Source organism: Mixophyes fleayi, chromosome 1 (assembly GCF_038048845.1).
Source record: "Mixophyes fleayi isolate aMixFle1 chromosome 1, aMixFle1.hap1, whole genome shotgun sequence".
NCBI classification, from domain to species: domain Eukaryota; kingdom Metazoa; phylum Chordata; class Amphibia; order Anura; family Limnodynastidae; genus Mixophyes; species Mixophyes fleayi.
In genome coordinates this window covers 14,738,848-14,883,026 of record NC_134402.1, presented here as the reverse complement: position 1 = coordinate 14,883,026, position 144,179 = coordinate 14,738,848, and the positions used below count along the sequence as shown (strand labels likewise).

Sequence of the window (144,179 nt, the reverse complement as noted above, 5' to 3'; positions counted from 1 at the left end):
TGTGACCCCCCCCTATGTGTATTGAGTCTTTCTTTATTACAATCTCTCCTGTAATGTCCTTCCTCGTTACAGTTGAAACACCTGATCACTTTAGGTTTCCTGTTATATGGGTTGTATGCTGGTGGTCGTGTATGCACCCCTTCTAGAGCCTGTATACTTACCGTCATTAACTTATCACTTTTCTCTTCCCTTTTTCTAAAAAGGTTCTTGTCATGCTCCACAGCAGACTCCCTAAGAGAGTCTACCGTGACGCCTCTCCAATTAGGTAATGTGGTTTGTACTCTCGTCTTTAAATTTTCTCTAAGGCCGTCCATTAGTACTCCTACAGCTACCTCTCTGTGATGTGGATCCTCACTTATGTTGGATATCCCAGTAAATCGTGCGATCGCTGTTATAGCTCTAGAAAAGTAGTCTGAGGCAGTTTCACTATCCTTTTGTTTAATGGTGAAAATCTTACTCCAATTTACTACTACTGGAAAACAGATGGCTAAGTGTTTGACAATTTGTTCTATATTCCGTTGGTTAATCTCATCAGTCAAGGTGTCATCTTCCTCCAATAAACAATCTTCAATAAATTTTTGTATGTTAGTATTGGGAGGAAGACACGCCCTCAACACTACCCGCCAATCCTTACTGGTTGGTTCGTGAGCATTCCCTAAGTCTTTAACAAATTTCTGACATTTAGCTAACTCCTTTCTAGGGTCTGGGAATTCAGTCATAATGGAACATAATTCTGATCTAGTCCAGGGACAATGCATTGTAACATTTCTTAAAGGAACTACACCATCCTTATCCGGTTTCCCATTGGGAACCGATATTGTGCGGACCGGGAACGCACCCTCTGGTACACTAACTTCAGGGGACACTACAGGATTTACTGGTCCTAGATTTAGGACGCTTTCACTCCTAGTGATCACGCTACTCTCACCTATCTCAGCCATTTTCTCATACTTGCGCTGAGCTTCTAGTACACTAACAGCATGGGCAATGGCCGAAATCACAGTGGGTTCATCTTCATTTTCAGATACACTTGATTGAAACTGGCTTAAAACAGGGTACAACTTAGTAATTTTTCTATTTTCAGTTTTAACAACGGCTGTACTTACCCCTCCCGCCACATAAGGTGGCGGGGGCGCGCTTGCGCTGAGTTCGCCACGCTTCTCAATGGTTACATCCGCCTCGCGTGCGCTTTTCGTCACGCCTACTTCCGGTTTGCATTCGCTGCTCTGCCACGTGTTACCTTCCATTTGCCACAATTTTAAACAATCATTATGTCTATTTCTCTTTTTCGTTGACTTGATCAACCATACTTTATCTTTTACAGTATTTAGTACCTCTGCATTAAAACTCCCTATTGTTGGGAAAGGCCTATCACAAGCTTTGGTCATCCCGACCCACGTGTCACAATACACAGTTGCATATGCACCATATTTCTTACACAAGAGAAACCTCGCTGAACCAATAGGGCCTTCCTTAGGCAGTACACTGACCATCTCTAGCATATGCTTAGCACCCGTGTTGAACAATATACCTTCTACCCGGAACACAGACACACCGCAATGCTCTGTTCCTTCCGGCCAAATGTGAAATACAGACACACCGCAATCTCTGTTCTTTCCACCTAATAATTTCAACTCTGTTGCTATACTCACCGCTAGAGATCTATAATGCTCGTTGAACGTATTACCTTTAGCCGCGTTCACTCGCTTTTCTCGCACCAGGCGAGGATCCCTAATACAGAAATATCCCTGTGGGCCCCAAGGGCTATCAGCTCCTCGATACCCTGGCTTAACCACAAAAATCTGCTGAGTTTATTATCGCTGGGAGCGCAAAGTCGATACAATCAACCTGCCTTTCCAGTATAATTCCTCCTAGCTGCTTCACCAATTCGCACTAACGGTGCGATCGGATCGCACTGCCTACCAATACTAATTATTAGCAAACCTTGCGATCTATTGGTAGCGCTTTGCGAAAAACACGTTTTCGCATTCGGTATACCTGCCCTGTATACCGTCCTTCAGTTGGGCAATCCGCCTCGTCAGACAGCAACTGAGCACAATCCACAATAAAACAGTGTATCTACGTTACAACATCACACACTATACACCTTTTCTGCGCAGAAAATCAAAAGTTCCCAACAATAGTAATAATGTCTCAGAGGCTTCACAAGTAATTATACTATGCATGTATAATAACTATCAAAACGATTGTTTAACCACGTGGAAAGTTTACCGGAAGTTCGCGTACGCACAGCAGGAAATACACATACGCTAAGCAATGCAATACAGTTAAAACGCACAATGACAGAAAAAAAAAACAGTTTTCTCTTTTGTCCCTAGGTTCTAGTTAGCGTGCCCTAGATAATGCAAAACGGACATTCGGTTTCGCAACACAGAGTAAATTTCAGGTTTTGAACACCATGCTTCTTACCCGTTTATGACGCGTCTCCACCCTTTGTTGAGGAACCGAAATCCGTTGGTCTTGCGTATCATCGGCAACGAAACCTCCAAAGCTCACGAGCCTCCAAATTGTTATGTGCGTATTGTCGCTAACCAATAACGATTGTCGAACCTCGATTTGTGTTTCCAAAGCACAAAGATTTATTTGCAAATAGTAGAATAAATATGCTCAAGCGAAGTAATAGTAAATACAGCCATTACTTATCGCAGGCACTCTGGATCCAGTGCAGTCATTCAATCCTGAAGTCTGGGGACAAGATGTCTGCACTCTGGATCACAAGCTGCTGCTTATATACACAATCACATACAGTAATACAATGAAGATGGAATAGCTTGCATCTATTGGTCCAGGTCTCAGGAAGGTCCAAGGGGTTGTCATCATTGGCCACTTCATACAAAGGAATCCAAAGGAGGGGGTCATCTCAGCATGGGGTATGCTCTGCTCTTCCCGCCAAGATTCCTTAGTCTTAAGTAGTTCATAATTCCCTATCATTCATAATTTGTGTATGCACTCTGCGATTCCCTCGCAGAGTGAACCAAACAGTAGGATATGTAATGAGGTTCATTATGATACCACTCATGATGTGATTCCTTCAACCTGTTCAGTGTATTTCATTAATATACATGTAACTCTGATATAACATATAAATACTACTATATTTCGACATAACTGACTATGTGTTGCAACTACCATTAATGTGTGCTATTTTATAAGTATGCGTGTTTGTGCAAATGTATGGTAAAAGACCGATTACTATTGCTGCCACGTGTAGTGGATGCATACGCCCTTTCACGCCGTAGCGTGCCCTTGTACGTCGTAGCGTACCGTACGCATCTTTTCAGACAAAGACAACCAAGTTTGCTAGATTTTAATTGAAATTACTTTATCCAATTTGCTGACTTCGACATTACGGAGTTGGAAGCGACAGGCTTGGGCGAGGGATTGGATGTGGGGGGCAAAAGAGAGAGAGGAGTCAAGAGTGACTCCCAGGCAGCGGAGTTGGGTGACAGAGGAGATAGTGGAGTTGTTAACAACAATGGAGAGGTCGTGGTGGGAAGGGAATCTGGGTGGGGGAAAGACAATGAGTTCAGTTTTGGAGATATGTGGAAGCAAGACACTATCCTGATTTTTGTGTACGATCAATGGAAGAAAGGGAAACAGCGCTAAGGGACACTCTGGATTAGATATTATAAATATGAAAAATTGGTCAAAAACCAGGGCAGAATAAATAATACTTCAAACATTTAATAATGTACATACATGTATTAAGGATCCGGAAATATAATAAAATGAAGAGATAATACTCCCAAACATAAAAACCGCAATTAATCAGGTCATATAAACACATAAATGTTGTTAAGCTGCATTAATATGGAAGCCACATAAACCATATTTTCATATATATGGAATAGAGAAAATGGTATGGTAACAATAATAATGATGTTGAAGGTATTGGTAACCGGAATGTAGAGCCTAATAAAGTGTCCAGCAATAGATGGGAATGGCGAAAATCAACGGTACTCACGATCCCCTAGTCTCAGCTCAGTTCACGGCTCTCCGGATTTAAGTGCTTGTACAGCTATACGCTGTTAAGTGTCCACGGTGTCATAAAAAGCACAACCTCCTTGATGGTTGAATGTAGCGGCTTACTCCAGCGTGCAGCGATCATCACGTGATGGTGTGCTGAAAAAACCTGCCCGGGCAGAAACAAGGAACCATATGTCAGGTCCTTCACAAGTTAATTCCGTGTATCGAATATGTGTTCAGACTCCAAGTGATAAGCGGTAGTGGTGTATCCCACAGCGAAAGGCGACGCGTTTCATCTCAGAGTTAGACTTTCTCAAGCCAAAGGTACGTCTTAAGCCATTCGTTTCTGATAGCTGGGGAAGGGGAGCACTTCTCTAGCAGGGTAACCTTATAAGCGATCCTCACAGAGCTATCACCAACCTGCTACCAGTGATTTGAGTGCTGCTAGGGAAGACTAGTGCTTGAAATATCTTGCTACGAATGTCAGTGGGCAGTCTGGGAGGCACTGAGAAGTTGCAGCTGATAATGATACTTTAATCTCAGGCCACATGAGGAGGGGCCTTAATTATCAATCCTACCTAAGTTATGAAAAGAGGTTGTTAAAGTGCTCTGGAGTAAATCAAAGAGATCTCGCTGTGATTCGCTGCTATATCTACTCGACTAGAGGTAGGCTCCCAGCATATCTGAGGCAGATATCATAGATGGTCCTGTAGATGCTGCTAAGGGCATTCGCCTGGGGTTTTCACAGTAATTTGGGCACCAGACCATTGCTATATTGCAAAATATAAACTCTTTATTTACACTCCTTCTCCAGCACCATAATTGAGTTGCAGATAATAAAATAGTATATACATCTCCAGCCTCCTCCAGTACAGTTCTTAAATGAGTAATATGGTTATGATAATAGAACAGTCACATATAAAGTGGTGCCTCAGCACACATTCATTCTCTCAGTGTTTCACTCACCCCTCCACTGTGGGTGAAACATGATCCACTCAGCTCTGGAACTGCCTCTGGTGCACTCTCAGTCCTGCTCACCCTCCACTGTGGGTGTAACATGAGCCACTCGGCTCTGGAACTGCCACTGGTGCACTCTCAGTCCTGCTCACCCTCCACTGTGGGTGTAACATGAGTCACTCAGCTCTGGTACTGCCTCTGGTGCACTCTCAGTCCTGCTCACCCTCCACTGTGGGAGTAACATGAGTCACTCAGCTCTGGTAATTCTGCTACATTTCCATGACTTTGAAACAAAATGTAATTGAAAGCACATACATGGGTCAATTAAAAAAATGCAAAAGATTATGTATGCTGTTATATACTCTACCATAACTAGCTTCACCCCAAATATTTTTCTGATTACCTAATTTGTAAAAGCATAGAAGATTGTAAACATTATTACATCACATATCACTAACATCACAAAAGAAAGCCCTGTAACATCAGCAATTACATCAGTATGATATGCACACTCCTCCTCTATATTTTCAAATTGTAATGGGTGGAGGAAGCAGCAAGCGTATAGGTGGTGTTATATTATTCATTGATGGAGTTATACAGCATACTATGTAAACAAATACTAACCATTGGATGTTTCATGTGTGACTGTCACTATACACTGCGGAACTCCATCAATTATATCCAGCAATGACCCCAAATGTTCCCCACCAGTCCATTTTAGCTTGTAAACTGGAAGAAGAGTTTGCAAATCATGCTAAGCCAAGTGCGTGAGAGCTCCAGATAACATTAGTATATAACTCTGTTTTTGTTATATATATTCATACACAGTATATGTTTATAATACTTTCTGTTATTTGTATAGTTTGCATACATTTTCTATTTGATGCCAATTTCACTACTTGACAGTGACAATCCAAGTCATGGGGATGTCTACCTGTGCTACTAAAAGCCACAGAGGAAGCACTGTGTGTGAAACGCGTTTATATTGTGGGATACATCTTGCATAGCAGGTGAAACGCAAAGAGAAGTTCCTGATCTGATTTCCAGTTTATAGCAAAAAAGTTTTACTCATTTACTCATTACTGTTCCCACTGGCAAATAGATACTGAAGTCTATTAAATCGATTGTGAGACTTTACTTTTACAATAAATACATTTATTCTATTCTAATGCTTGATTTCCTTTCCGTGTGATTTTTTATTGGATAAATACTGGACAGTGAATTTACAGGTTCTGGGGGAAATACTGTATATCGGATTAACAGAGAGCAGAAGGAGACATAACTTCTAATAATATTAACTTATCTGTTAATGAGTTGACAGGGTACATTTGATTATTGCCTGACAGTAGACAAATATAAGTTTATCAGTCAATTCCATGTCATGAGCAGGCACTGGAACTGATAATAAAGATTGTAATCTCACAGTGTACAACTTTTCTGCTACATAAGACCAATATACATTGCAACAGGCCATTTAAGTAAGTTTATTTTTTTTTTCACAATTGTTCTACTTTCCCAAAAGCTTGAGGATGTGGACAGTAACATTTCTGTTTATTAGCCAGAGAATAACATATTGTACACATTACCTGCTCCATGAAACGTGTAATGCTATCAGAATGGTTCTTTATAAGGAGCTTTTTGCTCTATGTGATAGTGTCTGGTTTGGTACATGTATAGGCCTTGACTTATTCTAAGTACATACAAACAATTACTAAGACATATTCAAAAGTTTTAAAAGTTCCTCATATTGAGAAAATCGAGTAACAGATTTACAACTAGGCCCCAAGGCACGAGTTTTGTAAATTGTTATGACTTACCACAATTGTATCTGATTTATAGGCCAAGTGGAAAAATACCGTTGGTTCAATAGATGTGACTCATATTAAAAACAAATCCTATTTTACAGCATAAATCATCTCTCATTTGTTCATGTGTGTCATGTGCAATTAAGAAAGACATGAGTTCAAATACCAAGCATACCCATAACATTCATGTGCAGATTGTGGACTGTAATCATTCATCTCAGGAACATGGCCACATTTTATTTTTTATAAACTTTGTTCTAAACCCTCAACCACAATGTCAAATATGCCCTCATATTTAACATTTATTGTAATCTACTGCAACTTCATGACGGCTAGTTCCTTTTTTCATGGCTGACAATGTTAATTTTTTAAACTTTCCAAAAGCCTCGGGGCCCACAGTTCACATGCACATTATTATGCTGACATTTATTACTAGGAATGGACTAAGGGGGAGGGGGTGGATTTGGAGGGGACAGGCTCCTTGGAGTTAAATGCAACATTGCCTGGAAACCTAGTTTAATCTGGATCTACGGATTACAGGTTATGTGATATACTCAGCTTTATCCAAACAGAATGCTCACCACAGTCGAGTAGCTTTGCATCAGTTGCACTTCTGCCTTACAGCACTGAGGGCATGAGTTCAATTAGCAAACATGGAATCATCCGTGTACAGTTTGGATGTTCTCCTCAATGTGTGACTGGCTTACTCTGACCTTGGACTATCACTAAAATGGCACATGATTTGGGGAACTAGTTTATTAGCTAGGGAATTTGCCATATACCTTTCAGAATTAATCTTGCCCTCAGGGCACAGATGGCCTACCTCTTGGAGGGGTGGATTGTTGGTGGAGGGCACATGTTATTTTTTGCTGACATGCAAAGAGCAAATGCAAAGCTTTTCTGCTATAGAAATCAACTTGAGGCTCCACCAGCTGCCCATCGCCCTCCTGGTCCGGCTGGACCGCGGGTTCTGGCTCCGCTTCCACCGCCTCCAACTCCCACTCAGCCTCACCAGAGGCGGAGGTGGAGGACTGGGGCTCAGGCTGGGACTCGGCCTCAGATTTGTCGTCAGACTCCTCCTCCGCCTCGCCCTGGCCCTCGTCCTGCCCCTCCGCCTCCGTCTCTGGGTCGGCTTCGCCCTCGGCATTGGCGATGCTATCCCCCTTGACCCGCACTGGCACCTGCTCTTGCTGCAGCTGCTCCTCCTCCTCATCATCCTTCTCCTCCTCCACCACCGGCTTCCAGTGTTGCCGCCGTGCCCATTCTGTTTGAAGCAAGCCAAAAGTTAACTGGATATTGTTCAAAGATTCAACAGCTTAATATACGCTAGTAGTACGATAATCACGTGATCAGACAATATAAACTTCTCATTGCCAGCACAGACAAATATTCATAACTACAAAATAAAGAATATAAACATGATAGACACAAACCACTTCCCATGACCTGTAACAAATGATTGTTTTTGCTGTAGGAAAGTGGAATAACTCAGTGGCCTAGTGGTTAGCACTTTCATCTCACAGCACCAGGGTCACGAGTTCGAGTCCTGATCATGGCCTTATCTGTGTGTAGTTTACATGTTCGCTGCATAGTTGCAACACTCCAAATACATATTACTGGGCGGTTAATTTGCAGATTCTAAAAATTGCCAGTAGTCTGTGTGGATATGTTAGGGAATTTTAGTCTGTAAGCTCCAATGGGGCAGGTACTGATGTGAATGAGTTCTCTCTGTACAGCGCCACTGAATTAGTGGAGGGATCTCAAATACTGTGGATGATGACATTACTTTTGAAACCGTCCTTTGTTGGGACTCCCTCACATTGCAAACAGCCAGTTAATGAATGACTGATTAGGTATATATAGTAGAGTAGGTAATATGTTTGCACCTTATGGGACCTTCTAAATCTCTTAAAATGAGCTAAGGACTTGGTCTTCCAAGCTGGCTTTCAAATGTTTTGGCAATAATAAAAACACATCTGCCACTATAATTTGCAAATGGTTTTTAAGCTAATGTCAGCAAGTTACAGCACTGTGTTCAAGAGTTGCCGAGCTTGATTCAAAAACATGAATTAATGTTCGGAACTTTCTCAATAAATCATTTAGGAAAGTAAATGTTCAGCAGCCAAATGTAGGAGACAGGAGCAAAATCAGGTTGGGTGCATTGGAAGGGGAATGACCTTTCTAGTGTGGAGGTAGCTTGATATGTAGTGTTAGGCCATGTCAGGTGATTTGAGTGAACATATTTGGATACATATACCAAAAATATATGTGTACACGTGTTTTTGGCGATTAATATAGAACTCACCTCTTAGAATCTCCTCCCGCAGCTCCCTTAGTAACTGGGGCTGATGCCGGCGGAGGTCGCTCCAGCGCCGCTGCAGCTGGATGATGGTCCGGTGCTTATGGTACCACAGGCAAAGCTGTCTGCGGACCCTCTGGTATGCCTGCAATTTAACCTCGTTTGAGATAGAGCGCCCCGAGGGCACGTTATCCATGCCCTCGGTAAGCGCTCGCAGCTCGCCTCTTGGAAAGATAGAGACCCTCATTTTCTTTTTCCCTAGCTCTCAAAATGGAAGCACTCTGCGCTCTGATTGGTTCTCTGAGCAAGTATAGGCTTGCTGACGTCTCACGCAGATCTTTCAGACACCAGTGTGTGCAATGGTTGCCTCTCCATCCAAAAACATGGCGGCTGTCGCAGGTGAGATGAGTACTCTGCGCTTGGCAATTAGGAAGGCAGTGTACACCTATTAATGTAATCATGCTTTTAAATCCACCTGGACTCTTATTTCATTCCTGCTCATGTGCTCTTTCCCTGGGCAGGCTATGCTGTTGGCAAATAAGATTTGCATTGCATTGCATATTTTCCCACAATTGTGAACCAGAAATTTGACAGTAAGTACTATTTGATGTGATATGTTGCAATAGATAAAACATGTTTGCTTGAGAATAGGGCCCAACCTTGTACTGTGCTTGCAACTTTCAAAGAGTGGCCTTGCCCTCAAAATGTCCAGGCAAAGTATCAAATTTACTGCAACACTCTGCTAATGGGTTTCCCCCCACAAAACCCACTATTAAGTAGATTATAGTTATTATAGCATTTTAGATAAGCTGTCTAAATTTGAATTTTTGGTACTGGAATTTCCTAGCATTGGATTGTTATATTATATGTGTTTAAATGTAATACACTATGTGTGGCGCCCCTTTTCTTTTGTGTTTTGCTTAATAGGTATGACACTTGCAGACAGGTGTTTATTGGTCTAGGAGCTGTCTACTGCATTTTAAGTATATGTTCTCTATGCTATCACTATTAGTTGAACTTTTATAGCGCCTATATAGCTTAAATTCTTTGGGAGATATATATATATATATATATATATATATATATATATATATATCAAACGCGGCCTTCTTGTAGTACTTCTGACACCACTTGTAGTACTTCTGGCACTGACATCCCGCAGATATCAGACACAGACAGCTTCAAATCAAACTGTGCTTTATTATTTGTGTCACAATAAAAAGCAATACTTAGCCAGGATGACACCAGTAAACAATGACACATTGGATACACCTCCTGTTGACCCTAATGCTAAGCTGATCACAGCCCAGCTCTCTACCGACTGGCCAGCTCTTCCTTCTACATCTGCGTGTTTGTGTGCTATGGGAAAGACTGTGTGGGGATTAACTCTGTATGCAGCTTTCCATTGCAGAGTACCAAACCTGTCCCTATGCAGGAGAGCTGTGGCAAATAGGCATCCTTGCTACTATGTATAAATATATATATATATTCCATAGACAAAAAAACCTTATGGTTTAACATGTCCGATTAAGGTTCCTAACACACCATCTAAAATGTAAGAAAACTATTGAAACTCTTCCACTCAAACTCCAAAAAGGAATGAAATTACAACGATTAAGGCAGAAACCTTAATGGATGTGTTACTTGCACAATACAGACATGGTATGGCCATCACATCCTGCGGTTAGCTGCAGATTCAGCACTATCATGTAGTGAGATTGATGTCACTCACAAAATGGTGGAGCTGCTAATACACAAATTTGTGTGTTCACTGGAATACACACACACATGCAGTACTATTTTCTTAGTTTAGCTTTATCGTAGTTTAGGGCCTGTTTCAACTAAAACCTGGATGTCAGGGTTCCTTGACCCCTCCTCTAGGTGGGGGTACAGTTGCGAGCCGCGGCGGTGCTCAGCCGCCGCGACCCTCTCACCTGCGCCCTGGCCATCGCTATGACGACCGGGACGTCACTTCCGGGTCTTGTCCCGGCCGTTGCCTAGGCAACAGTCGGGACGCTGCAGTAGATAGCGCCTCGTCCCGGCATTAGGTGCAGCCGGACGCGCATGCTAATCATCAAGTGCAGATCATGATGACAGCCTCTAGGGCTGATTACATGCCTGCCCCCATTGGCCAGTGTCTGTTTATAAAGCAGGGAGGGCTTAGCCTCCCTGCCGGTTATAGCTCAGTCTTTCTGTGTCTAGCCTGCTCCTACTGTCTGGTGTGAAACTTTGGATTGATTACCTGTGTATAACCTATTGCCTGTCCCTGGATTCTGAGCCTTTGCCTGTGCCCTTGACCTATTGCCTTTATCCGGACTCTGAACCGTTGCCTGTGACCCTGACCGTGCTGATACCGCACATCCCCTCCGGTGCTCCGTCCAGTCTGCAGATCGCTGGCCTGCTTCTGTTCCCTGTGTCATCTACTGAACTTGTGCGTAACTGTGTGAGTATAAACTTATACTACTTTGAGTTTAAGACCTAGGGGCATCTGAGTACCTGTGAGCATAACTAGTCTCTACTGGAAAGGCGGCTGCTAAAGGTGAAGACCTCTTCTACCTGTTCTATAAGTTTATGCCGCACTGGTTGTCTTAACAAAAGTGTTGATGAAAAACCACTGATATTATTAGAGTATAAATAAGATTATGTTAACATACATAGGATAGTGTTATTTGTGAAAATGTATTGCTTAAATGTCATATAAGCTAAGACATGCCTCGGACAGATGGACATGTTAGGTATGAGGAACTTTACTAGAATATTATGCATTGATGTAACATGTTTTATTGTAACTTGTACCCTTCCAAATAAAGTATTTTATATTTGGATGAAGGACATACAAAAGGTTATCTCCAAGCTCCAATATATATGTTCCATAGTAAAAGAAAATGGTTTCTAGAATTGTGACTCTCTTGTATGATCACCTGACTGATATCCAACAACAGTGTGGTTGTACTAAGGGAGGACATACATTACAGAGAATGAAATGTGCTACAGAGATCCTGCAATAAAATTTTAGGGTGAGAGTGTTGGATATATTCTCAAGGGGTGACCTGTGGAAGTCAAATAATTGGGTGAAGCAAACTAAATTGATTAATATTGTTTTACCGTGCGATTGTAATTAGCACACCATGTGTAATGACGCAATCACACAGATTATTAACACACACATTTGCATTCACACTTACACTTGGAAATAGTATACATTTATTAAGGTTCCAATCCACATTTTTCTATTAGTAAAATGTATTAGAGATTATTTATACATAATTGAAATTATATTCAAGGTAACTAAGGCTCAGGATATGTAAGTGTATAATGTTTAGTGTAATTTTGATCTGCAGATTACCACCAGGAAACCTCTACTATCGGCGATGCGATCGCTTCCTATGATCACTAGTTATGGAAGATAAAGGATTAAAGCTCAAAATTATATTGTGTTTGGAATGCAAATAGTTTGACCTGACCCCTGGACCAATGAAGAAAGACCTAAGTTTATCTTTATTTACAATGTGACATCACCACTGTTTTTTGTTAACTGAAACTGAACATAAGCTCTCTGGGCCAGTGTCTTCTTTCTCTCTTCCTGTCAACAGACAACATGACTGTATCTGAATCTGGGCCCAGGAAGCGCTTTGCGAAAATGTAATGTATTCAGTTTTATATTTTCCTGTTTATTGCTATATCTTTTATGCTTCAGCATGGCTTGCTGTAAATTCTGCTATCTTTTGGTATTAATTCTCTTTGTGCGTTGGAACCACAATAATTGCATTGGACAATGTTTATTGGTGACAATAAAATGAACAGTACAAGGGTACCCTGGAATGGGATCTGTCAGGAGCGCATGGCAGGACTATCACGCTCATGGGGATGGAGATGTTGCTCTGCGAAAACTCAGTCATCTATAGTGGAGTCCGCGCATCTGTCAGGGACAAGATATTCAAGGGACGGTACATGGACATGTTTACCGTTATTTTGGGGCATGTTATCTAGAGTCTCGCCCCGGGGAGTATATGGAGGTAGTCAAGTACCTCCAGATAATCCAAGAAATGTATGTGTCACCTAGGCCTGGTACCTGGCTACAGTATGATGAAGAGTTCTGAGCCAAGTATGATGGGCACCTGAGCCTTATGCTAGGGTTCAAAGTAGAGGAGGGCTGGTAAATTTTAGTGCGGGTTCATAACGTGACTCAGCATTCTATTAGGAACATTTTACAGAAAAAAAATGCAGTTGGCCCAGTAAACCAGCCCAAGGTAGCTCACTGTGGAATCAGCACAGGGGAAGATGCCCCCTGCACCTCAGCCCAGCCTACCTCTGGTTCAAAGATGTCAAGACCTGGCTCAAAGATACTCAGGGGGGGCGGGTTGGCAGATTTGCAGCTGCCAACTGGTGACCCCTGTGGTGAGGAAGACCTGGCATGCCTGGCAGTGAGGAGGGCAATGTTATGACTTTAGTAAGAGATGCTGTGGCACAGCATACCGTTTCGCCAATGCCTGCTCGCTCTGCAGAGGGGATCACATTGTGAAAACTTGTGACAAACTAACAAAAGGGGCCTGGGACATTGGTCCCACCCCAGCTGGTGCTCTGTAAGGCTTTTACCCTATTATCTTTTCGAACACAGCCCATTGGCTGGCCAAATATTCCTGGCAGCCGGATACTTTTACTTTTCGGCTTTCTGCTGAGCATTCGTTTGCTGATTGAGGGGTCCGTTGGGACCTCTGAGCTCCTGGACTCCTTATCTTTCATGGGATTTAAACTGGAGGAGGGGTTCTATGTGGACAAGTGCCTTCTCATGGGTGGTGTCACATCCTGTTTCTTCATTGAATGTTTTAGCACCTTTCTGCACTGGTGCGTGGCTGGTGGTACGGGTCACTGCGTGTTCACCCACTATCTGGACGACTTATTGGTCATGGGCCCTGGCCAGTCTTTGATTTGCGGGGATGTGTTGTACTGCCTGGCTGCCATACTTTATTACCTAGGGGCAAATGATAAGACAGAGGGTGCTACAACCGGCAGTCTAACCTGTGGATTTAGATTGACACGAATCTGGGCCAGTTGCCTGCTGATAACATTTTTAAATTGAAGGCGATGATCTCCAAAGTGAGGGAGTCCCTGATGATTTGGTTGATGTAGGCCCAGTCTCTCCTGGACCTGTTTAATTTTGCTTCTTTAGTAAAACCGATGGGTGAGATCTTTTTCCCGCTGTCGGCCAAGATTCAAGATGACCTGCATGTGTGGACTTTAACGGGGTGAGTGTCTGGCCCGATCTCCCGATATCTAGTTGAGAATTGCAACTATTTACAGATGCCATGTGTTCAGTAAGGTTTGAGGCCTATTTTTCCAGTGACTGGTGGATGGAGTACTGACCAGGTGAGTGGATCGGTTCCCTTTTTATGGCCAACCTAGTACTGCTTGAACTATTTCACATTATTGTCGTGATGGAACTGTGGGCCACTAGATTCCAGGGTAAGCAAGTTGTCTTCTGGTGTCACAACTTGGGAGTGGTGCACGCGAATAATAGGCAGAGCGCTTCCTCCCCCTCGGTCATCAACTTTCTCCGGCGGCTGGTGTTGTGCTGGCTATTGTACAACAAATATTTTAGCGCTCGACATATGCCAGGTATGGAAAACGGGCTTCTGGATGCTTTGTCTAGAGGTAATTGAGCCAAATTTCAGTCTCTGGCACTGGAGACGGCTCCAACTGGTCTCCCTGACCCACTTATGTATGGAAGATTATAAATGCTGGAGTAAGGGGCATGGCTGAATCTTCCCTGACTCATGCCACGCTGGGCAAATACCGGTCGGCTCGCTTTCTGGGATGCGGTCCCTGATGCTGGTGGAGATAGGTGCAAGAGTATGCAGGCATTTGTATCACCGGTAAGTCCAAAGCATAAATGTCCACTACTATTGTGCAGATCTTCTTTCTTTTACAATTGTATGGGCTGGTGGATGTGACCAGGGGAGTCATGATATCTAGGGCGCTTTGCTGCTTTTTGTGAATAGCCCCGTCGTTCCTGATGGCAGGCAGTCGATTAGTCCTACAATTCTCGAAGGCTTGGTGGGAGTGCTGACTGGCGTGACGCAGGATTCCTTTGAAAGTAGTTTATTTGGTGCTGCTTATACCATGGTGTTTTTTGGCGCATTTTTGGTGAGCGAGTTGGTGGCATCCAGGCGGTCTACTCCGCTCTCAGAAATGTTGGTAAAACATGTTGTCCTGGCCACTGGTTCGGTATCTTGGAAAGTAAGGTGGTTCATGTTGGATTAACTGGGTAGTGGTCGATGGATTACACTGTTGCTCGGTTTGCCCAGTATGGGTGGTTACTGAATTTGCCTGACACCAGCTGCAGGATGCACTGCCATGGCTGGTGCCTTGTGACGGGTTCCCCTTCATGCGGTACCAGTTCACAATGACCTTTAAGCACACGCTGGACACCTTTGGCCTTGATAGTGCACAATTTGTCATGTATTCCTTTAGAATAGGTATGACCAAGTCTGCAGCTTTAGTGGGGGCTGTAGGCCTGTGTATTCAGGAGTTAGGTAGGTGGAAAGCCGCTGCTTGTAGGCAGGGCCGCCGAGAGGGGGGGGGAGCGGGTACTAATTACCCGGGCCCGGCATGTCAGGGGGCCCGGCCCGGGCCCTTGCGCTGCTGATTTTTTTTAATTTTTTAATTTTTTTTTTGAAAACGTTTTTTTTCCTTTCCTTTTTTTTTTTTTTTTTGGCGGGGGGGGGGGGCTCGGTCGTTGGTGGGGGGAGCAGGCTAGTTTAAAAAAAAAAAAAACATACTCACCTGATCGCGGAGCCGGCATCCCTCCTCTCTGCTGCTCTGTGCTCTATTCAGACTGTCTGAATGCTGGGTGTGATGTCATCATGTCATGCCCAGCATTCAGTCAGTCTGGAGCACAGAGCAGCAGAGAAGACCAAGAGAGGAGAAAAGGTAAGTGAAGGGAGGAAAACGAGGGGGGCACAGAGGGGTTAAAAAACGGGGGGGGGGGGGGGGCAGCATGACAGAGGGGTTAAAAAATGAGGGGGAGCACAAAGGGGTTAAAAAACGGGGGGGCAGCATGACAGAGGGGTTAAAAAATGAGGGGGCACAAAGGGGTTAAAAAACGGGGGGGCAGCATGACAGAGGGGTTAAAAAATGAGGGGGAGCACAAAGGGGTTAAAAAACGGGGGGGCAGCATGACAGAGGGGTTAAAAAATGAGGGGGCACAAAGGGGTTAAAAAACGGGGGGGCAGCATGACAGAGGGGTTAAAAAATAAGGGGGGGCACAGAGGGGTTAAAAAACGGGGAAGCAGCATGTCAGAGGAGTTAAAAACGGGGAAGCAGCATGTCAGAGGGGTTAAAAAATTAGGGGGAGCACAGAGGGGTTAAAAAACGGGAAAGCAGCATGTCAAAGGGGTTAAAAACGGGGAAGCAGCATGTCAGAGGGGTTAAAAAATGAGGGGGAGCACAGAGGGGTTAAAAAATGGGAAAGCAGCATGTCAGAGGGGTTAAAAAATGAGTGGGGGCACAGAGGGGTTAAAAAATGGGAAAGCAGCATGTCAGAGGGGTTAAAAATTGAGGGGGGAGCACAGAGGGGTTAAAAAAACGGGAAAGCAGCATGTCAGAGGGGTTAAAAAATGAGAGGGGCACAGATGGGTTAAAAAATGGGAAAGCAGCATGTCAGAGGGGTTAAAAATTGAGGGGGGAGCACAGAGGGGTTAAAAAATGGGAAAGCAGCATGACAGAGGGGGTGAAAAAATGAGAGGGGCACAGATGGGTTAAAAAACGGGGCAGTATGGCACAGTGGGGTTAATAAACAGGGGTCAGCATGGCACAGTGGGGTTAAAAAATGGTGGGCAGCATGACACAGTGGGGTTACAAAGGGGGGGGGGAGGCATGGCACAGTGGGATTGAAAAAGGGGGGGAGCAGCATAGTATAGTCTGATGAAGGGGAGCCAGATGAAGGGGGCAAAAACAGCATGGAGGGCACAGTGTGATCATAAGGCATGGCGATGATGAAGGGGCACATTATTGTAATATTGGAGCTGGAGGAAGGCCTAATTATTAATCGTGGGTGCTATTGATTTAACGCTGGGGCTGGCTGTAATTTTCTAAATGTAGCCATTTTTTTTTCAAAATAGGTCCTTCAACATTTCTGGATCCGGACAAGCCACAACTAAAGAAAGCAGCAGCCACAGGTGGAGAAAGTGAGAAGAACAGGTAGGAGAGAGCAGCAGAGTGTGTGAAATGTTGTGATTCTAGTAGGGACAATACCAATTTTTGGTGAATGTTGTGTCCAATGTAAGGTGTAGGCCAAGACTGAACTGTTTGTGTACACACTGCATTGTTTGTATACTACCCTGTGGTGGTAGATGTCCTGAAAGTCAGGAGTGCTTAAACATATGTGACGCTCCGGCGAATTGAGAGCCTAGTGGTTTTTATGTTAGCCACGCCCCAATGGCACGTTTGCCACGCCCCCAAATGCATGACCGCACCTCCCAAAATTTTTGCACTGCCGTTTGGCTAGCCACGCCCCTGAATATATGACCATATACCTAATGTTTTGGGGCTTACTTCACTATGAGGGGGGCCCCATGAATTTGTTGTACCCGGGCCCTGAATTCTTCTTGGCAGCCCTGCTTGTAGGTATGAGGCCCTCTCTTCTGTCTTGAAATTGTTCTGGTTCCCTGCTCCATCTGGGTTGACACAGGACTTTGTTGCTTGCTGCTCTTGAGTCCAGCGGCACAAAGGGATTTTTCCTCTAAAGTGGGCCTGATTGTCTGTTGGCACCATGAGGTTTTGATGTTTTTTACCTTTATCTGTGCCACCTGTCTTTTCCATTCTTTTCTTCTCCTGTTTCTCATGCCTCATTCCTTCATCTTCTATTCTCTTGCCTCTGTTTCATGCCGGCCTAAGGGGATGCTGTGTTGATGTGGGGTTCGTTAACCATGTTTTCTTTTGCCGCCTTACAGTGCATGGAGTTCCGCTAAAGTACTGAGATGTTGGCTTCTCGTACGTTGATTTGTTCCACTTGGAAACAGACGGCTACTGATACATCTGCATTCCTAAACCAGTGGTAGTAGAGCGGCTAGAGTGGCAGGCATGAGGTGGCCTAGTTTCAAAGGAAAATAGCTGAGCGTGGGGTTTCCAATATAATAGTGATTCACCTGGGAAGGAATGATATCGGTCATTCCAAATCAGTCCAGTTGATCCTGGTGACTCAGTCCGACCTAGCATGGGTGCATGCCTCCTGGCCTAATCTGCTTCTGTGCTGATCCGACATAGTCAGGTGTGTAAGTCACTTCCAGATGGATGGGTAGTGGACCGTTCCCACAGATATCTTCAGTCCTTGGGTGGTGTGTGGATCACACACCAATGGATTAGGTTCCAAAACCCTGGCCTCTACAGGCCTGATGGGGTGCATCTGACTGATGACAATTTAGGAGTAGGAGTATGCTTAGTATACCACTCATTAACAGCATACTAGTTACCAGAAAATACTGTGCATTGTATACTAGTCATTAAATGTAAGTCTGCATGATATAATGCCTAATAAATATGGCTACATTCAACATTAGTCAGATGAAACTCAGATGAGGCTCCATGTTGTAGTTATGTGCAATTTACTGTGTATATATAACAATCATAAGAAACAATGTGTTAAGATTATGAAACAATGGGCGGCTTGTCGTCCTAGAGCAGTTTGTTAGCTCGCAACACACATTGGGGCCCTCACAAAAAAAATTGGGAAATACAGTAAATAAGAGAAAGAGAAAAAAGAAACATAGGAATATGATGAATTGTAACAAACTATCTAAATTTAACAATATACTGCAAAACAACAAAGCAAAATAAATATATAATATAAATATACATATTTGCAATGGGTAAATCTCTGTAGAGAAATAGTCTAAATATAATGACCACACGATCTCTCACTCGCACTTTCCATACTATATAAGATCACCAATTTCATTCAGGAACTAGCAACTATATTCTCTGCTAAGAAGACTGTGTTGCTGAACTGTGGTTTTACATTGTTTTTTTCCCTCGAAAAATATTCAATGGAATAGGACCATTGCTTAATGATGTTTGGTAAATCTGTTCTCTTTACAACAATATCATGTCTCAGTGTCCTGTTACTGACAGGATGCCAAACATTTAACTCAGGACATCATTGCTTTATGAAGAAAGAAAATACTTTATTTAATGTACAATATATCCAGGAAGGAGACTTTAATATTGGTGGAATATTCACTGTGAATTCTGGTTTCCTACGTTCATTCATAAAATATAAATCCTTTTGTTCCATGTAAGTACTTTTAGTAGAAGTAATTTTATTGATTACTGTATCTTGAAATTTTCAGAAGAAAGTTGCTTGGTATAAATGCAAATTATTTGAAGATGTAAATTGAAAGTCACTTCAATGTGATTTATACATTTATATGTGGCAGACACATAAGATGAGTTATGCTGTTCTCCTTGTATACCATATAATATGAATACATTACATAAGTGATTCTAACATATGTGTATTCTCCTGCTAATACTAACTGTGTAAATGGAGATTTATGATGCCATCACTTAAAATCTTTGAGTTGATATTATCACTTCAGTGTTTATTAGGAATATGTATCTATTAATTTACAGTAAGGGGCACCTTATCTCATATATACTTTGTACATGTAGACAGATTTGCATGTGCCACTTTTCCATCTTGTTAGCCTTGCTAATAATAAAGAAAGTGCGTCAGTTTCTTCATCTCAAAGGTAAATAAATAATCTGTAATACTGATAACAAAACGTATTGCTGGATGTATCACTGTGCTTTATTCTATGACTCTGTTACGATGGTTAAAAAATATATACTATAGAAAACAATGTTTTTCTGAAGTATGAATATAATTATGTGAAATTGTTTCATCCTTTAGTGCAGGAAGTCTGGAAATGCTTTGTAGCATAAACCAATTTTGTAAAATGTTCTATATATAAATAGCAACTATTCAATAAGGCTACATATGACTTTCACCTATAATATGGGCAGATACAAATCAGCAATAGTAAAACTAAAATATTATGATATCAGTCCTTTATATGAATCTGCTGCTTCCACTGGGATCCAAACACAATGGCATGATGCATCTAATAGATATAAAATAGACAAGGATAGAGTACTAATAGATGACACATCTATATTATAGATGGCAAATAGTGCCCTCTGTAGACAATGCACTTACGTTAAATAAGTGAATTTAAGGCTAATCTGGGGCTCCTGTGGCAGCCAATACTTTCAGGAGCTCACTTAGAAATTATGAAATTGTCACATCATAGAGTATTGTTATTATTACTATTATCGTTGTTCTGCTGCACTGTAGAGAAGAGAAAACAGGACATACCTAAAACAAGGACATACAAGGCAGACAAAATAAATGCAGACATGAAAACAAAGGGTATGGAGGACGTGAAGTGGAAGAGGGCACAGCTGAAACAAGAGTGTGGCTTAGAGTGGAGATTGGGACAGCTGTGAGGTTGTATTGCTGTGAATAGTATCATCAGGGATAAAGTAATAAAGTCATCTTTAAAACAAGAAGACATGAATTTTTAGAGAACGTCCAAAGATTTGAAGACTGCGGGAAAGCCTGATTGGACGTGGTAGGAAATTCCATAAGTGGGGAGCAGCACGGGAGAAGTCTTGTAGGCATGAGTGAGAGGTAGTTACCAGAGACAAGACAAGGCGTAGGTCAGAGGTAGATCTAAGAGGGCAGGAGGGAGAGTATTTTGATATGAGATTTGAGATGTATGAAGAGGTGGTGTTGTTGAGGGCTCTCTATGTATGGGTGAGTAATTTGAATTGGACTCTGGAGGATACAGGGAGCCAGTGAAGTGAATTGCAAAGTGGTGCAGCCAATGTGGAGTGTTGAGAGAGGGAGATGAGCCGTGCAGCAGTATTTAGGGTGGATTTAAGTGTGGATATATGGGTGTTGGGAATACCTGATAGCAGGAGATTGCAGTAGTCAAGATGGGAGACGATGAGAGAATGCATAAGAGTTTTGGTAGCATGTTGAGTAAGAAAAGGGTATGTTCTGCCAAGGCTTTTAAAAATCGACAGGAGTCAGAGAGCGTCTGGATGTGAGGAATAAAGCAGAGAATGGATTCAAGTGTGACACCAAGACAACAGGCTTGGGAGACAGAGGAAATTGTGTTTTTATTGACAGTGAGGGAGATTTGAGGGGAGGTGGTGATTCTGGCAGGAGGGAAGATAAGCTCTGTTATGGGTATGTTGTGCTTTAGATAGCGTTGGGACATTCATGTGGAGATAGTTGAAAGACAGTTGGTTACACGTGATAGAACAGAAGGGGAGAGATCAGGGGAAGATATATAGATTTGTGTGTCATTACCCAGTAAAACAGTGTAATAATATTTAACCATATAAAGGTTAACATCTCATATATATATATATATATATATATATATATATATATATATATATATATATATATATATTGCAGGCTTATCTGAATGAGTACAATGTGCCTGTCTATTAATTGGAGTTATAGTAAAACCATTATAATACAAAAATATTTGGTATACAAACAGACATATCAAAATACAATGTGAACCAAGGGCTCCTCATTGTACTTGTGGTTGTGAGTGGAAGAGTAATGAGTAAAAATGTTCCAAGCAAACACTTACAGCCATTGACTGCTAGTTCGTCCTAGCAGTGTCATCATGTCCATTGCTGTCAGTGGCTGCCTGCAAATACTGAAGCTTGTGACACGTCAGATGCTTGTGCCACTGCAAACTGCACCATGTAGTTCACACAAACATACAGTTTACACATTGGTTTCAGTTCAGAAACCCCTTGTTAGCACACCTTACATTATTAAACAGCTAAATCCAAAGGTAATGTTTTTGTCAAAGCAAACCATAGGGAACCTTCATCCGCAACATAGACCAAAGGAAAATAAAATAAATAAAACGTAAGTGATGAATGCAACAGCTCCTTATAGAACAAAGCAACTAAAGGACAAATAAATGAATGGATCAATGATAACTGAATGATTCCTTGTGACATCTCCCTAAATGTAGTTATGTTTCACATATGATGCATCTTTGCGTCTGGCGTTTCCAACTGGTCATCTATAGCGCAGTGCTAGCTATACATCTATACTGCAGTGCTAGCTAATAGCTATACATCTATAGTGCAGTGCTAGCTATACATCTATACTGCAGTGCTAGTTATACATCTATAGCGCAGTGCTAGCTATACATCTATACTGCAGTGCTAGCTATACATCTATACTGCAGTGCTAGATATACATCTATAGTGCAGTGCTAGCTATACATCTATAGTGCAGTGCTAGCTATACATCTATACTGCAGTGCTAGCTATACATCTATAGTGCAGTGCTAGCTATACATCTATAGCGCAGTGCTAGCTATACATCTATACTGCAATGCTAGCTATACATCTATACTGCAGTGCTAGCTATACATCTATAGCGCAGTGCTAGCTATACATCTATAGTGCAGTGCTAGCTATACATCTATACTGCAGTGCTAGCTATACATCTATAGTGCAGTGCTAGCTATACATCTATAGCGCAGTGCTAGCTATACATCTATACTGCAGTGCTAGCTATACATCTATACTGCAGTGCTAGCTATAAATCTATACTGCAGTGCTAGATATACATCTATACTGCAGTGCTAGCTCTACATCTATAGTGCAGTGCTAACTATACATCTATACTGCAGTGCTAACTATACATCTATACTGCAGTGCTAACTAGACATCTATACTGCAGTGCTAGCTATACATCTATAGCGCAGTGCTAGCTATACATCTATACTGCAGTGCTAGTTATACATCTATAGCGCAGTGCTAGTTATACATCTATACTGCAGTGCTAACTATACATCTATACTGCAGTGCTAACTATACATCTATACTGCAGTGCTAGCTATACATCTATACTGCAGTGCTAGCTATACATCTATACTGCAGTGCTAGCTATACATCTATACTGCAGTGCTAGCTATACATCTATACTGCAGTGCTAACTATACATCTATAGTGTAGTGCTAGCTATACATCTATAGTGCAGTGCTAGCTATACATCTATACTGCAGTGCTAGCTATACATCTATACTGCAGTGCTAGCTATACATCTAAACTGCAGTGCTAGCTATACATCTATACTGCAGTGCTAGTTATACATCTATACTCCAGTGCTAGCTATACATCTATAGTGCAGTGCTAGCTATACATCTATAGTGCAGTGCTAGCTATACAGCTATACTGCAGTGCTAGCTATACATCTATACTGCAGTGCTAGCTATACATCTATACTGCAGTGCTAGCTATACATCTATAGTGCAGTGCTAGCTATACATCTATAGCGCAGTGCTAGCTATACATCTATAGTGCAGTGCTAGCTATACATCTATAGTGCAGTGCTAGTTATACATCTATACTGCAGTGCTAGCTATACATCTATAGTGCAGTGCTAGCTATACATATATACTGCAGTGTTAGCTATACATCTATAGCGCAGTGCTAGCTATACATCTATAACGCAGTGCTAGCTATACATCTATACTGCAGTGCTAGCTATACATCTATAGCGCAGTGCTAGCTATACATCTATACTGCAGTGCTAGCTATACAAGGAGCCAGACAAGCATTTTGTTTCTCCCCATGTACTGTTATGTTCTGTGTATTGTGCATCTTTATGCAAGATGTATCAATATTAGAGATGCTCAAGCTCGATTCCCCGAGAACCGAACACACCCGAACTTAGCAGATCCGATTACTGACCCGAGTATCAATATACACATATATCAATATACAGAAATGGAAGTTGCCAATAAATTCATAGATTCACAGCAGGTGCTTGAATGATTTATGCTATCCATAAAGGAACAGATACAGAGAAAGATACCCCAATACAGCTGTTACTCTGCATATGCATAAAATGCAGAAATCGCAGTTACACACATATGCAAATGTATGATACGCCAGTTGCCACATCAAGGTGCCTCTGCTAATAGGTTGGTCCAACTCTAAACAATGAGAGTCCTTATATTGGGTTATACATTCATGTGTTTTTAAACTGAGAGTTAACTTACGAATTTCTACCCTAGCAACCTCCAAATGGCAATAGAGGGACCAGCACTCCCAGTCAGCTACTGATTCCAAACATGCATCTCAAACAACAGTACAGAAATGAAAGTTGCACAATCAATATGGCAGCATTTACTGTACAGTGTAGTATAATATTACAGTGTATTTTCTGTCCAAGTGCAGAGTAATTATATGCGTCTGACACATTTTCCATATCTATTGTATCTGACGGTGTTATCTATGCAAAAAAGTATAACTTTGTAATATAATATTTTAATGTCAATAAGAAACAGCAGCAATCACTGGTTTATCCTTGTAGGCAAGCAGAGCATCCCTACCTAGGTGGTTAACTGCTAGTTATTTGCGTGCCCAGCCAGGGTGACCATCAAGAGCGTGAAGATAGAAGAAAGAAGCTGGGAGAAAAACATAAGAGAAGGCTAGAAGAGAAGAGTATTACACTTACCAATCCTGAGATGCAGCACAGGTAAGTCCATTTTTTTCTTCCGTACAGGTTTCGGCAGCAGTGGGCAAGTGAGCCAATCAGGGCTCACTTTCCCCTTTTGGCCAGCCAGCAGCCGTTTGAATCTTTGGCACCGTGGCTAGTCTTGATTCACCACATAGCGTCACGTCGACATTGCGTCACGTCTGTATACCAGTAGCTAGATAAGTTGCTGTGCGCCGCTATCTGTAGTTTAGTCTGGCGGCTGAACCCTGAAATGCGGACTTCGTAGGACGACAACGGCGGCAGCACTGACAGAGAGCCCTTGTAAGGGATAAGAGTGCCCCTGCCAGGAAGACTGCAGAGGGCATCTCGCCGAAGAGAAGAAGAGGCTCCACTGGCTCAAGGGTCTGGAATTCCGAAGACAAACTGAGTATCCTGTGTGGAGCAGGTAAGTATAATTACTCCATGTTACATCGGGCACAAGACCCGTGGCGCAATTCGGGCACTAGGCCAGTAGGCAAAAGGCAGACTCAAGGCCCTGTCTCATTAGGGAGTGGCAGTGTTTATTTGGGGCACTAGACTCTTAGTTCAGTTGGGAATTAGGCCCTCAGCTCAGCAGGGCAAAATACCTTAGTTAGCTATGGTGCAGGGCCCATAGTAAAAGATTTGGACACAAGGCCCACAGTTGTTTGGGGAATGAGGCCCATAGTTTAGGAGGGTGCAAGGCCCTGGTAGATTAGCAGGGCACCAGGCTCTTATAATTTATAGCAGGGCTCAAGGCCCTTTGTATAGCAGTGCACCAGGCCCTTGGTTTAGCAGCGTGCTAGCTCTTGATAGTGGGTTAGTTGGCACTAGACTCTTGAGAGTTGGTTAGTGGGTGCTAGGTCCTATGTAGTAACAGGACACTAGGTTCTGTTTGGTTAGGATGGTAATCATCCTTTAATGTAGTGGGACATTTAGGCCCTTGCGAGAGAGTTTAAGCATTAGTTGATAAGATTGTCTTACGAAGCTCCTCTATCTGGCCCAGAAGGGCACTAAAAGAACTTATTTCTAAAGTGACAGGCTTAGAATCCTAGGTTCCAAATAGTTGGAGGCCTGCGGTGTACTTTGGTGTTGGCAGATACTGGTGGCCCAGGGCAGGTATGAAGTAGCAGGATAGGTCCATTCCCAGAGCAGTAAAAGCTGACCATTGGTGAGTTGGTCAGTGGCAGGTAACACACTAAACTGTTCATTGTTGTCTGTATGCAACCTGTCTATTTCTTAGTATATTTTCCTGTAGCATCCAGGAGTCAGGACTCCTTTGAAGACTGTGCTGAGGTGGAGATCATTGGGGTAGGTCCGCATGGATGGTGGTGTCCATCAGAGTAGGTAGAACATTTGTATGCGTCTGTTCCATTCCTCGCAGTCGTTGCATTTGATATGCCTTATTTACTGTATCTTTGTGTAATTGCATTCAATAAGCTTAGACCTTAGTGTTTCAGTCTATATTTCATAAGGCAAAATACAAATGCATTTTTTTAAGTTAACCACCAGGTAGTTACAAATCCAATTTGAACAATGATTATTGTTTGCATGTAAAAATAAATGCTATTCAGGAAACGACCTATGCATATCTTTGTTACATTATTGGAGAAGCCAGTCAGCTACAGCTTAGTGTTGTCTATGTGCACATTGCACATTGGTCTTATTTGTCCTTGGCTGCCGTCTCAAATGATTTTATTCACTTGTACACATTTCATTAATGTAAAGAAGCTCACCTTTTTCTCTTTCACTATTTTCTAGGTTTGTTTTGGGAGTTGACCACTCCCTCCAGGTGCTGCACAAATAACTGAGAGGGACAGAGAAACACATTTCATTAGGCAATGTTTTCAGACAATGTGTATTTTTACTAGGAATAAAAAGTAAGTTACATTATCCTTATAGTAAAGTGATGAAGGATACAGGGATGGTTTGGTCAGAGGTATTACCTCTAGTATTGCATAGCATCAGGACCACTCCTAGATTTCCATTCAGTCTTTCACCATATGAGATTTTGTCCAGAAGACAATCAAATATTATTATCAGTCCACAAGAGACTTTAAAATGCACTCAAGATGTAACTATTAGGTACCTGATTGAGATGAATAAGCAGATACAAAAGCAACAAGACACTTTGAAAATGATTGTACCACAATGACTATTGAGAACTGTGATACTATAAAGCAGAATTTTTTTATGTTCTAGTTGCTTGACAGATCGATGGGAAAAACCACAGCATTGAAAGTTGCTGAAAAACATCTTGGATTCACGCATCTTCCTGCAAGAAGGTAGGTGATCCGACAGTGACCTGGAAAGACGCAGAGTCTAATAAAGTTTTAGAATCACATATAACAAATTTGTTTCAAGCCTCTGACAATGATGTGTTTCTTAAAGAAGAATCTGAACCAGAAGTCATGCCAATGCTATAGGCATGATTTGTTCTTTGATTTTGTTACCTTATATTATTTTCCATGGACATCTATTTAATGAGGACGTGGTGGTAAGATTTGGTGGTGGTCCTGAAGAAATGGGGGCATATAGGCATAAAAAAATGGAGAATCAGAGCTTCTATCTTGTATCTTCATCATCATTCTACTCACAACTAATAACACATACAATAAAGACACATATAATGCTAGAATTAAAAGACAAGTCATTCGAGATGAACCTGAAGATTGTGGTGAGAAACTGACAACTGAAATATGTATCAACATTGTGATAACACTCTAGAATATGAGATATGTAAAATGGTGTGAGGAGGACCCAGAGCATTTTTGTGTTAAACCAAAATCCTATAGCCTTGTATCATGGTATGATAGGATGATCAATTAAACAAACTCATTTTCGATAAGTATAATTACACCACATGGACATCAAAATGTTGGATTTTTGCTAATAACTTTGAATTTCACAGAGACGTTTAATTTACTAGAGGGAAGACCTGTTGTTAGGAAATATATTGAAACACTGCCTCCTTACTTAGAACTGTTGCCACATGTATTTACTGTAAGTGTTATATGTATAAATTTTACAAGTGCTCAAGAGGTTAAAAACTTGGAGCTGAAGTGGTTTGATTAGGTGGTAACCACTTTTAATAAACCTATTGAGGTGAAAAGTGAACATCTAGGTAAAATTGGTAAAAGTCCTGCATTTGAAAATCCAAAATTTAGATATGTTGGGTAAAATAAATCTTCGTAAACAGCAGCATCAATATATTGTAATATAACTTTATAAGATGGTGATTATAAAGAGCAATTCGAGAATAATAAATATGGAAAGTTTATTGATATTCTCTGCACAGATATCTTACATGTAGCACTGCCATATATTGCAGAAGTAATGCATATAAGTGATTACCACTGAATTCGGGGGGATTATGTTATTTAGGTAAGGGGATTTCAGCTGTTAATATATTTACATGTAATGATTTAAATGAAATTGTACAGCAAAAGTATTTAATAGATAATTCAGTCACAAGAAAGAAAAGAAGTGATGAAACCACTGAAAAACAAACAGTATCACAACTTAATAGTGAATTTACTGGTATATAATTAGTGATTGCATTAGAATTTTGAGGTATTGTATGTAGAGACATGAATTGGTTTTATATTGAAGATTTAGCTACATTGATAGATAAGATACTTATGTGTATGATTAAAGTTTTTGCTATTTTGCTAATCAGTATAGATGGACAAAGACATTCCAAACTTCTTAAAACCCCATCACAGACCTCAATGGACTATGGAACGCCTATATAATATCTAAGCCAATTGTAATATTGCAGTTGAAATGTAAATCAAACAAATTTTTTTCACTGTTAAAATGAACTGTTTTGTCATTGATGTGCAGAATTTTAGACTTGGAAATTTGACGATAACAGTAACACAGCGCTAGCTTTTATTTCGTTAATAAAACCTTTTATATGTTTTCTTAAAGTCCCTTTGAAGCAGAAATTCAATTATTGCTTTTATCACTGGCTATTTGTATTTATTTTATAAAATGGGAAACTAAAATGTGCGGCCCCTTCTAAATATATAAATGGGAAGATTTTATTACAATATTTTATTAACTCGGCTCAGAAATTAGTTATATCTTTTTAATTATGTTCACTCTACGGTATCTGTATTTAAAAGGCTTGGGGCTGTGGACCATATAACATTACTAAACTGAATGTTTAGGAAATAAAAGAGTATAAAACGATAAGCCGAAGAAGCACACCCTATTATATATTGGACATATATATAATACATTTTTTTTTAGTTTTGTAATTAAAAAGTCCAGATGCAATCTCACTATTTATTTAATAGTAATTATGAAGGACATAAAATTGTTTCTATTGTCACTTAAAAAGTTGTTTATTTGATATATTTCTCTCACCCCTAAAATGTCTGTTTTGTGTTTCATTTCCTTACAGACCTTTACCTCGTTACTACAGATATATCCTGTCCTTTATTTATGCCATTGATGAGATAAACAAGAATCCTGATCTTTTACCCAATGTGACGCTGGGATACCATGTGACCGATTCGTGTAGCAATGTGAACAATGCTATAGACAATGTTCTACAGATCTTATCTGGTCCTGGGGACACAATTCCTAATTTTTCCTATCTAACTCATGACAAAATCTTTGGTGTTATTGGAGATTTTTCTTCAGAGAGATCTTTATACATAGCGGAAATTTTGAAGATTTATGGATACGCACAGGCAAGAAATAATTACTATAAACACATAGGGCCTGAATAATTAAGGAAAGTAAAGCAAAGAAATTGAGTGACTTTGAACCTTGTCAAAACCATGTTATTTTAGAGGGAGAGAGGTACATTTAAAATGTGAGGACAGATTTATAATTGGGGTAGCATGTCTTAGATCAACTTTAGCTTTCAGTCTACAAATAAGCTATCAAGTATTTGTGTTCTACATGGAAAAAAGACAATATTTAGCTTATGTGAAAAATAATAAACTAATTTGCACCCCTTGCATTGAAACATGGTTTTGTCCAGGAGAAAACTTACTCATTTTTTTTACCTTACTTTCCTTAATGAACCAGTCCTATAAAGTTAAGAATAACATTTATTTATATAGTGCCAGTATACAACACAGCACTGGTTTGCAATTGGTGTTCATCTAATTTATGAAATACACTGGAATTGTAGTGCAAAATGCTTTGATTTTGCACCATTGTGCTTAGATTGTTCACCAAGCCCACATCAAGGTACTTACTTTCCATTCTTGGGAGACACCTCTATAATAGTGTCCTACATCCTAACACTTTACAACCATGCCTTTTATAAAAGTAATCTTTCCATTCATGACTTCAAATAATCAGACGCCCAAGGAGACATCACAACTGCCTTAATTACTTTTGTGAAACATTCTTGGATACAGCTCCAGCAGAGCAATGGATTGTGCTGAAGGGTTGGCTGGTGAGTGGTTATGAGTTTCTGGAGGGCAACACTGCAAATAGATCATTATTGACAAATTAAATCGTTAAATAGTTTTCAAAGGAAAAGCAGAGGTCAATGCAGGTAGCTGGAAAACATAGTACAGAACATCTGGCCTTTAACAGGAGTGAAACAGTGATAATTATATATATAACTGGACAGTCAGCAGATCATTCTCCCAGCTTTATAAAGTCCTGGACAGGAAGAAGTTTGCTACCAGTTGAATACAGTCAGCTATATTAGTTTAAGCAGACTCCTACACTATACTGACCGATGGGAGACCACTTGAGCATATAGAGTCTCTAACACAATCTCCTTTTACTGTTACTGGGGTTTGTACTCAGAAGCCAGCAGATAGTAATAAAGGTGACCTACGCACATTAACGGCCTAAGCAGAGGGAACAGTTGGGGAGTCAGTAGAGTGAAACTGTTGTACAATAATTACATGTGGCTATGTTTTTGCTGCTTTTCTCTTGGCAATGGGCACACCTAGAATTGCATTCTCCAGTGCAACTGGAATGTGCAAGATGCATCCTGTTATATACTTAGGAGGAGACCAGATCTTCACCTGGGTAGATGTAGTGCAAATTTCAAGGTTTTTTTTTGTGGCTGTGCACCCTTCCGCAAATTAAGTTATATCTCTAAAAATATGCCCTTTCCACCTTTTTATCTTATGTATACAGTCTTGTTTTTTCTTTTTCTTTGCATTTAGAAAGGAAAGCCTTGTCTCCTGTCTACTTATTCCATTAGCCTGGGCGAACTTCTACCCCTCCTCATGTGGCAGCATCTTGCTCGCACGCCCATACACTGTGGTGGTAATCTCTGCATACAGTGTGTAAATTGACAGAATAAAACAGCATTTTGTTCTACGCCTCAGACATTTTGTGTGTCATAGATGAGGCTCAGTGTTAGAAAACTGATCTGTTTCCACTAACACTAGCAGTCTGATTACTGCTTTGGTCTTCCTGTTTTCTTTTTGTATCCCACTCCTGAGCGTAGGAAAAAGAGGTGTATACAGGAGCAAGGCCTTGAAAAAGCTACTTATGTGAAATGTGTGTCGGTTGTTCACTCTGTTTGTCCACATGAATACTTGATGATAAGGATCACAATACTGCTGACCAAAAGACTCAGCATTTCATGCTGGAGATTTCTCTCCCCTGGGAGTGAACAATGACTGTGAATCTTCTCAACACCCATGCACTGTGTACTTTCGGTGTACTTACCTGGGGGTCCCTCAGCGCAGTCCTCTTCGGCAACAAAACACCGCATCTGCTGATGGTAGCCATCTTTGATCTGGGTCTGGGCATGCGCATTCTTGTCCTTTTAAGATATTCCATTTCCTGCCAATGGTAAGTGCCCTCTATTGACCAGGATATATAACGAAAAAGTTTAATTAATTTTGAGTTTATCCTACATTCAGGGACGTGACTTTCCCTTGCTCCTGTTATAGTCATCTGCTTCTAAGCTTTCCTGGACCTCTGTCTATTCCTGTCGCAGACTATTACAACTTTGCTGATCCAGTCACCTGCTTCCAAGCTTAACTGGACATCTGTGTGTTCCTGCTGCAGTGCACTATACCCCTGCTGACCGAGTCTCCTTGCTTCTTAGTACTCCTGTACCTCCATGTGCGCCTGTTTGCAGGCCACTGCACCTCCGCTTGGATCTTCTTCCATGCAGCACTTTCCATTGAGTCTCGCTTTTTGCCTAGTAGGAGAACCGTGGCCTGTGGGGCAGAAGTTGCAAAGCACACACTTTCTTTCAGAGGTCACTTGTGAATACTTTCTATTCCATTAGACTCCACGCCTCCCTGTAGTTGGCACTAAACTAAGCAGGCTCTGAAGGTCCTATAGTTTCCTTCAGATTGTGACAGGGAGAAGTGTGTTATTTACTGTATTCTCCTTTTACTGGGACAGCTGTCACTGCAGGGACCCAATTTTTTACTAATTCCCATGTGCCCACAGCTCATGGTTCCAGGAAGGGTCCCAGAGCTTATTGGTAATCTCTGGAAGGGAGATATGCAGTGTTTTATGCCCCTTCATGGAGGCTCTAGCCCCTATCTGTCCTGCCTGGTGCTGCTTCACACCATGACTAGAAGACCACACTCTGCAGTGCTCCCTGTTGTAGTGTGACCAGCCCAGGCTATCTAGCATGGTGTTGGTTTCCACATTAGTAGATGCTTATTGTGCCCATGTTTTATGAGGAAACCGCCCAGGCTGTTTAGGGCTGGTGATAGTTATGGTATTTAGGGAAGGTACACACTTTTTTTTTTTTAAAGTATTTATTTATTTAAAAATAAATAAATAAAATAATAATAATAATAATAACATTAATAATAATAATAATTATAATAATAATATATAAAGTTATAATCAATATGGGCTTATTCTGGGCTATTCAAACAGTTTGGTCATGAACTTAATGATGACTGCCACATTTTTGCTTCAGATTCATACGTTGGTAATGATGATTTATGTATCTTTGGACATATATATGCACTCTCTTTTATGTTAAATGTATCTTAAAATATGTGCATCTTACAATACAGAGGTAAACGCACATTTTGTGTGTACGCCCTTGGTGTGTCTTTGAATGCGCGTCTAACAACCTTCTTAGCTGTTGTCTTATGCAACCAAATAACAATTTATTCATTTCCCCGTGATGAGCTGCTAATTATTGTGTACTGATAGTGTGTGTGATTTTACCGCGCACCTCTATGGATGCGAGGAAATATCTATAATGTTACAGTGCCGCTGAGTACATTTATGACCGTTCTGGAGACACGATGTGACACATAAAGTGGATTTGAATTCCCCCTTATAAAACATATCCTATATTGCTGCCTACAACAGTCATGGTGTTTTCCTTATTTAATTATTTAGATCAGCTATGGAGCAACAGATCCCGTTCTAACCAACAAGCAAGTCTATCCATCGTTTTTCCAAACGCTTCCCAGTGACCAGACCCAGTATCTGGCAATTGTTATGTTACTTAAACATTTTGGCTGGACATGGATTGGTGTTATTGCATCTGATGATGATGGTGGAGACAAACAGAGTCAGGAGTTAAAGAAAGTCAGCGCTATTCATGGAGTCTGTATTGAGTTCATTATAAAGATAGAACATGAGAATTCAAAAGATATAGAGGACTTTTCAGAAAAGAACAGAGAGATTTTCAACAATTCAACCTCACAAATTGTTGTACATTGTGGGACAGTTTCATTTTCCATAATATATTTTCTTAAACAAGTACGTAACAGCAGCCATCAGAAAACTTTCATTTTACCAGCATGTGCGAATGTTCATACGATTTTAGCAGCAAAATATAAATCGTTTTTGCATGGAGCCTTTGTATTTTCTCCCACAACTAAACAGATCCCGCAGTTAAAGAGATTCTTAGAAGAGGCCAGCCATGCAAATCGCCCAAATGACTTTTTACTGGAGCATATTCTCGCATCACAGAAGGATTGTTTAACTTCAAATTCTAATTTCAACACATTATTTGAAGCTATATATGGGATTAAACTTTACAAATGCAACGAGAGTATGCAATTACGTAATCTTGGTAACCTTAAATACTACACTCATAGCTTCGGAACAACATATCTCGTTTACAAAGCTGTTTATGCCATGGCACACTCTCTGCATGAAATGACTTTATATACGTCCAGAAATCCTAATAGGAGTTACATAAAAAATAATAAACACATGCTCAAGGTAATATTATTATTGTGATCCATACTGATACATTGATAAAAACTAATATAATTTTTATCTAGACTACTTGTTAAATGGAACTAATCTGGTGTTAGGGCAGCAGCTATCTGAGAAGTTTTTAGAACGGGACTAGTTGAGGTCTTCACCTTTAGCTGCCAATTTTCCCGTAGACCAAGATGCATTCAGAGGTATTTAGATGCCCCGACGACTTAACCTAAAAGCAGCACAGGGTAAGAAACCGGAATACTGGAGGCAGAAAACAGGGACATGCCCAGGTCGTCGATTAGAATCGCTGAAAATCGCAGGAGATAAACTGGAGATTTTTAGTGCCTAATCACCATATGTATTAACCTGAGATTTTCACTTTCCAAAATCCAATCCCTGGCGATTTGTATCGATTTTTTAAACATCTATCTCTCCCATGTTGTAGTCAATCTCGCAGGCGATTACACACAAACTCACCTGAGTATCAACAGAAACTGAAACTCGCCTGTGATAGAACAGAACTAAAAGCATGTTGTTTGAGCTATCTGGTCAATGTTAATAGAACAGGTGTCACAATGGAAGTTTAAAGAAAGCATGTTTTTGTGCTGTAGAGGGGCAAAAATGATTATTCATTTTCTTAGAGGGGACAAAATATTTTATGAATAATCTAGTGGGCCATATTTAAATTTATTATATCACAATGGCTTAATATTTTCTTACCAGTAGTGTCATATTTATATTTATATGCTGTGGCAACACTTAATATTTCCTGATAGGGACACCATTAAAAGTACATACTTGTGGCACTATAAGTGACAGCATGCACATGAGCACTCGTAGTGTCACAAGTATGTAGTTTAAATGGGATCCCACTGTTAATTAGACCGTAAGCAAATATAGTAAAATGAAAAAAAAAAAAAATTACAAATATTCATTACAGAAATTTGCACTCATTGCAATTATTTTTTTGTGTGATGATCCCCTCAATGTACATTAATATGTAATACGTTGGTATTTTATAACTAAAATATAATAATAATAATAATAATAATAATAGTAATAATAATAATAAAAATAATAATAATGTAACACACACTGTAAAATGATTACAAATATTACATAAATGTGCATAACTAATTGATTAGTAAAATAATTTGTTACCCGCAAGCTAATTTATAAACATTTTAGGACCATCAGGAAATATTAACATCATGAAAAAACAATGATTCCCCCACTGTTAGATAGTAAGCAAATATAGTAAAATAAAGTAAAAATAAAAAAATTACATATATTCATTACAGAAATTTGCACCCATTATGTGTAGGCATTGAATTTGCTCTTTGCAACGGAAATATTTCAAAGATAAGTGTATGTCAAAATAAAATGCATCTCAAGGGAAGGAATTCTTACCGTGCATCCAATGCCCCTTTCTATACTGTAATGTATTTGCACCTGAATGCCCCTAATCTGCCTCTTGAAGTGCAAGAGGCTGCAGCTGTTAGATACACGCATCTTAAAATAAAGGTGTAATTTGGGCATATGGGCAGTGCAAAACATTTTGCAATATGTACAAAATAACAACAGCATTTATATCCAACTCTAAATTAAACAAATGCAAATAAATAGATGCATACAGATGTTGCACAGAAATGCTTGTTTTTGTCACAGGATGATAATGCAGATGGCTAAGAATAACCACAAGCACTTTACTCACCTGCAGCTACAATAGCTATTCTGCTACCTTAAGTATCAACTGTCCCCCACAAATATTTTTTATTGTGAAAAATTGGTCAGGCCCATCTTTATCTTCTGTTCCATTTCATTGCAATTATTTTTTTATGTCATGATCCCCTCAACGTACATTAATGTGTAATATGTTGGTGCTTTATAACTAAAAGATAATAATAATAATAATAATAATAATAATAGTGCACACACTGTAGAATGATTAAAAATATTACATAAATGTGTATAAATAATTTATTAGTAATATAATTTGTTACCTGTAAGCTAATTTATAAACATGTTTGCCCCTCTAAAACATTAATTATACTTTATTGAAACTCCCAGTGTGCCTCCTGCTATATTAACATTGCCTTGCAGTTTAAAAGTAATGTGTTTGGCAATCTCGAATATAGAAAGCAGCGCGCTGTTTCTGGCGATTTTAAGTTTGCAAAATCGCCGCTTTCTACATTTGGCAATTTGCATAGCTAGAGTGGCAAAACATTGGGACTGCGATTTGTAGCAATTTTGAGAATGACGAATTTGAAAGAAACACATCTCAGCTGGATGCATTTACCCCCAGGGCTGCTCCTGCACCAGAGAAGGTAGGACACATTTTTATTTTAAATATATACACACACCTTTAAAACACACTTAGTTATACTCCCGGCACTGCAGCGCCCACGCCAAAGTTAAGGCAATTCTTGTCCTTGAAATCAACTATCTTCAGATATCGTATGTGTTCTTTACTGATCGATCAGGAGTCCAGAAATCATGACATACACAATTGAGGTCAAGATATACTGAGCTATTGCTCCTTTATTCAGGGAGCCTTTTATAAGCAGGCAACAAAGCAAAAAAGATTCTGTTGATTATTGCAAAAGCACTTATCGTATAACACATCCATATATTGAGTTGTTGATCACTTCTGTGAGGAAACATCTGCCAGTAGTGGTTGAAACAGTTAGAACATCTGGTGGTTGGAGCATCTTGTGATATGTCTGATCTCGCATCTTGACTGCAGGGGTTATCACCTTCCAGGCTTATTTTGGCACAAAAATCTCACTTGCACATAACTGTATTTTTCCACTTAATATATCTGTGCATATTTTATAAGGAGTCATATATCTGAATACACATATTTCAACACACACATTATTTTATAAGGATTCGTATCACACATTATTCCTTTACAATTCTCTCCTTTTTGAAATATGTTCTTCCTATTTAACAGTTAAAGTATTGTATAAAAAAAGGTAGCGGCAAGCTTAGTAATCTCAAAAAATGCTAAATGTCATCAAGTTCCTTATTGATTCTTGAATCAGGATCCTTGAGGCTGGCAGAACTTCTTGATTGTGCAAAGTTTTGCATTAACAGATGCTCAGGTAGCTTCCTTTGTTTCTATGTGGTTAGCTCCTTGATTCCAGACAGAATATTAACACAAAATATCTGATTTGATTCAAGGAGATACAACATCTTAATTGATTTAACAAAAACATTATGTGTATAGTAGCATACAAAGCACTATATTTGATAATAGCTTAAAACATAATTTCTGATTATAGCTGAAGGCCCTAAGTAATAGGATAACCTTAGCAACATTTTTCTTACTTCATATGACCCTTGTCCCCACAGTCTTTTCACTTGTCCTCTGGTCAGAGCTAAGGTAATAACCATGCGGCACTCCGGTTGCCATACCCTGATCACGACCTTCTATAACTCTATTATCAAGGGGGGTCTCTCCATATGTCTCGTAAATGTGGTCATCCTCTGCTCCCCTTCAATCTCTGGATAGTACCCATCTCTCGTAAATGTTATCCACTATCTTACTCATCCTCGCTGGAGTGAACTTCCCTTACCTGCCTTTTACTTCTTTTAATTCTCAAGGTCTTTTCTTCCTTATTGTCTGATTGTTCAGTTCCCTGGCAAATGTTTCTGGCTAGTTTCTGTAAGACCCATATTATTATTCTTATTAGTAAGTATCTAAAGCCCAATAGCACTATTACTTTCCCTATCAACGTTAATAATCCCGATATCCATCCTCCCAACCCGCTGATCCAATTGGCAGGATTTAACCATGACAGCCAGTTCCCTGACCACCAGGGTTCCTCTTTGTGGTTACCAGCAAAATCTTCCTTCAAGCTTTTTACCTCATTCAGATGGTCCTCTATAGCTGTTACTATATCATAAGTCTAATTTATATAATTACAGCATGCTTCCTTCGTTATCATGCGCATTCCTCCTTCGTTTGCAGTGAGGTAGTCTAAAACCAATCTGTGAGCCTGTACTTATTTGGTAATCATTTGCATTTCTTTCACCATTAGCCTAAACGTCTCATCATATAAATCTGTTATGTTATCGAGCAAGCTAGCAAGATCTATTATATATGAGAAAGCCTTCTTTATGCAACATCTATTTACCCAGGGAAGGTTAATTAGTTTAGTGTTGGATTTCGGGGCCAAGGGTACGGTTCTTCTTACTAAGTGATGATTTCTTAAGTCCGCAGGGTTATAATAGCCTGGGGCCATATATTCAATATAGTAGGTACTAGGTAAAAAATTTCCCATTGTACAATTTCCAAACCCCCCATAGGGCAACCACTTATAGGCCCTTCTCCCACAGAGGTAATAAACATCATCTGGTAGGGCATAGGGAACATTAAGATTCAAATGGCTAATAGCTTTTATCATTTCATATGTTTTAGTTTGGTTAGGGGTGATTACGGTTTAATTACCAACACATGTTGACTGGTTCATCCACTCAGGGTAGGAATTATTTTTCACCCATACTCCCAGTAGGGGTATGCTATTATTAACACAGGTGTTTATGGACACAGGAGGGTGTTTTACCTTATCTGGGTTACCAAAATCAGCAAATATTAGTCTAGCTTCTTTACAGGGAAATTATACTTCTTATATTTTACCGTAATATCTGTCCCTTTCTGGATTGCCTTCATGCTCATATTGAAAACTTCGTTTGTAGGATTTATAGTTACACAAAAATCAACCTTCTTTGCAAACAAAGTGGCTAGTATGGTGACTGGGAGGGTAACATATTTATTCTGCGTTACCTTGCCTCCTCTTGTAAAATTTATTTCTGCCACCTCATCCAATGTGAAGGGGACGGCCGCCCAGTTCATTGTTTTAGAAGACAAGGGTGGATGAGTGCATATCCAACAATCTGTTAAATTGAAAGATTTTGCAGTTGTATAATGCATCTGAACCAAGGCATTATCCCATGGTTCTGCCAGTTCCTTATGCAATTGCCTCTCTCTCCTGCTCATATAATTTGCTTTAAAATATACTAAAGTAAAAGTCAAAGCAGAACTTATCAGTATCATTATGCAGAGGATATATGGCTTCATGTTACTGTCTCCATAGTGACTTGAGTTTTCTTGCAATGGGAAGCATGCACCCAGGAATCCCGACCTTGGAGTTTGACTGTAGTGGGCGTGATCAACAACACTTGAAAAGGGCCGTCGTATCTAGGTTCCAGCACTTTCCTTACATGTCTTTTTAGATATACCCAAACCCCAGGCCGAAGTTCGTGGGGCTGCAGCTCCGAATCTGGCTCTGGAAGGGAAGAGAAAGCTAAAGCATGCACATTAGTCAACTGTTCAGTAAGACTTTTCATATAGCCTGTTAGATCCCCATGCTTGTGCTGCAACTGTTGAAGATAGTAACATCCTGTTCTAGGAACTGATCCAAACAGGATCTCATAAGGTGATAGTTTATTCTTTCCACTAGGGGTTGTCCTTACACTGAACAAGGCTATGGGTAGACATTCTGGCCAAGGTTTCTTTGTTTCTGCCATTATCTTTTGAATCTTTAGCTTTAGGGTACCATTCAGCCTCTCTACCCTTCCACTCGCTTGTGGTCTGTAGGTAGTGTGGAATGCCTATTGTATACCTAGGTCATTCATTATGTGTTGCATTATCTCCCCAGTGTACTGTGTTCCCCTATCGGACTCAATCACCTCCGGGACCCCATACCTACACACAATCTCACTTATCAGTTTTCTGCCAGTGTTATTCGCCTTAGCTTTGGATACAGTCCATCCTTTGGGCCATTTGCTGAATATATCAGTGCAAATTAGGGCATACTGATATATCCCTGATTTTGGTAACTTTATATAGTCTATCTGAAGTCTTTGGAAAGGGTAGAAAGCTTTTGGTATTGTTCCTTGTGCTGTTTTTACTCTCTGTCCAGGGTTGGAGGTTCCACAGATCCAACATCCTTGTGTGTAGTCTGCTGCTGTTTTGCTTAAACCTGGTGCTATCCAGTGCCTGTGGACTAGACTAGTCATCTGTTCCTTGCCTACATATGATTGTCCATGCACCACTTGTAATAAGGGGGGGGGGGGACAGAACTTGTGGGAGACACAGCTTATCCCCCTTCATCCATAGTCCCGAGGAACTTTCTTCTGCCCCCAATTTTTTCCATCTTTGCTTCTCAGCTTCCAATGTTTGTTCTTGAAGTTTCCTGAGATCTTTGTAATCTGGCATTGTCTTAGAGGCTATATCTACCACATACAGTTGTGATCCTTTTTTCTGCCTCTGAGCTGCCTTCTTTGCCTCTGCATTTGCAAACATGTTTCCTCTGGTTTCAAAAGTACTATTCTTGGTGTGTGCTTGATTTTTGACCACGGCCACCTTTTGTGGTAATTGTAGTGCTCTGAATAGGTTTCTTATTAGACCCGCATGTTGTATCTCCTTGCCACTTGATGTCTTGAAGTCTCTGCTTCTCCATATAGGACAAAAATCTTGTGTGACTCACCAGGCATATCTGGAATCTGTATATATGTTAGTGGTAGTTCCCTCTACATACTCCAATGCCTTTGGGGTGCTATCAACTCTGCAGCCTGTGCAGAGAGTGCTGGTGACAATGGCCCTGAGTCAAATACTTCTTCGTCCGTGGTTACTGCATATCCTGTGTACGAGGACCCATTATCATAGTATCTGGATCCGTCAACAAATAGTTCATATGTGGCATTCTGAAGTGTTGTGTCTGTAGCGGAAGGGAGAGTCTGGCATTATTGTTCCATAAGGGCCACGCAGTCATGGGAAAAAAATGTATTTATATGGTGCATGTCTGTTTCGTCTGTTTCTGGTCCTGTTTCTTTTTCCTCTATTTCTCTCCCTCCTTTTAAATCTTCAGATTCCCATATGGATGGTAACAATGTGGCTGGATTAAGCACTGTACACCTTTTGATTGTGACATGTGATGCACTTAATAGTGCCACTTCATATTTCTTGAGTCTGGCAGCTGAAAGATGTTTTGTTTTTGCTTGCTGTAGTATTTCAATTACGGCATGAAGAACTTGTATTGTCAGTGGGTGATCAAGAACAATATCTGTGCTTTTGTCTTTTAGTATTGCTGTTGCCGCTACTGACCTGACACAGGTAGGTGCTCCTTTGATTATCTGGTCCAAGTTTTCAGAATAATAACCCAGTGGTCTCTACTTGTGTCCACGTTCTTGTGTCAGTCCGGTACAGTCTGTAACCAGTCGGGCAGTGAAGCTGACGTCTGGGTTGCATCTCTATGAGTGTAAAACAAGTGGAGCGCAGCTTCCATTTGGCTGATAACGGTTTCTGGTAAGTTGCTTGTATATTTTAGTCCCTCTGGTGTGTACTGTATGCAGGCTCTCATGAGGTACAGAATGTCTGCCTCTAATAGGTTAACGGGACAGGTGTCTGAGGTTAGGAATTCTAGGCATCGGTGTGCGATCTTCATTGATGTGCACTGTCAACTTCTTGCTGTTCTGTAATTTTACTGTTTGTCTATTCAGTCCTGAGGCTTCTATATATTCATTTGTCAGTAATGTCCGTGGGATTTGTTCTTGTTTCAACACAGTTTGACTTGCCCCGTGTCGATTAAACAGTTTAATTGTTGGCCGGTGGGTATAGTTAATTTAACAGAGTTGTCACAGGTCTTACCTCCCTTTGTGGTGTTGTTAAGGAGTATTGGGGATGATGACAATGGGAAGCCCTACCTTCATTGAGAAGGACTCGAATCTCTTCCCATCTTTCCCACATCTTGCTGTTGTCTCCATTATTCCGGTCATGACTCCTATTCCTAATAGTGAGGTGCAAACTTGTTCTAGATCTATACCACTGGGATTCCAGATGGTGAAGATCTTTTGCATGTATGTGAAAAAATGCTGCAGGATTTTTCCTAGGGTCTGGTGCATCTTGACAGATGTCATACATATCTGACTTATACCACGGGGAATAAGTCTCCTGGGGCTGTGGTAAGAACCTTCTATTTCCTTCACCTTCTACATTGGCCGGGTTAAAGTTAGGGTCAGGTGCCCTCTGAAGTCTGACAAGGTATGCTTTGGGATGTGGCGTTTCATGACGGACCTGTGTGTCTAATACCGCATATATTTGTTCTTCTATCTTAGTTATCTTGTCTTTCATGCCTTGGTCCATTTTCTCCATCTGATCAGTGTCTTTTAAAACACACCTTTTAAATCTTTGCATCGGAGGGCCCATGTATCTGTATCAGTTGTTTCCCAAGTTTGTGATTTAACCTGATCTTGTGAGGTGTTACCAGTGATCCCGTAGGCACTTAAGTCCGAATACATTGGAGTGGGACTTTGTTTAACTGCCTCTGTATGTAAAACTTCATCAGACATTGATGCTGGTTAATGTGATATAACTGGTGGTCACCCTGCCCCTGATGGTGAAGTGGGTGCGGTGGGCTCTGTATAAGGGGGAGGCATGGATTGGTTTAAATCTTCCATCCTTTTTTTTTTCTCATCTTCCACTTCTAAGGAGGCAGTATACCACATATTGACTACATGGCTATGACCCTTTTTCCTAATCCATTGTATGTTTGTGTCTTGGAATCGTTTCCATTTTTCTGACTCTAATATGCCTTCCAGCAGGAATCCTGCTCTTTCAAAAACCTGGGTGATAGTTTAGAGGGCTTTTTTCCTTCTCTATATTCGAGAATTTCTACGGGCTTTACCTTTGCCCCCACCTTGCTAGCTTGTATACCCATGTATTTAGGCTGATCAGACCTCAAATATACTGTAAATTAGGGTTGCTTTACCGACTACACTCTTATAGCAATATGTTCACATAGTTTCAAGCAATAGTTCCCCCATTGAGATACAATTTAACACCTCCTTTGTCTTGAAGTATCCACCACAAGGTCAAATATATAGCCAACAGTATTCCCAAGACTACAATAACAATGATTATTGACTCTGCAATGGGGTCCATCTAATAGATCCCCGTGCTAATTTTTTTTTTAATCTTATGGGCAATTTATTCAAACTATATGGACAAATTGATATATTGTCTGATGGTATTTGATTAATAGGAAACTCCTTCAATATTGTACTAATATTATATCATGTAGATGAGTATTTACTACACACAAAAATTCACTATACGGCCACCCAAAGAAATCAGTTTGACCCACTTCATTTAACACATATTCTAGAAGTGGATTTTCCGGTCTACTATTTTTCCTTATAAAAACAGTACTTCTGCAATTTTCACAACATCCTAATTTTCTGTTTATATAAAACTTCATTAATTAATAGTGTATATTCACATAGATATCTGGGTTCATATGATGTCATTTGCAGCCTTTACAGATGCAATAGAAATATCAGATAGAGAGTAAACGAGTGAAAATTCAACTGCATTTAGTCACCGTACGGATTTTGTCCAATAGTCTACTGCAGCTGCAAAGGCAAATTTGTCATCTGGTTCAGGTGCTTTGATAATCCCGGCAGAGCCCCCAAGTAATGTTAAGGCAATTCTTGTCCTTGAAATCAACTACCTTCAGATATCGTATGTGTTCTTTATTGATCGATCAGGAGTCCAGAAATCATGACATACACAATTGAGGTCAAGATATACTGAGCTATTGCTCCTTTATTCAGAGAGCCTTTTATAGGCAGAGAACAAAGCAAAAAAGATTCTGTTGATTATTGCAAAAGCACTTATCATATAACATGTTCATATATTGAGTTGTTGATCACTTCTGTGAGGAAACATCTACCAGTTGTGGTTGAAACAGTAAGAACATCTTGAGGTTGGAACATCTTGTGATATGTCTGATCTCGCATCTTGACTGCAGGGGTAGATGTTATCACCTTCCGGGCTTGTTCTTGTCTCAAAGATCTTATCACCTTCCAGGCTTATTTTTGTCACAAAAATCTCACTTGCACATAACTGTATTTTTCCACTTAATATATTTGTGCATATTTTATAAGGAGTCATATATCTGAATACATATATTTCAACACACACATTATTTTATAATGAGTCGTATCACACATTATTCCTTTACACCTTACATTTGATTATTTAATTGGTTTAAGACATTTAAACTATACATATATACACTCCTCAGCTCCCCTGAAGTGCCAGCTCATAAGCAGGAATCCAGTCTACTACTTTGGGGAGTTTCTTATTAGTGAGATCTGCTAGGTTCTTTGCTACAGTGCAAAAGTCTGGGATAAAACATCTGTAATATCCTGCAGTCCATAAGAAGGGCAGTACTATTCTGGGTTGTGGCCCGGGACCAGTTATGCCTCTAAGTTTGCTGGTTCAGGTCTAACCCTACCCCCCCTACACAGTGCCTCAGGTATGTCAGAGGTACAGTACGTACCTCTGACATCCCCATTTGACATTTGTCTGCTCTGATGGTCTGCTGTGCTCTAAGTACTTGTCCCTGTAGGGGTCCCACTTGATCTGGCTGCAGGTTTCTTCACAGGTTTTTGGGGGGTCTTTTGACCAAACAAGTGATTCTTTCCTCCAAGTGACCTTCAAGCACACCACACTCCATTGGACTGGCAGGGGTGGAAACAGTCTCTACAGGCTCATATTCACCAGTACAGTAAGTCAATTATGTTCCAGGACTCGGATTAGGCACTAGCCTGTGTTGCTGGGGCCGTGGGACAGTTCATCCTCAGGTGATAATTTTTCCCACAGCTGTAGCACTTCTTCTCCAGCTTGGCCTATATTGGTCTCTGGTAACTCGCAGGGAAAGGGTGGGTTGGCTATAAGTACACGGATGGTTGGATACTTTCTTTTGGCGGTGAGTAGAAGCGGGGTGTCCCATGATTGTACTGTCTTTTGTGGTTGGCTATTAAACTAACGCTTCTGCCAGTGTGTCCTAACCGTCACATATTGATCTGCCAACTGGGTGGTTTCTTCCAAGCTTTCTGGCTTCCTGTCACGCATCCATTCTTTCACCTCCAGTGCGCACTGATAGTGAAACTGCTCTTGGCACATTAAGTCTAGCCCAGAGGGGGCATGGGTGGTGCCCTTTCATCTAGCTGCCATACCTTGATGTCCTGTGCTGCTAAGCTGCAGTTGCCTTGTCCCCTAAGGCCGCCAGCTGGATCCTTAGCCTGGCTGCCCTGTGCTCATCATAGGACAGAGGGGCTTGTTCTGCAGGTAAAAGCTGTTGAGAAGAGATCTCTGCTGTCTGGGCTCTATTTCACCTAGTTCCCAATTTTCAACTGGGCTGCCGCCTTGTCCACTGCTGCCATCAGCTTCCTCCCCTGTTGTACCATGTTGTAGGTGTCATTCTCTCAGCGCTGCTATAATCTCCTTCCTGGTTGGCGAATGACTGATATCAATGCTCTTGACACTACACAGAGTCTCAATGTCTGCCTTGGACATGTTGGCAAATGCAGACTTCCTGTGTGTTCTCCTACTGAATAACTCGGGTCTACTGACTAGTGCACAAAAAGTCACTTTGGGTTATCCCAAGACTTGCCACCAGAAATCTGTGACAGGATGAACATCCTTTTCCACTCTGTTATGTTGCTGGGGACCGGCTGTGCTTGCCTTGCCACCTTCTCCTTTGTTTATCCCGATTGCACCCCTCTAAATGTAGTAGGAGTGGTTCTGCTGCCACCACTAGGATCCTTCACCAGAATCTTGAACCGTTTTCTTTTGGATAACTCTTGCAGCTATTGTACCCCCTTCCTGGGCGCCTGGGATGGTACCCCTTGATGTTTTCCTTCAGATCAGGGTTGCCGTGGGGTGTTCCCCAGGCCTATCACAATGGCCAGAACTGCATGGTAGTGGGCAGAGCTTTGGTACTAGACGCTGAATCCCAACCTCAGAACAGCCAGATAACAGATTAGATTGTCTACTCTGTAGGTCTCAGGAATTATAGCATGTAAGTAGACAGCAATGTTAGGACTGTTACACACTAGTTTGTGGTACTGGTGTTCTCCTGAAGTTACAGATGGAATGATACAAACCATGGTCAACAGGGCTTTTTTTACACAGTTTTAGACACATAACCTGGCAGCACATAATCCAGGCTCCTGTCCCTTTAACCAATTTAGGCTGATTCATGCATTTTGCACGTAAATCAGCCTGGGGGGGATTTAACACCTTTTTACACTGTTGTTAGGGGTAGTGAGTCTACGGCAGAATTTTTATCTCTTAAATCACACACCTAAAATACCCTGACCAAAAACAGTACCAGAGGGAATGAGAACAGATCTCAGGGCAGCAGCCCCAGCCTCTCTGATCTCCAGTATGTGCTTAAGATTGCTGAGACCTCCTGGAGGCACTGCAAGCCAATTGCTTGGGAGTGATAAATATTTTTATTTTAAATATAAACACACATCTTTAAAACACACATAGTAACACTCCCGGTTCCTAGTGCCGGGAGTTATCCCTTTTGGAGCTGTGGCCAATTAACTACCGGCACTGCAGCTCTCATGCCTTACATTTGTTTAATTAATTGGTTTGAAAAATATAAATGTACATTTATACACACTCTGAAACCCTTCTTTGCTGCAGCACTGGGTATTACTCTCCATTCCATGGCAGACCACATTTTAAAATACATTTTTAATTTATTAACTTAATTTAAACATTCAACTTTATACATGGGATTTAACCTCTCTCTAATTTAAAGATGACCGCCACACACGTATCTGGACCCGGCAACTCCAATGCATTCCTGTAGCCCTTTCCTCACTCTTTCATTTTCCTCACCAGCCTCCAACCTCTTCCTCACTCCCTATTACTATTCAACCAATAACACTACTTCTTAACTTTCTTACCTTCACTTTTCTACAACTCCTTTTAAAGAGCTTTTACCACACATTCATTCTCCAGTCCTTTGCTTACCCACCCAATCTACAACTGAATAAAATCAAGCTAATTTTACAGTTCCCTATTAAGTAGAACTTTGACTATATATTGATGCTTGTCCCAGTATGGTCTGGTATCTGATATTTTTCAATACCTATTCTAGTTGTTATTGCAGTTTTATTAGTGGAGGTACCCAATCCAGAATAGTAGATTAGTTTAAGAAACAGAACATGGAAAACTAAACTATGTGTTTTATAGACTGATACAGATGCAAATGAAAATTTAAAGGAAAGACCCATCTTATGATGCGGAAGGGCCGACAAACTTTTCTACAAGCTCCCTCGATGGTCTGACCAAAGAGAGATTTTCAGTTGACAACCATTTTTGTTTCTCTGACAATATACTTTGGAGGAAGTTTGCATTGTTTATCATCGTGTTTTCTATATGACCTCTGGGCCAGTAGTAGTGAGGTTTTAAGGGGGTTTTGTGTGTCCCATATAATATCAAATAATTGTGTCAAATCAGAGAGAGAGCATCAAGAGGCACTAGATAGACAGTTCTGTGGATGAAACCCATAATTTGAGGAGATTGGGTTTTCTGTATGTCTGGGTGTCCACTGGTCTTGCCATAATACAAGCGAAAAATTACCCTTTTTTAATGATTCAGTTGGAATACATAGGCTTTTTTTAATTGAGTAAAAATCTTAAGATAATTTGGGAAGGGATGTTGATGTTTTATTGCTGCTGCCACTGTGTCATGAAAATGGCCAGTGTTCTTTTTCATTGGTTGAATGATTTCACACATGGGAACTAATTTGTCAAGGTGATCAAAATTGATATAATAATACTTCTGCTTTTACCTTCCAAGAGCAAGATGGGAAAAAGTGCTGCAACCACTCCATGATCTTCAAACTTGACTCTCGGGTTTTCTAATAGATGTCGCCACTCCTTGAATTTTGACTTTGACATTGCTATGAGGTCCTTATCCTTATTCTATTATTCCTTTTAGCTGGGAGAAAATGTTCCTCATTAATGGGACATGATCCCCCCTTTTGTTGGATAAAGCTACAGGATAAAAGGTTGTATTGGATTAGGATGAGCCAACTAGATATGAACTAAAGTTTCAAAACTGTTCTACAAAACATTCAGATTAAAATGTGGCTCATAAATGTAACTGGCAGAGCTTCAATAACACATTTTTCTAGCTTTCTGAACATATCAATGACTGTATCTTACTAAACAACAAAATCAGAAAATAAAAATCTCTCTAATTCATCTGAATACTGTATATACAGTAAAAGTCATAGTATCACATCTTACTGCTTTGAAAAACTATTCTAGAATAAATTTTACTCAATAAAGAGTGAAAAAACTAGAAATGTTGCTGCTTGGCCCTAGGATAAATAAAGAAAGACCTCTTGATGATGTATAAATATTAAAATTGTGAAAAAGTATTAATGAATGTACAATATGATTTTTTTATTCTATGTATTATACTACTGTCTAACAAAATGTATTTGAACTAAAATCATATAATCTCCATATTCATTCTTCCAGTATTTCTTAAGAAGGGTTCATTTCAAAGATCCCACTGGAGAAGAAATCTTTTTTAATGAAAAAGGAGAAATGTCCGCTTTCTACTACATTTATAACTATGCAGTTTTAACCAATAAGCATTATCTCTTCAGAAAAGTTGGGGATTTTAATGCTTCATCTGAAGGTGGAGAACAGCTTGTTATGAACCAAGTTCCAAAATTTTGGAAACATGGTGAGGTTAGTGTCGTTATGTGATGGATGAGAAAAAATATATCCCATCAATTCTTGAATTCAAATTTTAAACAGTGCTATGAAATAAATGTCTATGCTCCATAAATGGAAAATTTAATAAAAAGGAAAAATGCACTTGCAGATTAAACAAGTCTATATTGACAGAAGCACCAAGAGGCAGATTCAATTCAACACTAGTTGCCGCTGGACATCACCTTCGATGTCCGGCTGCTCATATTGCCGCCTATTATGGTAACTAATTTTTATGTTTACCTTTATGGGGCACAAGTAATATGAGCAGAGATTTCAGTCTGAATATCGCCTTGATGTGTCTCTGCGGTCAAAATAATCTCCCCTCTAATTGGTTGATTTACTAAAGCTTCTACAATGGAAGAGTGGAGGTGTTGCCCGTAGCAACCAATCAGATTCCAGCTACAATTGACAATAGTACTTTCTTGAAAATGATTTAGGTAGAATCTGATTTCTTGATGTGGGCATCACCTCCTAATTTACAATTTAGACGCTTTAGTAAATCTACTAGGTATTCAAAGTCCCTTGAAAGAGGTCGTTATCTTTGGAATGCTCTGCCAACCTTGGTACCAATATTCAAATTTACAAAAGAACACTTTGCAAGCCAATAAATGTATAAGTGCACTGACTAGAAGAGTCCTAAAATTCATCCATTCAAGTTTCATAGATTCTTCTCAGTAATTTAATTCACCAGATGATGTGAATGCTGTATGGCAGAAAGCTGGAGATTGCAAACCTCTCACCTATCTTTCCCTATTTGCCTTCAGCAATAATATTTTCAAGGTTCAGAAATTGGTTAAGATATCAAGCATTCATTTATATAGTGCCATCAAGCTCCACAGCACTTATATAACTGGGAAAAAACACAATAATAAAATCAAACAGGTCTATAACAGACAAGCATAGAGGAAAGAAGACCCTGCACTACAATATATAGGAAAATAGATCTTTGATACATGAGGTAAGGTTCACATATTGCACATTGATCCAGCGAGATTGTCATGGGAAAAATTGCTTAGTTGGGCAACGTAATCCAGTCACAGAGCAATGTTAGTTTGGGGGCCATATGATTTTTTTATTCAAATAGAAGGAGAATAAACGTAAGTTTTGAGTTAACTGTGTAGAGTGATGGTAATCAGTTAGAATAGATTAAGGTGGTTAAGTAGACGGTTCAGGAATGTTTAAGCTTCCCTAGTAAGGTGAGTTTTCAGTGAATGCTTGAAAGTTTGGAGGCTACAAGAAAGGCTTCTTGTACTAGGGAGGAATTTCCATTGAGTGGGTGCAGCCCAAGGAAAGACAAATGAGTAGCACAATCACTCACTCCAGGTTCACAATGTTATAGCCAAATAAGATAATAATTCTCAATTATAACTATAAATGTTTGTTGGTCACATGACAATACTTAAAGTCTAGTTAGACCTAATATGTGGTAAATCATTTTCCTAAGTCAATACTAATACAAAAAAGTTAATAATAGTAGTAACAGGGAAAAGGATTGTGCTGTACACAATCGTACCAATAAATATATAATGAAGTTTAAATGTAGATAAACATAAAGATGGAATAACATAAAAATAAAATGATCATGATTACATTGCGTGCAAACCAAAAAAAATCTACTAAACACTCTAGAGTAAAAATCTGGTTAAATTTAAAATACACCATAATAAAAGCATGATATAATACATTTGCTAAACTTCATGGCCAAAAGTTTTAAGAATGACACAAATATTATTTTTCACAAAGTCTGCTGCTTCAGTTTTTATGATGGCAATTTGTATATACTCCAGAATGTCATGAAGAGTGATCAGATGAATTGCAATTAATTTCAAAGTCCCTCTTTGCCATGACAAAGAACTTTCCCAAAATTAACATTTCCACTGCATTTCATCACTGCCACAAAAAGACCTGCTGACATTAGGTCAGTGGTTCTCTCGTTAACACAGGTGAGAGTGTTGACGAGGACAAGGCTGGATATCACTCTGTCATGCTGATTGAGTTAGAATAACAAACTGGAAGCTTTAAAAGGAGGGTGGTGCTTGAAATCATTGTTCTTCCTCTGTTAACCATGGTTATCTGCAAGGAAAGATGTGCAGTCATCATTGCTTTGCACAAAAAGGGCTTCACAGACAAGGATATTGCTGCTAGTAAGATTGCACTTAAATCAACCATTTATTGGATCATCAAGAACTTCAAGGAGACAGGTTCAATAGTTGGGAAGAATGCTTCAGGGCACTCAAGAGCATCCAGCAAGCACTAGGACTATTTCCTAAAGTTGATTCAGCTGCGGAATTCAAGGCCAGCAAACTTCCACACATTAATTCCATCGAGAACTTGTGGTCAATTCTCAAGAGGCGGGTGGACAAACAAAAGCCTGCAAATTCTGACAAACTCCAAGCATTGATTAGGCAAGAATGGGCGGCCATCAGTCAGTATGTAGCCCAGAAATTGAATGACAGCATGCCAGGGCGAAATGCAGAGGTCTTCAAAAAGAAGTGTCAACACTGCAAATATTGACTCTTTGCATAAACTTAATGTAATTTTCAATAAAAGCCTTTGTAATTTTGCTTCAGTATACCATAGCAACATCTGACAAAAAGGTCTAAAATCACTGAAGCAGCAAACTTTGTGAAAACCAATACTTGTGTCTTTCTCAAAACTTTTGGCCATGACTGTATGCACAATGGGGCTACAACAAGTAGAGAGTTAGATTATATTTCTGGTGTTAATGGTTCATCAGTGTTTTCCACTCCATTACAGTTCATCCACAGTTAGCTGTCAGGGATGTGGCAGGAAATAGGTCACAAGTCAAAGATTGGTAGGCATTTATTAAACTTGAGACAGAGGTAGATCAGGTAGATGCACACACGTAGCAGAATGTCAGGATTCAGGAAAGCACATGTGCAGCTGATTGCCAGGACAGAGGAGTGCACACAGCAGAGTCAGAAACTCATGATAACAGGACCAGGAACTCAGAAACAGAGTCAGGAACTTAGGATAGCAGGACCTTAACTTATGATTACAAAATCACAGTCGAATTACGGGAGCTGCAGCCATGTAACAACATAGGCTCAAAAATGATCTGGCCATGATTGCTGTGAGAGACAGTTTTAACCTTCGGTGAACCAGGTGGGGGTGTGACAAACCCCAGCAAGATTTAAACTCCTATAACTTCTTTAATAATACTGTGCGTAAGCTGCTGTTTTGTGCAGCTGGTGTTGCGATGTTGCCAGTTTGCGTAGTTATGGCAGTTTATTGCAGCGAACATTAGCACAGCGAGTACACATACGTAAAATGCATATGGGCATCTCATACCCCACCTGGTTTGGCATTTAACGAAAAAGGTGAGATACAATATTTGTTTTTTTATTACTTTTCTGATACTCATTTTGTTATTTTTATTGTTTTATGCGGGATGTTAGGTATATTGACTTTCAATTTTCTTCTCGAATTTGGGATGAAAACATATATGCATCACTTTTGCAAGACAGTGAGTATAAAGATGACTGTTTTCTTCAATGAAAGCAATGATGATTCTGATCACTTGAGTATTTAGTCCGATCATTCAAATTAGATAGATTATTATTATTATTATTATGAATTTTTATTTATAGGGCGCCACAAAGTATCTGTAGCACCGTACAGGGACAGACAATGGCACAGTACAAGGGGAAACAGCACAGTACAAGAAACAGTAAACACTATAACTCTGGGGGCTCAAGGCACAGCTAGATAGAGAGGGAGGGGAAAAGTTAGTACAGGCAGGTAACTTGGGCCCAAGAGGGTGGGCACAGATGACAGGTTAAGAGCCACTGAGGGGAGCGGAGAGAAGCGAGAGGAGACAGAGGGCAGAGGGATCGAGAGGAGGTGAGCAGAGTAGCTGGAGAGCGCAGTTAAAAGTGAGGGAAACAGGAGGTTGGAGAGCCCTGCTCAAAGGAGCATACAATCTAAAGGGAGGGGATGACAGACAGACACATGGATGAGTCGGAGAGACGGGAGAAACGGAGCTGGAAGGGAAGAAGGCATGAGAGAGAGAGAGGTAGCCGACCGGTGGGAGGTTAGGCATTAGACTGGAAGGCTTTAAAGAAATGGTGGGTTTTTAATGTTCGTTTGAAAAAGGACAGATTAGGGGAAGTTCTGACGGAGCATGGGAGCTTGTTCCAATGGAGGAGAGTGGCGCGGGAGAAGTCTTGGATACGTGCGTGAAAGGAGGTAATCAGAGGGGAAGAGAGGCGACGATCATTAGACGTTCGCAGTGGGTGGGAGGGAGTGTGAATAGAGATAAGGTTAGAGATGTAGGGAGCAGTGAAGTTGGCGAGGGCCTTGTAAGTCAGAGTGAGGAGCTTGAAAAGGATTCTGTAGGGGAAGGGGAGAAAGTGAAGGGCTTGATAGAGAGGGGAGACAGAGGTGGAACGGCAAGAGAGGAAAATAAGCCTAGCAGCGGCGTTAAGCACAGATCTAAGAGGAGCGAGATGAGAGAGAGGGAGGCTGATAAGGAGAAGGTTGCAGTAGTCCAAGCGGGAGATAATCAGAGAGTGGACGAGAGATTTAGTTGCATCCTGGGAGAGGAAGGGCCGAATGCGGGCAATGTAGCAAAGCTGGAAGCGGCAGGATTTGGTGAGAGAGTGAATGTGAGGGGCAAAGGAGAGAGAGGATTCGAGGATGATGCCCAGGCAGCGGAGTTGGGGAACAGGGAAGATAGAGGAGTTGTCGACAGTGATAGAGAGGTCAGAGTGGAAGTAGATACGAGAGGGAGGAATGACAATGAGTTCAGTTTTAGCAAGATTGAGTTTAAGAAATCTAGAGGACATCCAGGAGGAGATGGCGGAGAGGCATGCAGATACCCTGGAGAAAAGGGAGGGAGAGAGATCAGGAGAAGAATGGTAAAGTTGAGTGTCATCAGCATAAAGGTGGTACTTGAGGCCAAAGGAGCTGATGAGTTCACCCAGAGAACAGGTGTATAGTGAAAATAGTAGGGGTCCAAAGACAGAGCCCTGAAGGACCCCGACTGGAAGGGAGGAAGAGGGGGAGAGAGACCCAGAGGTGCAAAACATAGAAGGAGCGGTCTGCAAGGTAAGAGGTGAACCAGAAGAGGACGGTACCGGAGAGGCCAATGGACTGGAGGGTGTGAAGCAGGAGGGGGTGGTCAACGGTGTCAAAAGCTGCTGAGGGGTTGAGGAGAATCAGGAGGGAGTAGTGGCCCATGGCTTTAGCCAAGAGGAGATTGTTTGTAACTTGAGCCAGGGCAGTTTCAGTGGAGTGGAGGGGGCGGAAGCCTGATTGGAGAGGGTCAAGGAGGGAGTGTTCAGAGAGGTAGTTGGAGAGGCGGTTGCAGACAAGTCTCTCGAGTATTTTGGAGGCAAGGGGGAAAAGGGAAATGGGGCAGTAATTAGAGAATGAGGTGGGGTCAAGGTTGGGTTTCTTGAGAATGGGTGAGACGAGAGCATGTTTAAAGGAGGAGGGGAAGATGCTGGTGGAGAGGGAGAGGTTAAAGAGGTGAGCGAGGTGGGGGCAGGTGGAGGGGGAAAGGGAGCGAAGAGGGTGAGAAGGGATGGGGTCCTGGGGGCAGGTAGAAGGAAGAAATGAGAGAGTGGACTTCCTCACCTGAGGTAGGGCGGAGGAGTGAAGGGGTTGGTGGCTGGGGGGAGAGGGGGGGGAGTGTGGAGGGGGAGGAAGGGCGAGAGGGGGGGTGGCAGAAGAGTGAGTGGAGGGGGAGATTTCAAGTCTGATGGCCGCGATTTTAGAGGAGAAAAAGGAGGCAAAGTCACTGGCAGAGAGGGAGGAAGGGAGGAGGGGAGACAGGAAAGTGTTAAAGGTGGCGAAGAGGCGGCGGGGGTTGGAGGACTGGGAGGAGATGAGGGATTTAAAGAAGGATTGCTTAGCGAGCGAGAGGGCAGTGCTGTAGGAGGAGAGGATAAACTTGAAGTGGAGGAAATCAGCCAGGGTGTGAGATTTTCTCCAGTGGCGTTTGGCGGTACGAGAGCATTTTTGGAGAAAGCGGGTAAGTTTGGAGTGCCAGGGTTGGGGGTTGGAGCAGCGAAGGTGGATGGGCTGGGCAGGGGCGACCGCATCAAGGACGGAAGAGAGGGTTTGGTTATAGATGGAGGCCGCCGGATTGGGGCAGGACAGGGTGGAAAGGGGAGAGAGGAGAGTTTCGAGAGAAGAGGACAGAAAAGCAGAATCAAGGGTGTCGAGATTGCGTTTGGACCGGGTAGATTTGGGCAGGGGGAGGGGTGTAGGAGTAGAGGAGAGAGAGAATGAGAGGAGATGGTGGTCCGAGAGTGGAAAGGGGGAGATAGAGAAGTCGGACAGACTGCAACGGTGGGAGAAGACAAGGTCAAGGGAGTCACCACGGCAGTGGGTAGAAGAGGAGGTCCATTGAGAGAGGCCATGGGAGAAAGAAAGGTCAAGGAGTTTGACGGAGGCAGGGTCAGTGGGGTTGTCAATAGGGATGTTGAAGTCGCCAAGGATAATGGAGGGGATGTAAGAGGAGAGGTGGTGTGGGAGCCAGACAGCAAAGTTGTCAAGGAAGTAGGAGGAGGGACCAGGTGGACGGTATATGAAAGAGACGGGGAGACGGATGGGGTAGAAGAGACGGATAGAGTGGACTTCAAAAGAGGAGATGGAGAGGGAGGGTTCAGGAGGAATGAGTCTGAAAGTACAGGTGGAGGAAAGGAGAATGCCCACTCCACCACCTGGACGTTCTCCAGGTCTGGCGGAGTGGGTGAAGGAGAGGCCGCCATAGGAGAGAGCGGCAGGGGAGGCAGTGTCGGAGTAAGGGTATGGCAATTGAACAGGGAGGCATAGTGAGGTGAGGGAGGTGCGGGGGAGGAGCGGAAGAAGTAGAGGGGACAGAAGAAGTAATGAAAAGGGATGGGGCAGAGTGGCGGGGAGGGGGGGTGGAAGAGAGAGGCGGCAGGTGATAGAAGTGGCGGAGGAGAGGTGAGCATGGAGGGACACCTCGGAGGGACAGAGGAAATCTGAGAAACGTCTGAGGCAGAGGGGCGGGAGAGAAGGACAGGGGGAGTCAGAAGGTAGACAAGAAAAATGAGATACGTGAGTTAAATAAAGTAATAGCCAACAATGAAGGTGGGGAGGGGTGTGGCAGAAAGGCAAGGCAAGCCGTGTAATATAAGACAGAGTGGCGTGAACGGGAAACAAAGAGACAGGAAAGGCCAATAGACAGAGAGCAGACAAATACAAAGGGAGAAATAAAATGCGGCTGGAGTAGATTAAGAAATGCAAATAGAGATAAATAATTACAGTAAATGAGAAATGCAAATAGAGATAAATAAATACAATACAAATAAAGAGAGTGAAGAAATAAAGAATAGAGAAAATAAATATAAAATAAAATAAAATAAAGAAAGAAATAAAAATGGATTAAAAATAAAAATAAGGCCTTGCAAATAAAGCCGAGAACATTAAATACAGTACAATATGGACTAGAGTGAAAACAGGAGAATAAAAAACAAACACGGGAGATGTGAGTCACTGGGAGAAAGTCTGTGAAGTCTGTGGTGAGACAAAGTCACTGGGAAAAAGTCTGCGAAATCTTTGACTGCCAGGAGACTTTAAAGCAGGAGCGTTGAGACCATGGGAGGATGCTGGGTGACCAGGAGAGAGGAGTGCTGGAGAGAACCAGATGGCATGGGTGGAGGGGTCCAGAGCAAGTGAAGAGGAAGAAGGAGTCCAGGAGCCAGGGGCATCCAAGGCGGGAGAGCAGCAGTATATACAGGAACTTCCGTGGGCGTCAGGAACGAGGCATCACTGGAGGAAGCAGCGTGGAGAAAGACCCGGCATCACTGGAGGCAGCAGACATTCTAATATTCTCGGTGGACAAATTCTTAGGTCACCACACTACACCTGGAGATAAGTCCTGAAGGGCATCTGAGTACCGGTGAGCGTATAAAGCTCTATGGGAAAGGCGGCTGCTAAAGGTGAAGACCTCCGCCAACTAGATGCTGAAGACATTGCTTTGAGCATTGAGCCATCTATTTCCCAGCAATACTATTATGGTAAAAATGATTGGACAACTGGCATAAGAAGACACTAAGAACCAACATCCCAACAAGAAGTGATAACATATTAATGTATTTGCCGGGCGTGAAAGGCGAAGCTAGAGACAAAAAATGCCACTTGGAATGTTCTGAGGTATTTTTTACACATGACATTATAAATGGAATTTAACTCATACAAACACAAGGATACATCTATCTAGACCACAGGCATCTGATAACTCGCACGTGGATTCAGTGCATTCGGAGACTACAATAGTTGAAATCAAAGCTGTTTTTGGATTATTGTTTTTAGCTGGACTGTTTCATTCTGGTTGACAAAATCTAAATGATTTATGAGTTTCAGACTTTAGTGGTATTGAAATATTTCTAATGACAATGTCAAAAGATAGATTCACATTTTTACTCAATAATATGAGGTTTGATGCGGTGGTAGTCAGCATATCGATGTTGACTACCCAGACAACACTTACCCCAGCATCTTGACACCGAAGGGCTCCTTGACGATGAGGATTGATGATGACTGTAGTGTGAAGCGACTGGAACCAATCCTGATTCAGCAACAATCGGGTGAGACTTGATGATGTCACTTACATCCGCGACGCTGTTATTGTTACTGTTAAGGGGGGTAATGTAAACATGCTCCAATGTAGAATGTACAGTGCTTAGTAAACCACATTGTACATGCGCACATACTTACATTACCCCCTTAACAGCAGCAATAACAGCGTCACGGATGTAAGTGATCATCAAGTTACACCGGATATTTGCTGCATCGTGATTGGTTCCAGTTGCTTCACACTACAGTCGTCATTGTTCCTCATCAGCAAGGAACCTTTCGGTGTCATGATTTCAGGGTAAGTGTTGTTTGATTAATCAGCGTCTTTGTACCCCACCCATTTGCCGACAGTACAACTCGGGCCAAAAGAACCAAAACAGACCGTTTAGTGCCTCTCTGAAATATATTTGAAATCTTTGACCAAAATTTCCAAAATGTATATACAAGATTTGCATATCTAACATTATATGAAGAGCTGGTAGCCTTAAGAGGAAGATGCGGGTTCAGACAGTATATTCCATTCAAACCAGCCAAATACGGTATAAGGATTTTATGCATTAGTAGATGCAAAAACAAATTACACATTGATACTTGATCTTATTGCGGGGAACAACCTGACAGTAGCCCTTTTGCAGTCAGCGACAAGTTTTATGATGTTGTGGACCGTATGGTGAGTTGGGTTTCTGGATCTTCGAGGAATGTGACCATGGATAACTTTTTCTGTGGAGAATTATCTTTGCAGTCATAAACTTACTCTAGTTGATACTTTGCATGCAAACAACACTTGCACCCAAATTCAAGACAATGCGAGGGGAGAAGCCATCCCTATTTGGTTTCCAAAAACATATTACCTTAGTTTCTTATGTGCCAAAACAACATTAGCTTAATATGATGTATACTATACATCATGATAAAGAAATAGATACTGAAATGGGAGATCAAAGACAGCCAGCTGTCATTGCTTTCTAAATCAAACCAAGGGTGGAGTCAATGTTGTTCATAAGCTTGCTCGAACATATGACGTGTCCCATAATTCTAAACGCTGGCATCTAACTATATTTTTTTCAATGCTAAACCACACAGGCATCAATGGTATGGTATTGCATATGATGAATAATGGGATAGAGAAAGAAAAATCAGAGAAGAAAATTAATTCACTAATTGGAACTTTTATTGGTTGAGGAGCACACGAGAACAAAGAAGCAAAATCCACGACTTCCACGGCAGTTGTGTAAATGTTTTTATGAATACTTTGGAGAGACTCCAGAAGAACAGTTGGCTAAAAAGTCTAAATCCATGCAGCAATGCTCTACGTGCTCGAGGAAGAAAGACCAAAAAACAAATTACCTATGTGAAAAGTGTGAAGCACCTATATGTTTAGAACTCGCTCATTGTTTAAGCAAAAACTGCCTTAGTGTCAGCCAAGAGTGACTGAGTAGAGTTTAATTTTTACTAACTATTGTGATTCAATCGTGTTCCAAAGATGTTTTTCAAAAAGTTACTAGAAGACTTTTAAGTTTAGTTATTAAAAACAGTTTTAATTTTGTTTTTTTGTTTTAAAAGATTGAAAATCTTATACCCTTTATATTATTTTGTTTTATTTTTAGACCTTAATGGACAAAAATCAATGTTATGACAGGCGGAATTACTATTGTACTAAATTACTATACTTATGGTAAGGTGTAGCATGTGGTATGAGATACCCTACATGGTTCGCCATGTTGATTTTCTCCATCTGGTTCATGGAAGGTTAAACCCAGGTGCAACTCATTAACTGCTGGGGAATGCAGAGTGTAAAATAACAGCAGAAATATAGCAGAATATAGCACCACCTCTGGTTCTAGTATGGAATTGCACATACAAAGTTCACAGTCAGCAGGGACCAGAGCTTCAAGGTCCGAATATAGTGTTGAGAAGCATTTAAATGTTACACCAAAAACATTACCACTTTAATAACTTTAAATCCATTCAACAGATTTGCCTGAAATTTGGGATTCTGAAAGGCACTTAAGATAAATAATTATGCAACTTTATGTGATACTTAACTTTCTATATGCAAGAGCTTATCGGACTGTCGATTGTAACTCTAATAGGTGTATTATATATAGCATATGGCCATGAACTCTAAATACCAATATCTCCTCACCCAGAGACCACTCGCATGCATGTACGCACATATATAAGTACACGGATTAGTAAAGTAGGGGTAAAAACTAAGGTAACATACAAAATGGATGTTTTCATTTGTGTTCAGTTTGAGTGTGGATGTTTGGGGTAAGTTGCTAATTGGAGATGTTGAGAGGAGACCCCTATTCCTCTAGAAGGTATGAACAAAACATAGAGGAACTCCAAGGCACTAAGTGTATTTGTTGATGCTGGGTAGGAACTGTGTAATAGGTAACTGGTCTGTGTGCACAGTAGGGTGTGGATCGTGGGCAATATGTGATAAACAACATTTATTAACACAATATCTGTTTTTGCTAATGGCAAATGGTCTGACCAGAACTGCATAACAGTAGTGCAAAAAGTCTAGATAAAGTCAAGGCAAAAGTCTAGGTAAAATTGGAATAAATTATAATAAATATAGTCAAGATAAGATCTTTATTTCTTTATACAAATAATAGGGGGATGGTGGTTATTGTTCAAGTGTACTTGGAGAGAACTCTACTTGATTTCATAGGTTAATGGAAAAGAAGATAAAATGAAAAACATTTTGAAAAAATATGTTTTCTAATAGGGTGATAAGAATAATTGTACCTACTGTTGTAGTTTTTCTTTGTAGCAGGAGCAAAACATTTCCCCAAGGTAGCCAGTAAATGACAAATGATAAGAGGAAATGTTTTATCCCAAATGATGCAGGGAAATGTTATACCCAAGAGCATGAAGATGATGTTCCAGAAGTCAAACTTACATTTGTAGTATCTGCTGTGTCTCCAAATGATATTTAGGAATCCACTCTCAGCGTCTCCTTCTTAAAAGACCATTGGTTCACCTCCCCTGTAAGGAGCCAGGGGGCAGCACACAGCAAAGACTCCAGGTATGTGTTAAGTGTCTGCTGGGTCTGCACATGCTCTATACAGCCACGACCTGTGCCTACTTTGTTACTGCAAACAGTTAGGGAGCGATTCTCCAAGCGGAACTGTAGGGATAAGTCCTTGATGATTCAGAGGCACTTGTTTGAGTAAAGTGGGGCTAGGTAGTAATGTTTATGAGTGGTACCAACTCGTTTCACTCGCATTTTGAGTGGGCTTGCTCAGAGATAGAGTAGTGATCAAAATTACAGTCTGGTGTGCCTTATAAAAGCACACCAGACATAGGAGAAGAACGGGAACATACACTCATTGAAGCAAACCAGATTAGAGACTGTATGTGATCACATCGATATTAGTGCTGCAGTGGAACGCATAGCCGGAAGTCAATTACCACGTATAGGAAACCGTCTCCCATGCCTGGCTACCAAAAGAGACGGACTGAGAAGGACACCAAGCCCAAGGTAGTAAACTGCATTACAGAAAGCAACATCGTTACACCACAGAGGAACGTTAATAAAATCAAAATCTAAGGTGAGTACCTACGCAACTGACAATATGGATAGAATAATATAGTTTGTGTGCACACTATTATCTAAGGATTTGCAGATTGCATCACTGATGAGTAAACAACAAATTGAGAACTGATTAGGAATTGGAAAATTACATATTGTATGTCATATGTTTTAAGAAATAGGTGTTTGGAATATCACTATTCTATGTTCTAACAGGGATAGTTCAAGACACTGCATTGAATTGATTTATTAAACTTAGACTCATATAACATTACCTACCTATTTGATTTATTCTGGTTTACAAGGTGGCACCAGGGATATTGGAAAATCTTTTAAGATTAATTATGATGACACATGAGTCAAATAGGCCTCTAACTGGCCTGAAACAATTTAAAATAAAGGAGGTTAAAATAAAGAATGACAGCATAAAAAGCTATCCATATGTAAATATATAGACAGCATAAAAACAATCCATATGTAAAAATATAGACGCATAAAAACAATCCATATGTAAATATATAGACAGCATAAAGCAATCAACTGCCCCAGAATAATAAATAAGCAACATATAAGCAATGAATAGGTAGGGCAAGAGACATAGCCCTCATCTGAGGAGCTGATCTGCTGCAGTGGGAGAAACTATCCCTACTTCAGCTGCAGTATGACATTATATAATATGATTCAATCTGTTAAGATCTGTTTTAGCAGAACCTATTATACTTTAATCTCTACAGCAGGGCACAGCATCCTTATAGGTAATTAACAGCTTTAATAAAGCATAATATCCATTTGTATCCTTAGTTTCCTGCTGTAGATGGACATAGTATTCTTAGTTGCACTGCAGAAGAACAAACTAACTACAAATCTGCTGTATCAGGGCATATTATCCTTGAATTTGTTGCAGCCAAGTTATTATGCATAGACTATATGAACAAAAGTATTTGGTCACACTCAGTGTCGGACTGGGGCTTGAAGGGCCCACCGGGGGAATGCAGTGATATAGGCCCACTACATTGGGGTGTGGCCAACTGTAAGAGTGGGTGTGGCCAGTAAAGGGGGTGTAGTCAGGCCATGAAGGACAACTTATAGCACTATTTTAAATGTGCACCTTTTTGGATGCAATGCATTAGACCCTGCCCCCTCTACTGGTAGGGAACTATATGGGACACATTATGCCCATCATGTTTTGAGCTTATATAGCACAATATAAAGATCTGCGGATCCTTTCCTCCACTATTTGAAATATTTATTGTCTTGCGTTCTATTTGGTTAATAGAATAAATCCCAGGCGCAGGTGACAGTATGTTATATGTAAGTAAGATGGACAATAATGTTAATATTGGAGCAATAGAGTGCTAAAGCTGCTAGAATTTAATCTTGACACAAATAGTGGGCATACAATAATAACCAGTACACTGGAAAAGCAAAATGAAACAGAAATTGAATGTACATATGTGAAGCATAGCAATGGATCCAAGTCTGTGTAGTCCGGTAAAAGCCTGAAGGATAATAAATCAGGCTAAAGTTCGGTATTTCCATACACATAAAGTGTATAAAGTCCACAAAAGGTATATAAGATTTATGCTCGGTGTTATACCATATGATGAAGACACAATGGATTCTATTTTGCCTGAAACAGCAAAAACTATTTCGTTACTTACCTGTGCAAAGCTCCGGTCCTTAATTCATGTTCCTCTGGGTGGCCGCTGCTGGACTACAGGACGTCCTCCCCCCCTGCTCAAACTGCTGAAAATCACACTACCGCGCAGGTGCAGAGAGCCCAGACGCTGCTCTCTGCACCTGTGCGGTAGTGTGGTTACAGGTAGTGTCACCGCCGCCGGCGTCTAAACAGGTTTCAGCAACAAGCTCCGCCCTAACAACAGAGGGGGCGGGGCTTTAACCCCACCGGGCCTACCGGTGGATAGCCTGGCTGCCCAGCAGGCCAGTCCAAGGCTGGTCCCGCTTGTTAATTATTGAATTGAAGTGTATCAATCAGACCCGTTGCCTGAGGTGTATAAAATCAAGCACCAGCCATGCAGTCTCTATTTGCAAACATTTGTGATACAAAATGGGCCGTTCTGAATAGTTCAGTGACTTCAAGTGTTGCACTGTGATAGGAGGTCACCTTTGCATTAAGATGGTTCGTGTAATTTCATCCATACTGGATATTCCATGGTCAATTTTATCTAGACTTTTGCCTAGACCAGTGGCGGAACTACCTTTGGTGCAGCAGGTGCAGTGCACCCGGGCCCATGAAGATAATTGGGCCCGCTGCATGGTAGATGCATAGGGTCAGGGGCCCCAGTACCCTACTCCCCGCCTCCCTGCGCCGGGGCCCACAGCTCGCAATTTCCGCTTCTGGTCTAGACTATATTTATACTTTGTGTACTACAATTATACATTTTTGGCTACAACATTTCTTTGTAACAAATACAGATATTGTGTTAATATATGTCGTTTACCACATATTGCCCACAATCCACACCCTAGTGTGCACACAGTCCAATTGCCTATTACACAGTTCCTACCCCGCATCAATATTCTCCTTAGTGCTTTGGAGTTTCTCTATGCTATAGCATACTTGTCAACTTTAAAGATCAGCCCACTTGGAGATCTCCAAAGTTGCTATACAATACCAATTTTGATCTATTAAAGCACTGGGCAGGGCCAGGATGATGTGATTAGCCCCAACCCACCCACTTCACTAACAAAGCGAAAAAAAATCGGGATGTTTCTCTTCTCTCCCAGGAGTCCGGGAGAGCTCCCAAACATTTGTGAGTTTCCCAGACATTTTGGAAGATTAGGCAACTATGTACTAAAATAACATGACCAATGACAGACAAACAGCAACAAATGACTGACATAAAAGCATTTGTGTAAATGTATTACTAGAAAACATCCTGACCCAACTGACCAGGTATTGAATGTTTTTTAGAGACAATCAGCAAAACTGAGGCCAGACACACTAAATATACATATTCATAAATTACAAGTGCATTAAACATACCACACAATAGTTAAACATTACTGCCCTTATGGTAAACTGTGCCAAATCAATTCCAAAATAACTAGAGATGGTCACTGACCCCCGTGTTTTGGTTTTGGATTCGGTTTTGGATCTGGATTACCGTCGTGTTTTGGTTTTGGTTTTGGTTTTGCAAAGCCGCCATTGCGTGTTTTGGTTTTGGTTTTGGTTTTGTTTGGTTTTGTTTTGCTATTTTCTTGGAAAATCCATGTTTTTGGGCCTAAATTAACCCAATTTAGTGCTCCAACTGTTTTAGAGACAAGTAATCTAATTGTTGAGGTAATAAATCATCCAAAAAAACAGTTTAATTCTTCGTTGGTAGGCCTATTCTACACACAAAACAGATTGTCTTCCTCTCCATCTATGCATATTGGCAATGCAGCCATCGTCTTTGAATGTATATTACACCCTACACTTATAGTTAAATAAGTAAAGAAATGGAAAAAGCCAGTTTGGTTTCTGTCTCTCAAGGCCCCCCTCCACTTGTATAAAATACCAAAAAATTCAGCCATTATAGACTGTACAATATTAATTGACATGGAGAAAGCCAGTTTGGTTTCTGTCTCTCTAGGCCCCCCTCCACTTGTATAAAATACTAAAAAATTCAGCCATTATAGACTGTACAATATTAATTGACATGGAGAAAGACAGTTTGGTTTCTGTCTCTCTAGGCCCCCCTCCACTTGTATAAAATACCAAAAAATTCAGCCATTATAGACTGTACAATATTAATTGACATGGAAAAAGCCAGTTTGGTTTCTGTCTCTCTAGGCCCCCCTCCACTTGTATAAATTACCCAAAAATTCAGCCATTATAGACTGTACAATATTATGAAAAATGGACAAAGCCAGTTTAGGGTCACTCTGTCTATGACACCCTACCCTTAAGGATAAATTGCCCTAACAGCAGCCTTTCAAGATGGTATGTGATATGGAAATGCCACAAGTCCCTTTCCTCTTTGGGGGTAGATTGCACCTTACACTTACATAGAAAGTTTTAAAAAGATGTTATCGGCATCATCTTCAGCTTAATCCTCACCCTCATCAGTGTGTACGTCATCATCACAGACTATCAATTCATCGCCGCTTGAATCCGCCATTAGAGAACAGTCAGTGCTTGGATGTCTTGGATGGTGAAGGCCTTCCTCGTGGAAGATGTAGTTCATTTTAATAAACATCATTTTCTCCACATTTTTGGGAAGTAACCTTCTACGGCGATCACTGACTAAGTTCCCTGCTGTGCTGAACACTCGTTCAGAGTACACACTGGAGGGTGGGCAGCTTAGGTATTGCAAAGCAAGTTTGTACATGGGTTTCCAAATGGCCTGCTTTTCTTCCCAGTAAGGAAAGGGACTGTCTGACATTTCCATATCAACTACCTCTTGAAAGTAATCCTCCACCATCCTTTGCATGTTTATACTCATATTGGATGGAGTTATGGGCAAAGTGACACATTTTTTTGAAAAATCCTTCAAACCAGCCCAGATGTTAAATTGTTCTGGTCTGCCCCCTGTGTCTTCCCTGCTTCTTTTTTGGAAATTTAATTTTTTACGAGCAACAGCTTGAGAAAGTGAAGGAGGACACGTCGTCAAGCCGAGGCCCAGTTCAGCGGCCAACTTGCTGAGCAATAGCTCCTTGCAAAAGTTCACATCTCGCTCATTTACAAGTAAAGACTCAATGTAGGTTTTAAACCTTGGATCAAGCACAGTGGCCAAAACGTACTGATCCGAGTTCAAGATCTTAATAACTCGAGGATCATTGTGAAGCGAATTAAGTACTTGATCGACAAGGCCAACATACTTTTCTGAATTGCTTGCTTTCAGCTCCTCCTTCATTTTCTCAAGCTGCTTTTCCAATAGTCTAATTAAAGGAATGACTTGGCTCAAACTAGCAGAGTCTGCACTGACCTCACATGTCACAACTTCAAATGGTTTCAGCACCTTGCACAGCACTGAAAGGATTCCCCACTGTGCAAGAGTGAAATACATCCCCCCTCCTTTCCCAATGTCATGACTTGTGCAATATGCTTGGATGGCTTTGCGCTGTTCCTCCATCCTCTGAAGCATGTACAGGGTGGAATTCCACCGAGTTACCACCTCTTGCTTAAGTTGGTGGCAGGGCAAGTTAAACTGCTCTTGGAGCTGCTGTAATCTCCTACATGCTGTGGCTGAATGCCTGAAATGGCCTGAAATTTTACGGGCCACCGAAAGCATCTCCTGCACCTCACGGTTATTTCGTAGGAAGCTCTGCACCACCAAGTTGATGGTGTGAGCAAAACAGGGAATATGTTGGAAATCACCCAGCTGTAATGCTCGCACTATATTGTTGGCGTTATCTGAAATGACATACCCTGGGGAGAGTCCGAGTGGTATAAGCCATGCATCAATCACATCTCTCAGTTTGCGCAACAAATTGTCAGCCGTATGCCTGTTAGTGAAGCCGGTGATACAAAGAGTGGCCTGCCTGTGACAAATGTTACGTAGTGGTGTACATGCTGCTGCTGTTCCTGCTGGTGAAGGTGAATGACCAACCCAGTGGGCTGTCATAGTCATATAGTCTTTGGTTTGGCCACTTCCACTTGTCCACATATCTGTGGTTAAGTGAACAGTGGGCAGAATGGCATTTTTCAGCGCAATCTCTACATTTTTACACACTTTTTGGTATAGTTGTGGAATAGCTTTACGGGAGAAATGGTGTCGCGATGGAATTCTGTAACGCGGACACAAAACCTCAATTAACTGTGAAAAACCAGCTGCGTTTATTGTGGAGATTGGACGCAGATCTTACACTAACATTGCAGCCATGGCGTCTGTGATTCGCTTGGCGACTGGGTGACTGCTGTCATATTTGCTTCCCCTCGCAAATGATTGTTTCACAGTTAATTGCTGAAATGTAGGACTGCTCATTTTATTAACCTGCCTCTGGGATGACGATTCACCCCCAGCAGCAGCAACAGCAGCAGGACTAACGCTTTCTTCAGAGGAATCAATAATAGTGCCGGAGTCATCCAGCCTTAAGTGGGATGCCGGGCTAACTCCGAGCGCTACTGAGGATATTGATGAGGATGGTGTGGTGGGTGTATTTTGTAGCCGTCGGTATGTCGGTGAGCGGAGGGTCTTAGCTGATGAGGGAGTGCTTGTATTCTTTTGGGAAGAACTTTCAGCTTTTCCCAACACTTTGCCATGAACTCTCGTTAAATGGCGTAACATAGACGAGGTTCCAAGATGGTTAAGGTCCCTCCCTCGACTGACTGTGGCTTGACATACACAACAAATGGCTATACAATTGTTGTCTGGATTTGGGTAGAAATAATTCCACACATAAGAAGTGGATTTTTTTGTTTTATGCCCAGGCATGACAATGGCCTTTTTCTTGTCACGTGCCAGAATTGCTGCCACTGGTGCAGGACTTACACAAACAACCTCATCCTCATCAACATCCTCATTAGCGCCCTCGTCGCCTACACAAATCTCCCCCTCATCCTCTTCTAATTCCAAAGTGGCATCCTCAATTTGGGTATCACCGGCTACACTCGGGCTATTAAGGCACACATCAGCAGAATGCTCACGATTAGACATCCCACTGTTGGATGGACTCTCCACAGGGATTGTTGTCATTTGTGAATCAGAGCAAATATTCTCCTGTAATGCCTCACTGTTATCTTGCAGCTCGGCTTTGACGCGTAACAGTAGTTGTGCACCAATTGTAGGCTGGGTAACTTTTTGGGATCTGCCACTAATAGCCAAAGGTGAAGGCCTCATTCTCTCTTTGCCACTGCGTGTGTAGAATGGCATGCTTGCAATTTTTTTTTTATCGTCACTTAACTTTTGCTCAGTTACACTTCTTTTTCGCTTCAATACAGTAAATTTTTTTTTGGTTTTTGTTTTTTGCACTAATTTGAAAACACTCTGTTGTTTGACATCGCCTTGGCCAGATGACGTACTGGGAACACTAACATCAGGACTGGGCACAGAACCTGGTTGCTCATTCAGATCATATGTGGACTGCTTTGAATCCATTCTGAGCGCAAACCACTGGGGAGTGCTAAAAATTATTTAGTAGATACTGCTGACAGATATGACTTTTGACAGCCAGAAATATTAATGCACAATTAGGGAGGACACCCCAAAAGCACTGAGGTGTGCTAAAAATTATTTAGTAGATACTGCTGACAGAAATGTCTTTTGACAGCCAGAAATATTAATGCACAATTAGGGAGGACACCCCAAAAGCACTGAGGAGTGCTAAAAATTATTTAGTAGATACTGCTGACAGATATGACTTTTGACAGCCAGAAATATTAATGCACAATTAGGGAGGACACCCCAAAAGCACTGAGGAGTGCTACAAATTATTTAGTAGATACTGCTGACAGATATGACTTTTGACAGCCAGAAATATTAATGCACAATTAGGGAGGACACCCCAAAAGCACTGAGGAGTGCTAAAAATTATTTAGTAGATACTGCTGACAGAAATGACTTTTGACAGCCAGAAATATTAATGCACAATTAGGGAGGACACCCCAAAAGCACTGAGGAGTGCTAAAAATTATTTAGTAGATACTGCTGACAGATATGACTTTTGACAGCCAAAAATATTAATGCACAATTAGGGAGGACACCCCAAAAGCACTGAGGAGTGCTAAAAATTATTTAGTAGATACTGCTGACTGATATGACTTTTGACAGCCAGAAATATTTATGCACAATTATGGGGGACACCCCAAAAGCGCTGGGGAGTGCCAAATATGAAGAAAAAATAATAAACCTCTATCCTCCTCTCTGCACTAGCGATTTTGGTTAGAGCAATTGCAAGAACAATATTGTATTCTCTGTCCCTGCTCTAATTAGCCTATGACTACACCCTGCTCTCTCCCTCTGTCAAATGGCGATGGATTGCTGTGGAGGCGTGTATTTATAAAGTTGAAGTATCGCGAGAACCGGGCCCCGAGATCCGACGACGTCACAATGACGTTCGGCCTCGATTTGGATTCGGAACGGGCGGGAGAGTACCGAGCTGCTCAGCTCGGTACTCGGATACCCAAAGTTCGGGTGGGTTCGGTTCTCGGAGAACCGGACCCGCCCATCTCTAAAAATAACTATTAATTTATTCCAATGTGGTCCAAATTTAGTGATGAAACTAATACCCTTATTGCTGCCTTGGATATGGGTTTTTCAAAGTCACCAAGTTTCTAATTTGTAAAAAAAAACAGGGCACAGAAAAAGAGAATCTAAGGAGCAGATTCATATGTCTGTGATGTCCATAAGAACATCGTGGACGCGCTTTTTTAGCGATATAACGGTATAAAGTAATGAAGATTTTTGCTCACACCTCTATGGGGTGTAGGCGAAAACCAGTGTTACTTCTGTAAAGAAAAAATCCTGGTGAGGTGTCTCGTGGCTGTTCAGGAGGCACCTCGCACAGATTTTTTATTAATTGAATCTGTCCTTATGAGTATATAAAATATATACAACATAACATACACTGTTTATAACTATATATAAAGTTTGATTGCAAAATATAATTATATTAAATGTATAAAAATTAAATGAAGTAATATGCATTTGTATATCAAATTCTCCCCAGTTAGTTTATTATATTAGGAATGATTAATCCCAATACAGAAAAATAATGTTGAAAATGAAGATACAATGGGATGTAGAGCATACTTGCGTACTCTCCTGGAATGTCCGGGAAACTGTCAAAATCTGGGTAGGTCTGCTGGAATTCTGGGGGAGCAGGGCATTCTCCCTCTCTTCCTAGTGAAGTGGACAGATTTGATGCCAGTTGAATTGCATCCTTTTTGCCAGCCCCCCATGGTAAAATGGAGTGTTTGCATCATTTTGTGATGGGGCAGGATCAAAATTATGCACTTTGTCTAGCCCCTCCCCCGCACATCCACCTCCAACCTAGATCTTCTGCAGACCGGCTTTAAAAAGATGGTAAGTAGGAAATATAATTGTATGTATAAAAAGTCATAATAGCAATATACACATATAAAAAAACATGGAAAAAGCTGCATAAATGAAATGGAATTACCTGGCGCTATTTCATATAACAACCCTCTGTAATGACTCTGGCCGCTGCTGTATTGGGATAGTGTCACTCTCCCAAAATCTGAAAATCCACAAATAAATATAAACAGCGCAAAAAAGAGGCACACAGGGGGTATATTAATTAAAGATGCTCACTGACCCCCATGTTTTGGTTTTGGCTTTTGTTTTGGATCTGGATTACCGTCGTGTTTTGGTTTTGGTTTTGCCAAACCGATCATGCGTGTTTTTGTTTTGGTTTTGGTTTTGTTTGGTTTTGTTTTGCAATTTTGTTAAAAAATCAATGTTTTTGGGCATAAAATAACCGAATTTAGTGCTCCACCTGTTTCTTGGATAAGTAAGGTAATTCTAAAGCTAATAAATTAGGAAGAAAACAGTTTAATCCCTGGTAGGCCGTCCTTAATTCTCCACACAAGCCTGATTGTCTTTCTCTCATCTTAGCTTATCGGCAATGCAGCCATCGTCTTTGGGTGTATATTACACCCTACAATTATAGTTAAATATATAAAGAAATGGACAAAGGCAGTTTGGTTTCCGTCTCTATAGCCCCCCCCCCCTCTCCACTTGTAGTTGAATAGAAAAAAAGCAGCCTGCATAGACTGAACAATATAAAAAATAAATGGACCAGGGTAGTTTGGTGGCTGTCTATGACCTCCCCCGCCCTCCACTTGTAGTTAAATAGAAAAAAAGCAGCCTGCATAGACTGAACAATATAAAAAATAAATGGACCAAGGTAGTTTGGTGGCTGTCTATGAGCCCCCCCGACCTCCACTTGTAGTTGAATAGAAAAAAAGCAGCCTGCATAGACCTTAGAATTAGAATATAAAAAGAAATGGACAAAGGCAGTTTGGTATCTGTCTGCATCAGATCCCCTCTCCCCTAGGAGTATAATAGAAAACTATTCAGCCGTTATATAATCTAGAATATAAATAGAAATTGAGAAAGGCAATTTGGTATCTGTCTGCATCATAATCATCAACATCATCATTAGCGCCCTTGTCGCCTACACAAATCTCCCCCTCATTCTCTTCTAATTCCAAAGTGGCATCCTCAATTTGTGTATCACCGGCTACACTCGGGCTGTTCAGGCACACATCAGCAGAACTGCTGAAAGAACCCTTCTTTATGGGTAAACTAACAGAATGCTCATGATTACACATACCACTGGTGGATGGACTCTCCACAGGGATTGGTGTCATTACTGATTCAGAGCACATTATCCTCTAATGCCTTACTTTTTTTTTGCAGCTCGGCTTTCCCGCGTAACAGTAATTGTGCACCACTTTTAGACTCCAAATTACTTGGTCTTGCTTACTCACGAGTGACCTTACAAGAAGAAGGCTCAATAATTTTTTTAGATCTGGCAGTAATAGAGAAAGGCGAAGGCCTCATTCTTTCTTTGCCACTCCCTGTGTAGTATTGCATGTTTGCAATTTTTTTTTTATCGGCAGATAACTTTTCCTCAATTACACATCTTTTTCGCTTCAACATGCTACATTTTTTTTTGGTGTGTGTTTTTTTCCCTAATTTAAAAAGACTATGCACTTTTACATCGGCTTTACCAGATGATGTACTGGGAACACTACCATTAGGACTGGTGCCAGCACCTGCTTGCTGATTCTGCTCATATGTGGACTGCTTTGAATCCATTTTAATGAGCCCAAAGCACTTGTAGTGCAAAATATTGTATTAAATAGATACTGCTGACAAATATACCTTTTTGTGACAGCCAGAAAAATTTGTGTAAAACACTGGGGAATATTGAATACTCCAAAGCACTTGCAGTGCAAAATATTGTAATAGATAGATACTGCTGACAAATATGACTTTTTTTGACAGCCAGAAAAATTATTGTTTCACACTGGGGAATATGGGACACCCAAAAGCACTTGTAGTGCAAAAAATTGTATAGATACTGCTTATAAATATCACTTTTGACAGCCAGAAAAATTATTGATTCACACTGGGGAATATGGGAGACCCAAAGCACTTGTAGTGCACAAAATTTTTAGAAATACTGCTGACAAATATGACTTTTGACAGTCAGAAAAATTAGTCTAAAACACTGGGGAATATGGGAGACCCCAAAGCACTTGTAGTGCAAAAAATTGTATAGATACTGCTGATAAATATCACTTTTGACAGCCAGAAAAATTATTGTTTCACATTGGGGAATATGGGAGCCCCAAAGCACTTGTGGTGAAATTTTTTTTTTAGAAATACTGCTGAAAAATATGACTTTTGACAGTCAGAAAAATTTGTCTAAAACACTGGGGAATATGGGAGACCCCAAAGCACTTGTAGTGCACACAAATTTTAGAAATACTGCTGACAAATATCACTTTGACAGCCAGAAAAATTAGTCTTAAACACTGGGGAAAATGGGAGACCCCAAAGCACTTGTGCAAAAAACTGTAAAATAAGCCTCCTCTATCCTCCTGTCTTCCTGCTCTAACAATTTCTAATAAAATTTGATTTAATATTAGAATTGAATAGATTCGAAATGAAAGAATAATAGAAATAATAAGGTGTACAATTATTGCTCTGTCCCTGCTCTAATACAGCCTGTGACCTAACCCTGCTCTCTCCCTCTGTCAAATGGCGATGGGTTGCTGTGGAGGCGGGTATTTATGCTTTTCAAATCTCGCGAGAACCGAGCTCAGAAATATGAATACGTCACTATGATGTTTTGCCTCGATTTCGATTCCAAATGGGCGGGAGAGTACTGAGCTACTCGGATAGGCGAAATTCGGATGGACTCGGATCTCGGGGAACCGAGCCCGCCCATCTCTAATATTAATATAAGGAAAGATATAACTAGGTGGTGGAACAATCAGGATACCATATCCAAGATGATTGCAAAACAAAAAAAATATCGTTCAGTCTAATCAATAAAAAAAAACATATTGCATATACATACAAGCAAAAAATGCATAAAAATATATAAAAATATAAAAATAACACTCAACACTAATTATTTATCAACCCTGTGAGCCAGACTCCATAATATGATTAATAGGTGTATTAGGACACTTAGGATAAAAGGAATACTGATCCACATAAACATATACAGTATAAGTCAATGGACATAATATTGATATATTTTTGTTGTGATAACTCCAAGGATAAATCACCAATGGTACCAACGGGTCTTAAATCAACAATCCACTACGGTGACTGCTGGGAGTATTAGCAAATTATTTGCACTTACGATCTCCAATGGAAAATATCCAGCCGTGTCTCCTTCTCCGCTGCCATTCAGCTATTGATTATTAGTCCGTGGGTATTAGCAAAATTCTTGCACTTTCCAATTCCACTTGTGAAGTTTCAAACTTCTAACCCCGTCCCTGTTACTACACAGCTGATAAACTTCGTATATGATTAAGCTGCATGATGTCATTATACAGCATTATGTTATCATGCAATGATAGCATTTTCCAGCATTTATTAAGAAATGTAGAATCACAGGCTTGATTGCAGCTTGTGATCAGTCCTGTACAATAAGGGTCGGTATTCTTAAATGTTCCAGTCTTGTTTTTTAATACTCATTCCTTCTTGTGGTTATTTGACCTCTAGGTCCCTGTGTCTGTATGTTCTGCAGATTGTCCTTTGGGATACAAAAGAATTTTAAAGAGAGGGATACATCAGTGCTGCTTTGACTGTGCACAATGCTCAGAGGGAGAAATATCCAATGAAACAGGTGAAAATATTTCCTGTGTTTCTCAGGTTTTTTTGCAATAAATGATTTAAAGGCAATTTCTGAGCCACAAAGATGTGGACATACAACACTTACATTCTTGTGCAAATACATCTATTGGACTGTCACATTCTGCTGTGTGCATGACCATTCAAGGGATACAGTAAACTTAATTTTACAATTGAAACATTTGAATTTACTCTCCTTATTTTCCTTTTCCATACGAATAGATAAATCAATAAGTTTTCTATGTTTGCACCGCTGTCCTGTAGTTTAATGTTATGTTGACAAGATGAGATACAATCTAACAATTATCAAATCTACTTCATGTATAGATAGATAGATAGATAGATAGATAGATAGATAGATAGATAGATAGATAGATAGATAGATAGGTGGATGGATGGATGGATAGAAAGATAGATAGATAGATAGATAGATAGATAGATAGATAGATAGATAGATAGATAGATAGATAGATAGATAGATAGATAGATGGAATTAATGGATGGATGGATGGATGGGTAGAAAGATAGATAGATGGATGGATAAATGGATATAGATAGATATATAGATATATATATCAAGGGGACTACCCAAGACTTGCAGCGAAGGTGGCAAAACCTGTCCCAAAGCCAAAGCACTAATACATTTTAGAGCCAAAAACATTTCCAAAACCAAAAGACAGGGGTCAGCGCTCATCTCTTGCCTTTACTGTCACTTACTGCACATATATCAGTCTCACGATATTCTGGAAACATTTCACTGAAATCAGGACTTCACCATCACCTCTGAAATATAAGGTGTAAAAGAAAAAGAGTCAACAGACTTTTGATGTTATCGAAAAGGGTATTTTGGATTTTTACTCCTAGTAATTTATCCTCCAAGGACCTGAATGAAGGGTGTGATATTGTTACGTTTATAAATTAAGCTCAAAAAGTGTTGTATATTCATAACATTTTTGTAGCATTTTTTCTTTTTGCTCTTAGCATTTAATATATTTCTATGTTCTTTCATTATCATATTTGTGAAATGAATAAAAGTCTAATAAATTATAATTTTCCACATAGTGTTTAGTATGGATAATATTCACTTCTTAATCATTTCATATATTCTTGTGTAACATTGATGTCACAATAGTGCTTGGTTTATACTTAGTGGTTCATAATTGAATTAAAAAACAATGAAATATCTAAGTGTCCATTTGGTCTAAAGTGAAGATGATTGGCTAAATTTGGTATAAAAGGAGGGGACACTATGGTAACATCCCACTGATGAAGTCCTGCTTTTAATGAAACACATTTGGGTTATGATGCAACATTTCTAGGCATAGAGACATCTGTGTATTGAAATATTGTAGAAACATTGGTGTGAGCTTAGACTATGGCTATTAGCCCCCTTGTGAGGCAAGTGTGATATGCTTCTTATTGTTCAGAACATAAATAACTTACTGTGCTATTTGGCGCCACATTCTTCTCCCTTCCAACAGATTAAACTCACAGATTAATAGTCTAACATATGAACCAGTGAATTGAAAGCAGTTCCAGTGTTCTAGTAGAAAACATTCGACTGTTAATGTGGTTTTTTTTTAATCCAATAAGAATCCATTATTAACTTTATACCATTTATGTATTATAAAAAAAGTTACAGTTTAAATGGTGAAGTGAAAAACTGTATTTGTTTATATATGTGATTATTTTTCACTTGTATCTTTTTATAAAGTATTTTGCAGCAGCAAGCTCAGTTATATGACATTTGTATAATTTTTTTATATTGTTTACATTTTAACATCTTTTAGACAAAGCATCGTGCCAGAAGTGTCCAGAAGACCGGTGGCCAAATGACAAGGACCAGTGTGTACCAAAACCAATTGACTTTCTATCCTTCGAGAATGACCCAATAGCTTTTGCTGTCTCCATTTTTTCTGTTTTATTTTTTGTTAAGACTTTGATTATCTTGGTCATCTTTATTATATTCAGAGATACTCCAATCGTCAAAGCAAATAATCAAAACCTGAGTTTTGTTCTACTGGTCTCCATCATGTTGAGTTTCCTCTGTGTACTATTGTTTCTGGGTCGTCCTGTACATATAACATGCATGCTTCGTCACACCTCCTTTGGGATTATCTTCTCGGTAGCTGTCTCTTGTATTCTGGCCAAGACTATAATGGTCTACATGGCTTTCGAAGCTGCCAAACCTGGAAGCTCCTGGAGAAAATTTATTGGAGTAAAAATTAACAACTGTGTGGTCCTAATTTGTTCATGTATCCAGGTTTTATTTAGCATCATTTGGTTATGTATTTCTCCTCCATTTCCAGAAGTTAACAGTTACACTTATCTTGACAAAATTATTATACAATGTAATGAAGGTTCACAATTGGCATTTTCCATAGTCCTGGGTTACATGGGTCTTCTTGCAGCTGTGAGTTTCATTGTTGCTTTCCTGGCCAGAAATTTGCCAGATAGTTTTAATGAAGCCAAATATATCAGTTTCAGCATGCTGGTGTTCTGCAGTGTCTGGATTTCTTTCATCCCAGCATATATGAGTATTACTGGAAAAAACACAGTGCTTGTAGAAATATTTGCAATTTTAGCCTCAAATATTGGAATTTTGGGTTGTATGTTTTTGCCCAAGTGTTATATTATATTGCTGAAACCAGATTTAAATTCAAAGAATAATTTACTAAGAAAAGCACATGGCAGACATTAGATTTAGGTACAATATTAGTTATATAATATGTGGCAAAAAGGGCAGTTTGCCACAGACTGTAAAGGGAGAGACTAATACTTTCTTTGGTAATCTGTACTGTTATGTTGCAGACAGGGTTAATTCTCTACACTACTCTACACACAGAACACAGTTATATAGAAGGTAAACATGGTTGTGAATAATTTCTGGTTTGAGCAGTTAGTGCTGGGGAGGAAGCATAAATAGCTGGGTTTGTTTTGTGGGCGGAACGAACAACGCCAGACAGTGGCCAGTGACTATTGCGGTGATCGAGTGTCTAGCTAGAATCAGGGTCACGGGATAATGTGAATGTTTTATTTGTTTGATTACTGGAACTACAACTATTGCTGACTGTGGCATCCTGACTTAATAAAGTGCAGCAAAGTGGTTCAGCAAACCTGTGTGAGCATCCTATTTTTACCATCCTTGCCCCAAATTATAATGTTTAATTTCCTATATGCATGCAGTAGCATTCTTCTGAATTATAAATGTTTGGGATGTTATAAGATCTTGATGTTAAAAATGTTTCTCAACTAATTGCCTGCTAGCCTATCCACTCTCTCATTTAACTGATCCTAATTTAACTGTATTTAATTCTGACAAAATTCTAACAAAAATCATTCCTTTAAGCTCCTCTGTATTCCTGGTTTGTATAAAACATTGAATTTATTTTCAATCCAAACAGATTGCAGTGGTGTCCAAAAAAACAGAAAATATATATTTGTTGGAACAATATATACTAAAATTAGAGGGATTAAATGGTATACTCAATGGATCTTAATATCACTTTAATTCACAATTTCACTGTTTTGTTATTAAAGTATTTTAATTTTAAATATAAATAATAAAAGTTAATTTTTAAATTCAATTGAGATTTACAATATCAGCCAAAACAATACTATTACGAGACTGTTAGCGCACTACATTAAACATATTATTTTTCTCTACCTCTATATCTATTCTAATATGGTAAATAGCGCCTCAGTAATTTGACAATTTATGAATACTTATTCTTTTTTGTGATATTAAAAATTAATTATAGATAATATAAAATATCTTCGAAACCCCTGCACCAATTGAAATGAAACTAATGCGAGGTGGTCCACTTGGATCCTGGACAGGTTTTAGGTAATTAGGGTCCCAGTCAGACCTCCCGTTTGTATACGCTGGGCAGACGTTTGACCTGGGGAGCCTATTCTGGATGAATTTGGTTTGTTTGTCTTTCTGGTGTTATGCATTCAGGCACCCCTGCACCGATTCAGATGGATGGATTTGGATGAAAGCTTCAATGGTAATGTTTGATCCCAGAAGACATGCTAGGGGGTTGAGGTCCCATTCGGACCTCCTGTTGGTGTACGCTAACCAGAACTTTGCCAGAGGGGCTTTTCTCGGCCTTCCACTGGATGGATTTGGATGATATTTAACATAAAAATAAAAACGACACTGGGCAGCCACCTCATGGGTGTGTTGGAAAAACTAATAAGCTGCTAATTATTTTTAAAATGTTGATAGTTACCTCGAACTCATTGATAGCTTAATAACTTGAAAATGTAAACTCAGGCAACGCCAGGTACTTCAGCTAGTATAATATAAAGTAGGAAACGAGACAACTGATCTTGCATGGTACCCTTTATTTTATGTATTTAAAAAATAGTTTAAAACACTCACATTAGGCATAACACAAACATATAAAATTACACATAATAAACAAAGATAATTGGCATTTAGCCCTACCAGAAATCTGGCAGAAATGGGCAGTAGATTGAAAAACAATGTTGCTAGTGCCGCCTCTTTGACACATCCCACAGCACACATCCCATAGTACACATCCCACAGTAATCTGACAGATGAAACAATTGGAAAAAGAGCTGCAACTTGAGTGGACATTCCCTAAAAGGAAGAGTGTTACAGATTTATGGCTTCATATGGTAGGAAAAGAAGTGATAAGGTTCTGGTAACTGTCAGAATAATACATAAATGGGAATGAAGTATACTTACTGTAACCTAACTTACTGTATATTTCCAGGTTTGGGAGATTGGTTGAAGTGTAAACAACCACAGGATAGTCCATCTGTAGAGGCACTGTCTCATGTTACCAATGAATGCCCATAAATGTTACCTCTCAACCGTTGACTTCACACAGGCTGGTGATCTGCAACACAATCCTACAGTAAAATCAATCATTGATGGACTAGAAGGTAAATGTTTAAACTGATCAAGGTATGGGGTAAATAAAAATGTGCTATGCAGATAAACATGGAAGCTAAGGCTAGGAACATACTGAAGATTTTTCCAGCTTACGTGTTATCTACAACGATTTTACTAACTACTGAAGGTCCAATCACTCGGGCGATTCATACGTACACACTGACACAATTTACCTTCAGATCTGTGCTCTTCATCTGGTCCTCTAGTCACTTAGAGAATGACAGCACAATAGTCACTGATTAATTTATTCCTGTCACACTGATAAAAACTGCCTTATTATAGCTATCCACATGTCCTTACAAATTTTGTTAGCTTCTGTGACTCATAAATTAAATTTTCAGTCTCAGAACGAACAAACTATTACATCTACAGCACGCTCTACATTTAAGTCACCGGGATATGCTCATTGCCGGCATCAGCTGAAAAGACCATGACTCTGTAAATTCTATGGAGATCGTGATCGTGAGTGCATACACACAGAGCCGGATTAACAATAGGGCTAAAGGGGCTACAGCCCAGGGGCCTCGGGCAGCTGGGGGGCCCGCCAACATTTATCGGGTCTCTGATTGTCACCTGTTCAAGGAAAATGGTAGGCAGCTAACAGCAAATGTTATGCTGTTAACTGCCTGCTGTCACTGTAGGACTTACCACGTAATTGCTACAGGGAGTGGGACAACGGAAGGAGGTAAGTTCATGGGGGGGCCTCATGGGGGGGGCCCTCACAGTATCCTTAGCCCGGGGGCCTCCCTTCCATTAATCCGGCCCTGCATACACACTACATGATCGGAAGCTGATTGGAAAAAGATAATTTAACAGTATGGCCAACCAAATGAAATAACAATTGGCACTTTGGAAAAAGTCTAATTCTAATTCAGTGCTCATCTGTTCAGCTCCTGATTACTCTAATTTCGTTATTAGTTTCTCTCAATTTCAAGAGTTTAACATGGACTCATATCCTGAGAAAATCATTACTGAATGTAATGAAGGTTTTGTTTTGGCCTCTTATTTCATGTCGGGTTACATAGGAAATCTGGCAACTGGAAATTTTGTTCTGGCTTTTATGGTGAGGACATTACCTGATATCTATAATGAGGCTAAATATATCACCTTCAGCATGCTGGTGTTCTGCAGTGTTTGGATCTGCACCATCCCAGCCTATCTGAGTAGTCAAGGGAAAGACAAGACGACTGTTGAAATTTTTGCTATATTGATTCCAAGTATTGGAGTTCTGAGCTGTATATTTGTTCCTTAAATGTTACAAAATATTGCTGAAACCAGAACACAATTGTAAAAGGCAAAATATGTAAAAATGTGAACTCTACCCATAACTTAAAATACATTGATATGAAATGTTAAGTACTTTTCCTGGAATTCTCCAGGACTTCCCATAGAAGCTTGCGAGCAGTGTTCTCTTATCTCTCTGTTGGTATGTATTACCCAGTATTGTCTTATTAATGTTTGTTCCCAATTGTACAGCGCTACGGAATTTGCTGGCGCTATATAAATAAATGTTGATAATGATGATTTCCCACCTATGGATGGATACAGATTAAAAAGCCATCCAATCACACCCCATCTCATGGCCTTTCCAGTGACCACTAGGCGCATCAGGAATATTGCTAATAATCAAATATCGATTTATTAGGGGTAGGAAATAAGGCTGTTGCCATAGAAAACTCCTATAAAAGGAGTTTCCATGTTCCATGTTTCTTAGGAAAGCACACATGAGAGAATCACAAAGAGTAACACCTAGGGACGCACAAACACCTACAATAGTTTACAACCAAAAACTATGTCCGAATTGAAAGAACATCAATTCAATAATTTCTGGTGAAAGTGAACATTTGTCTAAGTAGTAGTTCTACAAGTTTGTTCTATTGTGTCCTCTGTCTTTTCAGGCCAGAATGTGATACAGCCCTGGGAGAATGATGCTTCACTATTGAGATTAAATATTAATATTATAAAGGATTATTGTTTAGACTGTCTACTGAATTATTTTTTCCTCTTTTACTTTTTCTTTCCCTCAAAACCTATGTGAGCAGTGGTGTCTAAATAAGGATGGAAATATTTTTTGCATCAAGACATGAAATTACATTTTGCATTGGTTGGAATTGTCAAAAATGGCAGAACTTGTTCCTATAATCTAGGAAAGTTGAAACTACAGTAGTAGGATGTGAACATATCAAAGGGGATCCCTCCTCCTTTTAGCACTACAGGCCATGCAGACTTGACTTTGCCTATTTCTGTATTCCAGACATATGTTGCTATTTTATGATAGGGGGCCCACATCCTTTTTGCCATGGTGTTGGCAGCTCCCACAAAAGAACCACTTGGCAGGGGTAGCTATCAGAAATACATCACATCCGGTCAAGCAACTTAGCCTTGAAAAGACTGGTCATGAGGTACATGCTGAAGTCAAAGGATTGTAGATGGTAAAATAGTGATGGATCATGCCAAAGTCAAGGGATTGGAGAAGACAGAGTAGGGGAAAACAAAGCTGAGGTCAAAGGATTGGAGAAGGTAGTTCATAATATATCATCTAACAAAACAAGTCTTCTTCAAAGAATTCAAAACTAAAATTGTGCTCCTGCACAGGTTTAGTAGAACTGAGAGACCTCATAAAGATTACAAACAGGTGAGATAAATTGTTGTTATTGACTTGACCTTTTCGATGAAGGTATGCAGAGCAAAGAAAACTGTGCAGTAGTTCAGGAAAGGTGACAAGCTACCAGGGCCCGAGTAAGGGTTCCGGCTGATCTAGGCTATTTCAACCATAGCACCCCCCCATCCTTCCCCCAATATAGGTTATTTCAGCAGTAGCGTACCCCCCTCCATCCACTTCACCTGTTCCCTCCAGCCTGCTAACCTGCCCCCTTCAGCCACCTCACCTGTCCCCTTCAGCCACCTCACCTGCCCTCTTCGGCTACCTCACCTGCCCTCTTTAGCCTGCTCACCTGCCCCGTTTGGCCTGCTCACCTGCTCCCTTCAGCCTGCTCATCTGCCCCCTTCAGCCACCTCACCTGTCCCCTTCAGCAACCTCACCTGCCTTCATTAGCCATATCACCTGCCCCCTTTACCCATCTCACCTGCCCCCTTTACTCACCTCACCTGCTCATCTGCCGTCCCTCCCCCCGAGACAATAGAACGGACTTACCTGCTGTGGAGTCCTCTGTTCAGAGCTGTTCATAACAGGCAGTCTGGCAGCAATCGCTGCTAGCTGTCTGTCAGTGTGGCCGTGGGCGCTTCTTACTCAAGTCACGTGAGATGTGGAAGTCCTGATCTCACGTGACAAGAGTAAGAAGCACCTGCAGCCACACTGACAGGCAGCTAGCAGCGATCGCTGCCAGACTGCCTGTCATGTGATAGTGACAGTCGGGACTGCTCCTTTAGACCAGGGGCGGTCCCGATGACTCCAGCTGCCACATTTGATTATTCTATGTATTATAACCATCTATTAGTATTCTCATTTGCTTTAATCATTAAACTATTCATGTTGTGAAAGGTGGTATCTTGCTACTGACATTTAAACATATACAACAACTTTTAAAACTTTTAAAATCAACCCTTCTTGAAGAGCAGCCATTGTTTGATTGTTTTGATTGTTTCATATTCCACACAGTAACATTTAAGTTCATTCTGAAAGTGAAATTACATTTTCTCCTCATGTACTTGACACCATAGTGAACTAGTGAACTATGATTCCCAACTAAAAATGGGAAATGGCTCTTAAACATTTAAGGCCCTTAGCCTGTAGTCAGTGGCATTATGAAAGATGAATGTATAATCCTGAAATTAAAGGTCTATACATTTTCCCACAAATCTTCAATACAAACCCTGAAACACCCATGATTTTTTTGACTGCAATGGTAACTCATAGCAAAAATGTGCACTCATACATAATAACACCTCATATATAACACAAATGATCATCAAAACCGTCAACCTCTTCCTTGCAAATTGAGCATTTTTAGAATGCAACTCTAGTACTCTTTGAAAGAACACCCATGCTGTCACCATATTGACTGGTACAACAAATAACAGTGCTGTACAGCGCTAGTCTATTGTACAGCTTTAAGCTATTGCACAACCTGAGAAATATTCTGCAGCCAGGGCAATTGAAATCAGCACATGATTGCATGAGACAGGCCTTAAAAAAAATAAGAGAAAAGTGATTGTCCTTGGTGGTACGGTAAGTTTTTATACCGAGAATGTTGTGCTTCAAGATGAACAAAACTTTGATAAGTGAATATGCTGAAACACAAAAAAGTGTAGCAAAAATTATGACCAACAATGTGACAGCAATTTAAGTTCCCCCTGTTGGTATTTCAAAGGTACTACACTCCAAATAAAGTCTATACCGTGTGATCAATGTAAACTACAGGAATTCCATTATGTGTACACTCTCTGAGAGCTATGAGAATTTGTGATTCTGGTAGGTGGTTATACCTCACTTATTTAGGAAAAAACGGTACTTCTGTATTATATGAAGCCTTTGATCTGTATGTTATGAAGTTTTAGTTTATTTATATGTTGAATAATCACGTTGATGTGAGATAATACACTACCTCAATATTGCTCTTCTTTTACTTGGATTGTATTGTATCGAGAGATATCATTATATGATGCTGGGATTTGTCATCATACGAACCCTTGGGAGTGAAGAGAGAATCCACAGATTCAAAGATTGTGACATGAGATAAAGAACAGAGTTTTGAGTAAACATACCCACAAATGGGAACTATACCCCAGAAGTTGTCTACACACCATTGGTGCACAGATAGTCTACCATTATTATAGACACCTATAGATGTGTGGTGATTGGGTATTTCTTAGGAATATAAGTGGAAACTTATTACACTATATCTGGTATTATTTCTTTTTTCACATATGATCCATTGATTGGACTGTGACTTCTAAGGTAACTAAACTTACTGTGTTTTTTAGGTAGCACCAATGGTTGTATATATGTTTATTTATGTATTTGCACTTTGAAGTGTGTTTAAGGTGATCAATTTTTTATACTTCCAAGGCAGCCATCTAAACAAGGAGCGCTCCCTAACTTTACATATTTTCTCTATTTTGTTTTGTACAATGAGGAAATGATGATATATTTTTTTAATGGAAGTTACAGTCAACACAGCATTCTAACAACCTAATATGAGTATAATAGGGTCAGCAGACACAACCATATGTAATAACCCATGACGTTATTACTTATTAACTTTTATTTATATAGCATCAACATACCACATAGCACTTTGCAATTATGAGATAAACATGATAATAAAGTAATAATTGGTATTAACAGGCGGGCAAAGCAGTAAGACATCCCTGCTCGCAGGCTTACAATCTGTAGGGAAATATGAGTTTGATACATCAGGTTAAGTATTACAAACTGCATATTGGGTCCACCAGATCTCAACAGTAAACACCAGTGTGCACATAACATCACACTTTAATCCAAGAAAATTTTTCAGTTACCTCCCTTTGATTCCTACGGTTGCTTCCTTTTCCAGTGACATCTCTTGCAGCTGAGTTGGGTTCACCACATGGAGAATACCGTTTCACAGCAGCCGTTAATGTGACAAAGTCTATAGTGTGTTTTGTATTTTGCACAAGCAAAACCTATTACATCATGGCATTGAAACTAATAAGTCCAGATGCAATAAAACTGATAAGGAGGCTACCGCAAAGAACAACTAAAAACAAATTCTACTGGAAAACTGTTGGAAATTTTATAGCCAAATCTGGAATGAAGTGAAAATTCCACAAAACAATTTTTAAAGTTCCACTTATCTCAATTCACTGCATTATATAAAGACACAAAGGGGACATCCTCTTTATGAAGGGAATCATTAAGGAGAGCAAAGCATAAAAAAAGGAGTAACTTTGCACCTCATCATCATCATCATTATTTATTTATATAGCACCACTAATTTCGCATCGCTGTGCAGAGAACCCATTCACATCAGTCCCTGCCCCATTGGAGCTTACAGTCTAAATTCCCTAATATAGACACACACTCACACTCACAGATACTAGGGTCAATTTTTGATAGCAGCCAATTAACCTACCAGTATGTTTTTGGAGTGTGGGAGGAAACCGGAGCACCCGGAGGAAACCCACGCAAACACAGGGAGAACATACAAACTCCACACAGATAAGGCCATGGTCAGGAATTGAACTCATGACCCCAGCGCTGTGAGGCAGAAGTGCTAACCACTAGGCCACTGTGCTGCCCGGGTGCATCCTCTTTATGAAGGGAATCATTAAGGAGAGCAAAGCATAAAAAAAGGAGTAACTTTGCACCTGGGCAAAACCATGTTGCATTGGATGGAGAGGTAAATTTAAAATGTGGGAACAGATTTATAGTTGGTGTAGGTCATGTCCTAGATCAACTTGAAATTTCAGTTTAAAAATAAAGCTATCAAGTATTTGTGTGCTACATGAAAAAAAGGCCAGTACTTAACTTATGTGAAAAATAATAAACTAGTTTGCACCCTTTGTAATGTAATATGGTTTGTCACAGAGAACATTTCCACCTTTTATTTCCTTAATGACTAAGGGCCACTATATCTATTAACAGTCCAATCAGATATAGCTGCACAGAATTAAAATATTACACGGGAACATAATATCACCAAGTACATTTTACACAACTGTAAAATCGACACAATGAAGTAAAGTGACTGTTTGGCACTTTGAATTTATTGAGGATCAAACAAATGAATACATTTTTTGTAACACCTTCCTTACATTAAAAAAGATGCAAGCATTTTGTTAAAGAATTCAGCTCTGAAAACCTGTGATGTTTCCTGACATAGATTAACTTTAATAAAGATTTTTTGTTAAAATAAAAAAGTTACTTACAGTAGAAATTAAGAGTTGGAGGGATACTACAACATTTGAACACTGATTAGAAGGAAAAAATATCCCAAGGGGGCTCAGAATTGTTAAAGCACCCACACACAACACTAAAAATAAGGATTCATTCCTTAAACAATGGAATAATAATCACAAAGTAGATGAATAGGAGATAGTCTAGATGACGTTGAATATGACATATCAACAGTATATGAAATTAATTCATGAAACAGACCCTCCAATCACAAGGATCTATGAAAGTATAAAGGAAAACTTATGCTTTCTGCAGATCACTGATAACACATAAAACAAAAAAATTCCTACATATAGATGTAGACTCTTTTAACAAAGGAAACACTAATTTCCAACACTGAACCCAGCGATACCCTTCTAAACTGCTTTATAGGACATAAAGACAAAACAAAGAATATAAGAGAAGAGTGCAGTAATACATTACACATTAACCATTTTTTAGAGTTCAAGACGCGCCCCTAAAAATAGCAAAGGAACCCCCAAATAGATTGCAAAAAAACCAAAAGTAACAACAGGGAGAACAGAAACCTTGACAAAAAAAAGGCAAAACATCAAACAGACAAAATTAACACACTTCACCCAGACATAGGAATCATTCATTTAAGAACACTTCCACTAAACGATGCCCACAAATCACTTTTACAGAATGGTCTCACATTTGCACAATAAGTTCACTGAATTTCAGATATATATTGACATACAGAAATTCATGAGAAACCTTACCCTGAAAAAGTATTTTCAGAGAACAAAATAAATCAGAAACAGCAACTTCAACATTCAACAAATGCACTCACACATCGTTAAGACCGTTTTACCCAGCACACATAAAGGAAATTATATCACTATATTTCAATGATTAGTAGAAGATGACATACAACGCATCAAGAATGAACACACAACAAGAAAGAAAAAAATTGAACCTTACCAGACAAGAAATGGATACCTTAAAAGATTGAAAGAAAAATCAAAACATACAGTCATGGCCAAAAGTTTTTAGAATGACGCAAATATTATTTTTCACAACCTATCTGATTATCAGTTATCCTGTAAGTTTTCAACATATTCAAAAAAAAATTACAGTTGTTTGAATGTCTCTCCTGTTTCTATTTCACATTCAATTACTTAACAATAAAATTATGAGAATTTGCTCTTACCAGACCCACAATGTAAATGAATGAGAATGGGCCAGTCCATTCATAGTGAATTAAAGCAGCTTCTCTGTGGATTTATCATGAGAAAACTTCTCGGAAAGTTGTCCACTAGGAGCAAGTTCTTTTCAGTTTGTCAAGATTGTTTTCCCTTCACTGGATACTACAACACAGAAGAAAAATAAAGAGGAAAAGGAAGGATCTTGGTGAGAAATTATTTCAAATAATTAAAGGTAACATTGAGATTAAACCTGAGGAAAAGACAGATGTGGTTAAGAAATGCATTAAGTGATATACAGTCATGGCCAAATGCTTTGACAATGACACAAATATTATTTTTCACAAAGTCTGCTGCCTCAGTTTTTATGATGGCGATTTGCATATATTCCTCTTTGCCATGACAATGAACTTTATCCCAAAAACAACATTTCCTCTGCATTTCAGCCTTGCCACAAAAGGACCGGCTGACATCAGGTCAGTGATTCTCTCATCAACACAGGTGAGAGTGTTGACGAGTACAAGGCTGGAGATCACTCTGTCATGTTGATTGAGTTAGAATAACAGACTGGAAGCTTTAAAAGAAGGGTGGTGCTTGAAATCATCTGTTAAACATGGTTATCTGCAAGGAAACACGTGCAGTCATCATTGCTTTGCACAAAAAAGGACTTCACAGGCAAGGATATTACTGCTAGTAAGATTGCACTTAAATAAACTATTTATTGGATCATCAAGAACTTCACGGAGAGAGGTTCAATAGTCTTGAAGAAGGCTTCAGGGTGCCCAAGAACGTCCATCAAGCGCCACGACCGTCTTCTAAAGTTGATTCAGCTGCAGGAACGGGGCACCACCAGTGCAGAGCTTGCTCAGGAATGGCAGCAGCCAGGGGGCAAAGACTTTTGGAGGATGACTTGGTGACAAGAAGGCCAGCAAAGAAGCCACTTCTCTCCAGGAAAAACATCAGGGACAGACTGATATTCTGCAAAAGGTACAGGACTGGACTGCTGAGGACTGGGGTAAAGTCATTTTCTCTGATAAATCCCCTTGCAGATTGTTTGGGGCATCTGGAAAAACACTTATCCGGAGAAGGAAAGGTAAGCACTAGCATCAGTCCTGTGTCATGCCAACAGTAAAGCATCCTGAGGCCATTCATGTGTGGGGTTATTTTTCAGCCAAGGGAGTGGGCTCACTCACAATTTTTCTTAAGAACTTAGCCATGAATAAAGAATGGTACCAAAACATCCTTCAAGAGCAACTTCTCCCAACCATCCAAGAACAGTTTGGTGACGAACAATGTCTTTTCCAGTATGATGGAGCGCCTTGCCATAAGGTAAAAGTGATAACTAAGTGGCTCAGGGAGCAAAACATTGATCCAAGGCCAGCAAACTGCCCAGACTTTACTCCCATTGAGAACTTGTGGTCAATCCTCAAGAGGTGGGTGGACAAACAAAAATCCACAAATTCTGACAAACTCCAAGCATTGATTAGGCAAGAATGGGCGACCATCAGTCAGTATGTTATCCAGAAGTTGATTGACAGCATGCCACGGCGATTTACAAAGGTCTTCAAAAAGAAGGATCAACACTGCAAATATTTACTCCTTGCATAAACATAATGTAATTGTCAATAAAAGAGTTTGACACTCATGAAATGCTTGCAATTTTATTTCTGTATACCATAGCAACATCTGACAAAAATGTTTAGAAACACTGAAGCAGCAAACCTTGTGAGAATTAATAATTCTCAAAACTTTTGGCCATGACTGTAATCATTAAACCAGCAGTTAAAGGGGGGGATATTGTCATCCAAGACTACATTTAACTTACTAAATGACCCTGACACATATGGGAAACTCCCAATAGACCACACACAGAATTTAAAACTTGAACTTTGCTCATTTTTAAACCAAAGTTTAGCCACATGGATTCTTAATAAAAGCGATCATCAATACCTTAACACAGAACATCCAAAAATTCCAGTGTCCTTTCACCTCCCCAAAACACATAAATATCCACCTGGCTTGCTGATAATATTGGGTATTGAATCAGTAACATCCAACCTATCTCACTATATCAATCATTTCTTACAAGACATAGTCACACAACAACCTTCCTACTTACAATATAGCACCCATATCCTAAAACTTAAAGATATACAATGGAATTTTGATTATACGATCGCCACTAGCAACATCAAATCCCTGTATACCTGTATTGAGCACAAATAGAGTGTCACGGTCACTAGAGTTCTTGACCCAGCTTTCTGCCAGTTGTCACCACTACTCTCGAGGCGGGGAGTCTATCGAAGCGACTGGTCTTCTCCAGGGAACCCTGCAAGAGGGTTTGGGTTTCTGCGGCGTCACTACGCAGGTCGCGGCCCTCAAGAGAGTGCAGCAGAGCAATTGAGTACAGCTTAATATAGAGATAGACGGTAATAATGATGCAATGATATTTAAAAGAGCAATTGTATTAATATATATGTAATAGTTGTAACAACAACTGCCCGAACCAGCAGCAAAATGAAACAGAACTATGGAATAAACAAACAGCAGTAAAGTTATCCCACATGAGGCTAACAAAGTCAGTCCATAGAAAAGAATATAACACGGCAGTGATGATAAATCAGGAGTAGTCCATCTAGAGGAATATAGCTCAACAATGATATTAAATCAGAGGTAGACCATCTAGAGGAGTATAGCATGGCAGTAGTGGTAAATCAGGAGTAGTCCATCTAGAGGAATATAGTACAGCAGTAATGAAAAATCACAAATAGTCCATCACGAATATGGTTGAAAGGTATCCGGCCAACGAGTGAGATACAGCGATCACTACAGCATACCACAGGAGGCAGGTTTACCCCGGAGATGGCTGAGAAGTATCTTACAACAGATGAGATGTAGCGGTCTCACGGATGTGGCTGAGTAGTCTCCGGTCAACAGATGAGATGCAGTGGTCACTATGGCATACAACAGGAGGCAGATTTACTACGGAGATGGCTGAGAAGTATCCGGCCAACAGGTGAGATGCAGCAGTAGATTAAAAGACCAGTGTAGTGAGGCGGAAACGCTGAAAGTAACTACAGACACAGGAACAGAGAGCACAGCTGACACGAGGAGGTGAGAATCAAGATCAGACAATTAAGGAGGGCTCAGAGGTGCTTTAAATAGAGAAAAGGCAAATGGATAGCCAATACAATTAAAGGGAAAGTTACAAAAGACCCTCCAAATTAGCATATGCACAGAACCACAGTCAAGATGGCGGACGGCCGCGGCGCAATACAAGCGCCGGCAGAGAGGCAACTGGCCCAACTCTAGGTCTGGCAGTCCGGTGAGTGACATAGGGAAGCAGTAGTACAAGATTTGTCCTAGAGAAATCAGTGAGATTTCCACAAGAACAAGTAGACTTCATTAAACAAGACATTTAATATATATTAACAAGTAAATAGTTTTGGTTTATTGATACACTCTATGTTCAAAAGCGGTGCACAACAATGGGAACTAAGTTTGTGCCAACTTATGCCATTACCTTTGTGAGCTGGTGGGATGAAGTCCACATATGGAACCACCCCACGTTTGGCACAAATTCAGTCCTCAGATAGCATCATCTTCATGTGGAAGGTATATCATATTCATGTGGAAGCAGAATTATTCAAAAATTTCCTCCAATATTTGACCAATAACGACAGAAACCTCACATTCACTACAACTACAAGCAGTAAAATATGCCATCTTCCTAGTCCTGGAAATTAAAAAATACAGGAACAAAAAAAACCAATATCGCACTTTAAACCAGTAGACTGCAAAACCTATATTTTAGCCTCCAGCAATCACCAGCCGCAGTGGCTGAACAGTATACCTCTAGGGCAATTTACACGCCTCTGAAGGAATTGCTCACAATTGGAAAAATTTGAAAAGCAAAGCCAAGTTTTAAAAATAAATTTTCTATAAAAAAAATATGAGCCAAACATAGTGGAAAAAGCATGCAAAATCACAAAAGCATTAAATATCATCTCCTTGCAAGACTACAAAACAAGGCAAGGACAAAAAGAAAGCTACCGAGCACCGTTTATCATGCAATACTCAAATGCAGCAAACAAGATAAAACACATCATTCAGAAACATTGGCGTGTATTATGAGGATGAAACCCTGTACAAAATCCTTATTGATGTACCTAAAATCATCTTCAAAAAAAATTCCCAACCTGAGACAGAAATTGGTTTCTAGTGTCCTGAAACCAATTTAAAACAGTGCAGAGAACTGGTTACGAATGTAATCACAAAATGATTTTTTTCCAGCACGAAATGTATAGGATGTAAAACTGGACAACACCAATACAAAACCAAAAAAATACTTCAAATCAGCAGCACCAACAAGGAATATACCATGAAAAACAGAATAATTTGTGACACCAAAAACGTGATTTATCTGATAAAATGCCCTTGTGGACTGCAATATATTTGACGAATGGGTATTAAACTAAAAACCCTTATTGCACATCAGGAACATTAAAGAAGGGGAAAAAAACACAAAACCTATCTAACCAATTTGAGATAATAAGAACCCCACCTCATTCCAGAGAATTCAATTAATAAAGCCAGACTGGAGAGCGGGGGGGCAAAGCAGGTTACTCAAATCATGCAGAAACCACATGCATTTGGAAACTTGAAACACTCATCCCAAAAGGATTAAATGTGACTTTGAGATAGCATTGTTTCTATAATTACCACAGGACAGAAGAAGCAAGCACTACCTCAACCCAGAAGATGTCAACAATGACCACTACATAAACATCTATACACCACTAGATGAACATCTCTATATTGTCAAAATAAAAGGAGAATTGTGAATAGGAATTCAATTTTATCTGTTTGTTACCACTTTAATACATGCAAATATCAACACAATATCAGGTCATTTAAACTGAGGAATCCAGAATATTCAACAAAGTACCCAACTGACTACACAACACCTGAGTAAGAAATTTAGTCAGGACCATCTGTATCATCAAGGAGTAAATATATCATTAACTACAAAGGGGCAAAATAGATGACAGGCAGAGAGAACTCTGTATAAGAAAACCGTCTCCAGAATCTACTTTTATTGTTCATTTTTTATGTAAAATAATCTATTCATGGTTATCATTTACTTTGTCTTAGTAAAACCATTTGCATGATAATGTTAACTGACTATTGCCTACAATTGCAAAATGTTTTACAGATCCACACATTAACAAATGAACAGCAGTTTATTGACTGGATATTGACATCAGATAGTTACTGATGATGAGCCTGATTCCCAATGGAACGATATATAAAAAATTGAGTAAGTAGTCTCCTGGACAAAACCATGTTACAATGCAAGGGGTGCAAATTAGTTTTCTATTTTGCCCATAAGTTAAATACTGTCTATTTTTTCATGTAGCACGTAACCATCAACTTTTAGTGTACAAATAAGCTATCAAGTATTTGTGTATTTTTACTTAACTTTCCTTAATGAATCAGGCCCAGTATCAGTAAATAGTAGCCAGCTGAATTCCTGGACTAACATTCACACGTGTCAGCAACACAAATTATGCAAATGATTGGGGTAATTACCCTATCAGTCATCATCTGTGGACATCTTGTTCATCTATATAAGAATACACTGACAATTCGTACATTTTCCCCTGAGAAAGGCGTATGAACATGGCGAAACGCGTATAGTACATTTACTAAAGACCCCGCAACTGAAAAAACTGTGCATTTGATCATCATCCATGGGATTCTGCTTGTACAACAGACGGGACTGAAACACTCTGCTAAGTATCAATTGACGGCACACACTACATCCCCGTGAGCACCAGTGACAGCAGTGGGTATACACCCGCTGCTTACCTCGTCGTGAACTGTTGTAAATGCAACAAATTATTTCTGTATTAACCATTAAAAATGGTATTTCACTATTTACAGATTTTTAATATTTTCCTACATGTGATCCGAATTCTGTTACCTGTGAGGTGGAAAAAGGATCCAGCAAACAAGAAAAAAATACTTCAACATTTCAAGGGAACTATAATAAATGGTTATTTATTCATGCGGATGTCTGAACTGTAAGCTACACACTTTAACTAAATTCTCAGTCATATTCAGTTGACGCATTGGGACTATTTGTTACAGAAAAATGTTTCCGTTAGGATTATTATCGCTCAGAATCGTACACTGAACTTACTCCTAATCGAGATATTAAGAAAATCTGTATTTTTTTTTAACAACCATATATTACAAACTATAAGTGGTCAATATTCGAACTATTATACATATTGTTTTACAGACACATCAGTGTTACATCTTTATCATTACGCTCCAAACCACTATACAATCAGAGAGGTAGATGGCATCAGAACCTATATACATTTTCTGTACAGGGGTGGAACTCTACATCGATCGGCCCCATAGCAAAATGTGGATGTTTCCCCGTGCTCTGCTCTTCTGCCGTTTTTCGACTTCACTGTGCTTGTCCTGAGATGACAGTGGCCACAGGCAGTGGAAATAACTACAGGCTTTGCAAGGTCATTGATGTCCATGAGCCCCCGTCATCTCCAGTTCCCATAGTTGCAGCACAGTCTGCAGCATTGTTAGTTCCATCACTGAACACATATCATATACAAACATTACTACTTTTGGGGAAAAGGAGTCATGGGCAGAGGGTGCATCAGAATACAGTGTAATCCAACTCTGCAAAACAGATCATGTGACTAAGAGGAATCAGTTTACAAATTCTTCATAATATATTTTACATTGACATTTTTTTGTTAAAAATTTTTGTCAGTGTTTATCAATTATTTGGTTAGTGAGTCATGGAAATGTTTAAACAGCATCACTATTTTATTGCATTGCTCCAATGAAGTGTTTCCATTTTGGTTTGTGTTACTTTAAAGTAACATCCGAAATCCTTAAGATTGTTAGGTTGGAGTACCAGTACTATCCGTTTGGGGGACTCTTACTGCACATTCATAAGATTCCATTTCACTGTGGTCACATGTGATGTCTTTATTTTATACCCTGAACTAAAGGCTGTGTCAGGAAATGCAAAACGTGCTCAAAGTACATGTACTCATCACACAGAGCAGTTATAATAGGGAGTAGGGCATAAGTCCATATCAAAATAAGCTATTTGTTACCTTTGGACCAGTAAACCAACGCTAGACAGACTGGGATGGGCTTTGCCTATCAAATTGTGATCAGCCCCAGCCCATTCAGCATTCAGTAATGACCTCTATGGCCTCTATGGATAATAGTGGATATTTAAAAAAACCTTGAAGAGGCTACTAGCCACACTAAAGCATTGGGGCTCTGCCTGGCACCACTAAGATGTGGGTACTAGGGTAGTAGTTAAAAAGTAGGACTATGTAGTTGCAACTTTCACACCCACTATAATAAGACCAGGGTCACTATTTACTATTATATAATACAAAAAAAATAAAACAATGACAGAAGGGCTAAAAATAAATTATTCTGGGCAGCACGGTGGCTCAGTGGTTAGCACTTCCACCTCACAGCACTGGGGTCATGAGTTCAATTCCTGACCATCGCCTCATCTATGTGGAGTTTGTATGTTCTCACTGTGTTTGTGTGGGTTTCCTCCGGGTGCTCCGGTTTTCTCCCACACTCATACAAAACATATTAGTAGGTTAATTGGCTGCTATCAAATTTACCTTAGTCTCTCTCGGTCTGTGTGTGTATGTCACGAACGCCCAGCCTGTCCCAGATACAGCAATCTGAACAGCTGTCCGTCACCTTAGTTAATTAACAATGAATACACCTTTCCTGCCACAACATAGGATTTATTAAAGTGTCCTTACATTCACCAGAAACACTTATTAATATTTCACACTAAAATCACATACACATGTAGCATGAGCCTCCCTGGGCTTCATAAATTCACAAAGAATCATGGAGAAATACGCTAGATTAAACATGTTTAATCTGAAAAATATTTCCAAGGCTTATTTACAAAAATTTATAACAAGACATACAAAAGGTTGCACAAATGAGTTTCAGAAAATAAAATAGGAAATAAAATCAGATTTACTATTTACTAGTTAAGACCTGATGCGTCAGGGAACACAGCTGAAAAGTATGGGACATTTCAGTCTTGATAGACTTCCTCAAAGAAATGAACACTGTACTACTGAAACGAGGGATTTTTAAACCATTTCTTGTTGGCTCTTCACCCCCCACCTTAGGAATGTTATTTTTACCTAAGTTAGATAGATGCCCAAATGACACAGGGCTTTCGAAGTAAATTATGGATGTCCTGAGACCTGGCATTTCATAAGACCTGAGTTATCACCTCTGCTCGTTCGGCCTGGCTATGTCTCACTACTCTGCATACACAAGCTCCTCAGAGATTTTATATGTCTCTGGGCCTGGCTACTTTCAAAAGACCATTGACACTCGCCTAGGTCAGACTCGGGTCAGTTAACAAAATGCACTTTGAAAGGTTACATAAAATATTCACAGTGTTATACATAAATTCAACTGAAAATAACAATCAGTCATTAGATAAACTACATTTTGTCACAGTGTATGTTCGGGGATTTAGACTGTAAGCTTCAATGGGGTAGAGACTGATGTGTGTGATTTCTCTGTACAGTGATGCAGAATTAGTGGCGCTATATAAATAAATGATGATTCTGATGATGATGATGATGATAATGATTTCCTATATTCAGAGATATACACTGTAACAATTCAAGTGACTGGGAATTTATTTAGTAAGTCACATTAATTTCAATTCAGCCATTTATTTCACTACAAAGTACAGTGAAAGGAACTGAAATGTCGTCAAAATGTGATAACAATCCACTATTGGTTTAATTAGTTACTTAAAATCTACACTCATGAGTTTGAAACCCCATTCAAATGAGTGAGAAAACATTGTAATAAATAAGAATCTTTAAAAGTGTATATACTAGTGGAAAATAAATAAGTGACAATTAAATTTTCATTTTTGAACTTTTTGAACTTTTATTGTCATGCATATTATTGTCACACCATATATTATAGTATTTCATATTTAGGGGCATATTCAATTAGCCGTGGAGTGCCTCCGGATTGGTTTAGAAAGAACTCTTTGGCAATGTAATATTGCAGTTCTCCCCATAGGGATGCGAGGAGAAATCTGCGATGTTGAGTTACAGTAGTACTGGAAAGCGTGTATAGCCTCAATGTTTGGTGGGGCATCACGGCTAATTGAATTTGCCCCTAAATATGTATACTGGATGTGGATATATAGCATTTCTATTCTTATTAAAAGTCTTGCTTTTATTTAAATATATTTATTAATTATTTAGTATATATAGTGCACTAATGCTGTGCGATTTCAAGTGACCAAGGTTTAGTTTCGCCGGTCACATTCATCTCAATGTGGCCATTTATTTTGTGTAATGTTAACTATTGCACAGTTTCACACAGTAATCTGTTGCTCACTTTCTGTATGCCCCTCTCCAGCCTCATACATGGAAAGTGTAGCTGAAATGTGATAGCATTCCACTAATTGTAACCTACAGTCGTGCACTCAAAACTCTATCGAAATGAATGGGAAAACTCAGTCATAAATAGATAACTTTAAAAAATGTTTTTACTGTCATATATTGCAACTTAAATACATTATACTACGCAACTTTTAAGTTTCGAAATGAGCTTTTATGTGTGTTAAATTACTTTTAATGCCATTGTTATTTAGATAATAAGGTCAATTCTCTACATTCACTCAACATGTCTGAAGCTTTTCAACATTACATATAGATTATGTATCGTAACTAGTTTAATATTATATAAACACAGATCATTTTCAGCCAGTAATCAACTTATCCCTCTCAATCTTAGATTTTCCCCAGGCCTCACTATTATTCTCACACTGGACAAAGGTCAACATACGATTTCTGAATATGGGACCAAAGTAGGAATATTTCCAATCTTTGCAAACATTAAAGTGACCCATAGTCTTCCTTCAACATCATTCCATCAATAGTTACTAATAAGATATTTCTTTCAAGCTACAACTAATAAAACCCCTATTAGATTTTTAACTCATCTAGAGGCCTCATATTCACCCTATATCATCCAAAAATATTTTGTAAGATAAAATATAAAAAGATACTTATGAATCTGTGATAAAAACATAAATGAGGTTATGGATGCAGAGAATTGGTTGGGCATATGGACCAGAGTTGCAAACTCTTCTATCTTCTATCTGTGCGTGTAAAAGAAAATACGTCGTTATGTATAAACGCCTATATTGCTAATACCTAGTACAAGACAGTGTTAGGAATACACTAGCTAGAACAATCATCATAATGTAGAGCCAGGAATCAGGAGCCTGGAAGCAATTGGAGCAGAAGGTACAGGACCAGGAAGCTAGCATGCAAACTGTCACAGGATGTTTCGAACTGAAGCCCACCTGCAGGTATTAACGCCGCTACACAAGGAGGTGCAGAGTCTAACACACCACCGATCTTCACCAGGGACCCCCGAAAGGGAATTTGGGTTTCATCGCAGGTGGCGTGCAGATCGTGGCCCTCCAAGGAAGCTACCAGTGAGGTGAATGGTGGACAATCGTGGTCAGACAGGCAGAAGTCGTAACCGTGCAGACAAGCAAAGTATCAAGGAGCGGACAAAGCAAAGTCAGAAGGCCAGGGGTCAAAACCAGGAAGCAGGGAACAGACCAGAGGAGAATCCAAAACGTAGTCAGGACAAGTCGGTTCGGTACACAGGGAGTCAATCAGAAAGTAGATAGAACCACTAGATGGCAGAAGCATAGGAGACATACTTACTCTGGCACCCTAATGGTGCCAGGGTCTCCTTTATATATACAGGAGTGTGTGTTCATTGGTGGGCAGTGAGTCGGCGGTCAGCTACTCAGACCGCCGACCGGAAGCCAGACAGCGTGTCCCGTTGCCATGGCAATGCCACGCATGCGCCCTGGCCGTCTCAGGTTAGCTCAAGGATTATTGAGTGAGATCCTGCTGTCTCAATGAGTATTGACTAATCTTCCCTGGAGTAGCGGAGTCTAACAAAATGGGATGTGTTCACCAGGGATTCCTGCAAGGGAATATGGGCTCCTGCCGCTCCCACCTTGCAGGTCGCAACCCTCCAGGAAAGCTCCCAATGTGACAGTTAGAGAACAAGTTACATAGCAGAAGAATGATCCAATTCGAACATCAAATGTTGGTAACGAAGATTTACCATTTTATTATAAAACATTAATACAAGAGTTCAATGAAGACTTGAATAATTTGCAAATGATGATCTCAAAGACATGCAAGAATAGTAACTGTCAGCAACATTCATTAATACAAGCTGCACATGCAATAATCAGAGTCTCCATTAGTAGTAGAATTGAGGCACAGGAATAAATAAAGTCCAGACATACTCAGCCACGATAGACACAACTTGTCACTGGTTGTGGAGCTGATAACGGTAGTCAACAATGCAGGCCAAGGTAGATAACAGATGTGGATCATAGCATTTATCACAAGCAGTGGAACAGGTATGCAGAGATCAAAACAGTCCGACATATAGCAACGATGAACACACAGCAGTGATGAACAGCAGCTTACCATTGATTGTGGAACAGGTGACAATAATCAGCAATGCAGGCCAAGTAGGTAACAGTGTAGATCATAGCGTTTACCACAAGCAGTGGAACAAGTATGCAGAGCTCGAGGGAGTCCAACATACAGCAGCGATCAAGCACAGTTTCCACGGGTATGCATTCCAACAGAGACATCAGAATAACAGATATGACTTGAAGAACCAGCAATGCGAGAATGAAAGGAGAGGCCTTATAAAGGGAGACTGACCAATGGTAAAACTGACCAGCACCCAGGTGTAGTTATCACAGGTGCAGACCATGACTAATAGTCTGCACTAAAACCAGAAATAAAAGTGACAGTCAGTGTTTAAAGTCTTGGGTAGAGATACCCGGGGAGCGGAGTGTGACAGGCCGGCTGGAGGAGACGTTCCATTGCTAGGCATAGGAAGTGAAGGGCGACGTCCATCCCCGGCAGCAGTAGAGCAGCGGGGATGGTGCCTGACAGTACACCCCCCCCCTTTTTTTTGGAGGAACCAATTGCCAAAGAATGTCTCCTTTGGAAGGAAGTCAAAAGACGAGGACCATGAAGATCTTCTTCAAAGACCCAAGACCTTTCTTCGGGGCCGAAGCCTCTCCAATGGACCGGGTATTGGAAACGCCCTCAAAGTTTACGTACAGCTGAAATTTGGCTAATCTCACACTCGTTACCAGCCATGGTTGGGATGGGTAGAGGAGAATGGGAAGTACGAGAAAACTTATTAAGAACCAATGGTTTGAGCAAAGAAATTTGAAATGCATTATGAATTTTTAGAGAGGGAGGTTGGTGGAGTCTTTAGGTAACCGGGTTGATAATCTGAATCACCGGTAAGGGTCCAATGAATTGGGGTGCCAATTTCATGGAGTGTACCTAAAGTTTAAGGTTTCGTGTGGACAGCCACACCTTGTCTCCAACTTGAAGGGTGGGGACCAGCCTCCGGCGATGATCTGCAAAGGCCTTGTATTGGTGTGCAGACTTCAAAAGGTTATCCTTGGTGGATGACCAGATCTTGGCCATATCGCGAACCATGGATTGAGCAGCAGGCACAGCAACAGTCTGCGAAGAGAACTCAGAGAGAATGGGATGGGTGCCATACACCGAAAAGAATGGAGAGATCCCGGAGGATGAATGCATGTGATTGTTGTGGGCGATTTCAGCCCAAGGCAATAAATTGCTCCAATTGGACTGGATTTGGGACGAGAAACAACGGAGAAATAATTCTAAGTCGTTCTGTCTGTCCATTCGTTTGAGGGTGGTATCCCGAAGAAAACTTTAAAGCAATACCCAGATCTTTACAAAATTCCCCCCAGAATCAAGATATAAACTGAAAGCCAAGTTCAGAGATTATTTCTTGAGGGCAACCGTGGAGGCAAAATATCTCCTTGATAAAGACTAGGTGAGTCTAAGATCGAATCTGGCAAAAACTGAGGATCACCTGTCCTGGCGTGGATTTAAACAACTCGCATACGGAAGGTAGATGAGGTTCTTGTGGTCGGTAAAGACTGTAACAGGGAAGAGAGCATCTTCAAGAAGGTGGCGCCATTCCTCCAATGCAGATTTTACCGCAAGCAGTTTTTTGTCACCAATGCCATAATTACGTTTGGAGGAGAGAAACTTTCAGGAAAAGAATCTGCAGGGGTGGAGCTTCCCGGAGACAGACTCCTGTGACAGGACTGCCCCTAAACCAATGGATGAAGCGTCTACTTCTAGGAAGAAGTGTCTTTGTTGGTCGGGTTGGGCCAGGAATGGGGTCGAGGAAAACGCAATGCCCTCCGAAGTCCAGTTCCGAGGATTGGCTGATTTCCGGGTGAGGGCCGTGATGGGGGCAATCAAAGAAGAGAATTGCAGGATAAATTGTCTGTAATAGTTGGCGAAGCCAGTAAACCTTTAGACAGCTTTCAACCCCATCGGTCTGGGCCAGTTAATAATGGCAAATAATTTATCTGGGTCCATCTGGAGACCAGCACCTGAAACGAGGTAACCTAAACAAGGAATTTGAGGGACTTCGAACGCACATTTCTCCAGCTTACAGTATAGCTGCCTAGGCTGGAGACGTGATAAGACCTCTTGCACATGACATCGGTGAGATGATAAATCAGAAGAGAATATCAAAAAGTCATCTAAGTATACATCCACGGAATTATATAGTAGATTGTGGAAAATGTCATTGATGAAGGACAGGAATACAGCAGGAGCATTACAAAGCCCGAAGGGCATAACCAGATACTCAAAGTGTTACTCACATGTAGAGAAAGCGGTTTTCCATTCACCCCCTGTTGTATAGGTATTAGATTATAGGCTCCACGTAAGTCCAAACTAGCAAAGATTTTAGAATCGCTGATTCTGTAAAATAACTCGGAGATGAGGGGCAGAGGGTTTCTATTCTTGATGGTGATGGCATTCAATTGCCTATAATCAATGCAAGGGCGCAAAGACCTATCTTTTTTTTTACCAAAAAAGAAACCAGCTCCAGCAGGAGAGGAGGATTTCCTAATAAATCCCCGTTGCCGATTCTAAGCAAGGTAAGTTGATATAGCTTGATTTTCTGGCAGGGATAAGGGGTAAATCCTACCCTTGATTTTTCGGGTAGTAATTCGATAGAACCGTCCCAGGAGCGATGAGGAGGAAGGGCAACTTTGCAGAAGACATCTTGAAAGGTGGAATAGGGGGAAGGTAACTCTGGTTGAGAAGACAGCAACTGGCAAGAAATAGTAGACTGTTTACGTTCTACGCCAGACAGACAAGATTTGAAGCATCGGGTACCCCAAGAGGTAACTTGAGCAGAACTCCAATCGAACTGGGGTGAGTTAAGTTTGAGTCAAGGTAGTCCTAAAATGACGGAATTTACAGACCGAGGGAGCACCAAAAACTCAATAAACTCTGAATGCAGCACCTCTACCGACAGCCATACAGGAAAAGAATCTGGGACACAGAACCATTAGAGACTCAATTCCTATCCATGGCAGTGACAAAGAGAGGCTGAGGCTGGCTTCGAGTTCGCATCTAGAAGTGCGAAGCCAAGGTGGCCGAGACAAATATTTCTGGCAGCGCCGGAATCCACAAAGGTTGAAGTTACATGGGAACAGACAGGAGTGTCCAGCGAGATGTGCATCAGAAAATCCGAACCAGAACTAGAGTAGGGAGTAGTAGCCCTCACTCCAAGGTTAGCCTCCCTATTACCGACTAGGAGGTGGCTTTTCCCGGCCTCTTGGCCCTGTTAGACAAAACATGACCAGGTTCTCCATAATATAGGCAAAGATTTTGCTTGAAGCATCTCTCTCACTCCTCGGGGGAAAGCCGGGAGCAGCCAATCTACAAGGGTTCCTCAGGAGGCCCAGGGTTCTGAAAGAGAGGAGCAAGGCGAGGAGAGAGACAGTTCAAGAGTGCGCTCCCGAAAATGAAGGTCAATCCTGTTGCTCAGGGAAATAAGAGAATCCAGGTCTGCTGGAAGCTTACGGGAGACTAATTCCTCCTTGACACGATCCGCCAAACCTTGCCAGAAGGCTGCCACGAGAGCCTCATTGTTCCATTTTAATTTTGAGGAATTCGTATGACACTGTATAGGGTACTGACCCACCGTCAAAGACCCTTGGCGCATACTCAGAAGACTGGAGGTCGCTGATTATACCAGACCGGCTCGTCAAAAACCTTGCGAAAAGATTCAATAAATGAGGAAGCATTCTGGGTTGTAACGATCCTAAAAAGGGGAGGACCATGCTAAAGCTTGTCCGGACAGCAGGGAGATGATGAAGGCGACTGACTCGTTCAGAAGGAAAAGCTGCTGCATTGCACTCAAAGTGGATTTAACACTGATTCAAAAAGCCTCTGCATTTCTTGGGTTCGCCGTCAAACTTTTCCGGAGGTGGAAACGCAGAGAAGAGGTGGATACTACGGCAGCAGGGGGACACAGGGGAGCTCTGGAGGAGGTTACCGGTACTGCTTGAGAGGCGGTCATGGAGGCTTGGAGGGAGTCAAGTCTTGCAGCAACCCCTTGGATGCACTGGAGCAGTTTTGCCTACTCAGATTCCTGTTTCTCAACTTTATGGGCGAGATGCAAAAGAAAATCTCGAGCCGACAGATCGCTAGGGACTTCAGAAGTCATGGCCAGAGTAAACTGTCATGGGATGTTTCGAACTTAAGCTCACCTGCAGGTTTTAGCGCCACTACACAGGGAGGAGCAGAGTCTAACACACCACCGGGACCCCCGCAAGGGTGTTAAGGTTTTTCCGCAGGTGGCGTGCAGTTCACGGCCCTCCAAGGAAGCTACCAGCGAGGTAAATGGTGAACAGGCAGAAGTCGTAACCATGCGGAAAAGTGAAGTACCAAGGAGCGGACAAAGGGAAGTCAGAAGACTAGGAGTCAAAACCAGGAAGCGGGGAACAGAACAGAGGAGAATCCAAAACATAGGCAGGACAAGCCGGTTCAGTACACAGGGAGTCAAGCATAAAGTATATAGAACCACTAGAGCGCAGGAGCATAGGAGACCTAGTTACTCTGGCACCCTAATGGTGCCAGGGTCTCCATTATATATACAGGAAAGTGTGTTCATTGGTGGGCAGTGAGTCGGAACGGAAGCCGGGCAGCGCATCCTGCTGCCACGACAATGCCGCGCATGCGTCCTGGCCACCTGGAGGAGACATCTCATTGCCTAGCAACGGGATGCGTAGGAAGTGGTGGGCGTCGTCTGTCCCCGGCAGGAGTAGAGCAGCGGGGACGGCGCCTGACACAAAACACTATAACTGGCAATACGAAGCTGGACAGGTGGGGACTTCACTCAGAGTGTGTTGCAGTAAGATTAATAAGAGGACACACCTCTAACAGTAGCTGATCTGCAGAGCAATAACAGCTGTCAATAGATTGACTAAGATGAGTCTAAACACAGTGGAAACTTGCATATAAGCCCCACTAGGCTCGGAAAAATACGAAAATGATCACAAGTATATTATATGCAAAACTTAACAGACATGTTTAACAACATATAGCCTATTGTATTCCCTCTCTATTGTAGAGATTCTCAAGAACCAGGCTCATATCCTGTCCGATCATACAGATTCTGTGGTCAAAAAGTCCGAACTTTTTTAGTAAGCATAACAACTACAGATATTGCATTCCAAACTAAATATATATTACTCACATTTCCTATATCAGACTCCCTGATATATTTATCAGGCATATACATAGTGTGGCCACCTCATGGAAAGAAAGAACCCACCAACCATAACAGGTCTTGGGGAAAAGGTTTGGAACATATACAAGATGGATCTTATGACCAATGTATTGATGAACTCTTCTGATTCCTTAATCCTGGTCTGTCTGAATCCAATTTAAAAACTTTACAACACCACTCATTTAGCACAATGACAATCCAATTATTAATCTGAGATGTAATTAAGACATTTAATTTCCCAACTGTTGCATTGTCCAAGAAGTAACCACCATCTCTTTCCTCTCCCTGTCTCATGCCTTCTCCATCATTTCTATTTCCCCTTATTTACATGAAAAAGGTATTGGAATGAGTGTTCCTTTTACTATTGTACATTGACACTCACCTGCGAATGTTGCATTTTGTAAATGCTAATACATCTTCATATTTCCTCCCCATAAAACCATTTATTTCATTATTGGTCTCCCTCACCCCATTATAATACCAGTTTTGGTCTGGACACACTGTAAATGATAGAGATGGTTATGGGGGACATGTTCCTGCAGAAATTGTTATTCACAAACATGTTTTTCTCATTTCCAAATCTATAACTGGACCATTAATGGGACAGATAAACCTTCTATTTGTGTTAATGGGTTGAACACATCTGCTGCATGTAAGAATAGAGTGAGACTAAATTAAAGTTGCAACATAATGCATTACGCTGGCCTTTATAAAAAGAAGATAAGTTGAAGCATGTTCACTCACTGACAGGGCCGGACTGGCCATCTGGCACTTCTGGCAAATGCCAGAAGGGCCGATGGCTATATGGGCCGGCCCGACTCCCCCTGTGTTCTTGGTGGCTGGAGGAACCAGCCACCTCTGCTGCGCGCTCCCCAGCTCCCTCCCCCGTTATGCTGTGCAGCCAGTTACACTGGTGAGTTTCCTGTCTTTTTTAATTTGTTTTTTTTTTTTTACTAAAGAGGGGGGGGGGGGTCGCGGGGGTGCCGCGATTTTCGGGCGTGGGTGCCCGCGATTTTCAGGAGGGGGGGTCGCGGGGGTGCCGCGATTCTCGGGGGGGGGGGGGGGTCGCGGGGGTGCCGCGATTTTCGGGCGGGGGTGCCCGCGATTTTCAGGGGTGAGAGCCAGGGTGTGCTGGGAAAGGGGGTGAGAGCCATGGGGTGCTGGGAAAGGGGGTGAGAGCCAGGGGGTGCTTGGAGAGGGGGTGAGAGCTGGAGGGGGTGCTGGGAAAGGGGATGAGAGCCAGGGGGTGCTGGGAAAGGGGATGAGAGCCCAAGGGGGTGCTGGGAAAGGAGGTGAGAGAGCCCAAGGGGGTGCTGGGAAAGGAGGTGAGAGAGCCGAAGGGGGTGCTGGGAAAGGGGGTGAGAGAGCCGAAGGGGGTGTGGGAAAGGGGGTGAGAGCCAGGGGGTGCTGGGAGAGGGGGTGAGAGAGCCGAAGGGGGTGCTGGGAAAGGGGGTGAGAGAGCGGAAGGGGGTGCTGGGAGAGGGGGTGAGAGAGCGGAAGGGGGTGTGGGAAAGGGGGTGAGAGCCAGGGGGTGCTGGGAGAGGGGGTGAGAGAGCCGAAGGGGGTGCTGGGAAAGGGGGTGAGAGAGCGGAAGGGGGTGCTGGGAGAGGGGGTGAGAGAGCCGAAGGGGGTGCTGGGAGAGGGGGTGAGAGCCAGGGGGTGCTGGGAAAGGGGATGAGAGCCCAAGGGGGTGCTGGGAAAGAAGGTGAGAGAGCCGAAGGGGGTGCTGGGAAAGGAGGTGAGAGAGCCGAAGGGGGTGCTGGGAAAGGAGGTGAGAGAGCCGAAGGGGGTGCTGGGAAAGGGGGTGAGAGAGCCGAAGGGGGTGTGGGAAAGGGGGTGAGAGCCAGGGGGTGCTGGGAGAGGGGGTGAGAGAGCCGAAGGGGGTGCTAGGAAAGGGGGTGAGAGAGCAGAAGGGGGTGCTGGGAGAGGGGGTGAGAGAGCCGAAGGGGCTGCTGGGAGAGGGGGTGAGAGAGCCAGGGGGTGCTGGGAGAGGGGGTGAGAGCCGAAGGGGGTGAGAGAGTGGAAGGGGGTGCTGGGAAAGGGGGTGTGAGAGCTGAAGGGGGTGAGAGAGCGGAAGGGGGTGCTGGGAAAGGGGGTGAGAGAGCTGAAGGGGGTGCTGGGAGAGGGGGTGAGAGAGCTGAAGGGGGTGCTGGGAGAGGGGGTGAGAGAGCGGAAGGGGGTGCTGGGAAAGGGGGTGAGAGCCAGGGGGTGCTGGGAGAGGGGGTGAGAGAGCCAAAGGGGGTGCTGGGAAAGGGGGTGAGAGCCAGGGGGTGCTGGGAGAGGTGGTGAGCGAGTCCAAGGGGGTGCTGGGAAAGGGGGTGAGAGAGCTGAATGGGGTGCTGGGAGAGGGGGTGAGAGAGCGGAAGGGGGTGCTGGGAAAGGGGGTGAGAGCCAGGGGGTGCTGGAAGAGGGGGTGAGAGAGCCGAAGGGGGTGCTGGGAAAGGAGGTGAGAGAGCCGAAGGGGGTGAGAGAGCCAGGGTGGTAGGGGGTGCAGGAAGAGGAGTGAGAGAGCCGGGGGGTAGAGGGTGCAGGAAGACGTGTGAGAGAGCCAGGGGAGTAGGTAGTACAGGAAGATGTGTGAGAGCCAGCGGAGAAGGTGGTGCAGGGGGTTAAGTGAGAGGGACAAAGGAGAAGATGGTGCAGGGGCATAGGTAAAAGAAAGTGTAAAGGGAGAGACATCTTAAGAATGGGAATGTCAGGGATGCAGCCATCATAAAACACAAGTAGTAATGAAGAATGGAAATGCACAGAGGGGACAAGTGTTATAAAAAATAAAAAATCAAGCCTTCATACTCCATTCACTTATATTTTCTATACCCCCACTCCTAAATTTCTGCTTCGACCACTGCCCTCTATTCCTGCTCCCGACTGCTTGTGTGAGCTGACAGTTGCTGATCCCTCCTCGCCCAGCGCGCCCACTAGGAGAACAGAACACAGGATGCCATAATCAGGTAAGTTCATATATTTTCTCGTGTGCAATATGTTTTTAACCATCCTTTCTTGAACTGGGGACACTACAGCGTATCCAATAATGTTTAACACTATGTATTGCTCATTATTGCGCTGTAATGATTTTTGCATATTTATCTGTACAGAGATTTTTAATTAAGAGGAAAACACATTGCTTGTCATAAATTTTATCTGTAATTGTGTCAATATATGTATTTTTGTTTGCATTGTAAATGATGTATTAAGCTGCTCTTGGGACTCACACTCAGTATCTGATATGCTGTAGCAATTTTTATTTGTGAATGAGTTCTTATCTGAGCTTTACTAATGATTTGGGGGCACTACTATGCCATAATATGATTTGTGGGCACTTCTGCATGACCAAATATGAATTGAGGGTAATACTATGTGGCATAATATGACCTTGGGGCACTACGATGTGGCATAATATGAACTGGGCACACTACGGTGTGGCATCATATGAACTTCTGCCAAAGGCAAGTCTTTCATTGTTGAATATGATGGGAGCCCAAAGAAGTTGCTGTATCGGGGCCCAAAATTCCTCTTGTCAGCCCTGCCTGTGAGTCAAGGGGGTAGACGTCTCCAGGTAAATAATCTAAATGTTTCCTATCTAATCAAACTGATGGATCACATCCAATTATTTCTCACCCACCTCCTCTATCCCCCTTAATTTATATACTGTGTTATTTAAAATGAATAGAAAAGACGCATATCCAATTACTGTAGTAAAACAAAAATATTTTTCTCTGACATTTTGCTGTAGATGGAAATACTTTTAATGCGGCCGTGTGGGTTCAACTGATCATTCAATAGTTATGTTTTTTTTAGATATATGTTAGTTTTATTTCATGTGGAATGATTCATGAAAATTCTGCCATTACTATTTAATTGAGGGAAAAGGGTACCTGTTACATATATGTGTGTAAGTACTCTGTTCGTTGTTGCTATTTTGTAGGAGATTTGAAAAAAGCAAAACATTGTTTCCTACAGTGGCGTCTGTATAATTGGTGGTATTGCTGTAGTATGGGGTGGCGTGCTGGTGGCAATGTTGTAGTGTGTTTGGTGCTTAGTATTGCTAATAAGTAGGAGAGGGTATTGCTATAATGTGGGGGGTGATGCCGGTTGATGTAATGTGGGGGGTGATGCCAGTTGCTGTAATGTGGGGGTAATGCTGGTCGCTGTAATGTGGGGGGTGATGCTGGACGCTGTAATGTGGGGGGTGATGCTGTAATATGGGGGGTGATGCCGGTTGCTGTAATGTGTGGGGTGATGCCGGTTGCTGTAATGTGTGGGTGATGCCAGTTGCTGTAATGTGAGGGGTGATGCTGGACGCTGTAATGTGGGGGTGATGCTGGTTGCTGTAATGTGGGGGTGATGCTGGTTGCTGTAATGTGTGGGGTGATGCCGGTTGCTGTAATGTGGGGATGATTGATGCAGTATGAGTGTGTGTGGGGGGTTATTTATTGCTGTAATATGGGTACTAATAATGTATTGTCATGGTGTTTATTGATGTAATTGGGGTGCTAATAATGTAATGTTGAGGGTCATTAGGAGAAATAAATACCCCCCCCCACACACACACACACACACACACACACACTCATACTACATCATGTTGTACTGCGCCAGCATCAGTGTGCAACAATATAGTGCATGGAGCCCACAACACGTGGGCCTGTGTGCTTTAAATGCCAGGGCTGATTTTTAGTCCCAGTCCGGCCCTGCTCACTGACAAAGAGAACCTGAAGATTGCAAGAAGAGGAAGAGCATTTTGTCATTGAAACTTATACATCGAGTTAGGTGCTATATTTTATTATATAGTCCAATTTGAGAAATAACTGTTAAGAATGACAACTACTTGTCCTTCAGTGATGTTCTGTGTGATGATTCTGTGTTTGACACTTTGCAAATCTTTAACATCCTCCCCTGCCTGTAAACTGAAGTTTGGCAAAATATTAGAGGACTACAAATATTTTAAGAATGGGGACATTATACTTGGAGGAATATTAACCCTTAGTTTGAACATGAATGAGCTCTTACATAGAAAAGAAGAGAAAACAATGTTATGCAGTGGGTAAGTAAAAAATGAAATAAAATCTGAAAGAAATAAATAAAATACTTACTATACTAATCAATTAAAACAATCAAAATTGTTTTCTGAACATTGTTTATGGAATGCCAGAAGACAGGTGTATCATACAATATAGTTATACAACTATGCTATGGATGTATTCTAGTAGTTGTCAACTGACTTGGATTTCTAGGGAAACAGTTGTCACAAAGAATGTTCCTATTAACAAATTTTAACCAACCACATAATGCCCTTGTGTTGTATGATAGATTGAATTAGTATGCATGAACAACTACATAGTGCCACTTTTCTACTCCTGTATGTTGGATAGGATTCTTAGTATCTGATTCTATTCTGCATATATTGCTAACTACAAAGTGTCATTTCTATCATTAGTAATTTTGAGTGCAATTTTTAACTTTTTCAATTTTATGAAGTTTTCTTTATAGAATGGAAATGTGTGGACCGGATGTCAATCATAGGGTATGGGTTAGCGGTTGTAGATGTGGGTCCATATATTGCCATTTTAAAGTTAACAGTGTTGTGCTGTTAAGTGACGTCAATAAGAGAGACAGCATTATCCTCCGTCGCACTGAATATAAAGCTTGCCGGATATATTGTGTGTCAGTGTCTATAGATGTCTATAGAAGTCTGTGTTCTATACATGTCTGACTTGTCACCATCATAATTTTTCAGGCATATTTGCTGTAGTTGTTATTTTAGTTGTGAAAATGAATACCAGGTACAGAGGAGAGGAGGTGGGGAGAGAGACAGAGAGTTACCTTGGATGACGATAGGGGCACATTGGCAGAGTGGACAGATAACAGATAAGGGAAGGTTGAAGGGTGACAAGGAAGATATAATATAAAGGTGAAGAAACACAGGCTTGTGGGGGAAACAGGGTAGGTGGCCTTGAATTATTTAATATGTTTTGCATTATACTAAATACTGTAAAAATGCATCTAAAATTAATTTTACAGTGTCAAAATCCCCAAACCCTCCTGGCGGCTCCCAGATTTTCATTTAAAATTTCCAACCTGCACTTCAAAGTTCCCACTTCGATCACAGGGTCTGCCAAGGTTGAGTGCATGCACATCCATCCGAGTCAAGCTCGGGGCATCTCTGAGGTACCTGATTTTTAGCCGTTGCACCAGCTTCATGGCAGGTGGAAGTGCAGACTGATAGTGATGATGTTCGCTTATCCATGTTACAACTTATGTTTGCATTAAAGAGCATCTGTAAAATGCATTTTATGTGCAGTAGGCATTAGAGATGTGCGCTGACCCTTGTGTGTCAGTTCTAAACCACATTCATGTTTCAGCATTGCTACCGGTTTTGCCAAAAAGCGCAAAAGGTTTTGGTTTTGGCTTTGGATCTGGGTTTAATTAAAAATTGTGAAAAATAGGTTAAATTTTTTTTTATTTTGAGCTGTTTTTGCCTATATTACAATTCATTTCCTTGACATTCATTTCCAGTAGTTTACAGTCTATTTTCTATTGATCCCTTCACAACTGTCCCAGTTTCACCAATTTTCACCAAAGTCTGACTCTCTGAGAAAGTCAGACTCTTACTAATGAAACACTTCAGTTAATATTACATTATGAATCGGTGGTTGGGTCTAGAGAAGCAGGAATTTGTCAAGTTTGATCCGTGCTCACTGATCGCTGATATATGGTCAAATAGGAAAGGTGTCATACTATCTGAGAGCCTTGCTCATTGTACAGGTGCAGCATTGTTAAGAGATCCTGGTCACAAATTGTTCTTTCAATTGTGTGGTCAACTAGAAGGACGTTTTTTCCCCCCTACCAGTCGTCATTTTAGATCGGGTGAGATTACTACAAATTACTCTTGAGCTAAAAATCACTTGCTACCTCATGTTTTTTAACTGAGTGCCGCATGATGTCAGAATAAGACCAGCATGAAATACTTATATACATTTATTAACCAAGTGAGCTGAACAGTCATTTGGGGGTATTCATCTATGCCTTCAGAAGAGACCAGCCCCTGTTTATCTATTTAAGATTGTGACTCTGAAGAACTTAGTTTTCACATTTTTCATCATAAGATACAATTTTTGGGAGTCCTTGGATATTTTGAATGAATAAGATATGCACATAGTGGAAACTAGAATTATTTGAAAATATAAATTAGTATTATCGGAGATTATTTATGCTATTTATTGCATATTGTTTTTGACATTTGATGTTTTAATAAATTGATTTATTTATTAATATTAATATGGGCTTCCGCAATTTTCATGCTGGTTATTATGTTAATTATCAGACTTATAGCACACCTTTCATGTTATTGTGATTATTAGGTTCATTTTTTAGGGATTGGCACCACCAGGATAGGGCGCGACACGAGACTGTTGTTTTTGAGAAATCAATTGTCCAACTGATCCCTGGGGTATGAGCGTACAGGAGCCAATTTTTCTACGATTTATCCCTAATTCTAACTATGCCCCTATCCCTAGACCTGTCTCTATCTCTAACCCTGTCCCTATACCTTTCCATATCCCGGTCACTATCCCTAACCCTATAAAAATACTGTCGACATTTGAATTGTCTACATAATAATACTGGCCACCATGTGAATTGGCGACCTACTAATACTGTTGACACCTGAATTGATGACTGTTACACAAGCTGATAGACCAAGGCCAAGATGTAAAATAGTGCAAAATGCAATTGTCCTTGGGCCCACCGCACCCATATGTTAATAAGGACATACACATAGTTTATTAAACCAAGCACTTCAGCAACAGGAGCTTCCACTATTGTGGCTGAAGTACTGGAATTGTTTGGGCCCCCACAAAAGACAAAAGAGACCATTTTGGTTCTTGGTCAATGAACTGGACAGAATAGATCACAGTTTATTTTTTATTTTTTTTACAATTCACTAATAGTTATTTGGCTAACAGTAGTCATCTACCTCTATGTTGATGACAATGTCATCACCCTCATCATCATCATCACTGATGACATGATCATCACACAATACTAATTCATTCCCACTGAAATCTACACATTCTTTTAATAATTGACAGCAAGAATGGTATTCTTCATACAATTTGTAGTTCATCTTGTTGCACATCAGTTTTTTTACATTTTTGGGAAGTAGTCTCCTCCAACGATCACTTACAACTTTCCTGGCAGCGTTAAACACTTTTTCTGAGTACACACTGAAGGGTGGATAGCTTAAGTAGACCATAGCTAGTTTGTACAAGGGGCTCCAAACTTCCTTTTTTCCCTCCAAGAAATCAAAGGGACTGACTGAGATGCTAACTTCTACTAAGACAAGTTGTGTCCAATTGAGACATGTTAAAGGTGTCAGTAGTACATTTGGACAATTCTTTTAAGCCTGACCAGATGTCATAAACTATCACATTGGTGTGCTGCTGTGTTGTTGACTCATAATTAGTATGACTATTAAAAAAGGGACGTTTTTTTCTGGCAGTAGCATTTGGAGAAGCTGAAGCAGGGAACGTGTTACTTTCATCTCCTCCTTGAGCTTCTCCAGCTGCTATTCCAGTAGTTTAATTAGAGGTATGACTTGAATCAGGCTGGCCGTGTCTGAACTCACTTCATTTGTTACAATTTCAAAGGCTTTCAGTAGCTTACATAAAACAATAATGATTCTCCAATGTGCTGGTGTAAGATAACATGTCCAGCCTATCCCAATGTCACGATTTACTGTGTAGGTCTTGATGGCTTGTTGCTGTTCCTCTAGACGCTGAAGCATATAAAGTGTGGAATTCCAATTTGTTATTACCTCATGCATCATTTGGTGGCATGTCAGATTTTTTTTTTGCAGTCGCTGCAATATTCTACACGGTCACAGAATCTCTAAAATGGCCAGAAATTTGTTAAGAAATTGTGCACCACCAAGTTTTCTGTGTGTGCATAGCATGGCATGTGTTGAAATTTGCCAAGTCGTAATGCACACACAATTCTGGCTCAGTTATCGGCAATGAGGTGGAATCTTGAGCAGAGTTTTAGCGGAGTGAGCCATTTTGCTATCACATTCCTGAGTTTTTGAAACCAGTTTGTTTCTTTGTGAAACCAGCGATACACAGAGTAGCTTGCCTGTGAATGACCTGGCATTGAGTGGTAGATCTACTACTAGAGCTGCTGCTGATGACCATAAAACTAACCAGTGGGCTCTCATGGTCATATAGTCTTTATTTTAACCAGGACTGCTAGTCGACATATCCGTAGTTAAGTAGACTGTCAGTACAACGGCATTTTCTAAGCACTGAATGACTTTTTGCTTAACTTCACAGTACAGCTGGGGAATTGATCTTCTGGAGAAATGGAATCGAGATGGAATTTGATAACGTTTCCAAATAACCTCAACTAACTATCTAAAACCTGATGCATTTATGGTGCAAAATGGGCATACATCCAATGCTAACATAGCTGTCATGGCTTTAGTGATCTGCTGTGCAAAAGGATGCTGACTGTCATACTTGTTTCCTCTTGCAAATGCTTGCTTCACAGACAATTGTGTAAAATGTGTAAAATTCATGCTTGTCTTGCCCCACTTCTGTATAGATGTCTCCCCCTCAGCAGCAGCAGCATTTGTAGATTGAAAGGATATGTCTTAAGGATCATGGATTGCATTAGGAAAGTTATTTGGAATTTGATATTTGGATGCTGGACTAGTACATACTAATAATGAGGAGGGTGAGGATGAAAGTGTTGACACTGGTGAGGATTGCAAGAGTCTGTGCATTTGGCTGGTAGATGATGCTGGGCTGCTTTCTACTATACACAATTTTCCACATTTGGAAACATCTCTTGAATGAACTAGCTGCAAATGACGTAACAGGGAGGAGGTGCCTAGATGTTCAACATCCCTATCTCTACTTATTTTGGTATGACAATTGCTACAGATGCCTTGACAAATGTTGTCTGGGAATGGAAAAATATATTATCAAACAGAAGATGTGATTTTTTTTCATCCTATGCCCTGGCATAATAATGCACTTATCATGGGCATCTGCTAGTGGTAACACTGTTGGCTGCCTTACTTCAACACAATCATTATCTTCCTCCTCATTATCTTGTCCAAGTACAATACATTTATTTTCAGATCTACAATTATCCCCCTCATTCTCTTGCACATTTTCAACTTCCATAGTAGCCTCCTCAATTTCTATGGGTAAATCATCATCAACACTAATACTACTACTACCCATCCTCACAGTTCCAAATGGTTGAGGACTTTTTGAAGGAGGCTGCTCTATTATGTCAGTGTCTGAATCTGAAACCTCAGACTCACATATAGCGCTCATGGAAACCCTCCTTAGACTCTCATCAGTATTCTATGAGCACCCAGGTTGTTCTTCAACTTCAGTGTTATCTTCAGCTGGTGGAGGCAAATTATGTAATGTTCGGTTTATTAATGTAATGTAATGGATGCTCTTAAGATTATATAGCTGGGCTATAAATGTGCTATGATGGTAATCATGTAATGTAGTGAAGATGTTAATGTAATGTGGCTGCTGGTGTGGGATACTTTTTTAATGTGAGCAAATAATGCAATATTGGATCTCTGTATTAAAAGTGGTGGCTAATAATTAAATGACAGCCTTAGTTTGGGCAAAGGTCTATTTATTGATTTAATATTGGAGCTGGCCAAAGGAGGGATGCTTAGAGTGTTTGGCTTTCCCGAAGGTGTTTAGCACCTATCTCTTTTCCAAACAGGGACCTGACATTCCATGTTTCAGATGAGCATTAGCACAGCTTAAAACACCAGCAGGTAGTCAAAGCTAGAAGAACAGACAGGAGAGAGCAGCTCAGTCTGATTTTGTCAAACTGTCCTGCACAGTCAGGACTTTTTCCTGACTTCATTGGCATATTGAAGATATGTTCCACTTCATGCGGCTCCTACAATCTGCCCTTACCAGCAGCTCTCAACCTGCTGTAGTGTCCAGCGGAGGAGGGATCAGTGTGCTGTTCTGTACTACACAGCTCAGACTGCTGCTCCAAAATGTGAACGGCTTTTGCCAAGTGACAGTGATATCAGTGGGAGTCACCACCCTCTGCTCAGAATTCCTTCCCACATGGAGCAGCAATGGTCGAAACTGCTGTGAAAACTAGATCCCTCTTCCAGCGGTTATTACAGTTTGTATGAACCTCGGGGTGGGTTGCTTGGGACACACATGACAAAGGAAGAATGGTGTGGAGATGCGAGAAATGGAATGTTCATCCACCATTCTCCCATGTTACATATAAGAGGGGGCACAAGCACTAATCTTTCACATTAAATTCTATAATCACCCCTGGCAGTATAACAAGTAGCAAAACCTCTGCACTACAAAAAGAGCATAAGTCTAATGTAAAGCTTCAAAGGTCTCCCAGATGATCTCCTACTGTATAATAAGAGTGTTGAAATGAAAGTTACGCTTCCTGCCATAAATTTGAAATTTTACGCCTAGATTCAACAGATATTGCATGCCAACCAAGAACCTCATCCTTACCATAAATCATAGCAGTGGGAGCACTGGCCAAATATCTGCAAGCTGATGACGATCAACAAATGCAGGAATAATTTTTAAAATAATTGCTGTTAAAGGAAGTCCAACTGTACTATATATAAAAGAATGCTTACTTTTGCCAGTAAAAATTGTTATTGTTGGATGAAATTGCTTAATGGAAATATCAAAAAGTATTTTTTTTACTAGTCCAGTTATTATCAGGACTTATTCCATTTTCAGTCATGTTAATACATATATGATTAGTTGTGATTTGATAAATAACTTGACTGATATTCTTACCTTTATTCACAGATCCTATTTAAGCAATTACAGGAACTTTTTGGATTTCCGTTTTGCCATTGAAAAGATTAATAAAGATCCTAATATTTTACCCAATGTGACTTTGGGATATCACATATATGATTCTTGCAACCATGCTAAAAAAGCTGTAAAAAGTGTGCTACAAATATTATCTGGTCCAGGGAGAACTGTTCCTAACTACTTTTGTTCAGGACAGGGAAAAATTGCAGGTTTCATTGGAGATTTTGTATCTGAAACAACTATGCCCATAGCACAACTACTGAATGTGTATGGATACTCACAGGTGAGTTAAACCTATAGTGCGCAAGTACAGCATTCACAGGAATCGGACACAGGTATGCTGAACCAGTTAACTGTTTATTAGCAGTTGTCAGGATGGTTAAACAGTTCTAATGCTGGTTCAGCAATTATATCCAGAAATAGTACACATAAATCCCTACCACCAACATCTGGCTAGACATAACTTCCTTGTCTGCAAGCCGGCCACTTACTGGCATCGGTGGTCTTTATCCTCCACCCCAAGCACTACAACAAATCACAGCAAACCAATCACACCCATGTGGAACACCTGTGTGTGTGTGTGTGTGTGTGTGTGTGCTAAAAGAGGATCCCAGAGAACCCTTAACCCTGTCTGCAACCTGCTGCTGCAGACTAGTTGTGCTTTTAACAGTTACCTTATAGGGGAACTGTGACAAATATGCCTCTTTGCCACATACCCCTCCCCTTAGCGTAGCCGACCTTGGTGACGCTGACATTGCGGAAAGCTCATCCCGGCGGGAAAGGGCATCTGCATTTGTGTGCAGACTCCCTGGTCTATGCTCCACTGTGCAGTGGTAGGGCTGCAGTGCCAGGAACCACCTAGTTACCCGGGCAATCACCTCCTTGTTTCTGTGCATCCACTTCAGTGGTGCATGGTTAATGACCAAGGTGAATTCCCTGCCCAGGAGGTAGTACCTGAGAGTCTCAGGGGCCCATTTGATGGCTAGGCACTCCTGCTTCTTGGTGGAGTATTTCTTCTCCCTGGGCTGAAGTTTGCGGCTCAGATAGAAGATGGGTATTTTCTATCCCATCAAACCTCACTCCAGAGGCATCCGTTTGGAGATATAATCTACTGTTGAAATCTGGTGCTTGGAGTATAGGTGCCGAACACAGAGCCACCTAAAGATCTCGCCAGGCCGCCTCCGCTGCTTCCGACCAGACCAACTTGTCTGGACAAGCTTTTTTTTAGGAGTTCTGTCAGAGGAGCACCCCTAGTGACAGAATTAGCCATAAACCGGCGATAGTAGCCCACTAGGCCCAGAAAGGTTCTCAGCTGGGTCTTTCGCACAGGCTTGGGCCAATCTCTGACAGCCTTTATTTTATCCATTTGGGGTTTGACCTGACCCTGTCCCACAACATACCCCAAGTATTTGGCCTCACACATCGCCAATGCGCACTTATCGGGATTGGCGCTTAGACTTGCCTCCCTGAGTGAGGCTAATACTGCCTCCACTTTAGGTAGATGGGTCTCCCAGTCCTGGGTGTGGATGACTGTATCATCTAAGTATGCAGCTGCATACTCCTGGTATGGTTTTAAGATACGATTCATGGCACTTTGGAAAGTGGCGGGAGCCCCATGTAGCCCGAAAGGCAGAACTTTATACTGGAACAACCCATCTGGGGTTGAAAAGGGTGTCTTAGCCTTTGCAGATGGTGTTAAGGGAATTTGCCAGTAGCCTTTGGTTAGATCTAACGTAGTGAGGTACCGATTATTGGCTAAGGTTTCCACTAATTCATCAATGCGGGGCATCGGATATGTGTCAAAACGGGAGACTTTGTTTAACTTCCTAAATTGGTTGCAAAAACGTATGCTCCCATTTGGCTTGGCCACTAACACAATGGGACTATTCCAGTATTGGATTCCTCAATGACATCAGGGTCCAACATTTTTATAACCTCCTGTTTCACAGCTACACGTCTAGCTTCAGGTATGCGGTATGGTCTTACTCTCACCCCTGGAGGTCTAACTATGTAGTGTTCTATGAGCGTGGTATGGCCTTGCACCTCAGAAAACACGTCAAGGTTCCTCTGAACCATTTCCTCAGTCTGTCGTCTTCGCCCTGGGGACAGATCGTCCCTCATGGGAACTTTGTTTTCCTGCACAACCGCATTTACCAACGCGGCTTGTGGCTCCTCCCTATCATGCCAAGGTTTCAGCAAGATGTTTCTCCTGCCTTCCTGCCTGACTTTATAATTAACAGGCCCCACAGCCTCAATCACCTCATATGGCCCCTGCCAATGGGTGAAGAGCTTACACTCTACTGTGGGTACCAGGACCAGAACTTTGTCACGTGGTTGGAAAAACCAACTACAGCTGTCTTATCGTAGTTTTTTTTTGTCTCGCCTGGGCCTCATGCATATGTTGTACCAAAGGGGTAATCTTCCCCAATCTGTTATACAACTGGGACACAAACTGGATCACATTGGGTTCTTTTGTACTCTGTTGCTCCCAGCCCTCCTTGAGAACAACCAAAATGCCCCTTGGCTGCCTGCCATACAACAATTTGAAGGGGCTGAACACAGTAGATGCTTGAGGCACCTCCCTCACTGTGAATATTAAATAGGGTAATTGCACATCCCAGTGCCGTTTTTCATGCGCCACTGCCTTCCTCACCATATGTTTGAGTGTCCTATTAAAACGTTCCACTAACCCGTCAGTCTGCGAGTGATATACTGATGTGTGTAACATTTTTACTTTTAACAACCGGCATAGCTCTTTCATTAGACGGAACATAAAGGGAGTATCCTGATCAGTCAAGATTTCTTTGGAGATACCAAACCTGGTACACAGGGGCGGGCTGGGCCGGGGGGCAGGGGGGCGTCACCCCCCCGGGCCGCCAAGAATGTTAGCTGTGAAGGCCGGCCGGTAAACCGGCGATAAATGACGCGGCCGCATCCCGTGTCATGTGATGCGGCCACCTGTGCGCCCCCCGGGCTGACATCTGCCAGCCCGTGCCTGCTGGTACAATACAGAAGGAGTTCTTTTGCTATTGTGCTGGACTGTATATTGTGCAAAGGTATAGCCTCGGGATACCTGGTGGCATAGTCCACTATGACCAATACATACTGATGGCCACGGGCCGAATTCTCTAATGGGCCTACCAAATCCATACCAATACGTTCAAACGGGGTCTGCACCACAGGGATGGGAACTAGCAGGGCCCGATAGTCTGGCTTCGGACATGTCCTCTGACATACTGGACACGTCCGGCAAAACCTTTTTATTGCCTCGTACACTCCTGGCCAATAGAACCTGAGCAATATCCGCTCCCGTGTTTTATCCGCCCCCCACACAGACGTGTATGTGCAGCTTTGAGAACAAGTGATGTTTGGATTTGTGGTACTAACAATTGCTCTACAGTTCTACCCTGTACATTAGCAAGTCTATTTAACAGATCATTCTTTACCATATAATAGGCACTACCTTCTGCAGGCTTGTTAAGTGTTTTCAACCACATTCTTATAGACATTAGCTAAGGTAACATCTCCAAGTTGGTCTCGGCCAAAGTCTCTTAGTGGAAACAAGTTAGACAATCCTGCCCAGTCTGAGCCCCCATTGGGAGGTGTAGCCCTATCACCCGAGGTCTCACCAACGAACGATGACAGGGTCTGTTTCTGTGTTGGTACTTGTGCAGCTCTTCTTTTTCTTTGCTCCCACCTCTTAGGATGTGTATTTTCCTGAATTGTCTGGTTCAGGTTTCGTAGTAGATTCTTGCGCTTTCCATTTTCTGTTTCCTCAGGCTCCTCCATTAAGGCTGGACTTTCGGCTGGTGCTTCAATTGCTGACGTGTCTGGCTGGATTCGCTCCTGTAAAATCTGCTTGAACAGCAGAAAGTCTCTGCCCAGGATTAAAGGGTATGGCTGTTTTGGGACAACGGCTGCTACCACTGTTACTGTCTGTCGATTCACAGTTATACGCAAAAGAGTTCTGTAATATTCCTCGGCAGTCCCATGGACACAAAGTACCTTCACTTTGGGCAGATTATGCGTCAGTTTCTCTAGTAATATGGAGCTGGAAACCAAGGACAGTTCACTACCCGAATCTACCAGAGCCAGCACCAGATGGTGATTCACAAGCACAGTCACGCGGAACAAGCAGGACTTCCCGGTAACTGGACTCATTGTACAGCCTCTCTGCCCCGTCTGCCCTGAGCGATCTCCTCACGGAGAAGTCGAGTATTTTCCTCCTGCACTGCTGCACATTCACTAGGGTATTTAGAATGTATTCCATTCCCACAGGAGTTTGTGCTGGGGAATGAAACCTAGCTTCTCTCAGCATTCAGGTAAACAAAGAAAGTTTCTGGATCACACCCAATTCACAACTAAGTGAGCCACAAGGTGTGGCACTACAATTACCAGAAAGATACATTTGTTTTTGTTGATTTTAAACCACCTTTTTCAGCTGACATGTGCTTTCAAACCTTCACTGGTAAATAGCGAACAGACCAGAAAAAAAACATTATTTTTTTTGACCACACCCAACCCACAGTTTAAACCTTTAATAAATGTTGCCCTACAGTGACCAGCAGTGTTCAGCTTCTGCTTTCTTTTGCAAGCAAAACAACTGTTAATCAGTTCCCAGTACAAAGGTTTGTCTCTTCACAGCAACACATTTGAAACATAGCATTACATTAGTTTGATGCATTATTAGCAGTACGACTGTGTTTTAGCTGTCCTACAGATCCCGCGATGACACCACATGTGAGAAAGTACAGCATTCACAGGAATCTGACACAGGTATGCTGAACCATTTAACTGTTTATTAGCAGTTGTCAGGATGGTAAAACAGTTTCAACACTGGTTCAGCAATTATATCCAGAAATAGTACACAAAAATCCCCACCACCTACATTTGGCGAGACATAACTCCCCTGTCTGCAATACGGCCACTTACTGGCATCGGTGGTCCCACCCACACATACAGACAGTGTCTTTATACTTCACCCCAAGCACTACAACAAATGACAGGAAACCAATCACACCCATGTGGAACACCTGTGTGTGTGTGTGTGTGTGTGTGTGTGTGTGTGTATGTGCTAAAAGAGGATCCCAGGGGAACTGTGACAAATATGCCTCTCTGCCACACTATATTGTAAAGCACAGTTCCAGAAATAGCTGATAAATAGTTGTGGACACAGCATATCCTGGACAGTTAAAACTGCATACCACAATTTCCATTTGGCCACAACACACATTTCACATCCAGAAGGACCTCTAAACGTACACACAATCTACTGATTGTGGCATGAGTGACTGTTAATGGAGGAGGATGGTGAACCTCCCAGCATTTCAAACATTTAAAATCAGGATACAAATAAGCCCAGACCAATCCTACAACCGATGCAAACCACTCCCAGATCAAGCTAAACCACATCCAGATTCACCCAAATCATATCCACATTGCCATGAGGTCACACCATTTTAAGAAACAGCGTCACACTGAGTCTGTTGGGAGCAGGCCCGGCGCTTCCATTAGGCTCTGCAAGGCGCCTCAAAATAAAAAAAAAATGACTATGGTCGTTTAAAACTGTGCGTCAACCGCCGCACAGCTTCCGAGAAATCCACGGGGAGGGGATGGGGGAAGGGGCTATGAATCTTACCTGCATTAAGCTGCTCCTCTCTGCTCTGTCTCCTCCCCTCTGCTCACTGACTGTCGGGCGTGACATCATCATCACGGCCCGACAGTGTCTGTGAGTGGAGGGGAGAAGACAGAGCAGAGAGGAGCAGCTTAATGCAGGTAAGATAAAGAAAGATGTGGGGAGGGGAGGGAAGCGCCAACTTTAACAGAGTACCCGTGGCGGGGGGCGCCGATTTTTAAAGGGGGGGTGCCGATTTTTAAAGGGGGAGAGGGGGCATCGATTTTTAAAGGGGACAGGGGGGGGTGCCGATTTTCACAGCGTGCCTAGGGCGCCAAGGACCATAGCATCGGCGCTGGTTGGCAGGTAGGTTAATAGGGATCAATTATTAATTCACACTTTTTTGAGCTGTGGGCATTTGCGTTTGACATGGCACCCCGACTGCAGAAGGACAATGATGATTACTTAAGGCCACATTTAAAGTTGAATGTAAGTCCAACTCCAGACTGCAAAATAGGCTTTGTTTAACTTTTATTTTACTGAACCTCCACAGACAACCGCGGTTCCTGCCACCAAGGCATGGTGATTTCCAGGGTAATGGATAAAAGTTAGAAAATTAAAGTACATTTGAAGAACTACAAATCAACAATCCCTAGCAGCCAATAACTTGCTGAGCTTACTGGTGCTCATAGAACTGCAAGAACTACAAGTGCCAGCAAACCTATCTAATAATAAATTTAAACAGAGACGGAGAATAATAAACCATTATTTCGAATAAATACTCACACTAATCCCCTTTTTTTCTCTTTTTCATTCTGCTAAATCAATTGTGATTTTTTTTTTTATTTCTTTTGCCCTGTGTTACGAGCCGCGGCTCCCCGACGGGCCGCCGCGGCTCGCTTCCGGCTCTCCCAGACGCCCCGGCCGTCTCCATGACGATCGGGGTGTCACTTCCGCCTCTGACGTCCTGGTTGCCTAGGCAACAACCGGGACGCTGTAATCCGGAGGCCGCAGCACCCGGCCAGCGGAATGACACCCGGGCATATACCGGCAGGGAGAGGTAAGGCTATTTATGCCTATGGAGTAGACTCTGTGAGAGTCTTTTTGATTTATATTTGGTGCTGTCTTGTGATTGCCAGTATTTGTCTCGGTGCAGAGATTATGCAGTGGGAGGGGTTGTATTACTACGACTCCTATTGGCTCTCCTTGCTATTTAAGGCAGTGAGGACTTAGCCTCATTGCCAGTTATAGCTTCCTGTGTAGCTAGGCTCCTGTTCCTGTTTCCCTGCTTCTGTTCTGTATTCTAGTTTGGATTTCCCGTGTATGACCCCTGGCTTGTTTCTGGACCTCGTTGTATTGCCTGTGACCCCTGACTTCGGCTCGTTACCTGATATCCCCGCCTGCTGCCAGCCCTTGACCTTTTGCCTGGATCTCACATCTCTGTGTTCTACTACGCTGCCTCAGGGTTCTCCCCAGTCAGTGCACACTACATGACCCTCCGTTCGTCTGCAGCCAAGTCTGTCCCCACCACTAGGGGCTCCAGCGAACACCAGACATCGGAGCAGATTCCGGGTTCTGTCGTGCTGACTGAAGGAGTTCCTAACATTATAACTGGCCAAAAATAAAGACGATCCTATTTTCCACCGATGGAACCCAGTCCGGCTCAAGTCCTAGCAGGGCAGATCCAAGTTGTGTCGCAGATGGTTCAGGATCTCTCACACAGGCTTTCTGCTCAGGAAGAAGCTGCCAAGGCCTCCCAAGCAACTCCGGCACCTGAGCCAAAGTTAAATCTTCCGGACCGGTTCTCTGGAGACAGAGCCTTATTCCGAAATTTTAAGGAGGGCTGCAAGATGTATCTCCGTCTCAGGCCCCGCTCCTCGGGCTCGAAACAACAGAGGGTCGGTATTATCATCTCCTTACTCCAAGGCGATCACCAATCCTGGGCGTTCAGTCTGACTCCTGTGAATCCAGCTCTACAGTCCGTAGACGCCTTCTTCAACGCACTTGGTCTCTTATATGATGACCCAGATAGGGTGGCCTCGGCCGAGTCCCACCTAAGAGTGCTGAAACAGGGACGGCGGACAGCGGAAGAATATTGTGCCGAGTTCCGACGCTGGTCGGTCGACAGTCAGTGGAATGACCCCGCACTACAGAGTCAGTTCCGGCTTGGGCTCTCGGAGCAGATAAAGGACTCCTTAGTCCAATATCCTTCATCACCTTCCTTGGAGGCCTTAATGCAACTAGTTATTAAAATTGACCGTAGGATCAAGGAAAGAAGGTCCGAGAAGGAGGCCGCCTCACCATCCTGGTCCTCTCCAGCGGTCTACCCAGTTCCTCAGGATTTACCAGAGCCCATGCAGTTAGGGGCTTATCGCCTGTCCCCTGAGGAGAAATCCAGGCGCCGGTCACTGGGGCTATGTCTCTATTGTGGCAATAAAGGCCATCTCCTGCGTACCTGCCCTAACAAGGCGGGAAAAGACCAGGCCTAGGAGTAAAGGAGGAGGTACGCCTAGGTCTCCAGATGGTCTCTTCCAAGAATTCTGTCTTAATCCCTGCTGGGATCATGTATGGTAATCGATATGTTTCTATCCCTGCCTTTCTTGACAGTGGGGCAGCCGGAAATTTTTTGGATATAAACTTTGCCAAGACTCTTGGTATTCCGTCCGTAACCTTAGACTCGGAAATCACGGTCTGCGGACTGGACGGTAGACCGTTAACTGACGGAAGGGTCTCATATCAAACGCCACCTCTGCAGCTTACGGTGGGAGCTCTCCATTCCGAAGTCCTCTCGTTCTTTATGATTCCCTGTTCCTCCGTACCATTGATCCTCGGGCATCCCTGGCTTCAACTTCACAACCCTCACATAGATTGGAGCACGGGGGAGATCATACTATGGAGTAAGGCTTGTTCCTCAACCTGTCTTGCTCTTCCTCTCCCGATTGTTCAGCCTAGTCCTGAATCTCTTCCATTGCCTTATCATGAATTCCACGACGTATTCTCAAAAAAAGAAGCAGACGCTCTACCCCCACACCGTAGCTACGATTGCTCCATTGATTTGGTTCCAGATGCCAAGCTTCCTAAGGGAAGATTATATGCCTTGTCCATTCCTGAAACTAAGTCTATGGGTGACTATGTGGAGGAAAACCTACGTAAGGGATTCATTCAACCCTCCAAATCACCCGTAGGAGCGGGTTTCTTCTTTGTGGCAAAAAAAGATGGGAGCCTTCGGCCGTGCATAGACTATAGGGGTCTAAATGGGATTACCGTGAAGAATACTTATCCGTTGCCACTCATCTCTGTACTTTTTGATCAGCTCAAATTAGCCACGATATTCTCCAAGATTGATCTGCGGGGGGCATATAATCTGGTTCGAATCAAAAAGGGCGATGAGTGGAAGACGGCCTTCAATACTCACTCAGGCCATTATGAATACCAGGTCATGCCCTTCGGCCTATGTAACGCCCCCGCAGTGTTTCAAGATTTTATTAACGATGTCCTGCGAGAGTTCCTGGGGAAATTCGTTGTAGTTTATCTTGACGACATTTTGATTTATTCCCAGTCACTGGAGCAACACCGTACTCATGTCAGACAGGTACTTCTGAAACTCCGCCAGCACTGCCTCTTCGCTAAACTCGAGAAATGCGAGTTTGAAGTCACTCAGGTCACATTCCTCGGATATGTCATCTCACCTCGTGGCTTCTCCATGGATCCCAGTAAAGTACAGGCAGTTCTCGATTGGATCCGGCCAAGCAATCTTAAAGCCATTCAGAGGTTTTTAGGATTCGCTAATTATTATAGGCGATTCATCCAGTCATTCTCTGTATTAGTGGCTCCGATTACAGCCCTTACACGTAAAGGGGCCGATACCATTAATTGGTCCTCTACGGCTTTGACGTCTTTTCAAGAGTTAAAAGAGGCCTTCATCTCTGCACCTGTCCTCCGACACCCCAATCCGGAATTACCGTTTATTCTCGAAGTGGATGCTTCTGACGTCGGGGCGGGTGCCATCCTTTCCCAGAAAGATATCACTGATCACTGTTTGCATCCCTGTGCCTTTTTTTCCAGAAAATTTTCCTCCGCTGAGACCCACTATGACATTGGGAATAGAGAGTTGCTGGCAATCAAGTGGGCATTTGAAGAGTGGCGCCACTGACTAGAGGGAGCTAATCATGTGGTTACAGTATATACTGACCACAAAAATCTACAGTACATTCAATCTGCCAAAATTGTGAACTCCAGGCAAGCCCGGTGGGTCCTTTTCTTCTCCCGTTTCAAGTTTACTATTACGTTCCAGCCCGGATCCAAGAACACTAAGGCAGACGCCTTGTCTCGCAGTTTTATCGCCTCTCATCCTTCCCTCGCAGAAACCGCTTTCATTATTCCGGCATCCAAAGTAGTCCTTGGCCTAACTCAGGATCTTGGCACAACCCTCTGGGGTCTCCAACAGTTGGCACTATCAGCTACTCCCAGGGGCAAATTATTCGTACCAGATCATCTGAGGAGGACGGTCTTCACCGAATGTCATGATAATAAAACCTCAGGTCACCCTGGAGTATCCAAGACATTGGAACTTCTGTCTCATTCCGTCTGGTGGCCTTCCTTGGCAGCATGTCACTCACCGTACTGTGAGTGCCTCTTCCCGGACATTTAGGAACCGTGGCCGTCCTCCATCCTGAGGGTCTGCGCATGCGCAGCCCTTTCCTATACTTCAGTGTATGTCCCTTTAACTCAATTGGCAGATCAGGCAACACTCCCTAAATTAAGCACCTGTGGTCAACACCACGTTGCCTGATCTTGGAGTCTCATTCCCTATGAGTCTCTGAAGGTGTTCCTGTATTCCTCGTGTTTTCAGCGCTGCTGATTCCTGTGGTTTCCAAACCACTTCTACCTCTGTGGTTTCCAAACTACTTCTACTACTGTGGTTCCCATACCACTTCTACCATCAACTGTATCATCGTGACTGTTTGCTGATTCCTATCCGCTGCCTCCGTGCACTACAGTCTTCCAAACCACTTCAACGCTATTACATATCTTTGTGACTGTTTGCTGATTCCTATCTGCTGCCTCCGTGCACTACAGTCCTCTAATCCACATCACGCTATTATATTTCACTGTGACTGTTGCTGGTTCCTACCCGCTGCCTCCGTGCACTCCAACCTTTACTTTACATCCACTCACCTGTTCCTCATCAAGTCTGTGAGCTGATTCCTATCCGCTGCCTCCGTGCACTACAGCCTCCAGCCTACAACTCGCCTGTGTTCATCATCGTGACTGTTAGCTGATTCCTATCCGCTGCCTCCGTGCACTACAGCCTCCAGCCTACAACTCGCCTGTGTTCATCATCGTGACTGTTAGCTGATTTCTATCCGCTGCTTCCGTGCACCACAGCCTCCAGCCTACAACTCGCCTGTGTTCATCATCGTGACAAGTTAGCTGATTCCTATCCGCTGCCCCTGTGCACTGCAGTCTCTTCTCAGCTCTCCTGTGTTTCCTCGAGACTGCTGCTCTCATTGCCATTCGCTACTCTCCGTGATCAACAGCTCCTGGTCTACTCTGCTCTCCCGTGTTCCATCGCTACTGACACCTATTGGTTGCTACTGGTTACCTCCGTGTACCGCAGAGTCCTGCTGCTGCTGACCGCGCTATCACCCATCTACTGCTGACCCGCTCTCCACGCCTTCACGTGTCCCGCTGGTCTACCCTCCTGTCAGCATTGGATTTATATCTCATCAACTACTCCTCTGCTGGATCATCTCCACTCTCCTGGGCCCTCCTTGAGTCCAGTTCCACGTGTTACTGATTCCTGTGGATTCGTGTCCCTGTTGGTCTACTTATCTGTGCGCTGCACCTACTAGACCGCTGCCTCATCTATCCTGGGACTTCTCATCCAGCCGGCCTCCTGCCGCTCAGGTATCGCTGCACTCCTATCTGACTGCCTGCTTCTAAACCACGGTATGCATACTTCTCATTGACTGTGCTGGTGTATTGCATATCTTGCTGGACTGTGTTGGTTCTCCTCTGGAGTCTGCTATCCGCTGAGTCTATTGCCATCATTGACTGTGTTAACTTGTGCTGGACTACTTCAAGAGACTTTCTATATTTGCAGACCTGTTCAGTCATTTATATATATTGTGCATGTTACTGTGGATCGTGTATAAGGTGCCTGTGTATATCCTGTGTTGCAGTCTCTCCCCGTGCACCTCCTCACATATATATTCAGTGGTACAACTTGCTAGTAGCAGACCACTGATCCCTGTTTCCGGTATCACCTGTTCCAGTATCCTCTCACATAGCAGTGGTACAACTTGCTATCGCAGACCACTGACTCCCCGGATACCTCCACTTGGATTCCATTCCTTCACTCAGACAGCGGTACCACTTGCTATCCGCAGACCGCTGACTCTCATCACCTCCTCGTTTCTGTTGGACATTCCTCCTCACTATAGCAGTGGTACAACTTGCTATCGCAGACCACTGACTACCTTCACGTGTCCTTGTCCTACAGTTCCTCGTGTACTATTACCTCCATATTACCAGTGCTGCTAGTCATAGACTTTCCTGAGCATCTCATCATCTGCTGTTTCCTGTTCCGTGATCACCCAGCTACCAGAGTACCCTATTACCATCTACATTGCTCTGGTAAGCCTACCACCTGGTGATCCCTGGGTAAAGACTCCTAGTGCCCGTGACACAGCAGATACCAAAGAGTTTGTGTTATCCTGTGAAACCTGTGCCAGGAATAAGTCTTCTCGCAAACGTCCTGCCGGGCCTCTTATGCCACTATCCGTTCCAGCGAGACCCTGGACCCACATATCGATAGACTTCATCGTGGAATTACCGCGCTCATCCAGCTTTAACACCATCTGGGTGATAGTAGACAGATTTAGTAAGATGGCACATTTCATCCCTCTTGTAGGATTGCCATGTGCTAAAACCTTGGCATCTCTATTCATTCAGCACGTTTTCAAACTCCATGGACTTCCTGTTAACATTGTCTCTGACCGCGGCTCCCAATTTGTAGCCACATTCTGGAGAGCATTCTGTGCCCAATTAGGAATTAAACTCTGTCTATCTTCAGGGTATCACCCACAATCCAACGGACAAACGGAGAGGGTTAATCAATCCCTTGAGCAATTTCTCCGTTTATATGTAACTAAATGCCATAGTGATTGGGCTGCTTTGCTTCCATGGGCAGAGTTCGCCTACAACAACTCGTGCCATTCATCTACTCTGGTATCGCCATTCTTCTGTAACCTCGGAGTCCATCCTCGGTCCAACTCGCTGGAAGTCTCGAATCAAGCTAAATCTAGTTCTTCGATTTCTTATCTGTGCCGGATATGGAGAAAGGTTCACCTTGCCCTCAAACAAGCTTCGTTTAAGTCTAAGCATTATGCTGATCAGCATCGTGGACCATGTCCTTTCAAGGTCGGGGACAAGGTGTGGCTGTCTACCCGCAACATTAAACTTAAGCAACCTTGTAGGAAGTTAGGTCCTAGGTTTATTGGACCCTTCTCCATTATTAAACAGATTAATCCTGTGGCTTTCAAGTTGAAACTTCCTCCTTCACTCAAGATTCCTAACACATTCCATTGTTCCTTGTTGAAAGCAGTCACATGGTCACATAAATTCAGACCACGTCAATTGCACAGACCTCGTCCTGTCTCAGTCAGAGGACACCAAGAGTTCATTGTTGAAAAGATCCTAGACTCCAAAAAGGTGCAAAGTCAGATCCACTTTTTGGTCCACTGGAAAGGCTATGGCCCGGAGGAACGGTCTTGGGTGCCGCAGAAGCATCTACATGCTAACCAACTCATTAAGGACTTTTTTAAAAAGTATCCTGGGAAACCTGGAAGTTGGGGTGCATTGACCCCTCCTCAAGGGGGGGGGGGGGTACTGTTACGAGCCGCGGCTCCCCAACGGGCCGCCGCGGCTCGCTTCCGGCTCTCCCAGACGCCCCGGCCGTCTCCATAACGACCGGGGTGTCACTTCCGCCTCTGACGTCCCGGTTGCCTAGGCAACAACCGGGACGCTGTAATCCGGAGGCCGCAGCGCCCGGCCAGCGGGCTGACACCCGGGCATATACCAGCAGGGAAAGGTAGGGCTATTTATGCCTATGGAGTAGACTCTGTGAGAGTCTTTTTGATTTATATTTGGTGATGTCTTGTGATTGCCAGTATTTGTCTCGATGCAGAGATTATGCAGTGGGAGGGGTTGTATTACTACGACTCCTATTGGCTCTCCTTGCTATTTAAGGCAGTGAGGACTTAGCCTCATTGCCAGTTATAGCTTCCTGTGTAGCTAGGCTCCTGTTCCTGTTTCCCTGCTCCTGTTCTGTATTCTAGTTTGGATTTCCCGTGTATGACCCCTGGCTTGTTTCTGGACCTCGTTGTATTGCCTGTGACCCCTGACTTCGGCTCGTTACCTGATATCCCCGCCTGCTGCCAGCCCTTGACCTTTTGCCTGGATCTCACATCTCTGTGTTCTACTACGCTGCCTCAGGGTTCTCCCCAGTCAGTGCACACTACACGACCCTCCGTTCGTCTGCAGCCAAGTCTGTCCCCACCACTAGGGGCTCCAGCGAACACCAGACATCGGAGCAGATTCCGGGTTCTGTCGTGCTGACTGAAGGAGTTCCTAACACCCTGTAGTAATCCTATAGAGAAAAACAAACCTGGTAGGTGTTAGGATATTGGAACTGCCAATCATGAATATTTGACAGTGTATGTTGTCATTACCTCTTCAGCTGTGGTGAGCATGAGTCACTGCACACCTGTCTCATTAATTTAGGGTGTCTTTCTCTCCTGATCTGAATGGACATTTGGAGTTTAAAACCCCATTCTGTTCTATGCAGTCTTTGTCAGTGATAGAAGTTAATCTGGACTTTGGACTCCGCAACAGCCTGCTCTTTGAGATTCTTCAGTTTGCCGTTCCTGCTTCAACGCTGACTCTGTAGCCTGGAAACATCATTACTACTCCAACTCAGCTTTTTGACATCCAGATTACTTTGAATTCTTCTGTGAGCACTGCAGCTTATACTTAGAACTGCTTATATGAAACAATTGTCTGATTTGCAGATGTTCTTACCTTGATCTGGTGTGCTCTTCCATCTTCACTGCCAGCCTGTCTCTGTTCCAGCAGCTTTCCTTTCTGCTCCCCCATCTGGGATCATTGACAGTAAGCATATGCACTTGTGCATGCACACAACTACTATTTAAAACCTTGGGCTCCCACTCATTTGATGCACCTCTTCCCCTGCATTATTTAAGGCACCTCTGTCCATGGATAGGTGCCAGATCTTCGTGTCAGTTTAGCATCTGCGTCTCTGCTCATTTGAATCCTTGACATATTTCTATCTTCAGTACATTCCTGGTATCTGCCATCTCCAGCATATTCCTGTTATTAACAGCTTCAATCAGCAAACCCATCCATGGTTCCTGTCTCTCATGGTAGTACCCTCACCTGGGAACTTCCTAAACTACCACTATCACCTGAAACACATTCTGGGGGCCGTGACCTGCATGGTGTTAGTACAAAGATCAATACTCCTTGCAGAAGTTTCTGGTGAAGACCTTCACCTTGTTAGACTCTGTGCCTATGCAAGGTTAAGTGTTTAGATGTGACAATCACTCTGTCTGCTGATGCTGCACTGAGGGGCTCTGGGCTCCTCTCAGTTGCTCTTGGACTTTTGCTGTCTTCTGGTCATCAATGATATTGGACATCCTCCATTTCCAATATTGCATCTGTGAGTACTTTTGTCTACTATCGGAACTGTTATTATACTATTTGATGTTTACAGACTGCCAGTGTCTCTGAAGTTTTTTAAAAGGAAGGTGGTGCTTGAAATCATTGTTCTTCTTCTATGAATCATAGTTATCTGCAAGGAAACACATGCAGTCATCATTGCTTTGCACAAAAAGGGCTTAACAGGCAAGAATATTGCTGCTAGTAAGATTGCACCTAAGTCAACCATTTATCGAAACATCAAGAACTTCAAGGAGAGAGGTTCAATAGTTGTGAAGAAGGCTTCACAACTGGATCAGCAGCATTCTACAGAAAATAACTGCTTCTAATTAGACTCAGAAGCAGTGATTAAGGATCCATTAGATACTTTTCATTGTTCATTATTTGTTTACTTCTTTGCAACTTTACAGTGGTGCTTAAATATGTTTCCAAATTATTACTATATAGAATTATATTGATTTGTTTAGTTTTAATGTGAATATTGCTAGTAAAATGTCATTGTATGTTAAAGTCAGGTATCTGTCTTTCATGAATCAGCCATGGTGTGCATTTTAGTATTTTTAATGAATATATTACTGTCTACATGCATTTTTATGTGCTTGATAGTATGGGGTCTGGAAAGATTTTTCCCCACTAAGCGCAAAACAATGGTGCATTAATAATGTGTTTGTTTTCCTTTTGATCAAATAGCAAGACGTTAGAAAGACAAACTTAAATAACTAACTTGTTTTACTTTAATGCCCAGGATAACCAGGACACCGGCAATCATTTATTTTAAGATTATATTGATGATTATTAAATGAGTTGTTTTTTTGCAACTTATCTTTCCTAATAGATCAGCTACGGTGCTACGGATCCAATGCTAAGAGACAGATATAGTTATCCATATCTTTTCAGTGCATCACATAATGACCATATTTACTTTTCTGCTGTTTTAAAATTACTGAAGCATTTTTCATGGAACTGGGTTGGAATTGTCTTCAGTGCCAATGATAGTGGATACAGAGAAAGCAGCATTCTCAGTTCATTACTTAATAGCCAAGGCATCTGTGTTGAGTTTACAGCTAAAGTGGCTGATCAACACACTGCATTTGACCTTATAAATATAGATATCCAAGAATTCAAAAATACCAAAATCCAGGATATTATTTTAAAATCATCAGCCAGTGTCATCATTGTGTGTGGAACAATTTCCTTCTGCATGGCTGAACTCTTACAGCTACCAGATAAAGTAGGAATCAGTAAGACTTTTATCTTTCCCCCTGCTTGGTTCGATAATAATGAAATACGGGGAGATTATGTTAAAGTGTTTAACTGTAGTTTGGGATTTGTACATTTTTTGGATACTGGTAAACTGTACAATAGTAGTCGACCACATATCATTAATCAATATCATACAGAGGAAATAGAGCGTTTTTTAGACGATATTCACCCTTTCAATTACCCAAATGACAAGTTACTTGCACATATTTGGATGACATATCATCAGTGCTTGTCACAAAATACACTTAAAAACGAATTTTTTGAACTAATCAATAAACTAAAGCTGCACAAATGCTCTGGAAAAGAGTCTCTAAAAAATGTTTTGCTTATGACTGATTATCCTGTTGTATACAATACAGTACTTATAATGTCTTATGCACTAGATGCTCAGCTGTTATTTACGAGACGCCAGCGTTCTGAAAATACTGAGACAAAATCTGAATATAGAAACAAGGTAAATTATTATTATTATTATTATTATTATTATTATTGTTATTATTCTTATTCTTATTATTATCTTGTATTTAGAAAGTTCTAACACATTACACTGTACTTTATATTGTGGGGAACAAATGGCATGTAATGACGTAAAGTAAAAAGTAAAGATGGCCCTACCCAAAGCAGTTTCAAATAAATATTTTAAAATATATTACATTCGTGGAATATTATTTTGCATTTATGTAGATTATGGGCCTGATTCATTAAGGAAAGTACAGAAAAAAAGGGAGTAACTTTGCACCTTGGTAAAACCATGTTGCATTGGAGGGGGAGGTAAATATAAAATGTGGGGACAGATTTATAGTTGTGGTAGGGCATGTCCTAGATCAACTTTAAATTTCAGTGTAAAAATGAAGCTATCCAGGATTTGTGTCCTACATGAAAATACAGAAAGTATTTAACTTATGTGCAAAATTAAAAACTAATTTGCATTGTAACATGGTTTTGTCATAGAGAAAACTTACTAATTTTTTCCTTACTTATGTTTATTCATACAATTATCATTAATAGGGTGAGGACTTGGAGATTACACAAAATGCAAAATAAACAAGTGTTTATGGACTAAAATTACTGACATCTTGTAATGTTGTTTGAGGTCTATAATCCTGGGAAATGCTCACTTTTGTCGTTCATAGTGTATCATTTGTTAAAGGTGATTTTCTAATTTGTTTTTTTTCCATTTAAATTACAACAAATCATAAAGAAGAAAATCACATTGTAAACAATATTTAAAACAGTGGTTTGGAGAGTTTTTATTCAATTAAAGTCAATTTTAAAATTATGTATTTTACTCTTTTTCATAGGGGTCACATAGACCTGTCCATTATGATGGGGTCATTAGGGTGACCCATTCATTAAGGCAGGAGGACATTACGGCATCTCGGACTGTTCAAGGATTGAGGCATAATGCATCCCATTATAAGTATAGGATGAGACCCAAACTCTGCCAGCTCAGTTGGCAATAATATCAGGTCTTTTTGCATGATGAACATAGCTGTGCACCTTCCTGCAAAGCATGACATTCCCCAAATATGGGACCTCTCAAACTCTCAAAAAGGTTAAGACAAGGAAATCTGGAATATTAAATAGCAAACACTAGATACCTCCTCTCCGTTCACACTCCTGCCCGCTTCCTGCGCTCGGCCAACGACCGCCGCCTCTCCTCCACTCTTATCACCTCTTCCCACTCCAGAATCCAAGACTTTTCCCGTGCAGCCCTTCTTCTCTGGAACGACCTCCCTCATTCCATCCGTCTCTCTCCTACTCTGTGCTCCTTCAAACGTGCACTCAAAACTCACCTCTTCCTCAAAGCCTACCAACATCTACTTAACCCCCATCTCCTCCCTTTAGCTCGTCCTCCCTTCTCTCCTCTTGCCTCAACTGGCTCCTCTTGTCCCTCCCTTAGGATGTAAGCTCGTATGAGCAGGGCCCCCTCCCCTCCTGTCTCCATACCTGTTCTTCCGCTCCGTCTTTACTGCATATGACTAGCCGGAGTTTCTGAAGTATTGGTACTTTTTGTTCATTGTTCTGTATGGTTTCACCCTGTATAGTCTACTGTTAGTACTGTGTGCGGCGCTGCGGATACCTTGTGGCACCTAACAAATAAATTATAATAATAATAATAATAATAATAGATACGCTTATTATACAGGAAGTGCATCATTGGAATGCATATCGCTAGAGTGCATTTGATAGTGGAGGTGCATTATTGCACCTCCTTGGTACATATCTTGGGTCCTGATGGGGAATACACACCTTCTAGGCAGGTGTCCCAGTGACTCACCTAGAAATCAATGTGTTTGTTTGTTACAGTGAAAACCCGGTTTGGCACTTCCGGATTTGGCACTTCCAGTTGCGTTCCAGGTTGGAATGCATATTGTTTGGAGTGCCTCATAGAGCATACAAGGGAGCCATTGCCGCATATATTATGCAATGATATGTAGACTATCACCTTTTGAAGATTATGAGCTGCATCTGCTCTATGTGGTTGTCTTCACAAAGGTCCAAATGTAAGACCGAAACGTCGACTTATAACGTGAGGTATAGAATTGAATAGAAAGAAAATGAAAGCAGAAATGGTATTGTATCTTTTATAAACTGCCATGTACTCTGTCACTAATTTTAGCCAGCCAGCTCCCTGCAGACTTTGGCCAAAATCATTGAAAATTTGGATAGTTGTGAAGAGATCATTAGTATACACTGGAAATGACTTAAAATTCATTTTAATGCTATAACTAGTAATATAGGAGCATAAACAATTCAAAATCATATCATTTTACTGATTTTTTGCAATGTTTAATTAAATCCAGATCCAAAAGCAAAACAATTCAGGATTTCTGGGTAAAACCTGTAACAAAACAAAAAAACAAAGACCTTTTAGAACCAAAACCACATCCAAAACCAAAACTCCGGGGTCAGCGCACATCTCTAGGAAACATTGCTGCTGGTTCTCTTTTCTCTTTTCTACACATAAACAATTGAAGAGACATCTAGTTACTATTCTCTGCCTCCTTTATCTTCCTCACTCTAAAACATCATATGTCTAATGGATTCCAGTTCAAGGAAGACTGAGTATAAACTAATGGTCTAGTTGGACATTTTAGGAGAGAATATGAGAATATTATAGGGAAGGATAGTAATGAAAATAGATGAATATACCGGTGCACTTGGTCAATTGTATAGTGTGCCTCTGTAAATCACTATGGGCCTGATTCATTAAGGAAAGTAAAGCAAAAAAATTAGTAAGGTTGGACCTTGGCAAAATTATGTTGTATTGGGGGGGGGGGGGGGGGTTAAATTTAAAATGCGCGGACAGATTTATAATTGGGGTAGGGCATGTCCTAGATCTACTTTTAATTTCAGTGTGCAAATAAGCTATCAAGTATTTGCGTCCTACATGAAAAAAAAGCCAGTATTTACCTTATGTGCAAAATAATAAACTCATTCGCACCCCTTGCATTGCAACATGGTTTTACCAGGGTATAAAGTTACCCATTTTCTTGCTTTACTTTCCTTAATGAATCAGGCCCTATGTGCCTACACAGAGTGCTGCTCACCCAATGTGGAATTTGCCAATCCACAGAAAAATTAAACCAATACAGAAGAGGCAAAAGCACAGAAATGTATGTCCACAGCTAAAACTAATGGTATAATCAATAAGTAATATAAAATGACCTACAGAACAGCAAAAAAGGTCATAATCTTATCAATGTTCCCAAGGTTATTAGACAATCACATTTATTCCAACATTAAAAAAACACAAATAGAAAATCATATAATATTTTTCCAGAAATATTATCACACTACTTTCAAAGAAAGTAATGTATTTTTAGTATCACCAAATATATTATACCCTTATGTCCTCTGCAACATAAGACTGTAGATGTTTAATTTGCTATCACCAGAAACAGGCTCTCTAATATACTTCAAATTGATCCTCTGCTTTCTTCTGTTCTTCCTAGATCTTAATACTTTTTTTTCCATCAGTAGCATAGCTGCAGTCCATTGTGAACTGGTACAAAATATAAGATGTGGCATCATAACTTTTCTGCATCTCTTCCAGTGTATAATGCAGCCTCACACTATGGGGTACATTTGTCAAACCTCCAATAAAGAAAAAGGATATCTAGAATCTGGTTGCTATGGGCAATACCTTGGCCATTTTATTTTGGAAGGTGTGATTAATCTAATCTTAACGCTATAATAACTAATGGGGGAAATGCTAGAAAACACAGACATGCCTCACTGCACAAATCTCCTTTTTGCACAAAGAAAATGAAATCCATTTGCACAGAAGAAACCTTCCCTGTGCACAAAAATCCCACCCCTCACCTCCAATTCTTTGCACATAAAGTCTCCTTTTGTAAAGTTGAAACCTTCCACTTTGCACAGAAGAAACACTGAAACGCCCCATCCTTTTGCAGAGCATAACACTCTTACAGACACATTCCTACTTACGTGTTCCCAGGGCAGTACCATCATTTCAACCTGGAAAGTCCAAAAAACTTTATGGAGGTTCTTGCTGTGTCCAGTGCTATGAACAACTCTGTCATCACGGAGATGCTTATAGTATTTTGAGACTATTTCTGATCACAGACAAACTTATATTGTTATGAGCATCTTTGTGATCAGAGAAACAACCATAGGTCAGGATATGCCCAGTACCACCACACCATCATCCTATGCAGTGGTGGAAGTGGAAATTTTGAAGTGCTGCTATGGAACTTTCACTGTGAAATGAATGGTAACAGTTGCTACCATCCAACACGGTTTTTTTCCCTCAAACATGGGTGACCTGCTGCTTGTAGTGTATGACAGAGGGATCACTTACTGCAACATGAGGACATGTAATAACAGTGAGCGTACCGGGGTAATTTTGTGTTGCCAGCTGACGAAATCTTTATGTGTCAACCCGAAATCTTTTTGTGAGTAAGAAATCACCTTGGCAATTAGTGGATAAAGTAAAGGGACTTTATTTTCAAACACAACATACAGTATTATGGCACTTTATATAATTATATATCAGTGGGCCACCGCACCAAACCTAGCATTCAACCCTATCTAAAGGGAACTATAGACACCAACCCTTGGTAGTGCTGCCCTGGCTGCTGAGTCATGGATAAGAATAACAAGCACATTACTAACAGAAACCATAACCCCTAGTTATAACCATCCAGGCAAGAAGTAGCTGGGATGATGCCTTGTTTTATACCCACCTAGGTTCTCACTGTGGAGTGACTTCCTCAGGGCAGGCCTCAGATAACTCACCTGCCTTGAATTGGTGCCAGCTTATTGGAGGGGGTGCCCGTGAGCCTCCCCTTGGTTATCAGGTAACAGCTGAGCACCCTGCTGTGAGATGAGGTCTGCCATTTCGCTAGACAGGAAGATGTGCCAAGAGGATTTTGTTTGAATAACAAAGAGACATAAAAGTAATTTATTTTGTGTTTTGTATGCTGGGCTGATTAGCACTTCTGGCACAACTTAGCCAACCTGTAGTTTAGCAAGTCATGCAAAGTTTCTGCCAATGATCTGTGCAACTTCTCAGAGGTGCCTCCAGTTGGATGGGTGCCCTGGTGACCACAATTGAAAGTATCTCCTTTGGAGGACATGATAGAATATCTAGTGGTGGCTATAGCTCCCACCTAGTAATATTCTCAGTGACTGTCTAGTACTCTGCAGGAATGTGTATGCTGTCAAAATGCATTTTTCAATTGTTACTTTAAAAACAGATCTTAGATCTGAACCAGTCAAATCTTAAAAAATTTTCAAATCTGACAATGCTAAACTTGCTCATGCCTAGTGGAAACTAACTACACTTTTGCCAAATAGCAATACATTGTTTTGTTGTTGTGTTAACCATCAAAACAAGGGTCAAAAGTAAGTGTTTTTACAGGATCAGGTTAAATTGACCTTGTTTATTGTGAGAGTACTCTGAACTTAAAAATTCTGAGTAGAATCTACAATTTAAAAACTTTTTTTTTTCAAAGTTACACCAATATTTAAGAAGTATTCAGTATGATAATGGAACAGAGAAGATATTGTACTTTGATGAAAGAGGAGAATTGAATACAAAGTTCTTGATTTACAACTGGATGAAGGTATCTAATAACAATAGATGGGATCCTGTGGGTACCTTCATACCATGGGCACTTCCAGATAATAATTTGTTAATCAATTCAAGCTGGATTACCTGGAAAACTGACACAAAAGAGGTAAGAAACAAAGATTATTTAGAGGACTCAATTATGTTTGTCTTACTTGAATGATTGGAGACATTGACATGTCGTTCTACTAAGTGTACCCATAGCCAGTATTATATATTTATTATTGTTCAAAAAGTACTGACACTATCTGTTACAGTTACCCAAGCATCTTTTTATTTTAATCAGGTACCACGATCTCAATGTTCAGAGAATTGTCCTCCTGGTAGTAGAAAAATCAAAAATAATATGAAGCCAATATGCTGTTATGACTGTGTCCTGTGTTCCAAGGGAGAAATCTCTAATTTATCCGGTAATATATACATGGAAATAATGTCACTAATTAAATAGCAATGAAAATAGCAAAAATAAAAATAAAATTTTGCACATATTAAGTAATCACTAAATTCTGATAAGCAAAAATATGTTTTAGTTGTCAGGTTAGGAAAATATCCATATTTTAAATATCTACATGCAAATGATGAATTCCAGGCATGTCCGCCCATCATTCCCTCAATGGCATTATGCTGTGTCAGGTTTTAGACAAGAAGAGGTTAACGTTAAGAAGATTCCACCAGTGGTAGAGTGTATAGGTAGAAAAACCGCTGGTGAATACAGACTCTTGTTGCCTTAATATTGAGGCTCATTCATATTCCAGCATCTTCTTCCGGATTGCTCAAGATCTCTTCTACCCTTTGGTCCAGGTTGCTTAACTTACAACGTAACTCATTCCTCTGTTAAACCATTTCCCTGGCTAACTGCTAACTTGATAAAAACTTACATGATAAGTATCTTTATGACCTTATAGCTTACCTGATACAATGTTTCTGTTTAAAACTGCTGCAGACTTGCATAGCTGATCACACTGAAAGCCTGCGTATTGACAAAAAGTATCTGTTTAATGTCAAACAGCCTTGTACAGCTGAAACTATTAGGAGCCTGTATTACTTGACATATCCCCATTAACCCCCCATATAATCATGCTCTCAACCGTTTTCCATTTCACTTTGCTGCCCAACAATTTCCAATATCATCATATACCAACACCTTCTAGTCGATTCCTATCCCTCATTTACATGTTATCCTACCTCTCTGTGCAAAATGTAGCTTTGCAGGCTGCATGTTTGGCATTCTCGGGCCTTAAATACTTTGCAGTGCCGACAGCTTATTAAGTTCTCTGCAAACCGTGAGCACAGACCTAGTCTTATAGACATGCAAAACACATTTCCTTAGCGTAGAAAAACATTAATTGATCAATCATTAACGCCCCATCTTCTATCAACTCCTCACCCTCCATCATTAGCCTCTTTTCATTACCATCATTCTTAAACCATTCTCATAATCAATCTCCATTAACCCCTTTATCTATCATTAACCCCTTACCCTCCATCCTTAACCTAATTTCATCATCATCATTCAAAATTAACATTCGTTTATCAATCTCATCATCATATATCTTCATTAATCCCACTCATCATCATTTTCTTAACTCCTCATCCTTCCATCAATTACCGCGTTTCATCATCATCATTCTTAAATTTTGTCAATTGTACAGTATAGCATGCTGCCACAATTTAGGTCTGGGACTACCATGGGTTCAACTCATTGCTAAAATATTTTAGAAACACTGTAAAATTAAACAAAATGGTTACAGATACAAGAGGAAACAAAAACTACTGTAGCACGTGGTGGAATTTGTTGCAAATATACTTCATCTATCAAACATAATATAGGTCATATTTATCAATGTAACATTACACAGATGGACTGCTCATCCTAATAATGTAATAATCCTAAAAAAGACATTATTCGAAAGGAAAATTGTTCTCTGAATAAAAGATCACATTGCTGATATGCATAGATCATCATCATCATCTATTTATTTATATAGCGCCACTAATTCCGCAGCGCTGAAGAGAGAACTCATTCACATCAGTCCCTGCCCCATTGGAGCTTACAATCTAAATCCACTAACATGCACACACACACAGACCGAGAGAGGCTAAGGGCAATTTAATAGCAGCCAATTAACCTACCAGTATGTTTTTGGAGTGTCGGAAGAAACTGCAGCACCCGGAGGAAACCTACGCAAACACAGGGAGAACATACAAACTCCACATAGTTAAGGCCATGGTCGGGAATCGAACCCCAGTGCTGAGATGCAGAAGTGCTAACCACTAAGCCACTGTGCTGATGAACATGTGTTACTGAAGGTGGTTTAATAGATAGTGTAAAGAGAAACACTATCAGTCAATAACATGGTATTCAATATCTACTGATTTCTAAAATAACCAGATATTATGTTATCCATTCTGTCTTCACTGACATGAATTTTATTCACGTCAACATGTAATATATATATAGTTGTGTCTTTACAGATAGTGAAAAATGCATAAAATGCCCGGATATAGAATGGCCAAATGACAAAAAAGATCAATGTATTCCCAAATCGGAAGAATTTCTAGACTATTCGGATGCCCTTGCTATAGTCCTTTCATCTGTTTCTATTCTGTTTTGGATTATTTCACTTCTAATATTAGGAATATTTGTGTTATACCAAGATACACCAATTGTCAAAGCTAATAACAAGAACCTGAGCTTCATTCTCCTTGTCTCCATATCAATGTGTTTCCTGTGTTCGTTTCTGTTTATTGGTTGTCCTACTGATAGAACCTGCATGTTCCGACAAATTGTTTTTGGCATCATATTCTCTATAGCTGTGTCTTCTGTTTTGGCTAAAACCATCATGGTCTGCATAGTTTTCAAAGCCTCCAGACCTGGAAGCCCCTGGCAAAAGCTGATTGAATACAAACTGTCCAATTACATTGTTTTAATGGCATCATCAGTGGAAATTATAATCAGCATTATTTGGCTGTCCGTTTCTCCTCCATTTGTGGAGCTGGACACACACTCTTACCAAGGAAAGATCGTTATCCAGTGCAATGAAGGTTCAACTCTTGGTTTTTATGCTGTTCTATTTTATTTAGGGTTTCTTGTCGTTATAAGTTTTACGGTAGCATATTTAGGGAGAACACTACCAGATCGTTTTAATGAAGGCAAGTTTATCACCTTCAGCATGCTGGTGTTCTGCAGTGTCTGGATTACAATGATCCCGGCCTATCTGAGTACCAAAGGAAAAAACATGGTGGCTGTAGAGATTTTTTCCATAGTGACTTCAGGTGCTGGACTTTTAGGCTGTATTTTTTTCCCTAAATGTTATATAATTTTACTCAAGCCTGAAATGAATAGAAAACTACCAATATGTCATTACTTGAAAAAGTGAATATATGATCTGAATAACAATAAAAAAGACTTCCCAAGCCCTGTCCACAGGTGCAGCACAGATTATACCAAGTGTCACCTACACCCAATATTATGAAAGAAAAAATAATCATGTGTATATACCAATGGCGCTTCAGTAAGAACATGTATACACTAATCCAAATATATAATCTATTGTAGAGAGTTAGTACAATAAAATATATAATGGTTAGCACATTTCTGTGAGCCTTGTGTTACCTGATATGAATATAACTGGTTTTATTTGTTTCATGGCATTTATTATGGTTTCTATAAGCTTGATTGTATTAAATTATATTAATAAATTGGTACCTGCATATGCAATGCTGTTTCCTTATCCCTGGGGACTCTTCATTTTGAATTAAAAACTGTGATAACCGTGTGACTTACAGTTTGCTCAAGTCATGTAATCCACCCAATACTTTCTTTGAGGTGCTAAATAAGGATGTAGGGCCCGATTCATCAAGGTACAGAAACGCATCCGTATTTGTGTTGCATACTTTGAGTGACCGTGACACTTACGCGAGAGAAATAAGAACCTCAAACTCCAAAAACACACCCACTTGTGGTCTTTTACACTTAAGGGACGGATATAAGAATCGCAAACTCAAAAAACACACCCACCTGCGGATCCATAAACAAGGTACAAGCACAAGCGATGGATCACAAGCAACTGACATGAAGCTAAGAAATGTATACGTCACGCCCAATGTGGGAGGTCCGACCAGTTTCTTTACACAGAACACAACACAATGCCTTTGGCTTATGTTCACGGGATAGCTCTTTACTGATTAATCAGTGCCAAATAACAATGATGTGTAACACTGTGGACGATGTTTTTCTTTTGCTATTAATTATTAGCTTAATACACACTTTTAACTAAAACACACATTGCTGAAGGCCTTTCTGTATTTTGGATTTCAAGTGGCCGTATAGTATGCAAAATGCATGGAAATGGCTACATTAAAAAGCACATGAATAATGATTATATGAAAATGTATGTTGTACTATAAATCCATCTGGGTTTTTAGGAAAATGCATAGCATACTCTTCCATAAAGGATACACACACACACACACACACACAAGTGTATACAACCTCCACACAGATAAAGGGTTTGTGTCTTGATTAGAACTCATGACTGCCTTTATGGAAAGTGGGAGAGCTACCCACTAGTCCACCCTGAGATTTGAGAAAACAGGAAGAACACCAACAATACAGCATGTGTGCTACACAGGCAACTGACACTTAATAGCACTCTTCATTATTCACACAAATTACTGGCAAAGTAGGAATCTCACAGGTAGCTCAGTGGTTAACACTTTGTGCTCACGACACAGGAGGCATGAGTTCAAATATCAAACATACCCATAACAATTATCTGCACATTGTGGACTGGGATCACTATGCTAATAAAGAAACGCAGGAACTTGACACAATGGTTTTATTTTTGAATTTTGATTTGTTCTACATGCTCAACCACATTGTAAAATATGCCCTCCTAATTATCCTGTATTGTAAAAAAAATATTTTTTGGGGGGAACTTTCGAAAAGCCTCAGGGCCCACAGTTCACATGCACATTATAATGTGATTGCTGACATTTATTACTAGGAATGGACTAAGAGGGGGGAAATTTGTAGGGGACAGCCTCCTTGGAGTTAAATGCAACATTGCCTGCTAACCTACTTTCATCTGGATCCACGGCTTACACATTATGTGATGTACTCAGCTTTATCCAAACTGAACGCTCACCACACTCCAGTACCATGGAGCTTTGCAACGCTTGCACTTCTGCCTTACACCACTTACGCCACTTCTGGGTACAGTTTCGATGTTCTCTTCAATGTGTGACCGGCTTTTCTCTGATACGTGAACGTAACCTTGGACTATTACTACAACGACACATGGTTTGGGGAAATTGTTAACTAGATAGGGCATTTCACCTTTGGGAATTTATCTTGCACACAGGGCCTACAGATGCCATACCTCTTAGAGGGGTGGCTTGTTGGTGGAGGGCACATGTTCCTTTTTGATGACATACAAAGAGCAAATGAAAACCTTTTCTGCTATCAAAATGATGATGGACTTCTAAACAAACCTTCTTCCTTAAATGTAACTCCTTTGGAATTATTATATACATTCATTTTTGTCCTTAGACCCACATGTTGGGTAATTAGGATATATTATTAAAGACACACACACCAATGAATCTGTTTTTCAAAATTATATTATTTTCAAACTCCTATAAAAATCAAACATATTTACATAATGTAATAAAACTATTAACAAACAAAATCACAACAACAAAAAAAAAATTAGTCCAAGAGTGAAGACCAGTAGGTCATTTTTTCTTCAAATTTTTTGATTATTTTTTTGTTTTTTCTGTTGTTGTTTTTTAAGTTTAGTTATAAATTGAGACATTTCTGCCCGCATTTCGCTCAATGTTGGTGGGGGTGGGTAGGCCAACTGTCAGCTTCCTCCATGTGTGCTGAAAGAAAAATAAATAAAATTTGAATACATGTAAACCTATTTTGTCAAACAAACAGGAATTACTAGAGATGTGTACTGTTACATTACTTTAAACTGTTTGGCCTCTGGCTCCAAAAGCATTTGGCCGCACATTAGACGTTGATAAGGCTTTGGAGTAGCATTTTTATAGATGTACTACATTCTGGTGTGCCCCGGGGAGAGGGGCGCGGACAGGGTGGTCTTAACAGCATTATAGGCCCCAGGCCAAAGCACTACACTGAGGCCCTACCTACACAATCAATCACAGGAATTCTTTGTAAATCGACACGAAAATTACGCTCATACTTATTGCTACCTCCCACAAAAGCAGTGTTTGCAAATTAAAAAGTCTCCCGAAGAGTAGACATTAATCTATAAATGTTCGGCTAATCTAACATGACCCTTGGTTTTGCAAAGCAAAGATGTTCAAATCCAAATACCGACTCATTTGTTTAATCATACAGGTAGAGGTGGCGCAGTACTAAATTACTTTGAAAAAATTTGGAATAATCAAGTGTTTGAACCAAACGTTAACTCGCTTTATTGCAAGAGAATTGTTTGATAATTGTCTTGAAAATCTATAGCATCATATACTGACAAGTTGACAAGTCAATCGGGCCCGTCTGTTCGTGTTGCCCCTGCCCTGCGTGGCGATGTGTTAAGATGGCTCTGGCTGTTGTTTTCTTGTTAACACAA

The 144,179-nt window shown here is 41.2% G+C and overlaps 2 protein-coding genes across 2 annotated transcripts; both read left to right on the top strand.

Moving 5' to 3' along the window:
• Window positions 1-89,224: 89,224 nt before the first annotated feature.
• LOC142139032 (taste receptor type 1 member 3-like) lies at window positions 89,225-136,052 on the top strand. Its single transcript, XM_075196695.1, has 4 exons — window positions 89,225-89,250; window positions 114,851-115,142; window positions 131,050-131,455; window positions 135,943-136,052. The coding sequence occupies exons 1-4, from the start codon at window positions 89,225-89,227 to the stop codon at window positions 136,050-136,052; spliced, it is 834 nt and encodes a 277-aa protein (XP_075052796.1).
• Window positions 136,053-136,260: 208 nt separating this feature from the next.
• LOC142138383 (vomeronasal type-2 receptor 26-like) lies at window positions 136,261-140,957 on the top strand. The gene is made up of 4 exons (XM_075195420.1): window positions 136,261-136,344; window positions 137,462-137,686; window positions 137,864-137,987; window positions 140,053-140,957. The coding sequence occupies exons 1-4, from the start codon at window positions 136,261-136,263 to the stop codon at window positions 140,955-140,957; spliced, it is 1,338 nt and encodes a 445-aa protein (XP_075051521.1).
• The last annotated feature ends 3,222 nt before the right edge of the window (window positions 140,958-144,179 follow it).

Bases quoted from the DNA above. Each gene is read 5' to 3' on its own strand.
- LOC142139032 (XM_075196695.1), top strand. From the start codon at position 89,225: ATGGCTGAGAAGTATCCGGCCAACAG. The intron at 89,251-114,850 runs GTGAGATGCAGC...CTTTATTCACAG, and splicing joins GAGAAGTATCCGGCCAACAG to ATCCTATTTAAGCAATTACA. The intron at 115,143-131,049 runs GTGAGTTAAACC...CTTTCCTAATAG, and splicing joins ATGTGTATGGATACTCACAG to ATCAGCTACGGTGCTACGGA.
- LOC142138383 (XM_075195420.1), top strand. From the start codon at position 136,261: ATGGGTGACCTGCTGCTTGTAGTGTATGACAGAGGGATCACTTACTGC. The intron at 136,345-137,461 runs GTAATTTTGTGT...TTTTTTTCAAAG, and splicing joins ATAACAGTGAGCGTACCGGG to TTACACCAATATTTAAGAAG. The intron at 137,687-137,863 runs GTAAGAAACAAA...TATTTTAATCAG, and splicing joins GGAAAACTGACACAAAAGAG to GTACCACGATCTCAATGTTC.